We start from the raw sequence: 144,179 nt of genomic DNA on the forward strand, positions 1-144,179 counted from the left end.
AATCCGTCCTTTTGTCTCTTCCTCGGTTCTGAAACAACAGTCATGAGGTTCAGAATCACTCGACTCCTGACTAGTCGGCAACAATGTTGCTGGATTCAATACATTACATCTTTTAATCTGAATATGACTCGCTAGCAGTGTCAGCTCATAGCCTGATAATCTAGCACTGGTAAGGTGTTGTGTCTTGGTTCGGTTCATGAGCGTGCCCACTGGCGTGAGGAACCATGACCACTAATATGTTGTTCATGACCAAACCAGCAGATTGTCGAATGGACGCTGCAGCTCCTGCTGTAGCTCTCAAGCAACTAGGCAACGCTCTGGCTACCGGGTCTAATGTTGATGAAAAATACGCACAATGGCGTTGCTTATCACCAAATCGTTGCGTCAGAACACTCAATGCGCAACCTTCTCTCTCGTGAACATAGAGTGTAAATGGCTTACTGTAGTCGGGTGTACCCAATACAGGAGCTGAACACAATGCGTTTCGTAATTCAGAAAAACTTTGCTGACATTTGGCAGACCATGGCACCGGACTCGGAACACCTTTCCCAGTCAAGGCCACCAATGGTTTTGCCAAAAGAGTAAAATTTGGGATCCATTGCCTACAGTATGAGGTAATACCTAAAAAGGCACGCACTTCTCTCTGTGTGCTAGGAACATTCATCTGCGTAATTGCCTTTATTCTCTCTGGGGTCAACCTTCTTCCTTCCTTTGACAAGAGATGACCTAGGTAGGTCACTTCTTGACAACAGTATTTCATCTTGGAAGGTGACACCTTGTGATTTAAATTAGACAAATGATGCAATAAGGAAATTGTAGCTGCTTTGCAAGTTTCCTTGTCATCGGCAGCCACTAGAAGATCATCGACATATTGCACTAAAGCAGAACCAGGAGGAAGTACAAAGGAATCTAACTGACTTTTTAATGCCTGGCTGTAAATGGATGGGCTTTCACAATAGCCTTGTGGAGCACGTTTAAACCTGAAGCTTCGGCCTCCTAAAGAGAAGCCGAAAATATCTCTGCTTTCTTCGGCTATCGGAATGCTGAAAAAGGCATTCTTCAAGTCGATAACTGAAAACCATGTGGCTGTAGCAGGAATCAATGTTAACAATGCAGTAATGTCTGGAACCACAGGAAACTGTGGGATCACAATTTGACATTCGCTTTCAAAGTGACTACATATGGTGGAATTTCTAAAAGACCTACGTCGTTAGGACCAGTCGCCCAAAGAGTATCAGGGAGAGAACGCAGCTCCAGTGGGAGCGCATCCATTGACAAGTACATCGGAGAGATGATTCTCTCACCCAATGTAAGCTGTACTCCTGCCGGAGAACAGTACAGAGTCGCATACAGGCGTTTTAACAAGTCTAAACCAAGCAGATTTTCATTACAACCAGTCGTCAAAATCAGGGGTGCTTTCAATTGACGGGGTCCAACAGAAATAGGCAAAGGACCAGATACGGGGTTGTGAACAGGGGCGCCTGAAAAACCTACAGAAACATTTGTTAAGCCAGACAAAGGTGCGCCAGGGAGTTTCGCATGTATGATAGAACTTTTTGCTGCACCAGTATCCAACAGAAACGGTTCGACTACACCTGATGTTGCTACTGCGACATAAGGCCCACTCTGATCTACTGGAACTGATACTACTCCCTCTCTTTGTCCAAGGCTGTCCTAGTACTCATTTTGCTGAAATTCTTCACTAACTTCACAGTAGTCTTCAACGTGATACTGTTGAGATCTAGTAGGTTGGGAGACTGTCCATTTCGCTGATCAAAATAATTAGAAGGGCGATCATTCGTTTGTGGAGGCATAGCACCTCGTCCTCGACCTCTAGAATTTTGCGTAGAACCACCACGACCTCTCTGAGCCGCTGCAGCATTATTTTGTGCTAATACTGGACACTCATTCTTATAATGACCTTCCTTCTTGCAGTAAGCACACTGATTCCATTGATATTGTGGTCTCTGAGAACCATAATCTGTCCTCTGATATGGCCCTTGCTGTGTATTTGTCTGATTCGTGCGAGATATGCCTGCTGCAAAAGAACTTTAGTTTTTAAATCTTTCGTTTTCTTATCTGACTTTTCCTTCTCTTCTTTATCCCTATTTTCATAATACTGAGCAGTTGCAAGTATTTGCGCAGTCGTAGAGGCAGCCCACACACTTTCAGAATCTTTTAATTTATTACTAAGCTCTGGTAACAGATTGTGCACAAATTTATCAACAAATAGTCTCTGTCCTCCTTCCGTGCTCATATCCTGACCACTGTGATCTACGAAAGTTTCTTCAAACCTTGTGAAAAAGTCGGAGACACTTTCGTCCTTCTTCTGTCTGCATGCGGACAACTTGTCCCAGTTAACGCGCAATGCTGGCATCAGAGTTTTCATTAAATCGATTATTCTACCAGGCAAATCAGCAATTAGAGGTTCGGGTTTAGAACCACCTATTTGTTGACCATCTGCCGCTATTATAGCTGCCCAATCACCACCTAGGGCAACTGGATGATTTTCTTTACGAATTTTAGCCCAAATTGGTTGAGGTACTACATTGCCAAATAACATGTCAATGTCCGCTAAATTCATTACGCAAGCTTCAACTATTTGCGCCAACTCTTTGTAGTACCCGGCTGTATTTTTACGCGGATCTGGCAAGGCCTGTTTCACTGCTAACACTTCGGCTCGTTTCCACGGAATGTGTATCCACACTCTCTGGAATTGGGCCGGAGCGGCTGCAATACCATTCGCTACGTCAGCTTGAACGGCTTCGCGCCATATTGGAGGAACCTCCCTCATAGGATATTGTCGACCTTGTTTCGTACTACGTTTCTCTAACTCTCTTGGTGAACGAAGGGAAGGATCAAATCTAAAATCTAAAATTAATTCCATTGCTTCCTTTATCTCCTGACCAACTATCATACCTGCAGCAAATTTTTGTTGAACTTGGATTAATTCATCCGGTACCTGTTCAGATTCGCTCTCTTCCCATTCTTCACGTAAAAGGGAACACATGACATCAAACACATAGCGCTGTGTCGGTTCCTTCCATTGCATGAATGTATCTAATACATCTCGCACACTATATCTTCCTACTTTCGAAATCCACCTAAGGGCAGTGGAGTCTAATATTCCACGTTCTTCACTACTAGGAAGCTGACTACGTCTCTGACCGGAGTCAGAGACAGGACTCCTAATCAAAGTTTTGTAAAAGCGAGATAGAATATTAGTGACAGAATCAGTGATTCTCCGACGAACAGAAAGCGGAGTCATATAGCTCGCAGAAGTTTGAAGGAGAGTAGTAGTAGGGACAGAAGAAACAGCAACAGTAGGGGAAGCAGGCAAAGTAGCTTGTGAAACAACAGGTATCAGCGGTACAGGCATAGGCAAAGGAGCTGGCAACCCTGGAAGAGGGGGTGCCGGAGGAACATTAATATTGACCACAGGAAGTACAGGAGCTTGATTCAGAGGAGCAGGAGCAGGTATACCAGGCTGTCCAACAACCGGTAATTGAACATTCGGTAAAGGTGGAGCTGTAGCACCCTGTGCATACGGTGGGGGTGACCTCTACTATCTTACCTGTACTCGATGACAAGGCAGGATAGCACTTGTCTATCGCTAAATTACGCTCTCTATTTGCCACCTCCATCGCTTTCTCAGATTCATTGAGTTGCAGCTGCTTGGCAGACTGTTCTAAAGTCAACTCTTGCTCTTTCTGTTCTTTCTTCAGCTTTTTAGTTTCTCTCTGTTTGGATTCTTTTCGCCAATAACGGAAAGAATCAAACATTGCCGGCCGGGCTTTCTTCTTAAATAATTTCATTTCTAAATTATCAAGAATTTCGGGTTCAAAACTACCATGCAGTGGCCAACTAAGGACACCATCTTTCTCCGTATATTGGATCCACACCTCATTATAAGATATAGGACCCACACCATGTCTACAGAACAGATCATAAAGAGGAGTTCCAATCGGAGGAACCAGACATGAGTCCTCCAACCGGGAATCCCTGTTGCAACCAAAACACGACAACATACAATTTTTCCGACTTACCATTTTATAATCCGGAACACAAAACAGACACAAACAAAAGTGCGCACTCGAACCAAGAACTTAGGCCTACCAAAGCGAACAAATGTATCGATACCCAAACTAAACCAAAAGATTATCGTAACTAGAACAACCAGTGATAATCTTACGAAACCAAACCAAACCAAGAACTAACGAGGTAACCAAACAACTAGCAACCACTTAATACTTAACTGAGGCACTGAAGACGTCACCAAGGAGAAACCCGTCTTGTCTCGCCGTACTAAGGTCTGCACCTCGGGTCCAGGACAGGGCGACAGTCAAGGCAGCGGACCACTGCAGCCATCCGAACGGGAACCCTCGTGGAAGAGAACGTCGGGCCACTTTTGCGATATGCCGGGATCGATGAAGTGGGGCGCCTCCCTCTGGAATCTTCACACAAAGCTTCTCGAACTCTTCAGGCTTTTGGACCGGTACCGAATGACGTCGCCCCACGTTGGGCGCCAATTGGAGTTCTGGACTTTTTGGTACTGTCCAGAGGTGTCAGGGACAACACCCGAAGACCCCTGAGTTCTACCTGTCTCGGTGCACAAATAAACAGAAACACTGGCTTCTCGATGGTGGCGTCAAAGGCCAAAGGTTTATTACTGCAGGGACACAGAAGTCACAGAAACTACACACGGGCAGAATCTAGGAGCCTGTTCGATTTGTACAAGGTGGGTTGCTCCTTAAATACTAAATTTTCAGCTTGGGGCAACATTCTTCACATGCTAGTACATTTCTAAACCTTCATGTCCTAAACAATAAATATTTGGCGTTATACAAGAATCGTCAACAATATCTGATGTCAAAACATTATGAACGAGGGGTTCCCACTGTTCCATCATAATCCCATGTCAACTTTTCATTCAAGAGCCGGACCGCCTCATCGTAAATTTCGTTACCTCCCCCTAATAAAAGCCCAGAAGGAAAGGAGCAGAGCCAGGTGCAGAAGATAGAAAAGCAGGATAAGAGATGTTTGTGGGTCGTAAATGGGCAAGGCCGCCTAATCATGATCAGGCCAACGAACACGAGAACCAGTATAGCAGGACTGGCCTCAGGCTGGGGAGGCAGCTTCTGCCAAGTCATGCGGCCACAGCGTTTCTGTCCTAATGTGCACGTGTCACTAGTAAGGTGAATTGCCGGCTAAGGCTTACGTGTCCTTAAGTGAAATGGGTTGATCAGAGGTCATTGCGTGTCCATTGACTATGTGAGGGCAAGAATACAAAATGGCTGCCATACTCTAAGATGGATGCCATGGGTGAATCAGAAATGTGTTTATAACAGGAGTGCTCTTGCTCGTAACAGAGCGAAAACACCAGGATATGCTAAATGGATCATTTGCGGTTCACTGCTACCAAAATTATGAGTTTACGACAATGTTGAAAACACGGGTTCAAATCGTCACGGAACCTCACTCCACTCACTCATAGCCCACCCATACAGACACTCCTACACCCCTAGGTATACTCAGACAACCAATTACTCACCCATAAAAAACCTCACATACCCACTGACAGAGCCATACAGCAACTTAGACACAAACAGACAGATACAGACATTCACACAACCAGTCACTCACTCATACATTCACTGATACACCTAATCACTCACTTAGTCATGCCCCCACTGAGTAATCCTATCATGCACTGATACACCCAATGATTCACCTATACACCTTGGTAATTCATTTAATACTCAAACTTTTTAAAAACACTTACAGTCACCAGAGGATGTCATCAGTGATATCGTTTGAAATGCCATCAGTGATGTCATTGGTGATATCACTGACCACGTCATGAGCGATGTAATATGTGTGGTCATAAGCAGTGCACTGCGGGGGCATGAGGTATAGTTAGCTCACTAACATTTTGGCTGAATTTACTGTGATGAGTCTATTCTTGGCATAGCCAAAAAAAGAACTAATTTTGGGGTGTCAAATGCCTCAGTCATGGGTACGAAAGTGATGTTCATGCCCAACAGTATTATTTCATTCTGAGGTCTTGATGAGAGGACTACGGATTCCCTTTTTATACCTATTGTATATTGATGTGCTTTTATGATTTTTATGCTAAAATCGAATCGATACTTATCTATCTACAAATATATATATATATATATATATATATATATACACACACACACATGCACACCCACAAACACACACATATATATATATTTATATATATCTCCCGGAGGCAGATGCCACTGGGTAATTATTCTGTTCTATATTGGAGTCTTTCCGCAACAGATTTGGTACCCCCCTGATATAGAGTTTCCATAATCTAGTGATACTAGACCTTGCACAACCACTCTACTTGAGGTTTCTGGCAGCCATTGCAACAGTTTTCTCAGTACCCTGAGTAGGCAGAAACAGTTTGATGCTAATTTCTTGGCCTGAACCTCTACAGAAAGATTCCTGTTAATCCAAAAGGCCATTCTCTTGACCTCTGATTAAGGTTGGTCTAAGTGCTGAGGTAATCCGGTCAGCTCAATTCAATCCAACGAGCAGGATAATTTCCAACCACTGGCATTTCCGTTTTTTCTCCATTTATTTCATTGTAGACTGAGCGTAGATATCCAGTCTGCTACATGATTTAAGCGATCTTTAAGTTGGTTGGACCTCACAATTTCTGCCAGCGTGAGAACATACATGTTAAACAGAATGGTGCTTAGTGATGAACCCTGAGGCACTCCACATTTTAGGAGGCGGGATTTGGACAACATAGTTTCTTCGCACACTTGAAATTTTCCATTTAAAAAAAAAGAAAAAGGTGGAAAGCCATTTTAGCCCCATCCCAGAGATGCCAGCCTCCTCCCACCTGTGAATCAGGTCAGGATGAGGGACGGTATCAAAGGCTGCACTCAGATCTAGTAGAATTAAAGCCACTGAACCACCTTGATCTAGTATTGATCTAGTATTGCTCTTAGTTCTTCCTTAGCTAAAAGCAATGCGGTTTCTAGACTATTATAGTTAGGTGAGCTTTTCCATAGGAAAGGTGTTTTTTGGTTTCTAATAACTTTGGCATCATCTGACAAACCTTTCCCAAAAAAAAGCAAATTCACCTCCGCTCCCTCTTGGTAAGTTTCAGGTTGAACTCAAAGCTTCCCGGGCACAAATCAGTCAAAAAGTAGCATTTCTATTAAGGATACCTGGAGATGTGTCAAAAAGTGCCAAAGTTTATGGAAACAAAAAAAATGGCATTTCCAGTTTGATGCTAATTTCTTGGCCTGAACTTCTAGAGGAAGCTTCATGTCAATCCAAAGCTGTATTATGCACAGAGCACACCGGCCCTGTTTTCGCCACGGCACACCATTCAAAAGGAGCATCAGGTGCAAACAGAGAAAGTGTACCTTAATATGCTACCCTTAGGGCAGCTGTGAACATGCGCTACCCTGGGTGCAGTGCATTCAACTGAAATACGGAGCAGCTGTTCAAAAATTGCTCAGTGTTTCACAGTGCAGGCGGCAACCTGTCTGTGCATTCAAGACAGGAGCGAGCTCCCCTTCCAGGCGGATGCAGAGGATGCAGTGAGTGATGACACTCCCTCAAGTGGATGTCTGGGGTACATGGGACCTCCTTTCTCTCCTTCGGAGGGTTGCTATCATTTTTTGTAGCGCACTTTCAGTGCTCCTCCTGACGGCTTCTTTGTCCTCATGCATGCAAAGAGGACAAAGCCTCAACGGATAGTTTTTGCGCTGGAAAGTCTCCCTTCCTGCACAAAAACAATAGTACCTCCAACAAAGGCACCCTTGCACCATGGTGCATGGTTGCGTACACTGGTGCTAGGCTAGTGCTAGGCACTGCATTGAGAGAGCAGTAATGTGATATGTGTTGATATATATGGTGCCTTCCTCCTCTCCCTTTAGCACAGCGCAGAAAGGTGTATTGCTGGTTTGCGTGAAAAAATGATAAATATGGCCCTTTGTTGCGCTACGTGAGTCATAGGGACAGATGGTAGGGGCCCTAAGGCAATGAAATCGGGACAAGTATTTAAAGGGCTCAGTGCTTTGACCTTTATTTAGAAGCAATTAATATTTTAATTTGCCAGTCAGTGTCCCTGAGAAATTGCTGTAAGCCTGCAGATCTGCATTGAATCTTTGCAAGTTACTTGTGAGTAACATAGCTCTGATTTCCTCAGTTTCTGTTTGTTTTCATGTGCTAAGAAGGAATCAAACCATTCCATTAATTATAAGCATTATAAGCATGGACATTTCCTGCTCAGAGTTGTCATTGTATAAACTTTTAGTAATCTGTGTGGGCAGTTAGGCCATACACGGCTGGTTTGTCTTTCTACTAGCAAACTGTGCACTATATATATTAATAACTGCTGCTCCTTAACCACATTGCTGCGGCGGTTATTTTTCCGCTGTGCAGCTTTTTTCCAAAAGCCGCGTTAGATGACGAGCTCAGCTCGTCATCCGCACACGACCACCGTGGCTGATGACGAGCTGAGCTCGTCATGTGCCTCTGAAAGACTGATAGGGCTGGGGAGCAGTCAGTCAGTGTTCAGTGGCACAATGTCAGGTACTGTACCTTCAACTGGGCCTGGTATATTGAGAAACTACATTTCACATTTATAAAGCAAAAAAAGACACCATTACCGATGCTAGAAAGAAGGCATTGTGCTGCTGACAAAAACGACCTTTCTGACTGACGTAGCATCACATGACCCAGCGTTACCATTTCACATGATGAAGATCAAAGAACCATAAAAACGCATACAGGAGTGTTTATAAAGCACAGCATGGTGCTAAGATGTCTCTGGGAGCTGTTATTGTTTGTTGTTACGCAACTCAATTGTAAACATTCTGTCCATCTTGGAGGGATGAAAGGCTGAGCAGACCTGTCTGGATCTGAACCAAAACATTAGGTGATATCCCAGAGATCTGTGGTGGTTACATTAGGAAACAGAGACACCAAGGAGTTAACACCACCAGAACTTCACTTTTTGCGACCTTCTGGTGTTGTTATGTCCTTCGCCTTATCTACAAGGTACACGTTAAGTGGTTTAATGCCACCTTGTAATTAATGCCTCTGTTCACGCGCTCTTGGAGTGAAAGGAGTGAGCAATGGGTGTTGCAGTGGGCGTTCCACCACAACACCCATTGCTGTTTGATGCTTCCCCATATTTACAAACTATGGGGCAGCGCCAAAAATAAGACCAGGAGCGAATTACAAGTTAAGACTGTTCATGTGCAGGAAGGTGCCTCTTCATGTACCTAAACAATCACATTGTGGCACAGGCACCCTAGCAAAATAACGCTAGGCTGCCTGCGCTGGTGCTAGGTACCTTATTTAGCACCAGCGCTAGGGGTAATGCAGGAGTGCGCCAAATTTTTGTAAATAGGGCTTATCCCTGCATTTTGAAACTGATGGAGCGCGGCATGACTAATTTTGGCGTCACATCGCGCTCTGCCAGTTTCTTGTACATATCCCTAAATTATTGTTAAGGTAATAATTTTGAAAAATTAAAAAACCTACACCTAAATATACAACACTGCTTTTTTTACCAAACAGGGTCGAATTGAAACTTGGTGTACAGTAATTTAACTTTAGTAAGACACATTATAACTTTATTTAGACAATTCACTAGTCTAGTAGCAATTGGTTTCCAGGCGATGCTATAGATTTTGAAGTAAAAATAATAATTGATCCAGACTAGAGTCAATGACTTACTGAAGGCAGAGGTGAATTGTGAGGGTAGAGGGATAGAGGTAACACCCCTGGTGAAAAATAAAATCTTAACTCTGTAGGAGCACCACCATTCACTGCCTTTGATGTAACTTCAAAGAGACTGGTTATAGTTCTTTCACAGTCTCATCATTTTAGATCTGAAGCGTTTTCAGTATTATATACAACAAAGCCATAGCTGTTGCTTTTTTATCTTGTGCAACGAACAGCCATTGACAAACCAAAGAGTACCGGCTTGCTGTTGGTGTAATGTTACTTGTTGTAGTAGATATCTGGATGCACTGATAGAAGCAGCAAAATACCAGTCAGGCGTCAGACTATACTAAACACAGACTTTTAGCTTAGTGTTTTCAACCCACGCCCTAAATTGCACCGGCCACGCCCTTTTGAGGGACCCCTCCCAGTTTTTTCATCCAACTTAAAGCCCTGAGGCCTCCCGAGTATGAAGTCATTCCTGCCATCGCGGTTACTTCTTTTTCTGAGGTATTTGCACGTTTTACAGCTCCCACGCACTCACCCCATGGAGAAATTAACCATCCTCGTTGACTGTCGTGCTATACTCACTGGGAGGGTGTGTGGTGGCTAAAGCGTCTCGAAGTCCTCTCAGTTTGAGTATTCCAAGGCTATGTGTTGTGGAGCAGCCTCGTCTCTCTGCAGTCCTCTGCTCACTGCTTGCAGTGATAAAGCCAGCCGAGCTTTCAGACTCTTGAAGAGATTATATTAAAAAGAACAATTTCCATATATTTACTAAAGGTCAATCCTCACTTTCCATCTAATGCTTACCCTCAGATTCCCGCGAGACTTCTTAGTGCATCGCGTCCAATCAGAGGGGGTCGCTGTGCAGGGTGCGGCTTCTCCTAGCCCATGGGTACTCACAAACTGTCTCTCGGGGGCCACATTTACAGTGTGGTTTGTGGCTGAGGGCTGCACCGTTGGGGCGAGGTCAGAAGGGGAGGGGGCGGGGCTGAAGCACAAAAAAAAAATGTGACCATGAGGTTCAACACATGTCCCTGCAGCAGACGCCTTCATCCACTGAGCCACCAGACCCGGCATACACACCTCTCTCTCTCTTTCTTTCTCTCTCTCTCTCCCTTCCCCTCTCTCTCTCCCTCTGTGTCACTCCATCTGTCTCCCTACGTCTGTCTCCCTCTGTCTGTCTCCCTCTGTCTGTCACCCTCCGTCTGTCACCCTCTGTCTGTCTCCCTCTGTCTGTCTCCCTCCGTCTGTCTACCTCCATCTGTCTGCCTCTGTCTGTCTCCCTCCATCTGTCCCCCTCTATCCCCCTCCCTCTGTCGCCCTTCCTCTGTCGCCCTCCTCTCTCTGTCTCCCTCTGTCTCCCTCTCTCTCATTGTCTCCTCTCTCTATCTCACTCCCTGTCTCCCTCTCCTTCTCTCTCCCTCCCTATGTCTCCCTCCCTCTCTGCCTCCCTCTCTCTGTCTCTCTTTGTCTCCCTTCCTTTCCATCCCTCTGTCACCCTCTATCTCCCTCCCTCCCTCTGTCACCCTGTCTCCCTCCCTGTGTCTCCCCTGACAGTATCTCTCTGTCTCCATCTCTGTCTTCCTCGCTCTGTCACCATCTGTCTCCCTCCCTCTCCCTCCCTCCCTCTGTCTCCCTCACTGTCTCCCTGTCTCTCTCCCTCGGTCTCCCGCCCTGTCTAACTCTCTCTCCCTCTCTCTCCTTCCCTCTGTCCCCCTCCCTCTCTGCCTCCCTCCCTCTCTGTCTCTCTCTGTCTCCCATCCTCTCCCTCCCTCTGTCACCCTCTATATCCCTCCCTCCCTCTTTCTCCCTCCCTTCCTCCCCCTCCCTCTGTCTCCCTCCCTCCCCCTCCCTCTGTCTCCCTCCCTCTGTCTCCCCCTGACTGCCTCTCTCTGTCTCCCTCTCTTTCTCCCTCCCTCTGTCACCCTCAGTCTTCCTCCCTCCCTCTGTCACCCTCTCTCCCTCCCTCCCTCTGTCACCCTCTGTCTCCCTCCCTCCCTCCCCTGCCACTCTCTGTCTCCCTCTCTCCCTCCCTCTGTCTCCCTCCCTGTCTCCCTCTCTCTCCCTCTCTCCTTCCCTCTGTCTCCCTCCCTCTCTGCCTCCCTCCCTCTCTGTCTCCCTTCCTCTCCCTCCCTCTGTCACCCTCTGTATATCTCCCTCTCCCTCTCTCTGTCTCCCTCCCACTGTCTCTCCTGACTGCCTCTCTCTCTCTCCCTCTTAGTCTCTCTCCCTCTGTCACCCTCGGTCTTCCTCCCTCCCTCAGTCACCCTCTGTATCCCTCCCTCCCTCTGTCACCCTCTGTCTCCCTCCCTCTCCCTCTCCCTCCCTCTGTCTCTCCCTGATGGCCTCTCCCTGTCTCCCTCTCTGTTTCCCTCTCTGTCAACCTCTGTCTCTCTCCCTCCCTCTCCCTCCCTCTCTCTCCTTCCCTCCCTCTCCCTCCCTCTGTCATCTCACCCCGTGTGTGTGTCAGCCCTCAGCCCGGGCTGACACAGCTTCCCCAGCTTGGGACCATTTAAAAGACCATTTACATGTTAATTAAGCTTTGTTTTCATTTCACCTCTTAGCGCCCCTGCATCTCCACTTTGACAATCACTGGAATCCCCGGACCCCCACAGAGCAGAGTCTCTCCGAGTCCAGGGGTTTGCTGACACAATTACATTTTTTTTCCTCAGGTACGATGTCTGAAAGGTCCATGGGCCACTAAGGAATGCTTGCCGGGCCGCTGGTGGCCCGCGGGCCGTACTATGAGTACCGGTGTCCTAGCCTCTCTGCACAGTGAACGTGAAGTGAACAGTGTCTCTTTTGTCTTCCTTTAATTTTCTTTCAGTGTACTTCCTTGTTAATTATTTTGATTCACGCTACCCCACGATTGTATCCGGCCACGTCAAGGAATATAGCATTTTACTGTCGTGTAGCCCCTTGTTTTTGGATCATCTTATTCAGGGGCTTGTCCTTAAATGTGTGAGCTACACAACAGTAAAATACTACTATCTTGGGGTAGCGTGAAGCAAAATAATTAACAAGGAAGTACACTGAAAGAAAACAAAGGAAGAAGAAAGAGACAAGAAGAGAAGTGTGAGAAGAAACAAAAAAGGTCAGAAATAGAAACAAATGAAAAAGGAGGGGCTGAAGAGAAGAAAGGAGACCGCAGTCATATATTCAGGGTGACAAGATGGTGAAAATGTAAGAAGAGAGAGGAACAACATTTAGAAAGAACTGGAGTAGGGATAAGGGTGGGCAAAGAAAACATATGAGAAGAAAGAAATTAAAATAAATAGGAAGAGAGATTATTATGAATTAGCATTTCTAGTGCGCATAGCTACCCAGAAGCATCCCAGCGCCAGACAAGAGGCGAAGTCATTTAATTTCTTTATGATTGTCAATTGTAGATTATTAAATGGGGTGAGAGGAATGTTGAACTTCCATGAACTCAGACGCCCAGGGCCTTGTAAAGCAAATACCGTTTCAATGAGAAATCCAGGGCTTACACCTTGTAGCAATGTCACAAAAGCAAAGGTACGGTATTTGATTAGCATTAAAATAGCATTACGTTCAAGAAGTCATTTAGTACAATTTCCAATACAATTTAGAAAAAAAAAGCAAAAAGTAATGAATAGCTCAATAACAAAATGCCAACAACTGGACAATGGAAATGGGGATAAGGTATTTTGAAGGTAATGTTTAAAAGCCCATAGGATGCAATGGAGATATTGAAGGTATTGCATTTGCATTTATATATCTCTTACTACACCTGACGAGGTATCAAAATGCTTTTTCAGCCAGTAGCACGCTACTCTGGAACCCATGAAGGATTATTAGAACATTGGAATGTTGGGAGCTCCATTGAAGACAATGAAGTGCTCTGGGCTTCTAATATAGCAATATAGCCCGCCGTAGTGGGTTATAACAGCTAATAAAGGCCTCCTGCAGCCCGAGCCGAAGGCGAGGGACTTTAACAAGGCAGCAGAACTTTAGTCGCCAGTATAGCCCTGCTATGAGGGGCTATAAGAACATTCTGCCACTAGAGGGCAGAATGTTCTACCAAATTAAACAAAGGCTTCAGGGAGCACGAAGGGATTGAAATCCCCTCAGGCTCCCTGAAGCCTTTGATCACAGCCACAAAGAAGCATTGGAATGTTGGAGCTCCAAGCTTATGCCAGCCATTATAAGCCCAGAGCTACTCCACTGTTTTTAATGGAGCTTCAAATGTCCTAATGGCTGGTAAAAGCTCTTAGCGCCAACATTCCAATATTTGTCATTCACAGGTGTTGCTGTGAACAAAGGCCTCATGGACCCCGCGTAGATTTAAATCCCCTCAGGCTCATTGAGACCTTTGGTTTATTTGTTAGAACATTCAATCAATCAATCAATCAATCAATCATGAACATTTGTAGAGCGCGCTACTCACCCGTTAGGGTCTCAAGGCGCTGGGGGGAGGGGGGGCTGCTACTGCTCGAACAGCCAGTTTTGAGTTGCTTCCTGAAGGAAAGGTGGTCTTTGGTGAGGCGTAGGTGGGTGGGGAGGGTGTTCCAGGTCTTGGCGGCCAAGTAGGTGAAGGATCTTCCTCCAGTGGTGGTTCTGCGGATCCGTGGGACGGTGGCGAGGGCAAGGCTAGTGGAGCGGACTGGCGGATTGGCATGTTGAACGTGAGGCGGTTGTTTAGGTATTCGGGGCCCAAGTCGTGGAGAGCCTTGTGTGCGTGGGTGAGGAGTCTGAACGTGATCCTCTTGCTGATGGGGAGCCAGTGCAGGTCCCTCAGGTGGGCAGAGATGTGGCTGTGTCGGGGATGTCCAGGACGAGTCGTGCTGAGGCGTTCTGGATGTGCTGGAGTCTTTTCTGTAGTTTGGCTGTGGTCCCAGTGTAGAAGGTGTTCCCGTAGTCCAGGCGGCTGGTGACGAGGGCCTGGGTGACCGTTTTCCTGGTATCCGTGGGGATCCAGCAGAAGATCTTACGGAGCATGCGGAGGGTGTAGAAGCAGGAGGAAGTGAGGGGTTAACTTGCCTGGCCATCGTGAGGGAGGAGTTGAGGATGAAGCCCAGGTTGCGTGCATGGTCCGTGGGCTTGGGTGGGGGGCCCAGAGCAGGGGGCCACCAGGAGTCGTCTCAGGCGGAGGTGGATGGGCCGAGGATTATTACTTCCGTCTTGTCTGAGTTCAGTTTCAGGCGGCTGAACTTCATCCAGTCTGTGATGTCTTTCATTCCGTCCTGGAAGCTGGCTGTGGCGATGGGTCGAGGGAGCCGTTCGTCTCAAGGAAGGCTGTCAGCTGTTTGTTGACGGTTTTCTCGATGACTTTTGCGGGGAAGGGGAGGAGCGAGATGGGGCGGAAGTTCTTGAGGTCTGAGGCGTCTGCGGTAGGTTTCTTCAGGAGGGTGCTGATCTCTGCATGCTTCCAACTCTCCAGGAAGGGGGCGGATGCGAAGGAGTTGTTGATGATGTCCCGAAGTTTGGGTGCGAAGATGGAGTCGGCTTTGTTGAAGATGTGGTGTGGGCAGGGATCGGTTGGGGAGCCGGTGTGGATGGTGTTCATCGTGTGGGTGGTGTCTTCTGTGCTGACCAGGGTCCAGGCACACAGGGTGGTGGTGGAGGGCGACGGTTCGGTGGCAGGGTCCGAGTTCTGAGCGCCCAATCTGTTGTGTATGTTGGCGATCTTGCGGTGAAAGAAGGCGGCGAGAGAGTTGCAGAGGTCTTGAGAGGGCGTGATGTCGTTGTTGCTGGCGTTGGGGTTGGAGTCAGAGCTCTTTCACGATGTTGAAGAGTTCCTTGCTGTTATGGGTGTTGTTGTCCAGTCGTTCTTTGAATGATGACCTATTGGTGGTGCGAATCAGCTGGTGGTGTTTACGAATGGCGTTCTTGAGGGCTGTCCTGTTCTCCGTTGACTGGTTGTAGCGCCAGGCTTTCTCCAGGTCACGGCAGGATTTCTTGGAGTCTTTGACATCGTTGGTGAACCATGCGGCTTTCTTGCTGTTGGGGTTGCTGGGAGGGTTTTTCAGTGGAGCAAGGGCATCGGCGTAGTCGGTGATCCATTGTGTGAAGTTGCGGGCTCCTTCGCTGGGTCCATGGTGTTGGTGGGAGAGTTTTTGCCTCAGGGAGGTGGTAAGTCGGACGGTGGTGATCTTGCTCCAGCATCTTCGGGGGGTTAGGCGCGGGCGGTGGTGGTCGGTTGTTATCCTGAAGTTGAAGTGTACGCACGCTGTGGTCTGTCCAGTGGATCTCGGTGGTGTGGCTGAAGGAGATGTGGTTGCTGGAGGAGAAGACGGGGTCGAGCGCGTGGCCGGCGTAGTGGGTGGGGGTGTTGACCAGTTGCTTGTGGTGTTGTTGTCTTTGTTGTTCTCCAGGTGGAAGTTGAGGTCTCCTAGGAGGATGTAGTCGGGGGAGGGGAGGGTGAGCTGGCTGATGAAGTCTGCGAGGGCTTCGCTGAATTGTGTGTGCGGTCCCGGGGATCTCTAGATGAGGGTCCCTCTGAGGGTGGTCATGGGGTCGGTGTGGATCTGGAAGTGAAGGTGCTCTGCAGAGGCGAGGGTGTTGTCGGTGTTGGTTGTGACGTGGATGGTGTTTCTATGGGCGATGGTGATGCCTCCTCCGGTCTGGTTGACGCGGTCCACCCGGATGATCTTGTAGCCGTCCGGGATGGCTATGGCGATGTCGGAAGCTGAGGTGGCGTTCATCCAGGTTTCGTCTAGTGCGGTTTTGTCCAGGAGGTCCCAGAGTTCGATGGCGTGCCTGTGGACGGAGCGGGTGTTGAACAGGATGCATTTGAGGTGGTTGTTGTTGGCGGCTGTTTTGGCTGGCGCGGTGCAGGAGCGGGTGGAGGTGAAGTTGCAGGCGAAGGCTCTGTGGGTGCGTTTCGGGGTGGCTTGGTAGCAGGCTGGCTGTCGGCCGGTGTTGAGTGCATGGAGGGCGGCGGCGTCGTTGCTCAGACGGGTTGGCTGGCTCCGGCGAGGACCAGGGGTTCTGGTGCTGGGCGCGGTCCAGGCGTGGCTGGGCGCAGACGGGCTTGCCAGTAAAGAGTCAATGACACAGACTGCATGAGTAATGTAGTGGAGGGTACAAGGGAATGAGTAAGTAGAGTTGATTATTAGGGTAGGTGGAACAAGCAGGGAATGTGGTAGAGATATTGTAACTAGTGGAAGTGAGGTGTCTAATGGTAGATAAAGAAGGCAGCAAGCATGATTTTTAATATGTTTTTAATCTATTAAAGTTCCAGAGAGAATATATATATTGACTATGATTACTCTGACTAAAGAAGCATACATCATTTAGAAGCCTTTGATTTATTCATGGTTAAAGACAGATTAATAGACTAGAGAAACAACATTTGCTTAACAAGGTTTTCTTTGTGCTAAAGGTGAATCGAAAAGGTAACATGACATTTCTGAAAACAGCAGACATTTCATTTACAGTTGCTTGCATATTAGAATAACAGATGTATTTCGAAGAGAATCTTGAGTGACTGTTACTTCTTTTTTTGATGTGGCCCATGGACATATCAGTAGTACCCTCCATTTCCGCATAGGCTATAACAGAAAAGAACATAGAAAGATGGTTGAATAAACTTAGAAAGACAAACATGGGACCATATTTTTCAAGGTGTGTTAAAAATAAGACCTGTTACCCTCAACTAACATGACTCAGTTTAAAATGTACCTCATTTAAATAACTAATATTATTAAGAATATTATACATTCTTACCTTTTTGCAAAATGTTTTAAATGCATCGTGTCCCAAAGGTCAATATGAACAATGGACTACGTTCAGTAAATTATCTGAACCCTGTGAGATCCTTATGTAAACATCTGCAGAAGCAACAAGTTAGAAGCTAGGGAACAGCAACCAAAAGTAAATGTATTGCTCAAACTTCAGTCTGTTGCTTCCAATAAAAAGCCAAAACCCTGCATTGTACAATATGGCTGATAGGGATGAAATAAGGAGATGACGTTTATGAGATGCTCCCTGTATGTTTTTGAAGTGAATAACATTTCTGGCAAACTGGCTTTAGTGAATAGAGAATCCTCATCTATTTGCATATTTAAACTGTGATTATGAACTAGTGAGAGTTATTATACTTTGAGAAATTGGCTTCATGATTGTGTAAAACTCTACCATGCTTATATATGAAAAGTGAGAAAATTAGTCATCTCTTCAACTGTTATCTATAGTCAGAATGGGGACTCGCCCCTCCCTACCTGCTTTGTCAGATAAAAAAAATGCAAAGAAGGTGTGATGCTCCACTCAAGTGATAGAGGCATCTTCTGAATTAATTTTCTTCTACGTTTAAATCTTGCTATTTGAACCATCCCCAAAGCATATTATAAAGTGGAACAAACTTCTCATCCAAACGGGCACAGAATTAGAGAGAAAAGATGAAATATGCAGACATGTGTTACATGCATTGTAATTAACCTTCGCGCAGGGTGGTCCATTTACTTGCAATGTTGAAATACTCACCATAGGCAGATGATATGGGGCAAAACTAATAATAAGTCCATATGGACTGTTAAATATATTGAGGCTACTCTCAAAGTTAGTTTAGCTTTTTTATTTTAATATTTCTTCAATTCTCAAGACATTTCATAGGTGGCTCTGGAGGAGGAACCTTAAGAAATGAAATTATAGAGGAACTTTAGTTGTTAGGATTATAAATATATATAATTTTTTACTGCTGTTATCACACACCAAGGACCTTATTTATCATAGTATTGCATCATTTTTGCACTATGCAACTGGGTGCAAAAGCAATGCAACCTGTAAGAAGCAATTTATCAAGCCATGCGAGACCACCTTGCATGTCCCTGAGTGATTCGATAAATCCAGAGTAAGGCAATGCAGTACAAAACACTGCGTTGCATTACTCTACCCCAGGGAGTTGTTCCATCGGTGGTGTGTGAAAGTTCCCACACACAATCCATGGATTTTGACGCAATCCCAGATTTACCATAAGTGGTAGACGTGGGATTTTGCCAAAACTGCTACCCCTCAACAGGTGAGGCGTAATGAGGAGAAACATGGAGGTCTCTTGCTAAATCCTTTTGTAGCTGCTGCCTGAGCTTACCTTGCCTCGCCGGACCAGTCCTTGGGGACTGAAACTTTGCCCTTGCTGCCACGCACCTCCCGCAATCAAGCTAGTGCAGACACGAGTGCCGGGGACTACAATTATCAGCGTCCCACTATCCGTGCCTGTCAGAGGCCGGAAGAGGCTGGGCTGGGCCACCCCTCCAACATCGACATCTGAACTCTACGTAAGCTTGTGTTACTGGACTTGGGTAGAAGGGGGTGCTTATGTCTGTTCAAGGGATTGTGTTTGATTACTAAATTGATCACTTCCATTCCTAATTGTTTAGAATCTATTCCTTGTGGGCATTAGTAAGGTCATGCGTAAAGGGAGGGCGGGGCGGGAGTGGTAGGGACCTTCGATGCCTTTCTTACTCGGGCTGAATCCGTGTTAATACACAAGATACAGCTAACCGAACGGAGGCTTTCATTGGACCCTTTATGTTTATCAACAGGGCAATTCCCTGTACTAGAGCCAACTGCTACCCCAATCCCATGTCCCCAACCATCATCAGTGACAGTAGGTAGCCCAATAGCTAGGCTCTTCTAATTTACCCCTTGTGGATAGCTTATCCTCTTCACCTTCAGCTACACCTACCAATATGCTTAATAGGCAGCAAAAATCAACACTTGCCCCACGAGGAAATGCTCAAGTAAAGAAAAGGAATAGTGTGCAGTGCCTCCAAAACCAGCCTTCAGGTCTCAAAGCAGGCTAAGAACAAGAGCATGGAATTAAGGAGGGAAGGGATCCCAGCTCCAGCCGCCGAGGCTGACAACATCAAGGCGGGTGCAGCTAGTGTAGATCCTACCCCACTGGGGCTCCAACAATTAAACTCCGTTGAGGCTCAATCTTTTTTAAAAGGATGGAAGCTAAGTTGCTAGCCCTGATTTATCCCCTTCTGTCCAGATTAGCTGCAATAGACCAGAGATTAACCAAAATAGAGCAGCATATAACTAAAGTTCCACCCCCTCACTCTGGGAGCAGCCAGCCCGAAGTTATAGGTGCCAGTCAGGCATAAAACACATCTTGGTCACTACAACACGTCGCGGCTTGACCCCTCCCTTCCATAGCGATCCCCCCGAAACCCCCGGCATTACTTATACGACCGCATAACGGTCCATTGACATGAAAGGAAGGGCCAAAGGGCCCGGTGGGGAGACTACAGGGTCAGGGTGGATATATGTTGACGAATGTTTTTCTCCATCTTCCACCCTATACTATAGTACTGGCCAACATCCGAGACTTCAAGCCCGAGAAGAGGAACATTGGTCCTCACTTAAGAATAAGGCCCCTCACTTCTTGAATTCTAGGACTGGGCTTGGGAACCATCTTTTCTTAGAGTTCAAGATGGTTAGAAGGGTTGCTTGGGTTGGTCAATCTGAAAAAGACCTGGTCGGGGTCTGTGTCGTCTTGAGCTTCGGGTCTCTGAGCATGGTCCGGTGTATCTTAGAACAGGCAGCCTCTTTTAAGGTATATAACGAGGCTATTAATGTCCTTCCGCTGGGTCACTGCTACCAATTGAGCACAAACTTCAGAGGGGTAACACAGAGGATACCTGCGCATTCGCTAGGCCCCTATAATTTTGCAATCCCGACCTCCAACAGATATGAGGCACTTAGTTCGCTGGAGGAAAACGATTGACTGGGTCCCAAATTTGACTCCCCTACTCCTGTGGATCCCGCCACCAGGGACACGGAAGACCATGTGTTTAAATTGAATATTTAGAGCCAAGGGGGTCCTCCTTCAGCAATAAACAATGTTTCAGAGGGTGTAAATACTCGGGAAGACAGATTTGGGGAAGATGATAGCTCTACTGAGACGCACCCAAATGAAGTGAGCCTACTGGCGGGTGTAACTGATCCCTGTGTAGTGTCCTGTGACAATTGGTTACACCCATGCATTAAATCCAGCACTAGTTTTAAAAAATTTGCTGTGGTTTCCTCGAATATTGCCGGGCTAAAGAATAAATTACTATCACTAGGCTGGCTATCCTTTATCGAAACCAATGAAGTTCTGGTATTTCAAGAAACATGGTCAGTGAAACCCGAGTTTAGACAATGCTTCTTACATTTTTTTTAATGCTGCTAGTGCTGGTCAAAGGGGGAGACCGATGGGGGGACTAACTATTTGGGTGAGACAGAATGATAGGTACAAAGTCCAGCAGCTGGATACCATTAGTAACAATATTTTATTAATCAAAAATAAAATTACTGATGTTGAGGACCTCTTACTTTTAATGTCTATGCCAGAGGGATTCCTGGAGGGAAAGCCTCTGGCATTGTTTCCCTTCTTGATTCCTATCTCAATCAGTATAAAGGAGAGGGAAACATCCTAGTTGCTGGGGATTTCAAGTGTTCTTTTGAACCACTAGACAACCAACAATGTAGACCTTGGCCTTGAGCAGGACCTTCTATGTGATATTCCACAACTAACATTAACCTCCATTAAAAAATGGACAGAAGCTGTTTTTCAGCTAAAAGTATTATGTCTGGAGCATGGGTTACGGGCTGTATATGGATGGGCAAAATCTGATAAGCAGGGCTCTCCTACTTACAGCAACAGGTTGCGAAGTAGTCATATAGACTACATACTCAATAAGGAACATTGGTCCTTCCTCTCCTTCCCACTCTGCAACTCTGGGCAATAGCTTGCTTAATCTCCACAACGGCACCAACAGTGCTAGGATGCCTGGCTTCACCTTGGGGGTGCCCAGGAGGGGGCACTTCACAGGGAACGACCAGGAAGGGTTCCACAGCGGTATGTGTACAGCGCCTTGAGACCCCTTCGGGGGTGATTTGTGCGCTATATAAGCACTACATTTACGTTTTTTTTTACATGGTTGTTGTGGAAAGGGTGGAATCTTTTCTTCATAATGAGTGGCTTGAGCTTGTTTAATTGCAGCCTTATATTTTCCATTGGCTATCCTATATTCCTGTTCCTGTTTCTTAGCTACAGAGAAATCTTTCCTCCATATCCTCTCTAGACGTTTGTAGGAGATTACTTTTTATTTAATATTCTTTATTTAATTATGTAAATTGTGCTTTTAATGTTTTTTATGTCAATTGTATGGGCAGGTTGTGGGATTATAGGGGTAAAGGGTGATAAGTAATTTACTTTTAATTAACTAATAATTTGTTGTTAATTGTAACTTTATATTCATAAATTATTTGATAATTAATTATGTTAATTTTGAAATTAATTTTGTAGGTGTGGGTTGTGGGGCTTAGAGGGATAAAGGGTAGGTGGAAGTAAATTAAGTTTAATTTTTTAATAATTAGAGGCCAATTCATAGGTGTAAGGCCTCCAGATGGTGGCCGAGGGAGCACCTATGTTGCACACCTGTTGATCCATGCACCTGGTGGCAAGCAACATGAGGTGCCTGCCAAAGAGTGCAGGGATGAAGTACACCTCAGTTCTTTACAATGACAGCATGCATTCCGATCAGAATGCATGCCCCCATTGTAAAGAATAGGTGTGATTGCATCCTAATTTCAGGTTTGGGACCTCCAACAGGAAGTTGGTCGGTTCAAGTTCCAGATCGATGTACGGATGGACGTAATGTCTGTCCGACATTAAAATCGGCCCCTAAGTTGTTAAATACTTTTCATTATTTAATTGACAATTAATAAATGTAATAGTGTCATTTAAAAAAAAAGTTTTTAGCTGTGGGTTGTGGGTTTTGTAGGGTTATGGGGTGGAAGTAAATACATTTTAAGTAATCAATATTTATTTTTTTAAATTAATAATAAATATTGATTGTATCATTATGTTAATTAAAATAATTATCTGTTAAATTGTATGAGTGTGTTGTGTGTGTTGTGGGGGTATATTGTTCAAAGTACATAAATTACTGAAAGTACATGAATTATAATTAATTCATAATTAGTATTTAATTGATGATAATTAGTCTGTTGATACATATTTATATTAATAGTGTAAAAACGTTTTTTTAAAGTTACGTTTTAGATGCAGGTTGTGAGTGTTTGGGGGTTATAAGGTGGGAAGTAACTAAATGTATATAATAAATATTTATGGGGTAACAAATAATTTCAAAATGAAAATGTTTATTGGTATGAAAATTATTTATGTATTTTATTAATTTTAATATTTGAAGGTATTTATGTTTTAAAAAATTGTATTACTAAATATATTTGTATTTTTAGCAACATATTTATATTTTTCTTAATTTACTTTGTTTTTAAAATAATATTACTTGTTCAAGATATTTTGCTTGATAGCTGTTGGATTTGATACTTGTTTGCCTACTGTTGTACTGACTGGAATTGGAATAGTAAATTTTTCCCCTGACTGGCTGAAATGAGTATATTAATATTACCTATTTACAATCAAACACTTTCACTACTGTTGTAATTACTGGAGAGGGAGTGTTCAATAATAACCAGGCAGCAGCAAGAAATGTAAGCAGACAAATTGACAGCTTTGACAAGCACATGCCAAAATGTTGCCTGATTCTTATTCCGAATAGCATATAGGACATCCCCCTATATTGAAGATGTCTTGGCATCAAGACACCTAAATTGTTTACATTTCCGCCCTTTGCTGGCTGCTGCTTCACAGTCTCAAGTGCGCATGAGTCAACAAACGCACAGGCTGAGTGCACGCAAGTCCCCAGGAATCTTGTCAAGGACTGGGGCTTTGCCAGCTTTGAGCTCCTGAATAACTTGCCATATCTTGGCGAGGGTAAATGACACTGTGACGTTAGTCAGCTCTTGTGGTAGCCCGGGAGAGTCATCTGCTTGGATATTTAAATCAGAAGACAACATAACTCGGTCGGCCACATCCAGGTCGACATATTTAGTATTGCCTGTACTATAGAGGGATTGAAAATGAGTAACTCAGTGCTTAGGTAAGGTTTTAGTTTCAGGTCTAATCATAGTGGTTTTCTGTCACGACTAAGCGCATGCCAAAATGTTGCCTGGTTCTTATTCCGAATAGCATATAGGACATCCCCCTATATTGAAGATGTCTTGGAATCTTTAAGGGGCCCTTTATATCTACCCTATCTGCCTGAATTTGGATTGAGGGCCACTTTTAATACTTTCGAACTGAAGGGTTTATGCTTCTCTACACTCTTTATTAAACCAATATTGCTTGTGGGATTATGTCTCAATGTTGTTTTGGTAAAGCAGGTGTTCCTCAGTATCTCAAATCATCATGGAATTTCAAAACATCAAGAATCTGGTCCCCTTTTGATCTAACCAGGTGGGGCCTCGGCACAAGAGCCAAAGTGTTATAGAAATACGAAAGTGGCAGAAGATGGGTTGATTTTGGTTGGGGTAGGGCCCTGTTAGCCTAGGACAGCAACCCACCCGCTTGTTGGGGACTCCAGAAATTCACTACAACACAGTCCCCCTTAAACATTTTTGTGTGGCCCCACCCGCCCATTCCCTCGAACAGTTAAGATAAAATTAACAGGTCAATCAGGGCGTACTGGCAAAAATTAAGCTTGTTATTCAGACAATGAGCAATCTTATTTCTCATTTCAGCGGTTGTCTCACCAGTCCTCAAAGGTAACACAGGAACATTAGCCAAAACGACCACATAGGTACATGAAGCAGGCGGGAGATGTAATGTAGAGGGCCTGTCGCTAAAAGGTAGTCCACCAGGCACGACCCCCAATTGCTGTTCACTGCCGAAGTGTAGCATCCCTTCTCTTGCCATCCTTGGTGACCTAAAGTCGATCACTGGGACTAGGCCTTCTGATTGGGGAAGGACGGTCACCCAGACCAGAGGTAGAAAGAGTGCTAATGCTATTGGAAACTGCATTAGTGGAATGGAGCGTAGCATTTTCAGACTTTCGCTGCTCCGAAGTGGCACCCACTCCTATCCCTTTGATGTAAAAATCTTTTGAGTCCACGGGGGGCCTCAAGTTTAGCCCAATAGAGGACAGTTGGGAGATAACCAGTTCCAGTTTACCTTTCAAAATAGCCTAAAATGTAATCTTCAGTGAGATACTTAAATCCCCCACATCATTCAAACCATGTTTGGATGGAATCCAAGCACTAAGTCATAGTCTCTCTGGCTTGGTTTCCCTGTAGCGTCAGCGGACCTCCTCCTATCTTTTATGGCTGGGCTGGAGCTTGGAAATCCACCAGGCGCCTGTATTAGCAGGATTGTGTTTGAGGGGAGTTCGGAGGACAAGTAGGGCCTCACAGGGCTAGACTGGTCAGCTGACTCTGACAACTCGCTCCTAGTCAGTAGCTTAAGATTCTTTCTGCACAGTAGGGGACCATCCCCCGACAGAGAAAATATGAGCTCATACATCTCTATCTTTTTAGAGGCTACCACTACCGCCCAGGCCAGAAAATCATTGATAGTAGAGACTTGGGTAAGCACCGGGGAAGGTAACAGTTTGGCTGGGGCGGCCTTTCTTATCCCCTTGAATCAAGCAATAACTTGTGGAGTAGCAAAATGTTCCCAAATGTTAGTTTAGTTAATCTAGAACAGCAAATTACCTGCCCTTGCCCAGAGCCCGGAAACAAACCAAGGGGTTTGATAACTGGCAGATGATGAGCCTGCCATTGGTCTGGGCGAGGCCCACGCTGCAGGAAGTAATCTGGGCTTTTGAAGCTGTACTGACTCCTTTTCCTGCCACACACTAGTGCCTTTCGGTGCGCCGGAATCTGCGGCAGATAGCCTCCTTAGTGCTGCATAGGCATTGCGTGCCCTGCGGATAATCGTCAATGCTCATCAAGTGCTGCAGGTTACTCCCCTCTCAAACACAAGCACCTTCTGTTGGGCTGGTATCTGGATCAGAGAGTCCCTTTAGTGCTGCATAGGTGCCCTCTAATTCAAAGACCTATATCTGACTCTTGGGACCTCTTCAACAGCCTAAGGTACTGCAGTCGGCATTATTAAAACTCTAACTGCAGCCTTTCAAAAAAGAGAGGACATGTGAATGCCACATTTGGAGGAGGATCTTTGTGCACTTTCTGTTTATTTACATTGCATGCCTTTGGTGGGTGCAGAATATGAAAACAGTAATTAGTAGGGCTAAGTGTGCAACATGAAAAATATATTCCAAGCCCATATGTCTAGCTTGTATTTTCAGTTACAAGCCAAACCTACTGACCTTGTCAAGTCTTGTCAGTGCTTGTTTTTAAGTAAGACATATTGCCATTGCCAATGGGTGTTTTTTTAAAAATTATTTTTAAGCACTAATCCTTATTGCATCACTTTATGTCTTGGATGTACTGCAAAGTGTATTTTTCCAAAAAGTTCATTGTTGTTGATATCTAATCAAAAAATAAAATAGGACAAACAAAAAGGATAAAACTGAGACCTATGGCAAGACGAAAACTTGGAGTTTGGTGGATGGAATACTCTGTCACAAATATGACAGATATCCTGTCTTCAGTAATAGAAGTGCATTATATCCTAAGGCACTGTAATACGGCTGATAGGACATCCACTGTGATTGTAATGGAGTATCTAAGCCACACAACTCTAAATCAGGCATTATCATTTGAAGATGAAGTATAAGAACATCTGCGGCAGGCTCACTCAAACTGTTGGTGGTTTAGAAATGGCTTCCTCCTACACCATCGGTTGATGGATCTGCACTATTTACATCACCACAAACTGATGTAACAAGCTTATCAGCGGTGCTCCTAATGATAACAGAATCTAAACCTCTCTGGAAAAGGGTATACTCTAACCTATTTAAACCTCACATGATATCAAATAATAATCCCTAAAGGAAACGTTAATCACAATAGATGATTTGTGTAATTTGAACTGTGCCATAAAAACACGATAAATAAAGAGATTACTATTGAAATGTAAAATGTTTCAATGTAATGAAAATCCTAATCATTATAAGATTGTGCATTTTTTTCCAGAAAATTTTAGAAATTAGGAAAGCCTTACCGATTGCCCAGATAATATTTGCAGACAAAAGGATATACATAAGGAGTCAGAGGGTAATCATTCCAGGTCACATGGCCTATTGGAAAGGAAAAATATATGTTATTGAAATTGCAACCAAAAGCATTAAAAGGTCTGCATGGATACTTGCATTCGTTTGCAGAATTATTCTGAACATGCTATATATTTTTGTGTAAACAAATGTACTATTTTTTTTAATGGCTTCACCTTTGTTTTGTGCTGGTATAGAAATTGTTGTTGTTCAATGTAGACACGAACAAGAGGTTGTGACTTTCATGTCTGCTTTTGTATAATGCTTGTGCGGATGGCTTATCATCATCGGGTTTGGGTAGGCATCTTTTAAAACATGGGTTGTGTATATATGTCTGAGATGGGTAAGGGGAGTTTGGCGGCAGCCGAGCCCCTGCTCCCTGGCACGTCATCAACACCTCCTTCGACACCTCCTTCGACACCGCCACCTTCCCGGAGAGCTGGAAGCACGCCGAACTCAGCGCTCTACTAAAAAAAAACAACAGCGGACCCCACCGAACTCAAGAATTACCGCCCCATCTCGCTCCTCCCGTTTCCAGCCAAAGTCATCGAGAAGACCGTCAACAAACAGCTTCCTCGAGACGAATGGATCCCTCGACCCCTCACAGTCTGGCTTCCGAGCCAACCACAGCACCGAGACGGCCCTCATCGCTGCCACCGATGACATCCGAGCCCTGATGGACAACGGAGAAACAGCGGCCCTCATCCTCCTAGACCTCTCCGCGGCATTCGACACTGTCTGCCACCGCACCCTAGTGCAGCGCCTCAGCAACGTCGCAATCCAGGAGAAGGCACTGGAATGGATCATCTCCTTCCTCGACGGAAGAACACAGAGAGTCTGTCTACCACCGTACAAGTCAGAGGCCACCGAAGTCATCTGCGGCGTCCCTCAAGGATCCTCACTGAGCCCCACCCTCTTCAACGTCTACATGAGCCCCCTCGCGGCCATCGCACGCCAACACAACCTCAACATCATCTCCTACGCCGACGACACCCAGCTGATCCTCTCCCTGACCAACGACCCCGCCGCCGCCAGAGCCAACCTTCACGAAGGGATGAAAGATGTAGCCGAGTGGATGACGACCAGCCGCCTGAAACTGAACTAAGACAAGACGGAAGTCCTCATCCTGGGCTCCTCGCCCTCCGCCTGGGACGACTCCTGGTGGCCCCCCGCCCTGGGCACCGCACCCAAACCGACAGACCACGCACGCAACCTGGGCTTCATCCTGGACTCCTCCCTCTCCATGACCAGACAAGTCAACGCCGTCTCCTCGTCGTGCTTCAACATCCTGCGCATGCTACGGAAGATCTTCCGGTGGATCCCCACCGAGACCAGGAAGACGGTCACCCAGGCCCTCGTCACCAGCCGACTGGACTACGGCAACGCCCTCTACGCCGGAACCACCGCCAAGCTCCAGAAGAGACTCCAGCGGATCCAGAACACCTCAGCCAGACTCATCCTCGACATCCCACGAAACAGCCACATCTCCGGACATCTGAGAGACCTGCATTGGCTCCCCGTCAACAAAAGAATCACCTTCCGTCTCCTCACCCACGCACACAAAGCCCTACACGATCAAGGCCCGAGCTACCTCAACAACCGCATCAACTTCTACGCTCCCAAATGCCACCTCCGATCAGCCAGTCACGCCCTCGCCGCCGTCCCCCGCATCCGAAGAACGACAACAGGAGGAAGGTCCTTCTCCTACCTGGCCGCCAAGACCTGGAACTCCCTCCCGACCGACCTGCGCCTGACCCAAGACCACCTCTCCTTCAGGAAGAAGCTCAAGACCTGGCTGTTCGAGCAGTAGCAGCACCCACCCCCCCCCCCCCAAGCGCCTTGAGACCCTCCGGGTAAGTAGTGCGCTCTATAAATGTCTTTGATTGATTGATTGATTGATTGGCAGTTTGGAAGGGGGAGGGGTGGCCGGCAGCAGCCATTTTTGTAAGGTTTTTGGGCTACGTTGGGAATAGCCCAAACGTAGCCCAACTCATTTTGATAGCCCAAAGGCTATAAGGGGTTATCCCTCCATCTCCCAGTCACCATTTTATGTTTTGGTGACCTGGGGCCAGATGTAGGTCACCAAATACCGGTCGGTAACGGCCGATTTTGGCCGTTACTGACCGGTATTTGGTGATTGAGATGTAGGGGGCCAAAATTTTACAGAATCACTCACTGAATACCTGGAACAAAACTACCTACTGGTCATCTCCCAGTCCAGGTTCCTGATCAACCACAGCACCGAGACAGCGCAGATCGCTACCACAGATTACATCAGAACCCGCAAGACTGTGGTCCTGATCCTCGTGGACCTCTCTGCTGCAATTGGCACCATCTCCCATCACACCCTCATCAACAGGCTCTACAACATCGGCATAAAGCAAAATGCCTAAAAGTGGAACGCCTATTTCGTTACAGGACACACTCAGAGCATCCGGCTGCCTCTCCTCACCTCCAAACATAAGTAAATGATATGCGGCATACCCCAAGGATCATCCCTCAGCCCCTCCTTGTTCAACACCTATATGACCCCCCTTGCAGATACCGTCAGATCCGATAAACTCAACATAATTTCCTTCACAGACAGCACTAAACTTATCCTCTCACTCACCAAAGACCCCTCCAACTTCTGCAACGCCGTGACCAATGTAGCCAGCTGGATCAGAGACACTGCCTTAAACTCCACTTCGTCAAGACAGAAGTACTGATATTCAGAAACAACACCTCCATCTGGGACTACAGCTGATGGCCAGCAGAACTCGGACCAACACACACCAACCAACCAGGCTCACAATCTAGGCATCATCCTTGATGGCAAATTGACCATGAAATGACGAGTCAACACAGTCGCCTACTCATGCTTCCACATCCTTCCCATGCTCTACAGAATCTTCAGATGGATCTCAGTCAACACACGAGAGAACATCACTCAAGCCCTTATCACTTTGAGTATTGCAATGCTCTCTATGCCGACATCTCCATCCAGCTCCTCACAAGACCCCAGACAATACAAAATGCCACAGACAGACTTAAACTGGACCTCTCCAAATGGATGCACATCACCCCCCACCTCAGAAGCCACCACTGGCTCCCCTTTCAGAAGAGATGCCAGTTCAAGATCCTCACAGGCACTTGCCTACAAGGTTTTAAATGATCCAGGACAGTCTTATATCAACTATCGACTGAACTTCTATATACCTGGAAGGCACCTGAAATCCCCCTCACTTGCCCGTGCATACACATCCCACATCGGCAGAGCTAAAGCAGAGACCTCTCTTTCTCCTACATTGCTGCCCAGACCTGGAACAACCTGCCCTCTGAACAGCAGAAAGAAACTCAAGACCTGGCTTTTTTACTGAGACATCAGACCCACAGTGCCCAAATACACCAACAGTTCTGCGCTATACAAATGCTAATTGATTGATTGATGAATTCATGTGGTTAGTTGAGTGGACCGAAAAGCCAGCCTTTATTAGTGCCTTAAGACAAATGAAATGTGTGTGAGTGAAGAGCTATGCAGAGATCAGGGGCACTTTTGCCAGACTGTAGTGAGAGAATCCGAGGAGAAGGTCATGCAGGGGGCGGCAAAAAAGACTGTTGCACCAGGCGCCACCAACACTAAAGCTGGCCCTAGGTGTGGTGATGAATTTAACCTAGTGTTAGTTGATGGAGCGAGGTGAAGAAACAACATTTTGTATACCCCTTGGGAAGTCATTTCCTCATAACTGTAACCTTTATTAATTGTGTGGTTTGGTATACTAATCAACGTAGTATAGAATGCACACATAAATACACGTGGGAATATTAATCTGCTTGCATGGAAAACTATAACTGACTAATTTAGTAATGATGTCATGGTGTTTACTATTGCAAATCTTTAATTTAATCAAAAGCGGCATAAATGTGTTTCTGTTTATGTATGTCTTGGCAAAAATATGGAGATAGGTGAGTATATCCTGCATATGTGTTGCTTATTTGCTAGGTAACAACTAACAGGGAAAAATTAGTATGGGGGAGGTAAACAGAAGGGTTATATTTCAATAATTAACATTTATTTGTGTTTGTTTTCAATTACTGTGACAGTGAAAGATACTGCGCATGTGTGGCTAGAGCCGAGTCTGAATGTGAGCTGCCTGTGCCTGAGCGAGAGCGGCTCAAGGACAGCTTGCCCTGAAAGTCCAGATGACTGCCAACAAAATGGGAACATCTGAATTTCAAAACGTGGGAAAGGAATCTCATATAACAAGTTGAGGATGTGACTAGGCTGGACATTCTTTAAACAATTAACTCTTTAATTTCAGCTGATGCTACAGAAAATTAATATTAGAATGATAAGGTGATGCTCATCCACCCTCAAATTGTCCAATCAGGACTTGAGTTTGTACTGATAGTTACTTTTGTTGATAGATCAAGTTAGTGAAATAGGGTATAAAAAGCTGTGATTTTTCTTTAAAAAAAACTCTCTTTTCGATTTCCTCCTGAGATGCTGACGGAATGCTGATTTTCCTGAGATGTAAGACTTTGAATATATGTTCTATTTTCTTTGAATGAGACATGAGTTTTAGATGAGGTTGTTAGTTGGGGAGCTAGGAAAAAATTAACTTTGGGAACGATTTATCTTTTGCTAATACTTATGTCCTGAAACCTAAATACTAATGTCTATTTCTGAATCCTTGAAATAAATGAATATAACTGTTTGAGATAAAACCTTTACCCTTTTAAGGTTATTTTTTTAATAAAGAAATAAATAAAGTGAATAAACTGTTAGACATGCTAAACTTTGCTTTCAATAAAAATTAGATAAATGGAGAATTAAGCATGGACCATAATGGTGGTGTGTCTGAATAAAATGTCTCATTAATAAAAACCATGGTAAAGTTCCTTTAAACTACAGGTGTATATTGTATAAATCTTTAGTTTTCATTTAGACACTCCGGCATGATCTCGCAGCTCTCCTTTGAAACACACCGATCCATGAAGTAGGATGAAAAGTGTTTGTGACCAACTGGCAGTGTTATGGGCCCCACTGATGAGTAATGTAGGATTTGGTACTTCAAGAAAAGGTGATAGGGTTTTAGAAAACATTTCGGGAGTAGCGCTGCATCAGATGAACAGGCCTTGCAGCAGTGAAAAACATGTCCTCCTTTATAAATTCAATGCACCTTGCCTTATGAGCCTTCAGCATCTACCTTAGGGGTGCCTTATAAGTATTAAAAAGAGAAGGTTTAGGCCTAGCAAAACGTTTATTTTGCTAGGTCGATATGACAGTTTCGTAACTTCACAACAGGCTGCAGTGTTAAGGTGCTTTGTTAATGGCTGGCACAATACGTACTGCGGTCCACTAGTAGTATTTAGTTTACAGGCCCTGGTACATGTAGTACCATATACAAGTAAATTAAATGTACCAATTAGGTATCTGCCAATTGGACTAAGTTTTAAGTGGCACTGGTTAGGAGTGTTAAAGTGTACAGAGTTCTGAAAACCCTAAAAAAGGGGCTCAGCAAAGGAAGGCAGTGAAGGCAAAAACTTTGGAGTGAGCCTTTGGAGAGGGCCAGGTCCAAGATAGCTAAATAAATACTTGATGTGATTATTTGTAGGCTGGTGTAAATGTTCTGATTTGAAGTTGACCACTATACTGATTAGGTATTTTGATGTCATGCAAGCAATATTGCAAATTAAATCAGATCAGCATGTTATCATGAATCATTTGTTGTCTCTATTAATATTTCACTTAAAAAAACTTCTTGGATCATAAAACTTGATTTTTGAGAAGGCTATGGCAATAGATGAACTCAATTTACAGTTTTAAATTTCTTCATCAAAATCAGCCTGATGTCCCTTTATCTAACCCAAATTGTATTTAAACTTATAACACTAAATGGTTAGTTGATTTAATTATCTTTTAGAGCATTCAAATCTTAAATCCAGGCCTTGTCTACTTCTGAATTTGAAAATATAATAGGAACCTTCTTACCATCCTCTATGTACCAGGAGCCGATGAAGTCTTCGTTGCCAAGATTGTCAGGTTGGCCTTTGCCAAATGGCAGCATTGTAATTTTAGATCCATCGGAATTCATATACTGTCCCTCCTTCATGGAACAAAAAAGCTCACAGTGGTAAATCAAATTATTGTAGCTAAAGACGTATAATAGTGAACTGCACAAGTTAACACTAGCTTGTTTGTAAGGTATTCAAGTAAACTCAACAAGTTGAGTAAGTACCTTAGACAGTGAAGATTCAAATATACATATAAGCCTGTTTATGCCATAAATAAGTTTAATATGTTTAATTGCATTGTGTTTCATGATAAGCCTAGTTCTTAAGTTCACTATCTGCGTTAACAAAGCCTCTGGGCAAAGACCAAGGGCCTCATTTATTAGAAGTGATGCATCGCTGCGTGAAAGCACATGACTTGCCTGTTTCTTCACTGGGAGGTGGATTGTCAGGCTAAGTCCACCATGGCGTTAATGCGTAAATATCGCTGGATTTTCAGAGATATTCACACATTTAGCCGCTATCGCTGGATATTTTATGGCATTAGAGATAAACGTTGCTAATAGCATGTTATCTCCGCGATAATATCTGGCGATCAAAAAAAACCCACACTAAGCGTGTTTTGCGATAATTATCGCAAGTTGTTGCTAATATCACCCTAAGTGCCAGAGAGATGGTGCTTGGTATGGAAAGGAGTCCTGCTGAGTTGAGCTCTGACAGAAATCTACCAGAATATTGAGATGTAAAAATGTGCGTGCCAAACTGTCCACTCCAGAATATCATAAAGGTCAGTAGAGGGTAACTATACTTAACAATATATATATGTACCTTGACAACATATACTTACTTTACCTTCACAATAATCTGTTAGTCAACACTTTGGCATGTCTGTCTTCAGTATGCTGACATGCCAGCTTAGAACCTAGGTCAGGTTCCTGAAAACTACTCCTCGATTTTGGAGAGGTTCATGATGAGGTTCATGATTAGGTTCATGATGAGGTTCATGATGCCTGAACCAGTTGCAGAGAAGAGCGGTTCTGCCCCACAGAATAAAGGCTGGGACAGTGGAAAGTTTGTGGCTGACTTATACCAATTTAACTTATGCAATTCCAGAGGCTCTCTGTTAGGAATTATGAATACAACTATGAAAACTTTGTCGAGTATAATATTAAGGAATGATAGTGTATGTTTGAATTATTATGTGAGAGACCAGCACTTCTACAAGCTTTTTTATGTTAAAGCTAAAGATTTTTCAAACTGAGAGAACAAGAAATAACAAATCCTCACGAAGAGCACGGATTATGGAACACTCTTTTCCATGTAGGTTCCCTGTGGACAATAACCTGCTGATATTGGTGTGATCACAAAGATTTCTCCATGGTATTTCTGAGCCAAGGCCTTTTTGAGGGCCTGATTGCACATTGCTTGACCTGCTGGATTTGTCCACAACGTTACCCACAGTAATTTTTCGGCATAATGTAAAACCGAGTATCTCACTATACAGCTTTTTGGGCAGAAACTCCTGTTACCTGCCAAATAGGTATTAAGAAGGCACTCATATTAGGAACAACAGGGAAATGGGCTACTGTCCTGATTTCTGGGCTACTCACTAAACGGAATGTCATTAAGAGTCTGCTGCCTGGATAGCCAGAGCATTCAACCACGCAATGTCACCCGTCTCAGGTGGACTTGATTCCACATCACAGTCAGAGAACTACAGGTGAATCATTTGGAATCGCTAATCTCTGCACCCCCTGACATTTTCGCAGTACATAAGATTACATCAGAAAGACATGCATCTGTCTCACATAATGATTCTGCTGCATTCGGGAATGATGAAATAAGCAGACACAGAGGGCACAGAAAGAGGCAGGTTGCACAGAAACGCTACTGATATAGTATGTTTGCATACGTGTGTGTGTGTGTGTCTGTGTGGGTGAGGTAGTAGGCTTGCAGAGCTTGTTTTCTAAATATTTGTTTTGTGTGTACTTTATTTAGATAATCAAGTCCATTAAAGTGCCGACAAAATTATTTTAAAAGATGGGAATATTAATGAGACTGACGCAATTTGCCACCACATTGGGAATGGCGAGCACTTCTAGGGATGCTGTCCTGCTGGGCTCAGCAGACGACCATGACTGGGACTGCATTTTCAATAAAGCAGTTTCTTTTGGAATGCAGCCTGTTTTCCTTAAAGTAAAACAGGATGCATTTAAAAAAGAAAAGTTAAACTTTTCAGTTTCATTTTTTGAGGGCAGGCAGTGGTCTCAGGGACCCCTGCCTTATCTTAAAAAATATTTGCACACCCATTCACAAAGGGGAAGCGGTCCCCTGGGGACTCCTTTATGTTTGTGAATGGTTTCCCACCTACTTGTAGTAGGTGGTAAACTGCGAGTTTTTTGCGACCGCTAGTGCGGTCGCAAAACACTAATACATGGCATTTGCACTCGTAAAAGGAAGGGACACACTTGGCATGCCCCTTCCTAATAGCTATCCGCTAACCATATTTGGCGACTCGCTAATGGGTTAGCTACTTGCAAAATAGGGTTAGTGCATTGGCCAGACCATTTTTGTGGTTGCAAATGGGCAGAATACCCCTTTGCGACTGCAATAAACAGTTGTACATCCGACCCAAAGTGCTGTGCTCTAAAAATGTAAAATGCTTATTCTAATACAGGCCTAACAATAAAGAGTATGTGTTTCGCCATTTATTAAGTAATTTGCTGTTAAAAATATTCTGCGATCACAACAATCCTACGGGACTATGAAATTTCAAAACTATCACCGGGACCAAAGACCTCTACTGGCTGCTGTGTTCAGGTTATTCAATATATTTTGACCTTTAAAAATTCTACCAACATGATTAAACTTTGAGAACTGATGATATAAACCAGCAAGAATAGGCCACATAAGAATGTCACTCTAAACCTTGCCTACTCTGGGAACAGAAATTAAGCACATTGATTGGAGTGAACAGTTGCTGGACATTGTGGGGCATATTATCAAGAAAGGGCGTTACATTATCGCCGCTTTTATCTTCACGAAACTGCTGATAAAGCGACGATAATGGGCTTGATAATATGCTCTATAAATTCCAATCGAAGCCCATGTTAGATGTCAAGACATTTAACATGGTCTTCGATAGAAATTCAATAGAGCATATTATCAAGCCCATTATCGCCGCTTTATCGGCAGTTTCCTGCCGATAAAAGCGGCGATAAATTAACAATGTGTTTCTGCTGGCGGCGCCGCAGGACAAGTTGTCACTTTGAAATAATTATTCAGTGATATTTTGGAACAAGTCATGATGAAGATGACAACCTTCCACTAAAGGCCTGACCGCTTTGTTCACACATGGTCCTTGTTCTACAAGTAGCAACATCACTAAGGAGGACAGATAACTGGAGAAGTGATTAGTGCGGAAAAGTTCCTTCATGCTTTGTCCTCTCTACTCAAGTTTTTAAATGGTTGGCTATTACTTCCAGATGGGCTTCATACAGGAGAAATTCATCAACTGTCACAATCAAAAGTAGCCCTTCATTGATCAGAGGATGTCAAATAAACCTTCTTCATTCATTGGTTAAAGAAGGGCGGATGCAAAGAAGGTGTGACAGGTTCTCCTAGGTCATGCCGCATAAACAATCAAGAGATGGTTGGAGTGCCCAGGGTTGCAGAAAATCTAATGATTAAAACCATCCCATGTATAGCTGGCAAAACCTGGTTTTGGAAGAGGCAGAGAATGGTTGAGTGATGTACATTTGCATCCCACTTTGGTCATAGTGGTTGATTACCAGGTGAGAATTCTTTCTTCTCATGAAACTCTGATGATCCCTCATGAAGGAATCCATGTGAACCTCCTCATTTAGAACTGCCCCAAACTGCTGGTGTGACAGGTGTAGATTCCACAGAGTGGCAGCGGCTTTCAGTTCCAGGGCTTTGGTGAGGCAATTGACCAAAGATTAAGGGTCTGCGGCCAATTTAAGGACATTACTTCCAGCCAGATTAAATTCTTTGGAGTTCCAGTTTTGGCTGCTCGTGTTCAGTGCATGTACTTCAGGAGGCTAGCTTTCTGGAAAAAGTGTTGATCATTCGGTTTTAATTCCATCCTGATTTGAGCTGGTTAGGTGTTGTGTAGCTGTTTAACAAGGATATAAAGATAATGCTCTGTGCTTTGTTCAAGTAGGCACCTAATCCTCCTCGAAATGCTTCTGAGCTGCATGACAATGTAGGAATAAGTTTGACGTTAATTATCTTCATCATGGGTTCCAGAGTGGGCTGTTTTGTGGTTTTAAACATTATTTGGAAAGCAAATTGCAAAGATGCAGTTCATGGCCTCAGTGAGTTGAGATATTTAGGTGACCTCCTTTATCATTCAGCCAGCACCCAAGATATGTAAATCTGTTTGATTTGGCCAAGTGATGATTATTTAAGAAACCAGGCACCTAGGGCCCGATTCACAGAATGAATTTAAGACTCAATCTTAAACTTACTACTATTTAGGTATTCACAGAATGCACTTACTACTTTTGGCATTCACAGAATGAACTTACTACTTTTGGTATTCACAGAAGTTAGGATTTTGTCCTAAGTCTGTCTTAAGTCCGTCTTAAGTCTGTCTTAAGTCTGTCTTAAGACAAAATCCTAACTTCTGTGAATACCAAAAGTAGTAAGTTCATTCTGTGAATGCCAAAATTAGTAAGTGCATTCTGTGAATAACAAAATAGTAGAAAGTTTAGGATTGAGTCTTAAGTTCATTCTGTGAATCGGGCCCCTACCTTTTTCCTTTTTCTGCCAAATATTATGATGTTTGTTTTTTAGAAGTTTGTCATCACATTTAAAGTACTGTGCTTGTGTAGTGTGTTGATCGATCTTTGTAGCCCCATCGCCATTTCACGTAAAAGGACTACATGTTCTGCATAGAGGAGTGTAGTTATTGGCTTATTCGCTAGTTTTGGTGCATGACTGACAATGGAGTCCAGTGCTGGTACCAGGTCACACACATGCAGATTCAAGAGTGCGAAGGCTGGTATGCACCCTTGTTTGATGCTGGGTTGTAATTGAGATTGAAGTATTATTCCGTAGTTTTACTCTAGCCCACTTATCAGAGTACAAAAATTGAGCGTCACTTAAAAGTGGTGCTGGTATTGGCCAGGCTCTGAATTTGGGCCAAAGCAACTGGCAGTTTCTGTGATCAAGGGCCATGCTTTAATCTATAAAATAGTATTAAAGAAGCTTGCCTTTTTCTTATTTGTTTTACAACAAGCATCATGATGGCTACTAGGTTATCAGATGCGCCAAGTAAGCTCCAAAGCCGGTTTGGTTGAAGGGTATCCGATTCCTAGAATTTGCCCACGGGTCATGATCTTTCAAAAGGAGCGAGGCAAAATATTTGGCATCGACATCCAGAAGGATAGGCCTTTTTTTAGGTTGAACTTAGCGGAGCGAGCATGCGCTGCTCTAAGAGATGACCTTTAGAAATTGGTCACCGCTTTTCCACACACTCGTGCATGTGGCGAGATCCACCTTGAGGGAGCGAGCAGCGGCGAGTGCAGGGTCCATCTGTATGTAATCTGGGACACGTGTGTGTTTGTTTACATTAGCCCGCTCGCGGTCGCATTTTCGGCTTGACATCCTGGCGATTTCACTTTTGTTTGCGGCTGCGCGGCCCGGCGGCCACGCTTGCTTTATTAGTTGGTATCCACTGCTCCTCTCAACACAATTCACATGGGCATTCTATAGGACATGCAAACTGTCCCTAATGTAAGCCAGATAGCCGCTTCAAAAAAGCTACTTTTCATCATGCAACATTCTGTATCATTAGCCTTTGCTTCCCATCCACACGAGACGCAGCTTTTAGGGAGTGCAGAATTGCGCATAGAAGGTCATTGTGCCACTCGAATGCGGTGACATGCTTTCCTTTGCCACCTTCTACTACCGTCTCTAAACCTTTCCATGTGTCCGAGTGTACGCAGGTGGCATGTTGCTGGTGTACAGACTTTATGCTTTGGAATAAGCACACTGCACCCCAAATGAGGCCTCCTTTGACCACAGGCCATCAGGCATCCTTCAAATGACTGTTGCTTCGTGTGTGTTCCTCTGCGTCATTCCTCTGAGATATCAATGTCCTTCCTTCCGGTTTCCTGGGTAACTCTGATAAAGCATACATTCCGAAGCAGAGCCTTTAGCATTGGGGCATAAAATAATGAGAAAATGAGGGATTGTGAGGATAGTAAGCGGGCAGCATCTCAAAATTGTGTCCTGCATTAGGTTTTCATTTGTCAGCGTTTTTGTTGATCTGAGCAGTTCATAGCAACATCGCAAACTGAACGTGTTATTTGTGTTCCTCCCATCTGTCATTTTGAAAGGACAGCATTCCTTCATCCCTCGTCATACATATTTAATTTTCCTCTATCATTCTTGTCAGACGTATCCCTGCTGTCTCGCGCGGGATCTCAGCTCCAGTTGAGTTTTCATCATGCCCCAGCCGCTTCCTGCTGGTTTATACACCCCTGTGGCACTTTTATTCCTGCCACGTCTCTCCACCCTCGCGAGGCATGGCTGTGGCCTCTGGCTCCTGAAGTGCACTCAGTACATACTGTTAACATGCCGTTGGGTTTCTGTGCAGTCACAATGGCGGGCTTGTTTCATGGATGGGGACCTGCTCCGTAAAGATGGCTTTGTTGGACCAGAAGCACGTCCCAAAGATAGAAGCAGCCATAGGTGGAGTGGGCCTTCCCATGGCTGCTTTATATGGTCAGATCTGCTTGTACAGTCATAATAAAAGACATCGCACTGATGGGATCAATGCGCAGCATTGTTATTAATGTGGTTCTTCACTCAATTGAGAATGAATAAACTCATGCAAATCTGACTTCTAACCTGGTGTTTTTCTCTTGCTCACCTGTTCACTGATTGCCAACAGTTCCTTAACAGTAGATGTGTATCCCTCCATACCAAAAGAATATGCCGCTCACATTCTGCTTAATAACAGTAGTATATTTCACCTGCCTCTCATCAAATATAGTGACAATCGTTGCAGTGCCCAATGACATAGTTGTAATCAGTAACAATAACTCAAACTTTAGGCAAGTTCTGCAACTCCTGGTTTTAGATCTACCATATATACCCTCCACACCGTGCTTAATTTGTCTTTGTTTTCACTTACAAGACTATGATATTCTTCATCTCCCGGTGACCCACAGGTTTATCCTTGTGGTTCTCTAAATTGCCTCTACATCTCATTTGACTATGAACTCTCCACCCTCCTACGCACTCGAGGTCCTTTGAAGCAAGTCCCCCAACATAGCTTACACACATGGGCAAAGCTAATAGCTCTGGTTAAACACTTAGATGATCCCAAAGGCGAGATCTATTGGCTATGCCAATGCTTGTTTATAGATGGGATGCAAAACCGGGATGGATTTGGTAACCATACATGTTATAAAGAGATTTTCCTGTGATGTGGAACAAAACTCTGCATCCTGTTTCTAAACTGACGCTGGAATACCGTTGGGGGCCAGGGGCTTCGTCCGCTCTGATTTTATGGTCCAGTTTACACAAGAAATGTCTGATCCTGTGCGCAGGCGGTGGATGATGATCCAAAACTCTTTTGGGCTTTTGGTATGACAGGCAAGGAAAAGTTCAATCAGAAGCAAATATTAATAGTTTTCTTTTGCTTGCCAATTTTTTTTGTTGATATGTGCGTGCGTATGCATGTGTGTGTGTGTGTGTGTGCATGTGTGTGTATGTGGTGTGTGTGTGGTGTGTGTGTGTTGTGTATGTGTGTGGTGTGTGTGGGGTTGTGTGTGGTGTGTAAGGGGTTGTGTGTGTTTGTGGTGTGTGTGGGGTTGGGTGTGAGGTTGTGTGTGGTGTGAGTGTGGCGTGTGTGGGTGTGGGTGTGGTTGTGTGTGTGGGCGTGGTTGTGTGTGTGGGTGTGGTGTGTGTGTGTATGTGTGGGGTTGTGTGTGGGGGGTTGTGTGTGTGGCATTGTGTGTGTGTGGATGTGTGTGGGATTGTGTGGTTGTGTGTGTGGGGTTGTGTGGTTGTGTGTGTGGGGTTGTGTGTGGGGTTGTATGTGTGGAGTTGTGTGAGTGTGTGGTTGTGTGTGTGCAGGGGGTTGTGTGTGTGGTGTTGTGTGTGGGTGTGTGTGGCTGTGTGGGGTTGTGTGTGTGTGTGGGGGGGGTTGTGTGTGTTGGGGAAGTTGTGTGTGTGGGGTTGTGTGTGTGTAGTTGTGTGGCTGGTTGTGTGTATTGGGTTGTGTGTGGGTGTGTATGGGGGGTTGTGTGTTTGGGGGGGTTGTGTGAGGGGGGTTGTGTGTAGGGGGATTGTGTCTGTGTTGTTTTGTGTGTTTATGTGGTTGGGTGTGGGGTTTCGGTGTGTTTATGGGGTTGTGTGTGGGTGTGTGGGGTTGGGTGTGTGGGGTTGTGTGTGTGTGTGGGTAGTTGTGTGTGGTGTGTGTTGGGTTGTATGTGTTTGTAGTGGGTTGTGTGTGTGTGTTTTGTGTGTTTTATGTGGTTGTGTGTGGGGTTGGGTGTGTGTATGGGGTTGTGTGTGTGAAGGTTGTGTATGTGTGGGCTTGTGTGTGTGGGTGTGTGTGTTTGCGGTTGTGTGTGTGAGTGTGGGGTGATGTGTGTGTGGGGGGTGTGTGTGGGGTTGTGAGTGTGTGTGGCGTTGTGTGTGGAGTTGGTGGTTGTGTGTGTGTGGGGGGGTAGTGTGTGTGGGTGGTTGTGTGTGGTGTGTGTTGGGGTTTGTGTGTTTGTAGTGTGGGTGTTGGGTTGTGTGTGATGTGTGGGTGTGGGTGTGGGTGTGTGGGTGTGGGTGTGTGTGTGTGTGTGTGTGTGCATGTGTGGGTGCATGTATGTGTGTGTGTGCACGTGCATGTGTGTGTGTGTGTGCATGTGTGTGTGCATGTGTGTGTGGGTGTGTGTGAAAATAAAGCATAGATAGAGAGAGAGAGACTGAGAGACATGTAAATAATTTGTGTACATGTTTATGAGAGAGAAAGAAAGAGAATAAAAGTAAAACCATGAAAGGGGGATTGGGAAAACAATGCAGGGCAAGCAATTGAGAGAGTCATAGGGGCGGATTCATAGAACTAATCTGAGATAGTATTTTAAACTTACTACTGAAAGTCTTAAAGTTGGGATTTTGTCTCAGTTTAGTAGTAGTAAAGTTAGGAGTCCTAACTTTACTATGCCTTCTGTGAATACCAAAAGTAGTAAGTTTAGGATTTTATCTCAGATAACTGGATGTACTTTAGTATCATATATCGCCAATAAATTATTATACTGCTGAAAGTCGTTCATTTTTGATGGACCTGTGTTCAGTATACTATACATGAATTTCCTACAGTAAAATGTATGTTAAACGTTGTGTCCTTTCAGAGCATTATTTAACCTCTCTGGAAAAACTCACACTTTCAATCTAAAGTGATGACATACAATAAAGGTAAGGTACGGGAGAAGATGATTGGCTCATGTTGCTTTATTTTGCTGCAACCCATCCTCGGTGTCTTCACCCACCCCGTGTAGCCATTTTCACATCCCCTTTGCCACCACACATCCCCAGTGTTTCACATCACTCACTCGAGGTCTGGCGACTCCAAACGAATGGCTAAGCTTGGAGCTCCATCTAGGAGCCACAATTAGTTATGAAGGCTACTTTCTTTTGTTTCAAACCGGATTTTCTACAGGACCTTGGATCTACATGACCGGTTGCTTATTGTCAAGCTTGGAGCTCCATCTTGTGGACACAATTTGAATCTGAAAGGTATCTTGTAAATCTGACTTCTGATGCAGGAACGTTGATCTACATTACATGTGTGTCTATGATTTTCTTTTAGGTACGCTTCTCCAACATCCTTTTTACGCCTTGAGTATGTATAGGCTATCTTGTAAGACTGACTTTTGCTGCAGGTACTTGAAACTACATTATATGAGTGTCTTTAGTTGTTATGCACTTTCTACAACATTGTACTTCCTTCTTGTGAAAGTGACTTACTGCCTGGGTTTAATTTACACTACCCACCTCACTAGGGCCCCTCACACTTTGTTACGCTGCTCACCTCGCCAGTCTCTGACTGTGGTAGCACTCCTGTGTCTTGTACCCTCAACTGGAAACCAACCACGATCATGCTGATTACAATGCTCCACCATAAACCTCTCGACACAGCACAGGTCAGATATGGGCCCAACTTCTGGACTACCGATTATCCTATAAATGTCTCAAAAAATGTGAAGAAGAATCTCAAACACAAACTTCTAATACTATACCCTGAAACTCTAATTGCGGATACCTACAACAATTTGGCCAATGGCTCCATGAAATCAAATTTTGGATTCTATTCTAAACGGCCATCAAAATGAAGAAACAGCTCCGTCTCCTCCTGCAAGTAACCAAGATCATCAAGATACCTTACGGAACTGAACTTACGACATCCCCCTCCTCTTCTTTTAAAGGTGAAATGGATATATCCATTTTCAATACAGGTAACATCCTTATAAAAGCGACCAACCCTCACCTCTCCTTATTTGACCATCACTTTCCGTCACTTTTCAAACCGCTAGCTCCGCAGGGAGATCTGATTCAGTTGCCTTCTTCCCCACGGCCTCCTTCTTCCGCAACCAACTGGACCATGCTAAAAACAGACCTAGGGAGCTCTTTAACATTGTTAAACACCAAAATACATCAGCACCCCCTCCTGCTATAATCGACACAAAAGAACGTTGTGAAGAAATCGCTAGCTTTTTCGATGACAAAGTCGCAAAAATTAAGCAAACCTTCTTGCAAGTCTCCTCTACTCACTCCATCTTTCCCACCTTCGCTCTCCCACCTCTCAAAACAGCTGATCTAGCTCCAGAGCCTGTTTTGGACCAAACAACCACAATAATAGCCAATGCTACATGAATCTCCCCAAATTGATAAACAGCGCCAACTGGTCGGACTTCAAACCCTTGACTGGAAAGGAAGTCTTCAATATAATCATGAAGCTAAAGCCAATGACCCATGCCAATGATCCCCTCCCATCCATGATGGTGAAAAGTCTCAACCTCTTCATCGCCCCGTTCTGCACTCTCATCATTAACACATCTCTCACCATGGGTTGTGTGATGATTTTGCTCTAACTAGGACAAATCACACCTATCCCCAAAAATACCGGGGCTGATCTCAACGATCTCAACAACCTCAGACCTATCTCCAACTTCCGGTTCCTTGCCCAGACTTTGGAAAAATGTGTCTTATAGCAACTTAATCATCATATACAAAAATTCTCCTTCCTTGACAAAGGCTGTAGTACTAAAACCGCCATGCTGAACCTATCGGATGACATCCACAGAGCCTTAGATGAGAGTGACATCTGCCTACTTATTCTACTTGACCTATCAGCAGCAGTCAATACAGTCAATCACCCAGCCCTACGTGGCGTTTCAGTTTGAATGACACTGTACTAAAATGGTTCTCTTACTTCCTTCTACACCGCTCGCAACAAATCAAAATCAACTCTTGCCTGTCTAAACCCACTCGGATCAATGTTTGCATGCCTCCAGGCTCAATTCTATCCCCCTCCCTTTTAAATCTCTTTATGGAACCACCCAACTTTACTACAAAATAAAATCACGCAGTGACATTCAACATCTTAATGACACATTGAACAAATTACAATCCTGATTTCACACAAATCACTTAAAGCTGAGCCACATCAAGACAGAAGGTATTCTTTTCTTCCCTTAAAGTAACCACCTTTCAATACACGAATAGCTCATCAACCTAAATGTTTTAAAGTGCTATCTTACTTTATCAAACTCTGCAAAATCCCTTGGCTTCGTCCTGGACAACAAAATGTCAATGAAAGAGGACATCAAGAATACAGCAAAAGGAGCACTGTACACACTCAAAAACCTCAAGAAACTTAAACCATTTATTCCTGCAGATGATTTAAAAAATGTGGTGCAATCTCTGGTCCTCTCCAAACTAGATTATGGTAATCCCACTCTCATTGGGATGCCTAAAACTCACCTCGCCCCCTGAGATCTGTTCTTAACATGGCAGCCCGACTCATCTCAGACGTTAAACGGTTTGAGCAAATCACTCCTGTATTCAAGAGCCTCAACTAGCTTCCTACACCTAACTACTTCAAAAACAAGCTGACGAAAGCAGGAACCAAAAGATCATTGAGAAGCTCCAATACTCTTCTGCCCCTACCTCCCATTCTAAAAAAAGACAGCAACCAAGTTGCGCTCTTTTTCTGGAAATGCTTCAAGAATATGGAACTCCCTACCATGTGACCTTCGATGCAAGCCTTCCCTTGCTTCAAGAGAAACCTGAAACTCCTACTCCTTTAGCTCCTAGTCTACGAATCTCAGTAAAATATCGCTTTATCAGACCTAGACCCTCTGTCTGATGCTCGGTTCCCTCTTTCTTTATTGTGCTTCTCTGACTTTTAGTTCCTCTCGAATTGTGTCTCTACTGTTGGTCACTCAACTTGCACCTTTGATGGGAACCATTTGTCTGTTGAACTACTGTCTCATATGTTCATTGCGTGCCTGCATTTACTGTTTCTTATCATGACCTTGTAAAGCATTCTGACACCTACAGGGCTAGCTAGCGCTATATAAAACTTATATAAATAAAATAAATAGGGAAACATCTGTCTTAAGTAAAATACACTTTAGGTCAGATGTACACCATTCTGGTTGCAAAGAAAGACCAAATTTGCAACCATTGCTGCGACCAGAAACTTAATTTGCAAACTGGCCTATCTACTATTAAGCAGGATCACAAAATAAGGAACAGGAGTAAGTTGCAGATAGATCTACCTCTTTAATATTTGTAAGGTGGGATTCAAATGTCAGCTCCCTGCCATTGGTGATCTGTAAGGGTCAGCAGACCACCAAGCAGCCCAATTGCCATAATGGAAATATGGATGCTTTAATATGAGAGTCAGTAACATGTCCCTGGTTTGTGACCAGAAATGCAGTTGCACACCATTGATACATATGGTATGTGATGTGATGTGATGTGAAAGGCATTTATAAAGCGCAGCATACACTATACAGTTTCTTGGCGCTGCGGCAGAGAAGGACGGTGGGCATGGATTCATAATTTGGAAGGGACGTGCACAGTTGCCTCTTTCAAATCCATGCACAACCCATTAAAGGAGTTGATAAGACTGAGTCCTAAAATCGATCAAGTATTTAAGAAATACCCTTTTGTTGTCCAATTAAATGGATTCAACTGTTTGAGACGGCAACATAGCTTAGTACATCTAGCCTTTGTTTCATAACTGCCACTGCAAGAGTGGTCAGGCCTTTCTGCATGAGAAATAAGCCCGATGTAGTTTTGCCTACTCTGTGTTCTGTTGAGAACACGGAGTTTAGGCAAATCTACAACTCCATGGCGGTGTGTAGTTATTCGGCCCCTCCACCCTCCTACAGTAATTATAAAGTAATTTAAAAGGCACTAAACCTGCCGCGGCTGCTTCCTTCTTGCCATGGACGCTCCCCTTCCTCCTCTTTGCCGCCCTTTTTCACGGATAACCCCTACGTTGTACGTCCTGTGAGTGTGCATGTGAAGAAGGACTGTGGGGACGAGGAAGGAGAGCAGCCATGGCAGGTAAGTGCCTTTTTTATTACTTTATAATTACTTTGGGAGGGGTAAGGCACGTAGTGGAGCAGAGAGAAGTTCCACTGAGTTGTTTTCCAACTCCGTGGATCTTCGTGTAGAGGCGCTCCGCCTGCTCCGCCCAAGGTTAATGAGAACCTTGATCAAAGAGGTCATTGAACATCGCTGGTAATATTTGCATTCTAATGGATGGATACCATACAGTCTGGCTAAGGCGAGAGTGAGCTTATAGACAAAGAGACTACATTACCAATAGGGATGAAGTATCAAGCATAACATATAAAACTGTATTTGTTAGACATTTGAAATGTGCATAAAGATTGGCACACACTAAACTAATACTCATATCAAGGAGAATGAAAGACACTCACCTTGAAGCTGTCATGTATTCCTATCCAGTAGGCGCCTTTGTTGAAAGGATCGGCTGGTTTTCCCATCAGAACAAATACAAAATCATTTTCTTCTTGGCTGTGAATGGAGGCCAAGTGAGAATTGTAGGAGAGACAGGTTGACTTGAAAAGACAAACAAAATGTACATCAGATTAGACACAGGGAATGGCGCCTGATTCTATAATGTAGTGTTATTGTTATAATACAATGATAATTCTTGACTTTAATATTCAGCCAGAAAGACAGATGTGCTGCGTTGAGAGGAGAAGCAGCACCAGATTGATGAAGACTTGGTGCTCTCTTCCAAAAGCTCTGATGAACTTGTAGGCAGCCAAGCACCTCATATACACTTTTGCATTATAATGCTCTGTGTGAGATGATGTCTAACATAGATTTTGTACTGCAAGGGTACTCTCACAGTGCAAAATGCTACACTTTGACATACTTTGCATAAGTGCTATATAGTACAGCACAAACAGACATTTTGAAAAGTGTGGAGGTAAAAATTGTTTCTTCTACTTTGTATCAAAAACCATGATTGGTTGTGTGGGAATGCTCATGCGGCAGCCATTGGATGCCTTCTTGATGCAAAGTAACGCAAAGTAGTGCAAAGCTTTGCTTCATGTTTCTTTTAGGCAAATTTCCAGGACAAAATAAGTTTTGCACTGAAAAGTAAATACCTCAACACTTTGCCCTCATGTGCTTCACTGTTGGATACTTTGCACTGGTACACAATTACGCATTAAAAGCCATCACAACACCTTTCAGGACAAAGTCTTTGCAGTAAAGATATGGAAGCGGATAACCACATGTAGACATATCATAATGATACAAGAGGCCTGGGGTTTCTTCTTAAACATAGGGAGATGGTATGTGAATACTCAACACTGATTGTATATGGCTTCTTTGATTTTCGATATCTTACAAATCACAAACAGTGGACCTTGCAGAGTACAAAATGCACTACCACTGTGTAGCAATACTGATAGCTACTGGATTTTATTGGTAAGAGATTACAAAATGCAAGATACCTATTCCATCTTAAGTCATGTTACTAAACATCTAGTTCAAGAGGACTGGAATATGCTTTCCAAACCTTACCATGAAGAAAGTGGCAGGGCTTTTTATTAACATTATGTCTGCCCCCCGGCTGACACCAGCATGAGGCTGGGTTGTGCAGATAACTAATTTCTTGCCCACAATGAAGTTGGTGCTGGAAAGAATAAACAATCAACAAATAAAGAAAAACTGAAATGTAGGCTATGAATCCTTGTTTCTCCTCAAATGTTCCTCTTTGGCAGAGTTTGTTCAGCACCAGCTTCCAAGATCTAAGCAGTGGGTGTTGTTATCAAACGTGCAGCAGGTGTCTGGCACCGGGGCCCAGCGGTGGCTGTTTGAGGTAAAGTTTCCATTTTCCTTCCTTTAAGTGGGGTTTATGACTCTCTTGCTATGCCTCTGGTCTCTATAGAGACAATCGCTCCTATGCCTGATGCTGACCCTGGCCATGCATATTTTAGGCTGGAGCACAGTCTTAGCCTCAATGTGCTGAGCAGTGAAGCATGTGAGGCATCGCGTCTTGGTAGGTAGCATGCCTGAATGCATGGCACCTCATCAAGGAATGCATTCAGCTGCAGTGCAAAGCGCACATCTTGGCTGAGATTGAGAGCTCTTCAGTAGATCTTCATCACATGTGAGCACAGAACAGCAGCAGGAAGCCACCTATTGCTATTGGCACACAAATACATTTGTTGTGCTGAGGTGCGTGCGTGTTTGTGCCAGGAAACCCCTAAGATTGCCTGGCTGTGTGACTCTTGCATCCATGAACAAAGTCCAGGCAATGAGATCCCTGGACACTGTGAGTTGGTTCCACGAAAGGGGGAATTACACCTGAACATACTAGTCGGTGTGACATGAGCATTAGTCCCCACTGTATTCAGTGTGTGTGGATTTTTACAGCTTTTAAAACAAACTCCCGCAAGGTATATACTTTGAATGTCCTTATGTATTGTACTTATGTAGGGACATTGCATGAGTGACTATAGGTTGGGCAGTGGTGCTTCTGTGAGCGGTGAGTGCAGAGACATCCCCAGCACAGTCAATATGAATTGAGCGATATGAGATATGTGATTGGAGAAGCCTTGTTCTTCCACATGCCAACAGGAACAGTGCCAGCAGGTCAGATGATAGGCCTGTTTATTGAGGATACTGAGGTACAAGTACTGCTGTAGGTCTGCACGTTTCTAGATGAATGTGTTACTAGTCCCCCAGTTTTTGGGGATTAGGATGTGACATGGAAGAGTACACTAATCCAGTGCTCATGGGTTGTGGGAAGGGTCTCTCATTCTCTTGTGCATTAATGATGAATCTGTTGTGGAATTTGTAATTTGTAGATATTTAGAAAAATGTTTAGATAGGAGGCTGGATAGGGTCCCTGAAAGTGAATACTAGCAGTCAACCTAAAGTGCAATGCTGGGTGCCCCTTTGGGGCGGGGGAGGGATACAGCACAGGCAGTGTGAAAAAGCACTGGGGAGGCAGAATAGTATGGGAGATAGAGGTTCATTTGTAGATATTGTGAGCATCATTTGTATCTACTCAGCTGCTCCAACAGGAGTGTGCTGCATAGTCAGTATGGAGGAAGTTCAAAGCTCAGCACTTCATATTATCCATGCGGGGGGAGGGAGGGCTGTAATTGTTTCCTTTTATTTCTTCATTTATTCAGGCTTTGTCCCACAGAAATGTGTGTTGCAAACTGATAAGTTGCTCTCTGTGAGTAGGTCCTTTTGTTTTGTAGGAAGCCAAGTTTTGTTAGATCACTATCTGGGAACCACCTTTCCAGAAGTATGGGGTAAGGCAGTGAATGTTACTAGTATCCCCCATGTTTCTGTGACATGGCAACCTATTTAGTGGGTTCATTGACTAGAATTGCGCAAGGCATAGGTAATTTTAAAAAAAACAAAAATCCTAATCTTTATTAAAAATGTTACTTCACCATTGAATTGGATTTTTAATACCTATAACTACAGTTGTATAATCATTTTTGTGGCTGGTCCCATTCCTAAAATATAGTATTAGGATTGTATTTTGAACTCAGGTTTACTAAATAGGACAGCTAGTCCTGCCATGGTGAAAAAAGTGAAACATTGTGTTTGGGTGATAGTCACTGTAATTACATATTAGCCTTACATTTCTACATGTTCTACTTTTAAATACCACAAACCCCACCTTGTGAGCACCAAAGTCTACCCATGACCTATTCATATTTAAAAGAAGAGTTTTTACCTGTCAAGAGTTTATGTTGACAGGTTGAAATGCAGTTTTTACAGTTTCTACAGTCAGGCTACACTCGTAGCCCTAAAGCCATGTTTGCACTGCCACTGTAGTGGGCGGCACAATAGGTGCTGCAGCCCACTAGTGTTATTTAACTTCCAGACCCTAGGTACACTGTGTACCATATATTCTGAACTTATAGTCAAGTTAACTATGCCTAGTGACCACGCATAAAATGTGGATTTCCTACAAATGTTTATAACATAACATCCCATGTGTGTTAATAAAACACTCATTCACCCAGAAGTGTATCTTGGTGCTGAACACCAGATGATTATTGTTCCCCAGCTCAATTGTACTAATTTTATCAACCTAAAAAAAAGGAAAGGTTAGCTTAACCTGCCAAGATTTGTACTTATAGCCATGAGGTCAACTATAGATCTCTGGAGTGGATGCGTTAGCCCATGGAGCCACTATGACCTATTCTATGTGCTGAGTAAATGTTTCATTTTGGACAACCCTTAACATGCTTATCATGGTCAGTACTCTACAATCCAGCAGTAGATCAACATAAATATTGACAGGGAGACCTTTCAATAATAAAATTAAAAAATGTTTTATTTACCAATCCAAGTGGCATCCTCCATCTTGGATCTGTCAGTAAAAAAGGAAGGTAAATGTCCCACTCATAATTCCACTAGGGCTTGCATATGGTATTACACATAAGCGTGCAGTTGAAGTGATGCTATCATCAGCGGCGGTTGCATCATTGTATCTTTTATTGTTGCTACTGTACAGCATCAATATTTTGCACACTGCCGACACTGTGCGGCATCATGAAAAGGCATTAACAAAGCCAATAGGCCACAAACGTTAGACCCATTGGCTTTGCCATAGCTTGTTTCTTGTATATGTCTATTTATTCCTTTCCTGCTCCTCTTTTTTTAAAATTTTTGTAGCCCCTCTGATAGTCCTGCAGGGCTATCTGATTTCCACTCTTTATCTGATTTCCACTCTTTACATCTGCGGTGTGTTGAATCCTCTGTGGCCGCTATTTCTAAGCTTGGCAGCCTTCATGTAATGATATTGTTCACAGTATACCATTATTTTACCATTTCAAGATAGCCACCATATACAGAAGCATTGAGTTAGCCACTTTGGATTAGTACAGCAGGGATTCACAACATTATTTAGCAATCGAAGATGTAAAGACATTGTGATGTTTAGCGATTTACTGTTAAGCCTGTTAGCCTTTAGGTGGTCTTCCCCAAAAGTTTTTGACTTCACCCCTCCCATTTTTGCTGAATTTATTTTTGTTAGTCTTAGGAACTAGAGCACTTTACCACTGCTAACCAGTGCTAACATGCTTGTTCTCCCTCCCGTCAACATGGTAAAATTAGTTTATAACCAATTGGCACTTTAAATTTACTTATACATCCTTAGTAAAGTGGCCTGTGAATTAAAGGCTACTAGTGAGCCTGCAGTGCTTATTGTGCCACCGACTTAAGTAATTCCTTAAAGCATGTCTCAAGTCTGCTTCTGCAACCTGTGTGGGCAGTATTTACCTGCCAATTCAACATGGCAAATTAGACATTTTGCCAGGCCTAAATCTTCCTATTTAATGCAGATAAGTCACCTTTAGGGAAGGCCCTAAACTGTTTTTTCAATACTGCAAGGCCTGCTTCTCCCATAGGATAACGTTTGCTTAATTTATTAGATTTAATAAGTGATTAGGTTCAATTGCAATCAGGTAGCGTCTGTGAGTCTGTTATCTTAAGAATTGTAATCCAAAACACTTTTTAATGGTAAACAACTCCGAAAATGCTACTTTTAGAAAGTTGGCAGTTTCTTGTCCTAAACATTTGGTCCCTGCAGGCTGTATCCTGGGTCACATGACTACGTGTTGCTGGCAGCTAGTCTTTGTTTATTGCTCCCAAACAGTGATAGAAAGGAGGAATAGGTGTTAGCAGGGTTGGTCATTACTGTAGGGATGAGGGGAGGAGCAGTCAACTAACACACTTGCACATCACAAAGGTTCTGCCCAGCGCACTCAGAAACGGTTTAAAACTCATCTTTTGTGTCCCGAAACAAGCTGGGGCCATTGCAGGAAGGAAGGAAACTTTAAACACCTTAGTGGATGGGAACCTCATACTTCAAATCTGACACCAACTGTAAATACCCTCAGATTCAACTCTTCAGTAAACATCTGGACCTGTAGAAGACTCAAAAGAGGAACTGCTGTACTACTCTGCTGCAAGAAGGACTGCTACTCTGATGCCCAGTTACTCTGCTGCCCTGCTGCCTGAGTGAGAAGGACTGGAACTGCATCTTGATCCTGATCAGAGCCTCAACGACGGAAAAGGCTTCAACCACCTTGAACCATGCACTTGGAGTCTGCCTGCTGTAAGTCATGTCCTTCGAGTGGTGCCACCCCGGTCCAGGACCCTCTGCCAGCCCAACAGAACAAACGCAGCATGAAGCATTTCCTCAGAGACCCACATTGGATACTGCTGTGGGACGTATCCCCAAAGCAGGACCTCAGCCGCTTCTCTGAACCGCTGCTGCATGACGCATCCTTGGCTTCGCATTTTATCCCTGCAGAACCTCAAAAATGTTGCTGCAAGACGCCTCCTAAACACAGGACTGTGCATCGCAGCCCGCAGCTCCTTGGAACTGGTGCTTCACAACATATGCTCAATGCCGTATCTTGCACCAGCTCGCAGCCAGGATTTAAAGTACTTTGTTAACAGGCCTAACTTGGTCAAGTATGTGGTACGCACTTCATCGAGGTCAACCTGAACTTGTGACTTCATCCCAGTCTGGCGTGACCAGAAGACCACTGTTGGCGCTTTGTGCTTTTTGGCACTGTGTTCACTTAAATCCTTCAAACTTCATATCTCTGAGACTACTGATTTAATTTTTGTCATAAATTATTTATACATTTTTTCTCCATTTTTCTAAGTTGGTGTGGGATTTTTTTTCACTTGATTATTGTTTGAAGTCCTGCATAAACCCTTTTTACACATTGCCTCTAAGTCAAGCCTGACTGGTTGTCTACTTAGCTAATAGACAATTAAGCACCAGATAATTTGGTTTTGCGTGTGGCTTCAACATTACAAGGATCTCGGTTGCTGCTTGAGTAGATTTTCACCCCACTGAACTAGTAACTCAATTTCCTACAGCGGTTATCTTGCAATAGTATAGTGCATAGTGTATATTTTTGTATTGCTCCAAGTAGGCCAGCACATGCTTCTAAAGTTGGTAGCTATGTTAGAACTTTAAAAAAATAATGCATTTTATGTTATGTTATACAGATTTTGAGAGCGCAGTGTCACTGTCAGCAAGACTGATTCTGGTTTCAGTTCCGAATGGTCTGAAATCCTTAAGTGAATTTTTGGTTGATCCCTGCATACAGATTGTTCCCGTAAACCATCTTGCTTATGACAAGGGCATGTTTGAAAGTTTTTGTTGGACCCGGCCTCGTGGCGTGGTCCTCGCTGATCTCCGCAGCCCCAGATCTACGGGTGGAACTGATTCCCGTCCACCCAGAACTGTACATGACACTCCTCCACTGGACCTGAGACAATCCCCAGACCGCGTGCCTGCACCCGTGCACGTGATCATCAGACTCCATGTTTGGCCACTCCGGCCGGCCGGCCGCCTTCTTTCCTTTCGGCAGCCCTGGCCTCTCCTGGCTGCAGCTAAGCCTGCGCATCCGGCGCGCCCAGATCCACCCGGGGGGTGAACGACTCACCAAGTACCCGAAACCCAGACTTCCATCACACCTCCGGCCCCCTTCCGAGGAACTGGTTTCCCTCACTCCTCTGAACTATACCTGGGGGCTGGTTTCGATGGCACCTTGGGCCTCCTAGTGAGCTGGCTCCAGACCTTGATGGGCGTCTGGGATTCCATGGGCGCATGATCTAAAGCATCAAAGAACCAACCGCCGAGATGATCAGGCGCCTGGCCCTCAGACCTCCGGCCTCCTGCCTATGAGGGTCCGGACATCAAAGGACTCGTTGACTATAAGACAGCCTGCCTTCCACCTAACCGGGAGTTGTATCTTGGACAAGAAAGCCATGCTGATCTGATCGCGGCTGACTTTGAGTAGAACAGACTCTGACCCACCCGTCGCGGCTCACCCTAGAACCCACGGGACCTGAACCATCGGAGCCCTGCTGACGCTGTCGCGGCTCCCTCTTGAAGCACCAGACCTGAACATCGGAAGCCCTGCTGACGCTGTTGCGGCTCCATTGGCTTACGAGTGCGACGGAGTACTCCTGCCCAAGCCCTGCTGACCTCGTCGCGGCTTGACGAACTCTCTGGTCCGGCTGGACCATCGATGCTACCCTCACGATCATCTTGAACCAGAGGTGAGTAGAACAGCAAGTCCCATCGCCAGCCCCCGTACCCCCCAGTTCGAGGATTGAGAACTGTGCGCAGGGTACGTGGCGTGCCAGCTGGCCTCCTAAGACTGTTCCGCTTCCCCGATCCCTTGTTACGAGACTTTCGCCATCCCTTGATCGCTGTGTATTGCTCCTTACTTTAATCTTGATAAAGTTTTTCTTGATAAAGCATCACGGTGTAGTGTCCGTTCATAAGTGTGGTGTGTCGACAGTGTGTACGATCAGTCCTCCCCGGTGGGGACTCCCCCCTCGATAAGACTAGGCAGTACTTGTGAGAGAGGAGGTTCCAGGTGGTTAGGAGAGTCCTCTTGACCCCTGGGGTCACCGCCTTCCAACATTGGTGGCAGCAACCCGATACGAACCTACGTCTGAAGATCGTACCACTGACACACTACCTGAACCTACACGCAGCAAACACACAAGAAAAGTGCAACAATGACGACTACAGAATCTGGTGTAAAGACAACCTTCGACAAAGACCTCCTGGAAGACTACACACATAGAGAGCTGAAGCAGTTCTGCAAAGAACTGAGTATCCCGAGTACCGGACTAAGATTTCCAGAACGCGCTGACCGCCTGGGTAGAGTCCGGAGCATCTCTTCCCCCGATCGAAGACGAGGGAGGGAGGCCACAGACCGAACCCGGTACACCGACCGGTGAGAGAATCCAGCAACCGACCCGGAGCCCAGCCACCGGGAGAGAGCGGTCCTCGGAGGAGATGGCCGATCGAGAACGTGACCGAAGCCATGAGCTCGAACTAGCACGCCTCAAATTAGAGGGTGAACTTAAACTCGCAGAAAAAATGTTGGCGGTGGAGCAACTGCGGCTCCAGGGAGAGCTAGAGGAGAAGAAGCTCCAGAGGGAGCATGAAGGACGGAAACTTCAGCTCGAGCACGAGCGAAGCCTCAAGGAAATCGAATTGAAAGCCAGAAAAGAAGCAGCCGGATCACCGGGCCTTGGGGAGCAGGTGGTCCCCAAAGAAACGAAGGTGCATATCCCCAAGGACGTTGTAAGGGAATTCTACAAAGGAGACGACATCCAGCATGGTTCAAAGCATACGAGGTGGCCATGTCCGCTCACCGGGTCCCGGAGAAGGACTGGGGGGCCGGCCTGTGGAGCCGCTTCCTCAGCAAGGGGAGAGACACCCTGCTGGACCTACCGACGGCACACATGAACGCCTACCCACACATGAAAGACGCTCTTTTATTCCGCTACGGCCTAACGCCAGAAATGTATCGCCAGCGGTTTAGGGAGTGCAAGAAGATTCCTGGCACTACCTGGGTGGACTATGTGAACTACTACACCCGGGCCCTAGATGGGTGGATCAAGGGCAGCAATGTGACCACCTTCGAGGGCCTAGTCGACCTAGTGGCTTACGAACACCTGTCCGCAAATTGCTTTGTGGAACTAAGACAGCATCTCCTGGACAGCAAGCTCGCTAACCCACGGAAACTGGCTGTGGAAGCCGATCGATGGGTGGCCACCCGAGTCCAGAAGGTGCCCGGGGGAGACCCCCCACGGAACGACCAAGGATCTTCCCGCCAGCGAGGTGGGGGAGGTCGGGGCAAGCAGCAAAATTCCCAGTCAGGGACCCAGCGTAGTCCCCCCGGAAACCAGTCCCCCCGCTCTCCTCCCTCGACGAGAGCCGCTCCGAGTGCAGGACCCCCGGGGCTCCGCCCCAGCTCCACGTGCTTCAAGTGTCAGCAACCCGGGCACTATGCCGGTAACCCCCGATGTCCCCTGACCCCGAAATCCACTCCCACTGGGTCCTCCTCTAGAAAGATATCCTCAGTAGCCTTAGAAGAGGAAGAGGTAGAAGAACAGGGGGAGTGGGAACCCGCAGCCATGGTCCTAGCCTCCCGGAGGGATAGTGAGATGATCCCCGGAGATTATCTGCCCGACAACACCGAAAAGTACCGCCAAACAGTGAAGGTTAATGGGCGCAGCATAGGAGCCGTTCGGGGTACAGGAGCCAGCATCACGTCTGTTAGGTACACGCTAGTTCCTGAGTCCATGATCATCCCCCACACCTCCTGTCGGGTGATAGCAGCCGATAACTCTGTCCGCACCTGCAGGATAGCCCAAGTCCCGTTTGAGTGGGAGGGGGTCTCGGGCGATCTGCGGGTCGCAGTTTGCACGGACATGCCAGTAGACTGCCTCCTGGGGAATGACCTAGAGAGTTCCCAGTGGAAAGAGGTAGAGAGAAGGACCCATTTAGCCATGTTAGGACTGCCCCAATGGGCCTGTGTGAGCACCCGGACCATGACGGCCAGAATGCCCAACCCCGAGAACGAAGAGCCTGAGTTCCCCAGTTCAGCCCCTGATGTCCCCGAGGGCGGCGAGCACCCCACGGTCCTCGGCCAGCCCCCCCTCGAAGAGAATGCATCCGACGAGGGTCCCCTCGGACCAGCTGTCGAACCACTCTCGACCATAGCAGATCTCCCCGAGTTGGCCCAGTGGCGCCAAGAGGAAGGACCGTCCCGAGAGGAGTTCTGCCAAGAGCAGACCTCCTGCCCTGCCCTAGAGGGGCTCCGCTGACAGGCCGCCACCCAGGCCGCTCGAGACCAGTCCGGCTCCCGTTACCTTTACTGGGAAAACGGCCTACTGTACAGTGAACAGAAGACCGCGGAACTAGGATCAGCCCGTGTGCTGGTGGTACCCCTACGTTTCCGCGGACTCCTCCTCAACTTGGCCCACGATGTGCCCCTGGCAGGGCATCTGGGCCAAGATAAGACCTTCCAACGACTAGTGACCCATTTCTACTGGCCCCACATGCGGGCTGATGTGGAACACCACTGCAAGTCCTGCCCCACGTGTCAGGCTAGCGGCAAGAGGGGAGGCAAGCGCAAGGCTCCCCTCCAACCCTTTCCAGTTGTCAATACGCCCTTTGAGAGGGTGGGGATCGACATCGTCGGACCTCTGGAGCCCCGGACCTCCTTAGGCCACCGGTTCATTCTGGTTCTGGTCGATCACGCCACCCGATACCCCGAAGCCATCCCCCTCCGGACCGTGACGGCCCCGGTCGTAGGCCGGGCCCTCATGGGGATCTTCTCCCGGGTGGGATTCCCCCGAGAAGTGGTAAGGGATCGAGGGACGAACTTCATATCCCGGTACATGAAGTCCCTCTGGCAACAGTGTGGGGTGTCCTACCGGTTCACCACCCCCTACCATCCCCAGGGCAACGGCCTGGTTGAGCGGTTCAACCGCACCCTGAAAGGGATGATCATGGGTCTTGAGGAGCCCTTGCGACGCAAGTGGGACGTCCTCCTACCCTGCCTCCTGTTCGCCTACTGCGAGGTACCCCAGAAATCCTTGGGGTTTAGCCCTTTTGAGCTGCTCTATGGGCACCCCGTCCGGGGTCCCCTCAGCCTGGTCAAGGAAGGCTGGGAGCCGACGAACTGATTGACCGCCTAGGGTCGGCTCAGTACCTTAGTACCTTCGATCTCACCAGTGGCTACTGGCAGATCGGCCTCACGGAGAGGGCCAAGAAAGGTCTGCTTTCTCCACTCGGATGGCCATTTCCACTTCCGAGTCATGCCCTTCGGCATGAAAAACGCCCCCGCCACCTTCCAGCGACTGGTCAATCAGGTCCTCGCGGGGTTGGAAAGTTTCAGTGCCGCCTACCTAGATGACGTTGCGGTGTTCAGTGCTCAGTGGCCCGAGCACCTGCACCACCTCTGGGAGGTGCTGGACGCCCTGCGTCGAGCCGGGCTCACCATTAAAGCTAGTAAATGCCAAATAGGACAAAGCTCAGTGGTATACCTAGGGCACCAGGTCGGCAGCGGCCTTGTGGCCCCCCTCCAACCCAAGATAGACGCAATCAATGCCTGGGAGACCCCCACGACCCAGAGCAAAGTGCAGGCTTTTCTAGGGCTCACAGGGTACTACCGTAGATTCATCAAGGGGTACGGGAGTATTGTAGGCCCCCTCACCGAGTTGACAGCCAAGGCCAACCCCAAGAAGGTTATCTGGACCCCCGCCTGTCAGAAGGCCTTCGAAGAATTGAAACAAGCCATGTGCACCGCTCCAGTCCTACAGGCCCCTGACTACTCCCGAGATTTCGTGGTTCAGACCGACGCCTCCGAACACAGCATCGGGGCCGTGCTCTCCCAAGTGGACGACAAGGGGATTGATCATCCGGTAGCCTTTATCAGCCGGAGGCTACTATCCCGGGAGCAGAGATGGAGCACCATCGAGCGAGAGGCCTTCGCAGTAGTCTGGGCCGTGAAGAAACTGAGGCCCTACCTGTTCGGGACCCACTTCCGGGTCCAGACCGACCAGCGTCCTCTTCGGTGGCTCATGCAAATCAGAGGAGAAAACCCTAAACTGCTACGCTGGTCCATCTCCCTCCAAGGGATGGATTTTACTGTGGAACACAGAGAACCCCCAAGAAGATGGGTAGTTCCCTTCGTCTTTCAGCTGGAGGGGACGCATGTTGGACCCGGCCTCTTGGCGTGGTCCTCGCTGATCTCCGCAGCCCCAGATCTACGGGTGGAACTGATTCCCGTCCACCCAGAATTGTACATGACACTCCTCCACTGGACCTGAGACAATCCCCAGACCGCGTGCCTGCACCCGTGCACGTGAACATCAGACTCCATATTTGGCCACTCCGGCCGGCCGCCTTCTTTCCTTTCGGAAGCCCTGGCCTCTCCTGGCTGAAGCTAAGCCTGCGCGTCCGGCGCGCCCAGATCCACCCGGGGGGTGAACGACTCACCAAGTACCCGAATCCCAGACTTCCATCACACCTCCGGCCCCCTTCCGAGGAACTGGTTTCCCTTACACCTCTGAACTATCCCTGGGGGCTGGTTTCGATGGCACCTTGGGCCTCCTAGTGAGCTGGCTCCAGACCTTGATGGGTGTCTGGGATTCCATGGGCGCATGGTCCAAAGCATCAAAGAACCAACCGCCGAGACGATCAGGCGCCTGGCCCTCGGACTTCCGGCCTCCTGCCTATGAGGGTCCGGACATCAAAGGACTCGTTGACTATAAGACAGCCTGCCTTCCACCTAATCGGGAGTTGTATCTTGGACAAGAAAGCCATGCTGATCTGATCGCGGCTGACTTTGAGGAGAACAGACTCTGACCCACCGAGCCCTGCTGACGTCGTCGCAGCTCACCCTAGAACCCACGGGACCTGAACCATCGGAGCCCTGCTGACGCTGTCGCGGCTCCCTCTTGAAGCACCAGACCTGAACATCGGAAGCCCTGCTGACGCTGTCGCGGCTGCCCTGCTGACCTCGTTGCGGCTTGACGAACTCTCTGGTCCGGCTGGACCATCGACGCTACCCTCACAATCATCTTGAACCAGAAGTGAATAGAACAGCAAGTCCCATCGCCAGCCCCCGTACCCCCCAGTTCGAGGATTGAGAACTGTGCGCAGGGTACGTGGCGTGCCAGCTGGCCTCCTAAGACTGTCCCGCTTCCCCGATCCCTCGTTATGAGACTTTTGCGATCCCTCGATCGCTGTGTATTGCTCCTTACTTTAATCTTGATAAAGTCTTTCTTGATAAAGCATCACAGTGTAGTGTCCGTTCATAAGTGTGGTGTGTCAACTGTGTACAATCAGTCCTCCCCGGTGGGGACTCCCCCCTCGATAAGACTCAGCAGTACTTGTGGGAGAGGAGGTTCCAGGTGGTTAGGAGAGTCCTCTTGACCCCTGGGGTCACCGCCTTCCAACAGTTTTCCAGGTGCTGATTGGAAGCCGTTTGAAAATTATCCTTAGCATCTTCAGGGCATGGAAGCATTATGCGGTGATGGCATTGACTTAAGTGATAATGTTGAGATAGCTGTTGATGATGATCCTAAGGTTCTTGATGTGAGTGGTGGGCTTGGGGGTTGGGTGTCGGTTCTAATTCTTTTGGCCAACAGGCAAATTCCCACGGTGGAGTGCGTTTTTCAATGATCATGATTTAGGTCTTGTCAGTGTTCCGCTTCAGACTGTTGCTTTCCATCCAGTGGGTGATTTCAGTCTGTGTACTGGGCATGTTGTCCATGAGGGAGAGAATGAGTTGAGTGTCATTGGCATAGGAGAGGACTTTGATGTTGTGAGAGAAGATGATACCAACTAGTGGGATCATGTGTGTGATGAAGGGCTCAGTGAGGATCTTTCCGGAACAACGCAGATAAGGTCACAGGCATCCAAGGTTTATGGTCCCAGGCTGACTGACAATTTCCTTTCAGTTAGGAAGGAACAGATCCATCAGATTGCATTTCCTTTGATTCAGATGTCAGTTCCACATTGCATAAGAATGGGGTGGGAGACTAGGCCAAATGCTGTGGTGAGGTCCTGGAGGATGAGTGCTGCAATGTCACCTCCATCCAGAGTCATGTGGATGCCATCTATGGTGGGGATGAGGGTGGTTTCAATGCTGTGGTTGGGTCTGAAAGCAGACTGAGTGGTGTTGGGGAGTTGTTGGCTGTTGAGGTATTTAGTTAAGCGTCTATTAATGATTTTCTGTAATTCCTTAGCCATTGAGAGATGGTCGCTGACTACTTTGTTTTCTTTTTTTCTACTATATAATTTTAATTTGTCTTCTATGTGCTTTTAGGAGTTTGTGTGTGCTTTTGGGAGTTTGTGTGTATGTTTTACTGTGCATGAGTAATTTGATGAATGAAGCATGAGTCAGTCAATGGATGAATGAATGTATCTGTGCATGGATGAGTGACAGCGTGCATGTGATCTTATCCACTGGTTGCTAGTAATTTAAGCTGGAGGGGGCATGCATCCATTGATCTACATGCATTCACAAGTGTGCACATATACACACACCATTCACAAGCACAAATGCACACACATATCACCGCACACACTCAAAAATCCACATACTTTCATACATGCACATATGTAGGCACACATCAAACATTAAAATGAAATGAATTTACCAGATGCTGCAGAGATCTTGGCCTCGAGCCTCCTGCAGGAGTGGTACTGCAGTTGTCACGTATTGGATGGAGAAATCGGCAATCCCTATCTGTCACAGAGTGGCATAGGGTCAGTGAAGCTTGCTAGCCCCACACCATTTTGTAACAATGTGACAAATAAAAGGTGCTCTGCATTGGGCACTTCATGGCTTAAAACCCCCAGGTGCGAGGCTATCAGTAATGCTACCCCTGACCATGAGAGGAGGTCCTCCCAGTGCTTTGACAGGCTGAAAAGGTCACACACACAGAGCTGTGACATCTTCAGCACTGCAAAAATCAGCTCAGGCAACTAGGTGCCTCCGCATTTAAAGCAGCATTATAGGCTCTCCGCTCTTAAGAATGGACCACTCCTGATCTTATCATTGACTCAGGATACACTTTCTGTGATAATTGAAAGCTATTGTCATTGCCAATGCTTGTTTACAGAATGTTCTACCGGAGCAGAATCATTTTGGCACCACCCTTTCATGTTCTAACAATGCCATATACATGTACACATAGTCTATGTAATTGTGTGTTTTTTATCATTAACATAAAGTTGTGCGCTTGACGGAGATACTTGCTGTATAACCTAAACACTTACATGAGTGTGTATACTAATGTTTTCTTCATATTAATACCTATTTGCAGTTCTTGTTTATATCTGCATTTGTGTAGATTAAGTGACTCTTTGGCTCAAATACATTCACATATTCAGTTAAATAGTACCCTGCATTTGTTTTATGACTATATATTGTGCATTCAATTGTGCATTGATGTATTTTGCAATGTTAGCTTGACCAAAGGCCTGAAGCATTTGAATCTAACATTTAACCTTCAAAGCGAAAGTTGTTTGCTTTGCATGTTCTCTCCTCTGCAGGTGCAGTCTCAAGGCATTCATTACTTAGTGAAAGGCAGATTGTGTATGCAAGATTGTGAGGCTCAGAGAAGAGCAGAGGCAAGGACGAGAGGCACTAACAAACAAAGGGAGTAGCAGCATTCACATGATATCTGGAGACTGGAATAATCCAACAGCATTTCTGATGCAGAGACCAGGAGATTGGAGTAGTAACGCAGGGCACCAAGTTTCACAGTTAGAAGGGTAAAAGTAGATGGACTCATGATTTAAGACTCTCAAATGTTCTGTGGAGTTTAACAGATGGTCATATTTTCAGTTTAGGCAGATTCCCCTTAGACTTGGAGAGGTACAGACCTCCCTGCGATATCTCAGTTGTGTGGCTTTATGCTATATAAAATTATTTATTTTGGAGAAATTCTCCAGGAGTTCTACAATGCTCATACCTGCTTACCTTACTTGATTTGATTATGGTATTCCCAATTATTGTTGTCTAGGTTAGATTTAGTTTAGATTATCTAGATGTCTGCATGCATAATTGGCAAGATGACCTCATATCGTATCCAAATTATTTTCCTTATCTTCTGAAATGCTAATGCTATTACTGAATTTCTTGTATTCTTCATGCTATTGAGACTGAACTTTGCTATACAATTTGGTCTGCTGGTAGTGATTTTGTAGATTTACAATATATGTCTGAGATTTTTGTGTATGTTAGTCTGGCTTTGGATTTGTAATAAACCCACATTTAACCTCATCTATCACTTAGGTTTTCAGTGTGTACCCAAATGGGTTACCCTGTAAATTGAACTTGCGGATGTTGTCAATTCCTCTTTTCCTCAGGGGCCTAAAAAGTTTAATTGCAGGGAATTTAGAGATAAGCCCAAAGGTGCTGAAACACTATTGTATTCATGACATTAGCTTGGGAACCTGTGTATACACCTACACACACCACATATTTAATTGGTCTCATAAATCCTACCATACTAATGGCAGTGGTGGGCATCACTAATATGCATACTTGGAATGTCATCGTTGTTAATAAAACATAATTATAGCAGTGTAATAGGTTACATGGCATTATATAAAGGACATGGAGATGTGATCAGCATTGATCATCATCCTCAACACATTGTGGCCCATTTTTACTAAAGGTTGCACCTTTTAGGTAATTTAGCACTGCATATGTGGGCCTTTAAATTGGTTAGTAAATTCATAAAGCAAGAATCCTTGTAAAACCTTAGTAAATAAGAGCCTTTGTATTTATTAGAGCATGCATGGAACTCTTACCTCTGCCTCTGGCCAAGACACTATGTCATTGAATCGCTTGTAGCAAGCATTCTTATACTGCACCCATCCCTGATCACAGGAGCCTTGAACACAGAGACACCTTTCATTGGCATTTATTTTTGAAGTTGGTGTCGGCTTGGCCGTGATCTGACAGTTACCTAGTAATATTCAAAATACAAAGCAGAGAGGGGGGGTCTTACGTTATAGAACAACACTCTTCAACAGTAAACATTTTAAATCAGTAATGGGAAAATATAAAATACCAACCGAAGTCTCTTCCTTAAATGCACATTATTGTTGCATCATATCCATTTAAAAACACATTAATCAGCACTCATCCACACGTCATAATATAAATAAGTTACATTTAATTCAATCTGTTAAAATCCAATGGAACGTTCGCTATCTCCCAAGCATTTCTCCTGGCATTACAGAATTGGCCATTTGTTCAACAAAGATTTGATGTAATATTCTATTAACGACTTCTCTCTCCACAAACAGCAAACATTGACAAGAACCCTTCATAATTGAACAAGTTTATCATTGAAGGAATTGCTAGACAGGATGTAATCTCTATTCTTTCCTTGCTTTAATGCTTGGGTTGAGTTGCATTGTGTTAGCAGCAACATTATTTCATGTGGTGGAAAAGCATCCAACCCAAGTAATAATCCACTTTCTTTCTGACAGGCAAATGGTATATTGATGGTGTGAGATTTAGCAATATGTATCTGCTGTCCCAGTTTGCTCATGTAGGAGACAAATCTGTTTAACAAGACTTGTAAGTTCACCCTTGTCCTGAACATCAGGGGCAGTATTATACAGAGTGCCTCGGGGGCCCAATGGGCATTTGTGCCCACTTTGTGTGCCCACAGGTCACTCTGGCATTACTGAAGGGGCCACAGGTGCTTATGCATCCCCTTCTGTAACACAGATAGCGTTGGCGCACATAAAGTGGCAGCGCTATCTGCAGGGGAAATCCCTCATTCGCATAGGGGCATGCCTTGCCTCCGCGTCCATGCCGTAATAGCGACTTTGGCGCCGGGGCAAAAAAGCCTTCAGGAGGCACACTGACAGTGCGCCACCTCAAAGGTGAAGCACTGTCACTCGGCCCCCTGATGGCACCCCTCTGGTGGGTGAAAAGGGGCCTCATAGACCCCCAAACATCCCCTTGCAGGAGGGTGAAAAATCACTGACTGCACCACCCCCAAAAGGATCGCTAATCCCCTTGGAAGGCGCAGGCGGGTGCCACCTGCACAGTGAAAACACAGAGCGGCTGTAAAGCAGCCCCCAGGGCACCTGCCCGGGGGGGGCAGCACTTTCACCATAATGCATTGCATTTCCCTTCATTGCGCTGGGCGCACCTTTTTAAAGTTGCATCTGGTGCAATGAATGAAAATGCACTGTTTGCATAATATGTCACAGGTTCCATGAACACTCAATTCCCAAAAATCTTTTTCTTTTTATTTTAAATCTTTAGCCTATTTTCAATAAATATGTACAGATACAAATAAATGATCAATGAAACAAATACAAAAAATATAGAAACCATTCTTTCCCAATTTCATACTTATAAGAGACACCACAATCACTCAATACTCTCCTTCATCCATTCAACATTCATTCCCGACACATAACCAACTCCACACACTCACAAGTTCACCTAAGGGTTGAATCAGAATCACTCACAGTGGAAAGCTAGAACACAATAGGGAACACAACGCACACAGCCAAACAACATCAAACTTGACCACCAATTTAAATAAAGCAATGCACCAAAATATCAACAGAGTAAACAAAGAATCATGTTACAGTGCATCACAAACACCAACTTAGTTTTAAATATGTTTGTTTGACTAGAAAGTGGGCAAGGTCGACGCATTTCGAACCCTTTGACTAGCAGGGTTCTCCTCAGGACCATAAAAATCTATAACAGAAAGAGAAACACATACTCTTACTACACCGACCCCTTAGTGTCAATCAACATCATGAAAGCACCCAAGCGGTGCATATGCTTTTTACCTTACTCATAAGAGAAAAACTGTTCTAGTTCTGTCGGTCCTCAGTGTGTCTGCAAACGTAAAAATAATACAGAAAAACTCATAAAGGAAAAAAAAATAAACAAAGGAAAAAAAGGTGTAAACCTACACACCGTCAGATCTGCATATTAAAATGCACGCCGTGTATGAGTGAAATAATGGGCTTACATTGCGGTGTCATCCAAAGTCCCTGGAACTTCAAACAATATTATTGAGGCAATTAATGGAACAGTTCCAGTTGGTTGAATACCGGGACGGAGGATATTAAGTTCAGTCTCAACTCCTCCCGACATCGAATCACGTTCCTGGATGTGGAAGTATACCCCTCTGAAGGAAAATGTGCTACTACTTTCTTTAGAAAGCCTACGGATAGGAATAAGGCTCTTCATTTCACTAGCAACCATCCCAGGAGCCTAAAACAAAATTTGCCTTTTGGGCAATTTCTAAGAATTTGGCGAAATTGTTCGTTCAAGGACGAATATTGGCTTCATGCCAATAAGCTAGTGAATTGCCTAATTGAAAGAGGATAACCCAAAAAACTGTTGAAAAATGCCATGAAGCGGGCATGGTGGAAACCACGCGAGACACTTCTTGAAAAAAGAGTTAGAGCACACATGGGTAGACTTGTCTGTGTTTTTACTTTCTGTCCCAATTCTAATCAATTGAAGAAAATTATCAACCAATATTGGCATTTGCTGAAAAATCTGGATTAAGCACTGGCACAGGCTCCCCTTTTTGCTTTCAAAAAGGAGAAAAGCATTGCGAATCATATAGTACGGGCCGAGCTACCCAAACCACCTAAGTCCACATTAAGAAGTTATGTTGGACTGGCACCAGTGAGTGGTCACCATACATGTGGGTCCTGCACTTGTTGTGATCAAACGTTGGAAGGTTCAGTGTCCTCTCATGAGGGGGTACATTGGAAACATGAAACATTCACCAATTGTAAATCCAAAGGAGTGGTTTACGGAGTCCTCTTCCCATGTCCCAAACTGTATGTGGGTAAAACAAGCCAGGAGATCCGCAAAAGAGTGACGCAGCACAAATCCAGAATTAAGAGAAATTTTGAAAACGCTCCTCTAGTTAACCACTGGAAAGCTAAGGAACATGTGGTGGGTGATCTTAAATCAGAGTTCTTCAATCTGTGGGGCGCGCCCCCCTAGGGGGGGCGTGACACCATCTCAGGGGGGGCGCGCACTCCACTGTAATCCCTTGGAGAATTCCGGTATGGCTGGAGGGATGAAGGCGGAGGAAGGGGAAATCGACAGGGCACGAAGTGCCAGTGCTTTTGTTATGTTAACCCTACCCGGAGGGGGTTAATCCACGAGCTTACAGCTTCAGCTGCAGTGGGAGGCAGGATGACTCCTCTGCTAAAACCGAAAGCAAACCAACAGACATGCTTTCGGTTTCAGCAGAGGAGACCCCTGCCTCCCACTGCAGCTGAAGCTGTCAGCTCGTGAATTAACCCCCTCCTGGGAGAGTTAGCTCTTCCCAGCGAGGAGAAAAATTTTCCAGGGATGTTTCAAGGCATGGGCGAAGTGGGCTCTGGGCAAGGTGGGCTCTGGCTCAGGGCCCCAGCCTTTCAAAGGGGGAGGGGTGGGTTGGGGGAGGCTGACTGAAAGAGCCAGCTCAGTTCTACAGAGTCTTGACCTCATGACCTTGACATTTTTTTAAACCCAATGTTGTAAATAGCGTTTTTCTATCATTAATTTTTAATGTCTAGGAGTCTATTACAGACACTTTGCTGACATAATGGGGCAGATTTACAATTACTGGCGCATCCCTGCAAATTAGCAGGGATGCGCCAGTAATTGTGCGCCGCAGCTCCGCCACCCATGATGCGCCGCATTTACAATGCGGCGCACCATGGGGCAAAAACGGCACAGATGCGTCACGCATCTGTGCCGTAAAGGCGGCGCATTGCTGGAGTTGCGTCACAAGCGCGACGCAGCTCCAGCAATGCTCTGGGGGGCCTATTCTTCCAGTGCTGCGTCAAGCCTTACGCCTGCTTCAAGCAGGCGCAGGGTTTTGACGCAGCATTGGCCTAAAAGTGACTGAGTGAAATCTTGTAGATTTCACTCGGCCACTTTTAGGAGGCGTTATTGCACCGGAACCCCCCCACTGCGCCGGAACGCCTTCTTATGGCGCAGGGCTTTACAACGTGACGCATCTCAGTGCGGGGGTATTTACAATGCGTCACATTGTAAATACCCCCCACCATGGCGCATCTTTTGCGCCACCACTGCGTCACAAAAGTGACGCAAGGGTGGCGTAAAAGTGGCGCAAGGGGCTTGTAAATCTGCCCCAATGTGTTTATGCGCCATGCAACATCCATATAAAAAGTTTATTTCAGATCAATGCATGACCTCACATATGAGAAATGGGAGGGTGTGACAGATTATTTGCAGTAATATTAGTGAACTGCTGGTGTGCTACATACTGAAAACACACATCACTATCCCTGAATATCAGATGTACACACATTTAGTATTTGACCAAAGAAGGCATGAAAGAGCTGAGACTGGATCATAAAATCAAAGCTGGTCTGAACTGGGGCCCCCAAAATACATTTGGCCCAGGGCCCCCAAAATCCTTAAAACGTCCCTGAAAGTTTCTTTCAAATTACACAGGCAGGCGCGCAAAATGCCAACCAGCCATGTGTTGTTTAAAGAGCCTGCATATTGCTTGCCTTGACACTAAATAGCATATATTCAGGGCCGGCTTTAGCGCTGATGGCGCCTGGTGCGAGAATCGTTTTTGGTGCCCCCACACCCAATGACTGCCTCCTCGGATTCTCTCACTACCACCAGGCATATGTGCCATTCATAAGTTATTGCTAAACACAGCGCCTCCCCATGAGGTCTGCGCCCCCTCTATAGGTCAGCGCCCAGTGCGGCCGCACCTGTTGCACTGCCCTAAAGCCGGCCCTGTACGTAATAATTTGTAATGTGTCTTTTCTGTCTTTGTTCCCTTTTATTATCAGTCATGGATTATTCAGACAGCTCTAGAAAACAATTAAAAGTTATTTCTATTTATATTTGCTGTTCAAAGTATGCTGAAAATACAGCTTTAGGTGACTGCTTATATTTATATCATCTGTGACATCAAAATAATAAGCTGGCAACCCTAATCATAAGATTGGAAGTTTGTTGAGGGATGAGCACATTATTTTCTTCCACCACCCTGATCCCTGGTTACTGCCATAATAGCAATAGTTTAACACATTTGAAACCCTATACTGCAGTCAATAACATGCTGAGTTATTTCAAGTGTCTGGGATAGCACCTTGCATTCAAACAATTCGCTCCTCATTCTCGCCCTTCACTTTCACCCTCACCCTGCACTCACACTGATCCTGATACACTCACACCATTCACCCACTTACCCTACACTCACAGTGATCACTCTGCACTCACAGCAATCACAGTGCGCCCACACTGATCACAATGCACTCACACCATTCTCCCGCTCACCCTGCAATCACACTGATCACCATGTACTCACACATTCACCCACTTACTCTCCACTCACAGTGATCACTCTGCACTCACAATGCACTTGGGCTATTCACCATGTACCTCACCCTGCAGTCACACGAGCACTCTAATCAACCTGCACTTGTGACACTTCACTCACCTATCCCCCTCACTGCTTAATCTGCAATCTCACTCAAATAAGCCCACCGCTAACCATACATTCATTCATCCCACTCGGCACTAACATGTGCACCCAAATTTATATGGTCACCTCACTCACCCCTGTACACAAGTATGGGAATGTCCTGCCCCATCAAGGTTTTTGTCCTAAATTACAAAAGGAGACATCTAAATGCAATTCAATCCAGCCTTCCGGGGGCCCCTTGATAGAATCAGTTCTGTTTGCGCCCTGATGGCCTGGAATCATTCCTAAACAGATTCTTGCAAATACTGTTTTGTTTAATTTTTTTTTTTAATGTGATTGATGTGAGGGAGTCTAGTACTATTTGCAGAGAAATGTGTTTGTTTCATGCAACAACCATAAAAAAGTTAACTATAAAAAAGTTAGATCCAAGTGTGTCCTCACATATGAGAAATTGGAGGATATAACATATATTATTCTTTGTAAAATTAGTGGGCTGCTGCTTTGTTACAACAGTGAAAACACATCACTATCTCTGAATAATAGATGTAAACGCTTTTAGAATTTCGACTACAGCGCCTGTGCACCGTTAGTAGCCTGGCTAAATAGGGTATTGCAGAGCTGAAAGTAAATCATTTAAACTCAAAGCTGTACTGAACAGGGGCCCCCAACATAGTTTTTGCCAAGGGCACCCAAAATCTCTAACATATCCATGCCATCACAAAGTCTGTCAGATAGCATTGCTCTGAAGTAAAATAGACAACAACATTAATTTATTATTAGTTTTATTTTTTTTAAACATAAGCCTGACGTGTCCTAAACCCCCATTGCTTCAGGCAAGCAACTTATCGTACCACTAAGGAATTCTCAATTAGGTGTTCGTTCAGCACCCTCTCTGCTGACTTTCAACTGTCTAGTCAAAACAATTTGCGCACAATTTATCTTGGAAAGTGGTATTTTGAGCTTTGTAATAAGCCTCGGTCATTTCACCACACCCACTCACAAACCTGCAGTTTACTAAACACTCTCATTGTATTGAACATTATTTGCTGGATATACCCGGAATATGCGTGTGGCGGTCGATTCCAGACATTTCCGTAAGGTGGTGGGGGGCCCAACATCTACAAAAATTCAGCTGGGGGGGGGGCTCAGCCTACAAGTTTGAATAAATCTGTCTTAAATGGACCGTGATATCGAAAATCGAACCTGATCCACGAGGAGGTGACAGTGATTTACGACTGTCCCAACGTGAGGCGACGCTCATTCTGAAATTTAATACTGCTGTCAATGGGCTAAATGAGATCTCAGAAATATTGAAACTTTAACCTGCAGTATCTCGGAGTTGACCCGTTTAACTGTGGCATGTCATCTCTCTCCATGCACAGGGTCTGGCACATTTAGGCTGACTGTGCTTCAGTTGTTCTATTTGTTGTTTGTTGAGCATTGTAAAGAGTGTGCACCCTTCGTATAGTAATTGTTATACATGGACCCACTGGGCCCCAGCTTCAGCTTCCTTTTAAGTGGTTTAAACGTGGACTTTTTGCTTAGCATAAATGTATAGTAGTCCACATAGCTGGCATGTTTAATCGTGGTAATGGGTTTAACCACCTCCCCACAGTCTGATTACACCCTGTGGTTTAGGCTTCAGTGTCATTAACCTGCCATAGCGGCAGTTACCATGTATGTGCGCAGAGTTTCAATAAAGTTGTGCAGTTCCCATAATTCTTTGCTGGACTTGGTGCCGCATTGCAGCGTTACCGAGGCGCCACACGCCGAGCAGAGGATCTTTAGCGGACTCCCCTTTTAAACAAGGTTTGTGCGTCTCACGTTATCTCTGGTTTCTAAACACATGCCTTTGGCATAAGTAACTATGTGTTCCTTGACTGCAGTATCGCTTAAAGTGGTTGTGATTCGGGTTTTGTTTATGTTGGTTCACAGAACAACTGAGCGGTGAATACAGTCATGTTTTGATTGACAACAGTACCGTCCATTGATTTGTCAAGTAAAGACGGTGATAGTCTATATGGACAGATGAGAGGGCAACACACCGGGTCACTCCATGAGATCTAAGTTGCCTTTTTTTGCCAGCTTCAGATTGATGTCCGAATGTCGGGAAGTGATGAGGGGTAACTAAAACAATTGGCCTCTACGCCTCGGGAATCCCTTGGATTTTCGGTACATTGGTATGTGTGTTGATGTAAAATTTGAGAATTGCCCACATCGGTTGTAAAATTCGATCTGTCTAATAGGGATACCACCTGCTTCCCTCCTAGATCGACAAGAATTGTCGGAACTGATCCATTAAGTGCCTCAATAATATTGTTTGAAGTTCCAGGGACTTTGGATGACACCTCAATGTAAGCCCATTATTTCACTCATACACGGCGTGCATTTTAATATGCAGATTTGACGGTGTGTAGGTTTACACCTTTTTTCCTTTTTTCATTTTTTTTTCCTTTATGAGTTTTTCATTATTATTGTTCCATTTGCAGGCACACTGAGGACTGATGGAACTAGAACAGTTTTTCTCTTATGAGTAAGGTAGGAAGCGTATGCACCACTTGGGTGCTTTCATGCCGTTGATTGACACTAAGTGGTCGGAGTAGTAAGAGTATGTGTTTCTCTTTCTCTTATAGATTGTGATGGTCCTGTGGAGAACCCTGCTAGTCAAAGGGTTCAAAACGCATCAACCTTGCACATTTTCTAGTCAAACAAACATATTTAAAATTAAGTTGGTGTTTGTGATGCACTGTAACATGATTCTTTGTTTACTGTGTTGATATTTTGGTGCATTGCTTTATTTAAATGGGTGGTCAAGTTTGATGTTGTTTGGCTGTGTGTGTTGTGTTCCCTATTGTGTTCTGCCTTTCCAAAAACTATGAGTGATTCTGGTTTAACCCTTAGGTGAACTTGTGAGTGTGTGGAGTTGGTTATGTGTTGGGAATGAATGTTGAATAGATGAAAGAGAGTATTGAGTGATTGTGGTGTCTCTTTATAAGTTGTGAAATTGGGAAGGAATGGTTTCTGTATTTTTTGTATTTGTTTCATTGATCCTTTATTTGTATCTGTACGTATTTATTGAAGATAGGCTAAAGATTTAAACAAGAAAGAAAAAGTGTTTATGAATTCAGTGTTCATGGAACCTGGGATAGACTAGCATTGGTACCAGTTATAAAGTGTATGGTAAACAGTGTTCAGTATTGGCACTTGTTTTGGTTTGTGCTATTTTGACTCTACCTTACTGAGTAGAGTCAAGGCCCTTGGTTGTTCCTTGTTTGCATAATATGGGCCCAGGACACAATCACCATATAGCAGAGCAGAGAGTCTACTCAAGCCCACCCTGAGAGTGTCTGTCTCGCCCAGATTCAGCGAGGTCTCCGGATCATTTAGATATAAACAAAAAGGAAAAGGGCCAGTACACACTGGCCTCATTTTAACGGGGTTGGTACATCCCCATAAGTGCCATACCTAATACAGCCCGCCACATCCTCGTGCATTTGTGCTACAAGTGAATCACAACCTAATTCATTACATTGCCAAGCATTTTGCGCAGGCCGATGTGTGCCAAAAGAAAAATCTATATGGCTCAGTGTTGCTCGGCTATGTTACTCTGCTATGGTCCATAGGTCTGGGGTGTGGGGTTATTGTGACACAGCCACTCTTCAGGCAAATGAAAACATGTGTGTCAAAGTTTTTTGTGCCTCTCCAAATCCTTGCCCTTATTCCTTTCTCACGTGGAACTAGGCCTGTTAAACCTAGAATATTTAATGAAGCTGGCACCACTTAAGCTCGGGCCCTCAGTGTGGGCAAACAATGAAATGGCCTTAAACCAGAACATTATAACAGATTGTCTAAGTTTGGAAAATGCCCAATATATACCCTGGTTAGGATATGTGAAAGACCAATTTCCCTTGCTAGGAGATCTGAGCTTTTTGATTGTCCACAAGCTATTATATTGTTCTCTAAACAACAACTAAAGATACATTTCCTGGCCTTTTACTGGCGGCAAAAACAAGACAGTGAGTTGGGGAAGTAAAGAGAATCTGCCTTTATCCCATTTGTGACTATGGCCCAGGTGGAACTGTATGTATATTTTCCTCCACGGCATGCATAGAGATGTTATTTGATATGGTTGAGATTTAATAGAATGCACTTCCTGTCTCTAGCAAAGCTTCTCATGAATAGAACACATCCCATGTCCTTGTGACTCAAGCTCTCCACAGAATACACTTTGTGAGAAAGTGATCCTGTTTGCCCTGTCCACCCCCACTTGTTTACTTATTCTGGTGGTAACTGACTCTGACTATGCCCTGGGCTCTGCTGTCCAGGCCCAGTGCACTGATAAAAAAAATGGTAATTAGGTATAATTACAATTGGCAATGAAATACCCCTGTAAGTCCCTTATATATTAACCCCTTCGATGCTCATGATGGAACGGTTCCGTCATGAGCCCGTTGGCTCATTAGAACCTTCAGCACAGCGCGAGAATTTGCGCCGCGCTGAAGGTGATATGTTAAGGCAAGGGGAATTCAAACTACCAATAAGTCCCTAGTATATAATAAGGCAGGGAGGTTTAAAGACTCAGCAGAGTTCCTATACTGAAGGATGCACTGCTATGGTGCTCACTATTATAGGCAGCACTGCTTTGCAGACTGTCTTTAAAAGTAAATTCTATGCAAATTTGTCTTTGGAATTAACGGTACTTCCCAAGAGGAATTCTACTTTATATTTACATATAACTCACAACTAAGGTCTCCCCTAAGTGCCCCAGGGTTGGGGTGCCATTTACCCATAAGAAGGGATAATCCTTGAGGAGGAAAAACTTCCAATTTAATTTTCCCCATTGTAGATATTTAGCTCTGTAGGCTTATACTGGAATATTTTATTGAAGTATAAATATTGCTAGGAAGGAGCTAAAAAGATGTCCTTCAAGGACAATAAATATTGGTGATGGTAAATTCAAGAATGTGCCACTGTTGAATGTATCAAAACTAATATAGAAGAGAAGTTATAGGACTTTCTTTTCCATGCGCCTCAATCCAGCCTTCAAGCAGCCTCTGATGATTAGTCAGCCTTAACAGGCTTAGCCAGGCTGTTTTGACAAGGTGATAAGTGACCTGCATAGAGCAGATGATATCTGATGGGCGGAGCTTTATAGCTGCAGAAAGCAGGTCAGGATGAGGGATGGGTAAATCAAACTGGGCTTCAAAGAGATCAGGACAGTAAGGAATGACAGCCAGGCCTACCCCCTCTTCCAGTACCTCCCAGCCAGATGGCATGCCCGCGAATGGAATTTCCTGAAGGTCTGTAGGGGAAGTGTTAACAGAAATGAACCACGCAAGTAGGTTTAGCCAGGACTAACTCTCCTGTAGAGGAATTCTCAATTTTTAATTTTAAATGTCAGTGCTTTGTGGGACAAGAATATGCCACACTATGGAGGAAGCTGAAATGCTTTTGGGTGGCACCCTGCACCTCATTGGACAAGGGTGCCCCCTGCTTGAAGCTCCAGATCATTGAACAAATATGTGAGAGCTGCATAGCCACTTGGCTTTGCTACCTGAATCTACAAGGAGAAGTAGGACTGCCCTGCTGGAACCCTGGTCTCTACCCCAAAGGTTTGCAACCAGAAGGACTGCTCCTGCTGATTAAGTAGTGGACTCCCTGAAAGCAACATATTATCATAGCTTCCCTGCACCATCTCCATCAAGAAGTCCCCAGCCTTGGGTGCGTCCAGTGGATTTAAGGATTTGGCCAGATGCGTTGTGGGAACTGTAGCACCACACTTCCAAGGACTATCTCAGAGTTTCTAGACCTTTGGAATTGTGTTTCGAACCCTTTGCACCCTCAAGAGGAACTACAGGCAGATGTTCTTGAAGTTTATACCATCTTTTGTAAAAAAAGCTCTATAGGTGGACCGACCTAACGTGGGGTCAAGCCATGGTGCGAATCCGGTTTGTTGAAGTGCCTTGCTCACCGTCGAGAGAAAATCATCAGGAAAAGTTTCTAAGTGTGAAGGTAAATTTTTGACCAGGGCCTCCTGCTTAGTATATTCAACCAGGGTTCCATTGCATTGGATTCAATTCAATTCAATTCAATTCAATAGTGACTTTATTCGGTAGTTTTACAAAAACACCATAAAAGTTCAGAAAAAACAGTTACAAATTTATCAAAAAAGTTAAAAACCGTTAAGTATGCATTTGTTTAAAAGAAAGCATATTAAAAATAGCAAGTACTTCTCAGTTCAGTTTGTGCAAGTTTTTCGACATTTATAGTAACATACAGTTTTCCTGTTATCTTAGTTTCTTTCGTTTGTGCAAAATAGCAATGTTATTCGTACTCATAAATTCGTGCGATGACGTATACAAAATTTAAGATAAAATACGATCGCTTTAGCATAGTTTTCATTTTCAAGGTACTGAAGTGCCAGATACGCTGGGCGACATTGACGAAAACCCCAGAATTTCAAAATAGGCAGTATCCAGCGTTTACGGGGTTCAGTAAAGAATTTACAGAATAACATTGTATGTATCGTTGATTGTGAGGACACTAGATCGCAAGGGCACATAGGAAGTGTGGATTCAAACTTTGACTTTGTCTCAGTCAAATGCGACCAGATATCCCAGGTTAACGCTGTATGTTTTTAAGAATGTATATATCAGGTACCCTATATTGAATTTTTGTCCTTTTGGTGTCATTTTGAAGATAAAAACAGTTCCTATATTTATAAATTGGTGTGGGATTTTTAATGTGATGTGGCGTACTTATTTACCTTATTGGTAATTTTAAACTATCTACATACCTGTCTTCTGAATTAAGTCTGCCTGCTTGCAGCCAGCTACCTAGGGTTGAGCCAGAGGCTAATGTATTAAAACCTTTACTGGACCTTATATTGTATTGGTGGCCTTATTGCTAGTGATACGTGCATACTCACCCTTACTAAAATCCATCTTCCACCACACTTCATTTCTTTTTCTTTCGCAAGTTATATGTTATTCCGAGGAAAAGGTTTTCACTCCCACTCTTGAGGGTCCACAATGTTAGGTTATGACAGCCCGCTGTGCACCAACTACTGCTGATCATCCCAATACACCTGTTTGAGGGTGTATAAATTCAACTCTGCGGCTGGTAGAATGAGAAAAATGGTGGGGAAATAACTGGATATCATACTCTGGGGATAGACGTGTGTGGGGGCAACCTTGAAGAATTACCAGTGAAACGTAATTAAATTGTACCTTTTTGCATATTGTGGCATTTTCAACATTTTTATCAGCATGTTTCAGTGGAAATTTCTTTTAAGTGGTATATTGAATCATCTTTGGTATTTTAAACATGATGCATGGCTGTGTATGTCTTTGCTTTTATGCATATATGTTTTTCTATCAACTGAATTAAGCCTGTTATGACTGACTGATTCACCGATGGAATGGAAAGTTGAAAGGGTCTATGGATGGTTAAAAGATGAATGAGTACAATGACTGACACTACAGAGGATTGAATGGTATGGTATGGTATGGTAAAAGGTTTTGTACCGCGCTCGGTCACCATACGATTTCATGGCGCTCATAACAAATGCGGGGAGGCAGAGGCGAGTGTTTACTCAAAAGCAGACTGTAAAAGATACGTTTTTAACAGTTTACGAAAACAGACATAGGAAGGGCAGTGTCGAATGGGGGACGGGAAAGCGTTCCAGGTTTTGGGGGCACAGAAAGAAAAACAGGAGCCACCATGTTTTTTACGTTTACTTTTTGGAATAACTAGCAGATTGTGGCCAGAAGAACGAGGTCTCTGGAAGGAACATAACATTTCAGTTTAGAGGAAATAAAGATAGGAGCAAGATCAGACAGGGCTTTAAAGATTGTACAACCCAGTTTTAAGGTACAACGCTTGGCCACAGGGAGTCAATGAAGGCTCCGCAGTAGCGGCGAGACGTGCTGGTGTCGGGATTGGTGGTAAACCAGGCGTGCAGCCTGATTTTGCACGAGTTGCAACCTGTGAAGGAGGTATGCAGGGATACTGGCATACAAAAGGGTCGATTAGGATCGCGGACGGACTTGCGTCCGTCCGCAACCCCAGAGCAGGAGGGAACCTCTGCATGGCATGCGGAGTTCCCTCCTGTGCAATTAGGATGTGACCGCCACCCTGGCGGTCACATCCTCTATTTTTAACATTGCCGCGGGTGCAGCTTCAAGCTGCACCCGCGGCAATGTTAAAAATGCACGCATTGCATTTGCATGCAGAAAGAGGCAGGCACAGCGCGGTGCCTGCCGCTTTCTGCATGCAAATGCAGGGGGGTACCATAGGTACCCCCCATGTGCACCCCCCACCCCCCCTTCACCTAGGAGGCCCGCAACGGGCCCCCGCAGTGAAGTTCCGTATGCTTTTCCGCGGCGGAAAACCCGCCGCGGAAAAGCATACTTTACTGGCCATCCTAATATGGTGGACGGTGTCTGGAAGACACCGTCACCATATTAGAGCTTTTCCGCCGCGGTTGTAATCTGACCGCGGCGGAAAAGCTGCGGACGGAAACCAGGACCCACCAGCCATCCTAATCTGGCGGTGGGTCTTTGGTCAGTCCGCTGCGGATTTTCCGCATCCTCGGGGCCGGCGGTGGCTTCCGCCGGCCCCGAGGATGCGGAAAATCCGCAATCATAATGACCCCCAATGTGTTGGCGTAATCAATTCTTGACGTGACCAGGGCCATGATGACAAGGATGAGTGCGTCTCTGGTAAGAAATCTACAGATTTTTCGTATCCTGCGTAGTTGGAAGAAGCAGGATGACATAACCGCACTGATCTGGGGCCCTATGGATAAGTCACTAGAAATGACCACGCCAAGACTCTTCACAGAGTTGACAGGACGGGGAGGGAGCCCTAGTGAGGGATGCCAAAAGCTGTCATTCCATGGATTGGCTACTCCACCCACCAGAACAAGCTCAGTCTTAGTAGGATTTAATTTGAGTTGGCTATGATACATCCACTCCGAGATCTCAAGCATGGTGGACTGAAAAGTAATACAAGAGGAGAAGGAGGTATCAATGGGAAAAATTAACTGCAAATCATCCGCATAATTAAAGATGGTAGCAGCGGACTTACGAAGGGAGAAGATCAGGGGTTGCATGTATAAATTAAATAATAAAGGGGATAAAGCGGAGCCCTGAGGGACACCGCAGGACAAGGGAGAGTAGGAAGCCGAGAAGGTAGACAGGTGCACTGCCTGAAAGCGATTATCCAAAAAGGACTTGACCCACTCAAGAGCCATGCCCTGAATACCGGCGTTTCTGACACGGTCGATCAATATTGCATGATCGACCGTGTCAAAAGCCGCCGATAGATCCAATAGGACAATGGCTTGAGGGATGTTATTATCGGCGCCCTTTCTGAGGGTGTCCATGACAGCAACAATAACCGACTCGGTGGAATGGAGAGGGCGGAATCCGGCTTGCTGGGCCTCCAGGAAAGACGAAGTCTCGATGAAGGCACTCAGGCAGCGGGTGACATGGGTCTCCAAAATTTTCGCCAAATAGGGGAGAAGGGAGATGGGTCTATAATTGCTCAAGACCGTAGGATTGGTGTCACAACTGCCTGTTTAAAGGAATCCGGAACCACCCCTGTCGCCAACAAGTTGTTGAGTAAAGCCAGGGGAGGGTTGGCGCAGGCCAAAAAGATTTCCCTAAGAACCTGGGGAGGACAGCAATCAATAGGGGAGCCAGAGCTCACTGTATGCAAGAGTGAACAGAACTCTGAAAGGGAGATCGGAGGAAAGGCATCCAAGCAGCAAGGGTTTCCAGGAGGCAGGGGAGGGGGGGTGGGGGGATGAGGGCAAAGGAATATTGTTCTTAATAGTGATGATTTTATCCGTAAAAAAGACATTAAGTGAATCACACAAGGATTGGGAAGGTTGAGGTTGAAGGGTAACTCGGTCTGGTAAGGAGAGCTCATTCACAATGGAAAAGATATCCTTTGCCTTAGAGGCGGACCCCATGATTTTTGGAGAAAAGTAGATAGTTTTAGCCGATAGGATAGATTTTGTATAGGCTCTCAAACGATCAACGAAATCAATTTTCAGCTGGTGGTCGTAATTACGCCTCCAACGGCGCTCCGCCTGACGTAAGGCCAGTTTATCTGCCTTCAGTTGGTCCGTAAACCATCGCTGGGCGTCATGAGGGCGCCTAGTTTTTATATTTTTTAAAGGGGCGACGGTATTACAAGCAGATAATAGCCCTTGATCAAGCAGGAAAGCCTGGTGGGACACCAGGGTCGAGGTCGGAGGAATTGTAGAGGACAATATGGAGTGAAGTTCCACCAGATTGGCTTTCTTCGAGTTCCGGGCAGTAAAGTTGGTCAAAGGGGGAGGACGATTAGGAGTGACCAAATTAAGAACAAGAGAGATAAAATAGTGGTCTGACCAAGAGCATGGGGTCACAATGGGGGAGGAGATATCTAGATTAGTTGTCCACACCTGATCTAAAATGTGGCCTTTACAGTGGGTTGGATTAGTGATGTGTTGATAATATTTCAGACCTAATAAGAGGTCAGAGAATTCCACCGAGAGGTGACTTTCTCTCGGGGATCAGAGGGCCAATAGTTAAAATCACCGATAATCATAACCTTGGCATTGTTAATAGTAAGCTGAGAAATAAAATCAGCAAACTGTCGGGGGAAGGAGGGCATAAGATCAGGAGGACGGTAAAGAAGAACAACAACAAAAGAGAGCCTAGGAGACATAAATTTAACAGTGAGACTTTCAGTTCTAGGAATCGATGCACAGGCTAAAGTAGTAAAAACATACTGGGAGCGAATAATAGCAGCCACCCCCCACCGACTTGCCCTGCTGGTCGATTAGCTTGCAGGATATAATAGCCGGCAGGGATGGCAGCAAGAATATCAGGGACAGAGTCCTCAGTCAGCCAAGTCTCTGACAGGAGAAGGATATCTACAGATCTATCGTCCAATAGTTGGGAAATTTCCAGCTGGTGTTTCACCAATGACCGCGTGTTAAGATATACCACGGACAGTGGTGTAACCTCCAGCGGTGGCGGGTGGAGGTGAGAGGATATCGGCACAGGACAAGGAATCGAAGTCACAGGGCTGAAGGTGCTTGGAGGGACAAACATACCACAATCCAGTGCAGCCTGTTTAGCGTGGGCGGTAAGGAAAGTGAACAGCGAAGCAGTAAGAGATCAGAGGAGGAGTAGGTGATAAAATGGGCATTATGAATGGCCGCGGGCCACGATCGGCCTCGGACGGGCGCAGAAGGGTGAAATGAACTCTTCTAGGGTGTGTTGAGCTTCACTCACATAAGCTCACGGGAGATTTGAAACAAAGTGGAGCCAAGGGTTTTTCAATCTTTCAGAATGATTCTCATGGAACAGCTTATTTGTAAAATGGAGAAAACACTTCTACAGAGCACCTGAGGCTTCAGGAGCACAAGAGGGGACAGGGGGGAGGGGGGCAGGTGTTCAGGACAGGATCATGACTGGTAGGTCTCAGGACAGGTTTGGTTTAGGGGTGGGCAAAGTTGTGAAATGTTTTCCCTTTTTTTGAACAATTAGAGATTTTGAGGGTAGGAACGATCCGGTAGTTTTAAAATGTGAGGGCCAGCGTCAAACCCAGTCTGCTTCAACTGGAAACAGTTGCCAGTGCTTAAGAGGGGCTCCCAGGTCTCTTCACCTCCAGCTGAGAACCTGGAATGGAACAAGGCAACTGAAGGGACTATCAAAATCTGACATGATTGACAAAATATGATTATCTGGCCTTGGTGTCTGCCTCCTCCGGTCGTGTCTGAGGCTGGTAGGTCGATTCAGGCAGTGCTTAATTTGAGCCAGTGGTTGCCGGTGTGAGGAACAGGCATTCATTTTTGGGTAGTGGCACTTATTTTTCCCACATCACATAATTGCCTGAGGGAAATACAGAAGGAAGAGCAAGACAAAAAAGTTATTAAGGGAGAAATCAGGAACCTGCAATGGTGGAATAAAGGGGCAGGGAGTGTCTGGTAGTGCATTAAAAAGGGATGAGGTGGATTGAAGACCATGTAGCCTTGATATTCAGTGCACCAACGCTTAATTGCACTGGCTGTGGGCTTCTGGGCAGAGCTTGTGACCCCGGCACTCAATCTTTTACTATTTAGGCACTGGTCTCAGGCATTAAGCAGTTGAGCGAGTACTTGACTGTGCAAGCATAATAGCAGAACTCCGCACTTTTCACAGGTGATGCCGCCATCTTTCTCTTTTACATTCACACTGCATGCGGAAGTACAGTGATTGCCCAGCCTCCCTCTAACAACATGACATGTGCATGTCTTTGATTGGCCAAGATGAGAGCGTCATTTCCGGCCTGACTGCATGAGTAAACATTTGCGTGGCCAACCGTCTTCTCCTTGAATAGAAATACAGCGTCTGAATGTAGCTCCACCAATTAAAAATTATAAGGGATGAAGAGGTGAGTTAACAAGAATGGGCAGATAAATCCTAGGGCCTTTAAAAAGAGATTAAAGATGTCATGCATAGATGACTTTCCAGAACCTTTGATGTAAGACGAATATGCTTGACCACTAACAACCCCACTCTGGAGTTCTTTTCTGTGGTGAGCCAGAACTTGGAATCACTGGTTTGGCAGATGCAGAACTAGCCCTTAATACCTAAACCTAAGCTCAAAGTGCAGTATACTCCTGCTACACATAAGACTGGTTAGTTGCATAATGCGAAATGATAGGGCCCCCTACAGAACGTGATGTGTGGCCCGCAGGTTTTCGTACCTCACAGATATCCATAGGTTTTAGACTGAATGGGGCCCTTATGAAGGCAGATATACTCCATCATTGACATCCTCCCCCCCCCCTCTCCCCCACACTCCCAATGACACCATAGAAACACTCCTTGCGGGGCACTAGCATCATCAGACTTCATAGATCACTAGAAGAGACACTCAGCCCAAGGGTGGAGAGACACCTTCCCTTTCATCAACGCCCCACAGTATAACAGATATTAACTGCTTAAATATTGCTGTACCTGAATGATGCAAATAGTTCATTTAGCAAATCACGATAGAAAATAAGCTACATTTTAAAAATTGTAACAAACCTCCCACTGCCAACAAAAGTAGCAGGATAAATGTCATCATGGTTTCTGAAAAGGAAAAATATAGGAAAGAAATTAGTTATTTGTTAAGGTTTTGCTGTGCAGCACAATAAAAACCTAGGGGATTATTTACAAGCCTCTTGCATCTTTTTTTAACATGGGAAAAGTGACTTACTGGTGGCGCAAGGGGCTTGTAAATGACCCCTAGCACTTAAAAGTCAATGTCATGTTCTGAGCTGTTCAGAAAGGCGCCCAGTTCAAAATTGTTTTGCATTATAGGGTAGTTTTGGGAAGGACAAGAACAGGAAACTAGAGTGAGGCCTTTTAGGGCTTTTAGAGCCTTGTTCACTGTCTTTTTGTTCCTCTGATTTTTAATGACTGTGAGAACAGGGGTAGCTGATACAGTGTCATGGATAGCTAAGGGCAAGGCAGGTGTAGTATGTGCTACCCTGGGCTCTAAATGACAACCATGGGCACTTAAAGAGCAAAAAATATCTTTTAAATGTCTGCACTGCCTCAGCATACGTCTGTGCATGGTCATTGTTTACCTGATCAGCAGAATCAGCCTATAGGGAAGAAAAGGCCTATACGTGTGAGCTGTGATATTTGGAGCAGGAAAGGTTCAGTTGGCCTTTTTTGGGCTGAAGACAATTCTGTGGGTAAAGCTCATTTTAGCCAGTTTCCAGCAAATGGTTCATAAAGGAAACAGCCCCTTTAAGGCTGGGATCAGTCTGAAGAAAACAAAAGGAAAGATGGCAGACAAAGAAATCAAGACATGAGAGGTGTGGAAAGAGACTGCAGTCTAAGCGCTGAACGAAAATATGGATCGAAAGAACAATTGTCAGAGGTTGTGGAAGAGGAGATATGGTAGCTTGAATGGTAGTAGAATAGGTGTGGTAACTTGAAGTGGTGGTAGAAAAGGTGTGGTAACTTGAAGTGGTGATACAAGAGGAGGTAAGGTATGTAGGAGAGTAGGATCTGCTTCTTATAGTTACCCCCACTTTTTGCTGATGTTTTACTGTTTTCCACTTAGACTGACTGGGATCCTGCTTTCCAGGACCCAAGTCAAGCTGCTTTCTCCTCTAAATTGATTGCATGTACTTTAGATACACTCCAGATTGGATACTGAGGTACCCTTATCAGTCCCTAGTATATGGCACTCTTTGTACCTAGGACATAGGTACCCCAGATGCCGCCCTTGGGCTGCAGCATGTATTGTGCCACCCCTGAGAGACCATTCAAACTCACACCACAGGTTTGCTACTGCAGCCTGTGTAAGGTGGTGCATGTTCCCCTTACTTAGATATAGGTTCACTATATCTTTCCTATATCTCTGCCCTAAGGCAGACCGTATCAATCCTGGAGGCAGGGTGCTGGGTTTTTTGTGCGAGGGTGCTCCTGCATAAGCAGAGCTACTCTGCAGCCTTCGGGATCTATTTTCTGTGGTTGTTTGTGATGCAGCCAACCATATATATTTAAGTGCAATATAACCTTGCGGTAAATGCTAACGTTAAAACGGTTGCTTGGAAAAATTTTGTGTTTGGTGTCAAACACCTTGGAATCATCCCTTCCCACCAGTAACTGGCGAGGGATGTATGATTCCACCCTCCTAAAGAGATATATGCGACATACTGGTACATCTGGTGATAGCTTTCTCGACCTCGGCATCACAAAATGTATGCTGCCAGCCACACAAGCGAGTCTGCCCTCCTGCTGCTGAGCCAAGCTTGAGCAGGGGAAGGCTTCACAATAGGTTTCCTGTCACAGGGAGGTGTGACCACCTCTCAGACAGGATTTAGTGTATTGGGGCTGGGTGGGTGCACTCTAAGACTGTTTGAAGTCGGCACTGGGGCACATTTGGTGTCCCTGTGCATAGCCCAGTTCAAACCCGTTGCAGGAGCCAATTGCTCCTGCTCTGGTGCGAAACTGAACAAAGGACTTGGGTGTAACCATCCCTCTGTCCTGACCTCCCATAGGTGGGTCCCCAGAGTTTGTCCCACCCCTTCCTTGGGTATAAAGAAGGAACGCTGATTACAGGACTTTAGATGTTACCTGGACTAAACTCTTCAAGCAGAAACCAAGTACTTCGCCGATCTACACTACGCTGGATGACTGATGAATCTCCCTTGGAGTGAAGGAGTTACTCCCCTGCGCTGCAGGCACCTTTAATGCATCTGGCCAGTTTCCATCTTCCAAGCTCCTGAGGACTCCAAAGATTTCTGCAACACAAGATGTAGGTTCCTGTGTATCTCTGAGGTTGATCTGCCCTCTCAGCAATTCTGAGACCAGTATCCCTCATGGGGACCGTGCAACCTGAACCCCTGTGCACAGTGTACTTTTGCAGCATCATATGCTTTTTGACAGTCCCTGCGGCTGTGCTTTAGGCTATGTGTAGTCCTGACCCAGAGCAGTAATTGCACTGAGGATTTCCGGCCTACACTCCACAAGTGTTCCGTGGGCTGGTATTTTGTGATTCAGTTTGAGGTACCTTTGCGATCCCTGGTTCGTTGGCCTGTGGGTCTCTGTGAAGGTAACTTTGACTTTTCTTGGGCTTTTCTGGTTGCTCCAGATGAGCCCTGACTCCCCGTAGCTTGGAGAGTCCCCTGGACCTTGCTGGTCCACACAGGCCCTGCTTTCCTCTGCCTGCATGGGTTGCACTTGCCAATGCTTGTTGATATTAAATCTGGACACTAACCCCTCAGCACTCGACATCCTTCATGGGACAGCTCACCTCCAGACTTTGGTTGTCGTCAACTTCTCTTGGTCCCCATGGCTGCAGAGTCAAGCTCCCCGTCATCTCCCCTGAAGCACCCGACAGCGGTGGACATTTGTCTACTGAGCCCACAGTCCCCCTGAAGTGACCCAGACTCTGTCCCCTCTGCTTTCAGGTTCTTCTCACCTCAGATCCAGGCTTGGATTCCACCAGACATTTTTTCATTTTCCCGGCAGCAGCACTTCTTTGAGTCAAGCCATTTAAAAACGACAAAGGTTTCCGACATCGATTGACACCTATGCACCCGGCTCCCCTGGGATAGGTAACACGGGTACTCTGGTACTCACAAGGGTGCTGGCCTTAGAACCTTCTATGTTCCAAAGGTTTTCCTTGAAGTCCTCTCCCAAGTGTCCTTAATCCTTAATTTTCCAACCGCTACTTTCCCATAGAGTTTTACAGAGCTCGCTCCTTTGTTCTCACACTGCACCCGTCCTCTGTCGGTCCCCTATGTCACTAGCTTGGGTGGTTCCTTGGGGTCCCAGAGATTCTATGTGCTTAGGCACTCTGTCGAGTTAAGTTGTGGTTGTTATACCACTTTCTTAGTATATGGTTTGGTCTCCCCCTGGAGCCCACTGTTTATTGTGCTGTTGTTTTAGTGATTTAATATTGTGTGCTTTGTGCTCTAATCTCATAAAGAGGTTCGTAGAGAGTGTTTAGTAGTAAATACATATATTTTATATATCTCTTGTGTGGTTCTCCTTTCATTTTGTTATTCAGGCGGTTCTAATCTGGTAAAACAAGCTGCTTTACATTCTTTCGAGACTTAGCCTGAAGGCTTCTCTCCACAGCTCCACTAGGATAGCTTTCTTTAAAGGTTGTCTTTGACCTAATCATCAAGGAGGGTTGTTTGGACCGGTGCAAGGTGCCCACTTTGATTAGTGGACAGCATATACCAGGCCAACTTCTCACAAGGTAGCTCTTTCCAATTGGAAATCATACTTAGTGAAAAACGACTTTGCGGGGTTTTCACTACCAAGACATGTACAACTTAAAAGTACATGACCTTCCTTTAAATACATTGCATCCTACCATTTGTGGTATCCAGGGTCTACCACCGAGGTGACTTATATGTATAAAAAGGGATGGCTTGGTCCTGGCAAAAGGGTTATTTTGCCAGGTCGATATGGCAGTGTAAACTGCATATACAGGCTCTGCTAAGGCAGGCCTGAGGTGTGGTTAAAGGGATACTTACTTGTAGGCCCACTAATAGCATTCAATTTACTGGCCCTGGGTACAACAGGTACCAAATTACTAGAGCCTTATAGGTAAATTTAAAATACCGATTGGGGATGAACCAATATTACTACTTTTAGTGGAGCGAGCACAAGCCCTTTAATATTGGTTAGCTGTAGCAAAGTGGTAAGAGTCCTTATACCAGCAAAAACAAGATCAGAAAAATGGAAGGAGGCAGGGAAAATGTTGGGTGGGGGGAGACCACCCTAAGGGGGTCAGGTCTAACTGAATCTATGCATGATGGGGCACTCGGTGAGTGACAAATGCCAATGTTACATCTTCTTATAGGGGTCCTTGAAGCATTTACATTCTGTGTACATATACAACCTAGACAGCCCTTCAAAAGGCTGCTAATCCACCCACCACGACTCCATAACCAATAAGGCTATCCAGAAGAATCCCTATGGGAAACATAAACACAACTTTCTCTGGAAAATGCCTGTAATAGACTCACACATCACACACATTAAAGATAAATGAAAGGGAAGCATTATTTGAAACAATCTGTTTAAGAATTATTCAAGGTCACCAGGGCAAGACTCTCTGCAGAACAGAGCTGGCTCTATCAGGGAACCCCCTGAAAGGCTGGTACCCTGGGCCTTTCTTAAAATACCTCTGGCTGGTTTTAGATGTTGTTAGAAAGCGCATACATTAGCTAAATGGATCACATAGACTTTGGCGTGAGCTGGACTGCCAGAGCTTGCGTTGTCTGCTATTGGACTTTACATGTTTCCCAAGTGATGTCCAAGAAGCGTGACGATCATTAATTCTGGATCTAGGCTACTAGGAGAATGCTTTAGAAGGGAGTTTAAAACCCTAGAACTCAAGTGCAAAGTCTTGCAAAGTGATACAAAGAGTGCTTAATTTGAGCTGGTGGCAGACGGTGGGTGCCAAGTGCATTTATGTTTGGGCATGAGCACTTATATCACTGCATCATATTTTTACTGATAGCAAGAAGGAAAACACACATAGCAGAAAGGAGGAGGTAGAGAAAGACGGACAAAGTATCACAAATGGAGAAAGCAGGTAATTGCAAGAATGGGATAAACTGGCAGGGAGTGTCCGGTACTGGATTACAGAGGCCGGAGGAGAATTAAAGGCTACACAGCTTAGATTTTCAATGTTCCGACATCTAGTTACATCAGCTGCGGTCTTCTGAGTGGAGCTTTGGGCACCAGCACTCAGTCATTTACAAATTAGGCACTGGACAAAAAGCAAAGCAAAGTCATGGAAGGGCATTTACTTTCCAGTGCAAAAGGTACTCTTGAATTGAAAGGTCCCTTTTCTCAGCCCAAACACCTCTTTTCAGTCTAATGGATTTTTTGGGCAGTACTTGGATGGTTATGACAAGTCCCTGCACCTTTTTACCTTGATCTGCAAAGTTAGGCAGACCAGGTTTTCGTGCCATAAACGAATGCCTTCTTGAAGCACGAGCTACCCAGGTGAAATGTTGTAATTTTGTGAAATATTCCACACATTGCAGTTGTGTTGCACTGCACAGCACACATAAAATGTGTGGAATGTTTCAGAATTTGTCTCTGCATAGGATGTTGTACTGGAAGGGTAAGCTGCCTCTACAGATCCTATGCTGGAGAGCAGATATACACCTCTGCACCATGACTGAAAGGGTGTACATGGCACAAGACTGCCTTTATAGTCACCACCACAGGATATGACAGCAGCAGCAGGTCCTCGTCTTAATAAATATGGCTCTGCTCTGCTCCACCCTCTTGATCCACGCATAGCACCAACGTTGGTTACCGTGCTGCATTGTAGTAAACTCTTCAGGGTTGACACCTATGTTAATGATACTTTTTAAACCAGTACTGAGTTGATTCATTAGTGATGAGCTTGTAGAGAGTGATGTACAATGCGCTGTTGTGGAGTCTGACACGCACCCATTTTAAATCATCAACAGTATCATCAGTCACTCCCCTTTCCTCAGCCCTCATTCCTTATCCCTCATTTCTCAGTTGTTACTCCTCACCCCCATTCCTAACCGCTCATCCATCATTTCTCATCCCTGACTCATTAAGCATAATTCCTCGTGCCACATTCCACAGCCCTGAACCCTCTCCCATCAATCCTCATTTCTCATCCCTGAGTCCTTACACCTCATTCCTAATGCCTCATCCCTCAGCACTGATCTCTCACTCATCTCTCCTCATCCCTTCAGTTCACATCTATTTATTTCCAAATAATCCTTTTTGCAATAAATCATTAGAGTCTTTTTTGTCTTACAAAGGAGGCCATTCCTGAAACACTGGTGAACATTTGCTAAGGTTTGCGTAGATACATGACAATTTCAACGTCCCGTTCTTTTCAATGATGGAGCCTCCTTACTGAAGCAGAGTGGAAGGCCTGGACGAAAACACATCCCAAAATGCACCTCGACAAGACACAACAAGCAGTTGTGTGGCACTCAGAGTAAAAAAAGAATGGGTTTTGTGAAATGGTTGTTAGCGCTGAGTCTGTTTACAAGTCATACATGCAGACACACAGCCTGAGGGGCACACTCCCACAAAGACGACAGACTTACCTCACAGAGCTGCCTGTACGGTGCTGCGCTCAACAACCCTTGGTCTCAGAGCTCGTGTGATCTGCAGCTCTCACTGCCTTTTTATATTTGCAGTCCTGGGCACTACCTAGATTTACTTCCTCCTTCATGATTAGCTCAACCCCCTGCTCCCTAACCAGAACATAAATGCAATCACTGTTCATTTTGTATAAACAGTGACAGGTGTGCCGCATAAATGCTGTCAGGTGAGCTAAGGCGGATTCCAGAGCTCATAAACTGCGTAGGGGGGCTTAAGTGACTGTTGTTATATAAAATGCCTTCCATTCTTAAGAACGTAAATTGTGACCGTAATAATTCCCCTTCTCGTCCTTACTTCCTCTTGTGAAAACTTTAAGCTTTCTCCATGTTGAAGAGAATTTTCAATTAAGATTTTCCCAAATTGACATTTCCTTGATGCATCTCACGATAAAACTGATATGTAGGCATTGACGTAAGTAAAAAAAGAAGCATTGGCTTGTGTGAGAATGGAAGTTAGAGCCACTCTAAGTTAGAGCAAGGTTTTTATAGACAACCATCATTAAATGTAATTTCTTTTAGAAGTGAAATTTCCTGGCATTTGACTACTGGTAGGTATCCTGTGCCACTACCCACTGTTTAAAAAGGTCACACTCTTGCCCAGGCCCTGGCACCTGCTTCAGCTAAACTCCTTCAAGATCACTAGTTTCATTTCCTTATGTCAAACCAAACACTTGGCCTGCTGCGGCTAATGCGAAGAAAGCTCCCAGCTGTGTTTAACCTCAGAGCCTGGTTTTCCTATAGTGGGTAAAAAAACAATGTATTTATTTTATTTGCAAAGTTTTATAATGTGCGAACATGACCTGTACGGGTATCAGAGTGCTGTACGAAGGAAAGGAAGCAAGGGGAGGTAAAAAACGTGAGAACACCACCAGGGCACTTAAAAAACAAGAACAAGCAACAACCTACAAAAGTAAAAACCCATCTTGTGGGACACGTAAAGAACCAGGGGCCAGATGTAGGTAAAATAGATTTACCGATTTTTAATTACCGAATTTTACCGATTCGGTAATTAAAGGGGTGGATATGTAGGTATTCCAGATGTGCTGGAATACCGATTTGGAAGAATTCGGTATTTACCGATTCGGTAAATACTGAATCGGTAATGCCCATTCATTCCTATACCTATACCGATTTTCACAAGGGTGCAGGGGGTGTCACTTTGACACCCTCTGGCACCCCCAAAACAGGCTCGGGTGCCATGTGGCAGGCATACATGCCCTAAGGGCAGGTCTGCCTGTCACATGGCATAGGTGTGCATGCACACATGTGCATGCACACCGGAATCGGTATTTTACCATCAAATTGGATTTGATGGTAAAATACCGATTCGGTAAGGCCTCTGGGACTCTGAAGAGTCCCACCTATATCTGGGTGCCTCACAATCGGTAATATTACCGAATTTTTATTTTAACGAATCGGTAAAATTACCGATTCGGTAATTTTACCGATTCGGTAAAATAATGCCCCCTACATACCTGTCACCCATTTACCGATCGGTAACGGCCAAAATCGGCCGTTACCGCTCGGTAAATGGCCTCAAACGGCCACCTACATCTGGCCCTAGGAGAGCAGCAAGTCTAAAAGGCACATGGAAGCACAAAAATTAAAACTTATTTGCAGAGGTATAAAATAATGTCAGCGGGAAATAAAAGTTTGTGATGCTGGCTTCAGGCTATTGCTGTAGATGGTCATTCATGAGTAACCCATTGACTTGTTTCTTGAATGAGGAGGTAGAGGGGTTAGATCGGATCTCTGGAGGAAGAGCATCCAAATTCTTGAAACAAAACCAGAAAATGTACGATTGTAGATTCTTTTCTTTTTGAATTTTGGCGTTTCAGCAGTAGGGAATTAGATCTCTTAGGGTCCGTCTCAAACCTGATAGTTTAAGTTTTTTTGCCAGGTAGACGGGGTATTGTACTGAATAGCTTTGTGCGTCAAGCAATCTTGAAACTGATCCTTACTTTGATAGACAATCAGTTTAGTTGAATTAGGTCAGGTGTCATATGGTCATGTTTCCTAGAACCAGTGATGAGTCTGGCCACAAAGATCAGAGTGGCTATTAGAGGTGCCAAACTAGCTTTAGTAACCCAGCCATGGTCACCATTCCATTCTCCATGCGTGATATAACTAGCAATTGTACTGCAGACTGAATGTCATCAGAGGGCAAGAATGGCTTGACTTTCCCAAATATGCTGAGAAGATGATTTGCTCCCCTTGTAGTTGCATTGAAGTGATCTTGCATATTCAGGTATTTGTCCAGAGTTATGCCTAAGGATGTCGCAGGGTCAACAATATGAGGGATGCAGTTGAAGGCTGTAGGTTCTTTGAACCAGTCTTGCGTGGGCACTGAGTGGTTGCGAGGGGCAAAGGAGGAATTCTGTCTGAAGACTGTTTAGCAAAAGATGATTATGAGTCCACCATTGTTGAATTATTTGTAGCGCACTGTTTAGAGTTTTTATTTCATCTGGCGAGTACATTTTACAATACAGTTGAGTGTAATCGGCAGACAAATGGTGTTGAATGTTAGAGTGGTTCAGAATTTCAGATAGTGGTTCCATGGAAAAGTTGAAAAGCATGGGGGAGAGTGCGGAGCCTTGAAGCACTCCAATAGATACCGGGGTGCTGGTTGCAAGGGAGTGGTTATGTTTGATTCTTTGCATTCTGTTTCGTAGGAAAGAGGCAAACTAATTTAAGACAGGGCCAGATAGCCCCATTCTTTTTAGAATCAGATCAACCAGGTTTTCATGGTTGATTGTGTGAAACGCTGAAGACAGATCAAGAAGGATCAGTAGACAGGGAACATTCTGGTCAAGAGATCTCAAGGCATCATCAACAATGTGTGTTAGGACAGTTTCAGTACTGTGACCTGCTCTGAAACCTGACTGGTAAAGATCAAGGAACTGAAACCTTTCAATGTGAATGAAATGAAAACAATCTAATAACGCGCGACTTCGCCCGAAGGCATCAAGGCGCCTAACAGAAAAACCAGAGAACAATAAAAAAAAATATCTACAAGTACGCCGTGCTTTTCGGAAATGCAGAACAGAAGGCTGAGCTTTAATTTCACATGGAAGAGTGTTCCATAGTTTAGGGGCGATTGAAGAAAAGGCCCTACCGCCCCATCTGCTCTTGCGGAAGCGAGGTACCACCAGCAAATTCTTTGAGGAAGAACGTAGGAGTCTGCCCGAGACATAGGGGGCCAGCAGTTTCTTGACCCCTCCAGGACCATTGCCAGAAAGTGCACTATGAGTCAGGCAGAGCACCTTAAAGGTGATCCTCGCTTCAATAGGAAGCCAATGTAAGGCTTTCCTAGCTGCTGTTGAAGACGCTAGTCTGGGAGCGTCCAGAACGAATTTTGGCAGCCGCATTTTGGGCGGTCTGAAGACGCTGTGTTAGGCTCTTATTCATACCGATGTATAGGGCATTACAGTAGTCGAGTCGTGAGGCGACAAGTGCTACCACCACTTGCTACTGCACCTGGGGGGACAGGTAATGTTTTATTTTCCTGAGTATTATGATGATCCCCCAGCAGGTAGCAACAGTTCTATTTACCTGCAAAGTCATGGAGAGGGCCGGTTCAATCAGTACTCCCATATTCCGCGCTGACTCCGTGGGGGTGGGACAAGACCCCAGCGAGGGCGGCCACCATTCAGGTGACCGGATGTTATTGTTGGGGCCGAACACCATGATCTCCGTTTTCTCGCCGTTCAACTTTAATGAATTGTAAATCATCCATAATGACACTGCTTCCATGCAGTTCCTAAAGTTGCACGGGGACGAGCCATCAGGGTGAGAGAGGGACACCAAGATCTGTGTGTCATCTGCATAGGAGACTACCTCCATCCCAAAAGATCTAACCAACTAGGCAAGTGGGGTCATGTAGATGTTAAACAGGGTCGGACTTAATGCCGACCCCTGAGGGACCCCACATTGCACAGGTAGGGATGGAGATAGAAAGTCTCCCAGCTTCACCCTCTGTACCCTCTGGTCAAGAAAGGAGGCCAGCAGACTCAGGGCCGCCCCTTCCACCCCTATCTCCCTCAGGCGAGATGTTAGCACCGAGGGGGACAGGGTATCAAAGGCGGCCGTGAGATCTAAAAGGACCAGGATGGTGGAATGTCCCTGGTCTACCTCCATACGGATGTTATTCAGTATGATCGTAAGGGCTGACTCAGTACTATGGTGTTTCCTGAAGCCATGCTGAGATTGGTCCAAAAGATCAGAGGAGTCAAGAAATGCCGCCAGATGTTGGTTGAGATACGTCTCAAGCATCTTAGCAGGTGCTGGGAGCAAAGAAATGGGGCGATAATTCTTGAGCACCTCTGAATCAAGTGTTGGTTTCTTTAGGAGGGGCTTGACTACCGCATTCTTCCATTCAGATGGAAAAATGTCCTCTCTCATGGCCCTATTCATGATGTCAAGTAGAAAAGGGAGCATTCCTTCAGGACTTTAAGGGGACACGGATCCAATGGGGATCCAGACCCTGGGCCCGATTCACAGAATGAACGTAAGACTCAATCCTAATCTTACTACTATTTTGGTATTCACAGAATGCACTTACTACTTTTGGCTTTCACAGAATTAACTTACTACTTTTGGTATTCACAGAAGTTAGGATTTTGTCTTAAGTCTGTCTTAAGTCAGTCTTAAGTCAGTCTTAAGTCTGTCTTAAATTAGACTTAAGACAAAATCCTAACTTCTGTGAATACCAAAAGTAGTAAATTCAATCTGTGAATGCCAAAAGTAGTAAGTGCAGTCTGTGAATATCAAAATAGTAGTAAGTTTAGGATTGAGTCTTAAGTCCATTCTGTGAATCGGGCCCCTTGTCTTACTTAAAAGCAGGTCAAGCTCCTGATAGGATAGAGGCGGAAACTCTACCAGACTCTTGGGGGTGATGGAAGAGACCTCCTTCGGGAGCGGAGAATGGGGACAGGAGGGGGAGGGGTAACAGATCTTTGTGCTTCAAGATTCAGGTAGATGTCTGTAATCTTCGAGTGGAAGAATTGTGCGATTTTATCGCAGAATTCCTGGGTGCCTGCAACAGGGTCCTGTGGCTGTAACGTGCAGAGCGAGTCCACTATTTTGAAGAGATCTCTGGGAGAGGAGAGAGTCATAGTCAGGTTAGCAAAGTACTCTTGCTTAAATGTGGTTTCAGACCTGTGTGTGAACACATTTCTCAGGCATTTGGCCAATGTCATGATACTGGTAATTGAACGGATATTGTTAGGGTCCGCTAGTCTGCATGGGGCTTTTTAGGGATGGGAGTAACTTGACCCATCTTGAGGCAATCAGGAATCTTACCTTGCTCAAGAGATTCATGGATGATCCTGGACTAGAGTGGAGGAATAGCCGATTTGAGTTTTTTGAAAAACGTGGCCAGTAGCGGGTCGTTGAAGTGATTGAAAGGTTTTAAAGAAGCCATAGATTGGAGGAGCTCTGCATCATCTGGTATTAGAAAGGAATTCCAGGATTCATTGTTTTATGGGAGGTAAACTTTGGGGTAGGAAGTAGGTGCTCTCACTACCATTGGCCAAGATGATGGTGAGATGGGGGTCAGAAGCAGCAGATTAGGTGAGGCACGTTCAAGTTGAATTTTTCTAGCCTTATCGGTGAAGTGTCCTGAGAAATACCCCCCACTGGGGAAAGAGATCTTGGGTGCAGAGAGTTGGTTGGAGGAGTGTTTAGCTTGTTTTTCCTTTATTCCAAATAGTGTTTTTGGTCTGTTTTTGGTGCTGTCAAGCTGTGCCCTGAGGTGATCAGTTTTGGCAATACGGATATTCTTGTTATATGTACTTCTAGACATCCTTAACTGTTTGAGGTTTGTGATGGAGGGTGAGTTTATCTAATGTTTCTCCGTAAGCCTTAGTTTGTGACGTTCCTCATTAAGTGAACGATTAAACCAGGGTTTGAACTGTTTGATCAGTGTCCTTCTGAGTTGCTTCAGTGCTATTGAGACAAAGATATTTGTCTTGGTGTGAATGTAATGATCCGTAAGATAGTCTAGGTTTGTCATGTCAGGGGTGGTGGATGTAGAATATTTCTAATGGACGTTGGGTCTTTGGTGTTAATGTCTCTCAGATTTTGAGTCAGCTGTTTAGTTTTCAGCAGTTAACTATGTCTGACCATAACCTTTACTAGGATGTGAAAAGAGATTTGGTAGTGCTCCGACCAGTCGCAGGGTGAAATGTCATCCAGTTGTATGATGTTATCTTTAGCTATGATTAGCTCAAGGGTGGAGTCCTTCTTGTGGGTAATGAAGAAAGTGGCCAGTTTAGTGTCACCCAGGTCACTAATGACCACCTCTCAGCCTTCTGTACCAAAGGAAGAGTTGGTCAGACAGTCGAAAATACAAAGCAAAGCTAAAGGGGATGATGGACGGAGTGTTGAAAATTCCAAGCACTCACCCCCAGTCAACTGACCTCAGTTTAATCCATCATCATTCTTTAGCTCACTCCGCCACCCCAGTTCAGACATGGCCATATGCAAATCAGTCTAACCCTGTGCCTCATGGGGACTGTACAGCCAGAACTGCCAAGCCATGTCTTCCTTGGACCGGAAACAAGCATCCTGGGACCGGTTTCTGGCTAATCAGCCGTCATCAGCCAGTCGAAAATACAAACCAATAACTGTTTATTGATCTACACTCAGAGCGTGGCCCGGTCTGCCCAGCTCTAGGAGTGCTGCAGAGAGGACCGAAATCGGCAAGCATGAAGATTCATTATGTACGTTTCATAACTGGGCAAGAACACGCCCAGAATGGAATTTTCCAGGCAGGTGCAGCTAAACAGTGAATTACACAAAAAAGGTTTTGCACAGACTGTCTACAGTCCAAGGTTGTTCCATCCGGGCCTGCCACTAGACAAGTGGGAGGGGGCCTCTATATAGTGAGAAAGGTATGCGCTAATAGGAACAATGGGGTATATGTAGGTAGGCGTTTGCGATTCCCAAACGCCAGAATTCACAGAATTCCGGCGTTTACGAATCGCAAACGGCGATTTGGTATGTAGGTGCCACATATCAAAATAAGGAATCGCAAAAATTGCGATTCCTTATTTTGCTCAAGCATTTATGGAATCGCAATTTCGCGATTCCTTAAATGCTATGTAGGAGTGCCTTTGACATTGCGAATATGTCTTAAGGAATCGCAAAATACCACCTACTCCAAGTAGATAGTATTTTGCGATTTTCTTTCAAAATTATTATTTTTTTAAATTCAAAGTGCCATGTGGCGCACAGACATGCCCTTAGGGCATGTATGTGCACCACATGTACTTACGGGCACATTCCAGGGGTGCAACAGGTGTCCTTTGGACACCCTGGCACCCTTGGAATTGCGATTCTCAAATTGCGATTTTCTCATAGAAAATCGCAATTTGAGAATGTATCCCCATTCATTCCTATGGGCCTCTTGGCCCATAGGAATGAATGGGACACTCATTCCTTAATTGCGATTCACAATTTGCTAATCGAAATTAAGGAATTTTTGAAATTCGAAAAAAAAATTGCAAATTTTTACCTACATTCCATTTTGCAATTCTCAAATAGCGATTCTTTAAAAACCGCTATTTGAGAATCGCAAAATATGAATTACCTACATATGCCCCAATGTATTCATTACTGAAACACAACAGAAATGAAGAAAACAAAACTCTAAGGAGAGCATTTCTTGGAATTTAAACAAGATCAGTTTCAAGCAGCTTAAAATGGCGCCAAGAAAATGGCGCAGCAAATGCTATGTTACATAGGGAATGTGCAAACGTGAACATTTATATTCTAACAGTGGGTCCCTTGCAAGCCTGGGTGAAGTTGAGGTCAGAAAGGAAAGCTTTGAAGGAGCAAAATAAAGGATCATTTGTGTCGTTGCAATGTAGGTTAAAGTCCCCAATAAAATTATGGTTGGGGTGTTCATCAAAGTATGAGGCAATTGTCTCCATGATTTGCTCGATGAAGAGCAAATTGTCACCTAGTGGATGATAAATTATGTGGAGCAAACAGATTATTTTGCCATTGCATCCGATTTCAATGTCTAGGTGTTCACTGGAGGAAATAATAAGAATTTGAACCAGTCTCAAAGTGAAGATGGATCGATAGATGCAATCAATGCCATGCCCACCCCAACTTTAACAGGTCTATCGAGTCTGAAAATGTCATATTCGGGAGGGACTAAGATGTCCAGAATTGGAGAGTTGGTGTCATTAGGCCAGGTTTCAGTTAGGATGAAGAGATCCAATTCTTGTGTGAGGATGAGGTCAGAAATATCCGCTGCATGCTTTACTGCTGACCTGCAATTGTGCAACATAGATTTGATGTGAGAGTTAGTTGCTAACACTCTTAGGTGAGAGGTAGCGACCAGTAGTATGTTATTCTTGTTCATAGATCTCCGATTACAACTTGGCTTTCTAAACGGGTCGAATGATATAGTTTGGATGTTGACTGGAGAGTGTGAGGAGACATTGCAAGAGCTGTTGTAAGATAAAAGTAGAGAGAAAATGTCCTCATCAGACAAATGGTGAGTAGGCTTATGGGGTCTGGAGTGGTGGTTCAGAAGAGGCTGTGTTTTTCAACCTAGGCTGAAAGGGTTATTGGAGGAGGAAATTCAACCCCTGCAGTGTTAATCAGTTACTGGAGGTCTGGGTTGATTAGTCTCAAGGGTAGGATATGGTTTCCAAAATGTTTTCATCTTCAAAGAGAAATGTATGAGGGTCTGTAGTCTGTCCTTAACAGTTTGAAGATTCTGCTTGAGGTCAGCCAACTTATCCTTAATATAGGGCAGGCTATCACTCTCTCTGGTAATTCTGGGCTTAGATGGCAGATGGGACCCCTCATGGAGAGGGGCGTTGGAAGGCAGGTTAGACTCCTCTAAGGTGTGAGCGAAAGCATTGAAGGAGGGGATGGAATCCAAGTTGGTTCTCCATAATATCCTCAATGAGGGAGGGATGGCACTGTGGAAGGCAGGTTTAGGGTTGACTAGTTGAAGAGACAGCCCTTGTAGAGGAGTGGTGGTGGGAAAAATAGCGTTATCTTGTGTGAGTAGGAAAGAATTTGGGGAGGAGACGGGATGATGAGGGTTTGAGGAAGAGGTACTATAGTGTGAGGCTGGAAGCGGTGTAGGCAGGCCTCTCATTTCAAAATTCAGGCTCACTTGATATCTCCAGGTTAGGTTTGTTGGTAATACATTCACCATCAGTGTCAGATGATTTGTCAAACTGACTCATATGGCTTGATGGGGATGCAGAGTGGGTGGAGACGTAGGAGGACAAAACAGAAGATTGAAACAGAAGACAAAACAATGGCTACCAAAGTTCATGGTTGCAACTCATTACCCTTGCAACTCATTACCCTTGCAACTCATTACCCTTTGATCCACAATATGTATATATTTGGATAAGGATCACAGTATACAGATCATAGTATTAATAGGTGTACAGCAGAATCTGAGACCACTGCCTTTATACAGTGGCCAAGAGGTTTAGCACTGCCACTAACCACCATTTTGGGGACCACCATCTCTCTTATTCCCCTAATCCTCCCACAACACCTCTTGCAAACATGTGCCCATCCATCACTCTGACGCTCAGCATTTCAGTCTTGTGTCACAAGGATGCAACATAAACTACACTGGAATCTACTAGAGCTGTGTGACCAGCTAACAGAGTAATGAAAAGGATTGACTGGAAAGAACACGTTTCTAGACAACTGACCCAAAGTACTAAACATCACAGATAAGCATTGAACATGTTGGGGGTCCAAGAAAAATTGTTTGAAGAATTTAGCACTTCACCAAAGATCTACCTCAGTGCGTTATTAAAGGTCATGAGTTTGAATCGCAAAAAGTTACTACAATTTAAATTTTTTTAATAAATTTGGTAAAATGAGTATCACTGAAGAGATAAACATCTACTTTTTACTTTGTTACAAAACAAGCCTGATATCTGCTTTAGACAAGTATCTAAGGCCCTTGAACCTAAACAGTTACAAATCATGTTCATGAAAATCCAAAAGAATTTCCCAGAATATTTCCTAGCACGCCCCAAAGCCAATCTGACTTTAAAAACGGTACTTCTTTTTTTCTACCTTGGTACCTCAGGACAGAAATAGCCATTTCACTACTGCAGGCTCCCTCTAAAGTCAAGCGGAACAAGGACACTATGCAGTCCTTAAACGCACGCTCAACTCAGCTTTTGGACCCTATCACCTGTGAACCATGATTTCCACCACTTCAATAGACTAACAGTACCCACATCCTCATCAAGGCCCCATTGATGAAATTGAAGATTTTGAGTGAACAGGTTTTATGGCTGCTTTATGCATCACTATCACAGCATTAAAATGTAGTTTTCTTGTCTGACCTTCATGAGTAACCATCAGTCCATACATGTGAACATATACCTCTACAGCTAACTCATAGTCTCTAACCTGTGCCTTTGATGCATGATGGAATTTATCAAAGAGCCTGTAGTTGCCCACATTTTTTACTTCCCAACATGTTCCTGCTGGGAAAAGGCAATTGAACAGTATGGCTTAGCATGCCTCCTGGTAGTCTTTGGTCCTCATTACGAATAGACCGGTTTTATGTGCTATAATTCTGGCACACAATAAAGACCAACACTGTGATACACATAATTTATTGCGTGTGATAGTTATTCCTTATTCCGAGGGCTGTCCTTGAAATGGGGCACAATATGCCTATTGCACAGCTTACCATACACAAATCTGAATTGGCCGGCATTTAACACCCCAATAAAAGTTGGCAAGTTTGAACTTCCAAAATGTATCTTGGAATGTGTTTTTACATACTCAGTATTTATTGGGTGCAATACATACCTCACAATTCATGAGTCTATTATGTACAGTTATAGAATGTAATGTAATATCGAAATTTATCAGGCCATTTATAAAGAGGGCCATAGTTCCAGTTTGTGAGAAGTCAACATTCTCTCCTTAAGGGGACAATTTATAGGGTGAGGATTCAATATCCCTCAAAGAGCCCCCTGTCTTCATCTGGTCCAGAGCACAGTTTCATCATCAATTGCAGATAAATGCCCATTTGCACACTTGATAAACCTACCTCACTATTGCTTACACAACTCAACTTCATCATATTTAGTAAAACACAAGACTCCATCACATTGTAGCCATTTTGTTTGAATTTAGAGCCCATCCAACTCTAACACTACAAGGAAAAAAATAATTGCATCACCCAGCAAAACATTGTTAGTTGCAGAGAATAATGCTTTCTTCTATGCATCTATTACTACCTGAAATCCCATAATTTGTTAAAGACTAGATTCACAACATGGATTGCAGATTCCACATACACTCATGCTCCATGCCTATCCTATCGTCAGGAAAAGGGATCCACAAATTTAAGACTGCTACAAGAAGACCTTTGAGGAGTTCCTTTAAGACTTGGGTGCACTGACTTTTGGTGGCTGGGTTGCTGTGTGTATAAGGCCAGTGGGACGTCCAACTCATGACAGGCAGAGGAACTATTTACACAACCTGTAAGCTTAAGGAAGCTGCCAGGCAACTATCAGTATTGCATTGGTATTCCGCTTGCTGTATAGTTCATTCACAGTTTCACCTCCACCTCATGGTAATGTTCCCTCTGCTGTGGTTACAGCTTATAGCTACCAGAGAGCCTCATTTCATAACCATGGTGTACCCAGAAATGTAACACCTGAGAGAGTTGTCCTACAGAAGACCAGAGCATTCTGTATGCCACTCTTTTTCTATCTCTCAATCCCATTCCCCTTGCTCTCTGGTATTTGGTTGTGTCTGGTACGTCTTCCTCTGTATGCATAGAGTTCCATTCTGGAAGGTGGAGCGGATTGTAATCAGAACTTTAGGAAAATTCCACAAATTGACCCTGCACACCAAAACCAGTAAGTAAACATAGTATTAATGCTCGGTATGCATATTATTCACAAGAGAAAAGAAATCCAAATGTTCTCCCAAGAAAGTCCAAAGTCACGTTTCTTCGTTATTCTTTCCTTTTATTCAAAATTGGTGGATTAAAACAATAGCCAACGCGTTTCGTCCGAAAAAAGGACTTCTTCAGGGCTACATTTAAAAAGATACAAAAATATATATAAACATATATACATGGTATAGAGTTTGTACACAAACAAGTAGACCATACAGTTTTAACAGAAAGTAAAATTTACAAAACACCAGACATTTTAAGGTAAAACATTATTCAGAAACAGACTTGGAATAGATTTATTTTCTTTTAAGGGAGAACATGTCTAATGTGAAAAAGGAGGTTACTCAGAACAAAAACCAATGTTTATAATTATTTGTCACCTAGTTTTATAAGGGACGAATAAATATCAACAGGAAAGTTTTATAAAGAGAATCTATTTAGAAAAAAGTCTTATCTACCCTAATCAGTACTAATATTCATTGTGCAAGTTTTGTTCATAATCTAAGAGGGTATAAAAATACCTTGAATCAAATATATCTTGAAACACAGCTTCCAGTTGTTCTTGAGAATTGTATTTTCAGCAAAATCTCTATAAACAAATATATCCGAATTTTAGTAAATTATACATAGACATATTGAAATCTTACAGTCTAGTGACCCTCTTTTTCTTCCAGGCTTTTCACATGACATATGATTATGCTAGAAAAATCATTTTATGGTTTGAATTTCTAGAGCTATTGTGTCTAATGCAGGGATGTATTTCAGATGATCGTGTCTATTGTAAAGATATGTTCGAATAATCATAGACAATGAAGCCCTTCTTATTGGAACACTTATTGTTGCACAAGGTTTCAAGGATCTATAGTGAGGACTTACTTCAAGTGTGGAGTAAACAGATTATATGCTCAAGATATGCCATCAGTCAGTTGTTGTCAATCAGAAACAGAAGGATGAAGTAAATGCCTATAAGAAGGATTTATGGAATATTAGAGTACAACTGCCTACTACATATGTAGATACAGTTATTATTTTAACAAATAAAATCCTTGTAATTTTAAGAAACTGTCTGACCGATATTATCAGCTCCGCGGTCAGCGCACTTGACTATATGTATCTTATAAGGGACTTGCGATGCGGTTGAAAACTCAAAGATGGCGGCATCATCATTTCTACTTTCCTTAACTTATGGGCGAGGTATTTTTCGCTTCTGTAATCTCGAACGACTTAGCAACATAAGGAGGTGTTAATTTAGAAAACATTTAGTTTTTCAATGAAAGCTGATTAACATCTGCATTAGGCAAGTTTTAAATCAGCCGATAATATCGGTCAGACAGTTTCTTAAAATGACACGGATTTTATTCGTTAAAATAATAATTGTATCTACACATGTAGTAGGCAGTTGTACTCTAATATTCCATAAATCCTTCTTATAGGCATTTACTTCATCCTTCTGTTTCTGATTGACAACAACCGACTGATGGCATATCTTGAGCATATAATCTGTTTCCTCCACACTTGAAGTAAGTCTTCACTATAGATCCTTGAAACCTTGTGCAACAATAAGTGTTCCAATAAGTAGGGCTTCATTGTCTATGATTATTCGAACATATCTTTACAATAGACACGATCATCTGAAATACATCCCTAAATGTAGCCCTGAAGAAGTCCGGTTTTCGGACGAAACGCGTTGGCTATTGTTTTAATCCACCCATTTTGAATAAAAGGAAAGAATAACGAAGAAACGTGACTTTGGACTTTCTTGGGAGAACATTTGGATTTCTTTTCTCTTGTGAATAATATGCATACTGAGCATTAATACTATGTTCACTTACTGGTTTTGGTGTGCAGGGTCAATTTGTGGAATTTAATGTATAAAACAAATAGAATTTTGTTTTATGTTTTTGGGATCTAGGGGACTGTATCCCAAACCTTCTGCACCCACACTATACGAATATTAGGAACTTGGTTACCGGTGCGGCCTCAGTAGCCTCAATCCCCGGTATTTGTGAGAACTTTAGGAAAACACATTTTGACACATAAGCATCAAGACTTCCATAAGTAAGATTACAAATGTAATTAGTTTTCACTGTTTACAGCATTTTACAGTAGAGTAGAGATCCAGCAGTAACATGACAACAGTTCTTTCAAGCAGGACAAACGCAGATACCTCCATTGGACCACAGGGCATGATGTTTGTCACAAAATGAGGCAACCAAGTAGCATAGCAAGACTGCATTTCCTTATGTAATCTGAATGAAAGTGTTATTGTGCTGCCCAGAAAATTTGGGTTGGTTATAGCGTGGGACCTCAGTTCTGTACAGCTGAGGCAGAAAGCCCTGTGAATGGGCTAAACACCAATGCAAGTAATTAACAATGGTTGAGACACGACTCTCACTGACAGGCTTGTCCCCTGTTCTGAAAGTAGTAAGAATGACCTGTCTGCATCAAGAGCATTACTTCATTTGGTTCCTTAAGACCAGCTTTCTGGATAGTCAGCTAGTGATGGAAAATGCACCTCCAAAGCCTACTTCACTCTTCGTGATAATGTCGCATGTTAACCTAGTTTAAAGGAGATGATTTAAATTACATGAGGTCAACTGCATTAAGATACTGCTCACAAAATGTGGTCATAAACGTCAACCAGACTTTTTGTAACCAGTATCTAATTTTCTGATCTGACCTATGTAATAATCGGGTAGTTGCAAAGTAGAGAACCGTAAATGTTGGAAAGTGAGTTCTTAGAAATGGCAAATATGCATCTGCCACTGACAATAAGGCAGCTGAACCCCGAGTCTAGGGCTCAGATAGGTCTCAGAAAGTTATTCCCATGCACAACCCTTGGTAGCTTGGCTGCGAGCAGGCAGACTTAACTTCAGAGACATGTATGGAAAGGATTTTAAAATGCCAATTCAGTAAATAAGACACAAAGCAATAAAAATTCAGCACCAATTTATAGAAATAGGAAATATTTATATCTTTAACATGACACCAAACCTAAAAAAATCTAATGTAGGGAACTGTAGATATTAATTTTTAAAGACCTAGCATGGAAGTCAGACTTCCGGAGCTTTCCAGTGAGACAAACCAGAGATTTTGGCCGGATTTTCTCTAGAAGGTTGGCAGTTTGACTCTCACCGTTGTTCCCAGTCGTCTTTTCTACATTCAGACTTAGCAACAAGCTTTTCCTCCTGGGGTCCTCTGATGCTCTTTGCCAGGCCGGATTCAGTGAGCGTTTGCCGGCTTGGGTTTCCACCACCTCCCGGTAAAACTCTGAAAGTCGGACCTCCGGAGCTTTTCAGTGGGACTCTGAGGGTCACTAGATTAGCTGGCCAGGTTTTGTTGGTCCACTTATGGAGTTTTTTTCAAAGCTCTTCAAACGTCTGGAACTTTTTCCTGAAGCTCCTTTGAGGGCCCCAAAGTGTCCAAAACTTACTCCAAGAGTCTGGAAGCTCCAAGATGGTTCTTGAAAGTTTGGGACTTCAATTCCCACAACCCTTGGACAAAACCCTTACAAATCCACTGGATGTACTCCAGGCTGGGGATTCTTGATGATGATGGTCCAGGTGAGCTCTGTTAACCTGTAGCTTGCAAGAAGTCCACTCTTTAGTCCTTTTGAAGCAGGTGTGATCCATAGGGATGTTGTTCCAGATTGTACAGCAGGCACAGTCAGAGTGCAGGACCAGGGTGTTGCAATTCAAGCAGCAGATCTGAGAGGCACTGCTGCTCTCAGATACGTATTCAGTGTTCTCTGGAGTAAAACAGGAGGGTGGTCCTGTCCAATGAGGTGCAGGATGACACCTCAGACAATGATCATTACCTCCAAAGTGTGGCACAATGGTCTCCCAGAAAGCACTATTTCTCCAAAATTCTATCTGACTGAAGTCCCAGCAGAGAGCTAAGAGCTAACTAAACCAACCTCCAGGATGACTAATCTCCATATCCTCCCTTCCCTTGACATCGGCACATTCCTTCCTTAACCTGCCTTATGGCTGGGTTCAAAGAGTAGGGGTGTAAATGAAATTGATTTCACCTGCCTCTCTTCTCCTTCTGTTGAAGATTATTGTTTACAACACCTCCCCTGGCTCTGGCAATTCTCTGTAGTAGAACTCTCTCCTCCTAGAATGGTTCCTTAACCCCAGGGGCTACTTATCACCTCTTCAAAGCAGCCAGGCTAATCCCACTTAACTCTGGCCAATCAGGACAAAGCCCTGGAAGGCTGATAGCATGTTGTTGGATTCATCAATACGATTCTAGTAGTTCCTTTAATGATATTTTAGTGATTCTCCTGTCGGGTATTATTAGTTAATAACTTATTGCCATGTTAACCTTAGTGGCTGGGGTTCTGCAATGGGGTAAATGAACTGGGCAATTTCTCCAACACCAGGGCTTATAAAACATATTTTATAAGGACCCTGCCTGTATCTACAGGACCCTTCACCACGGAACACCTAGGGGAGACCTAAGAGGTTCTGAATGTGCAAAAATATTGAAGACCCTCACTCCACAGTGCTCCAAGGACAAAATTCGATTTTGGGAAGCACTTTACTACAATGTAGGGAGTGAAAGGTGCAATTTCACTAAACAAAGGTATATAAAACATGTTTTCGAAGGGTCCTCCCTATACATACCGGACCACTCCACCACTGGGACACCTAGGGCAGATGCTGGGGGTAACTAAGATGCCAAAACATTGTAGTGTATTAATTCTTAGGTGTCCCAAACATCAAAGTAGAGTTTGGCACAATTTGTATTTTAAAAGCAGTCCAGCAAAACTGGACTGCTTTTAAACTGACCTCTGCCCTCAGCAGTGCACTCATGCAAGTGCAGAAAGGGCTGCTTGTTGTAAATCAACGGCGATTGGGTTAAGCATTAGCAGAAGACATGCTGTATTTGACCATTATCGTAGCAAATGAACCGACTCCATTTTGTATTCGTAGTGGCCATTTTGTATGCCATACATCGCCATGTGCTCATCATGTGCTTTGTCCTACCTCCTTGTTAACTGCGCCTGAAGTCTGCCCGGCAGCAGGCTATATTTAGCATCCCCCACTTCCAGCATGCCCAGTAGGGTCTGCGGCTGTTACTATTTAGTTCCAGATAGGAATGTGTTTACTAGTTTCTGAAGACTGTTAACTCCGCCCACTTATCGATGGTGCTTTCCAAAATGTCCTTGTATGGTCATAAAACTGCTCTTGTATTCTGTACCGCCTTCTTTGGAGCCCCCTCATTGTGTATAAAAGGGGCCATGTGCTTTAGTTCGCTGTGCTACTCTATACAATACTGAAGGGTGTTGTGTGGACTGTAGTACCACCTTTAAAGGTTTAATAAACTTTGCTTTTGTATTTTCCAGTTTCATTGCCAACTTCTTCCTATGGTCTGAGGACTCCGTGCAGAGAAGGGCGAACCCCTTGCACTAGTAGGCCTAGCTGAGGCTTGCTCACGACATGCTGGCTTCTAAACTGCCAGGCCCTATTTTTTACTAGGGACTTAAAGGTAACTTTGGTCCCCTTCCCTATTATGTACTAGGGCCATATAGGGGAGGTCACTGTATTCTAGGTGTCTTTTCAGCATAGCCCTGGCCCTGGTCAGGCAGAGCCCAGGGACAATCAGAGTCATTTTCCACCAGTACCAGTCAGCAAAAAATGGGGGTGCCCAGGTTTGACTTTGAAACAGTAAGGTATAGCAGAGCGACCTGTGTAAGCTTATTAATTGGGACGACTCCTGGTGGCCGACCACACTGGGAACAGCACCAACACCCACCGACCATGCACGCAAGCTAGGATTCATCCTTCACTCCTCCCTCTCCATGGCCAAGCAGGTCAGCGCCGTCTCCTCCTCCTGCTACAACACTCTCCGCATGCTCCGCAGGATCTACAAGTGGATTCGACCGAAACAAGAAGAACAGTGACACAGGCCCTCGTCAGCGGCAGACTGGACTACGGCATAGCACTCTACGCAGGAATCCCAGTCAAACACCTACAACCACTACAACGCATCCAAAACGCCTCCGCCCGACTGATCATCAACGTACCCCGCCGCAGCCACATCACCCCCCACCTGAGAGACCTACACTGGCTCCCCGTCGACAAGAGGATCACCTTCAGGCTCCTCACCCACGGACACAAAGTACTCCACAACACCGGACCAGCCTGCCTTAACAGCAGACTCTGCTTCTACACCCCCACGCGCCAGCTCCGCCCTGCCAGCCTCGCCCTTGCCGCTGTCCCCCGCATCCAACAAACGACCTCCGGCGGCAGATCCTTCTCCTTCCTCGCCACCAAGACCTGGAACACCCTCCCTACCCACATACGGCAGACCCAAGACCTACTCGCCTTCAGAAGACTCCTCAAGACCTGGCTCTTCGAGCAGTAGCAGCACCCCCTCCCCGCAGCGCCTTGAGACGGTCACGGGTAAGTAGCGCGCTCTACTAGTACTCTGATTAATTGATTGATTGACACCCACAGATGCCTGAACTTAGTGCAGTCCATCAGCACTTGAAAGCAAAAAAAAAATAGGTAAATGCAGTCCCACATAAACTAACTCAGTACATAGTTGAGGTCATGCCCATGCTTTCTGGGTTACTATCAGTCCCTTACAAAGGTTTAATGGATGCAGGGGTATTTCAAACTCAATTTTGTGTTTTGCAATATCTCACACACGCACTTCAAGATGCTTTACACTAAAAAAAGGTTTGATTTCCACACCCTCATCCTGTTGGTTTACACATGTACAATAATCCCACAGAAAATTATTAAAATAGCACTAATGCATGCTGGTGAAAGTGAAAATAGGATGAACATTTCTACCATAGTGAAATATCATCAGGCAACATAACACCCTAAACCTACTTGTATAGGCTATACAGGAAGAGAGCATGCAACAGTTTAACTTGCATCTAGAGTCTCTCCTTCCTTGTTGTCCGCCTACCTCGCCGCCCCCCGCCCTCCCTTCCCGCCACCGCCGCGTGTCCCCGCCCCTTTTATGTCTTCTGTAACCCTACCCGCTCCCGCCTCCCAGCTGCTCCGCCCACCCGAGCACTTGGCCTTAAATGGTGACCGTGCGACGCAGGTGAGTGTGACCCACTTGTGGGACACCCCCGCGCCGCACGGCCACCAGCTGCTGCGTGTGCCCCTTGCCTGCCCTCTGCCTCGCTGCTGCCTCGTTTGCCGGCTGCCGCCGCTGCGAGTGTTTTTGCCCTTGTTTTGACGTTATTTTGTGCTTGCTTGGTTTAACTCTCTTTTTTCCCCTGTTTTAGCGTTTATTTGTGCCTGTTTTATTGTATTTTCATTTTCCCCGTGCTTGCTCTCCTTCCTTGTTGTCCGCCTACCTCGCCGCCCCCCGCCCTCCCTTCCCGCCACCGCCGCGTGTCCCCGCCCCTTTTTTGTCTTCTGTAACCCTCCCCGCTCCCGCCTCCCAGCTGGTCCGCCCACCCGCGCACTTGGCCTTAAATGGCGACCGTGCGACGCAGGTGAGTGTGACCCACTTGTGGGACACCCCCGCGCCGCACGGCCACCAGCTGCTGCGTGTGCCCCTTGCCTGCCCTCTGCCTCGCTGCTGCCTCGTTTGCCGGCTGCCGCCGCTGCGAGTGTTTTTGCCCTTGTTTTGACGTTATTTTGTGCTTGCTTGGTTTAACTCTCTTTTTTCCCCTGTTTTAGCGTTTATTTTTGCCTGTTTTATTGTATTTTCATTTTCCCCGTGCTTGCTCTCCTTCCTTGTTGTCCGCCTACCTCGCCGCCCCCCGCCCTCCCTTCCCGCCACCGCCGCGTGTCCCCGCCCCTTTTTTGTCTTCTGTAACCCTCCCCGCTCCCGCCTCCCAGCTGCTCCGCCCACCCGCGCACTTGGCCTTAAATGGCGACCGTGCGACGCAGGTGAGTGTGACCCACTTGTGGGACACCCCCGCGCCGCACGGCCACCAGCTGCTGCGTGTGCCCCTTGCCTGCCCTCTGCCTCGCTGCTGCCTCGTTTGCCGGCTGCCGCCGCTGCGAGTGTTTTTGCCCTTGTTTTGACGTTATTTTGTGCTTGCTTGGTTTAACTCTCTTTTTTCCCCTGTTTTAGCGTTTATTTGTGCCTGTTTTATTGTATTTTCATTTTCCCCGTGCTTGCTCTCCTTCCTTGTTGTCCGCCTACCTCGCCGCCCCCCGCCCTCCCTTCCCGCCACCGCCGCGTGTCCCCGCCCCTTTTTTGTCTTCTGTAACCCTCCCCGCTCCCGCCTCCCAGCTGCTCCGCCCACCCGCGCACTTGGCCTTAAATGGCGACCGTGCGACGCAGGTGAGTGTGACCCACTTGTGGGACATCCCCGCGCCGCACGGCCACCAGCTGCTGCGTGTGCCCCTTGCCTGCCCTCTGCCTCGCTGCTGCCTCGTTTGCCGGCTGCCGCCGCTGCGAGTGTTTTGCCCTTGTTTTGACGTTATTTTGTGCTTGCTTGGTTTAACTCTCTTTTTTCCCCTGTTTTAGCGTTTATTTGTGCCTGTTTTATTGTATTTTCATTTTCCCCGTGCTTGCTCTCCTTCCTTGTTGTCCGCCTACCTCGCCGCCCCCCGCCCTCCCTTCCCGCCACCGCCGCGTGTCCCCGCCCCTTTTTTGCCTTCTGTAACCCTCCCCGCTCCCGCCTCCCAGCTGCTCCGCCCACCCGCGCACTTCGCCTTAAATGGCGACCGTGCGAACGCGCAGCGGTCACGCGCAGCGGGCGCGCCGATTGTGCGCCGAAGGCGCGCCAAAGGTAAGCCCGTCTGCGCCCGTCCGCGACCGGATCGCGACCAGCGCCAGGACCCCTGGACCTCGAAGACCTCGACCTACTCGCCTGACGTACTCAGCCGCCACCCTCATCGCTCTCAACACCGGCCGACTCCCAGAATGCCACCAAGCCACTCCAAGACGAACCCACGGACCTTTCAGCTGCCACACCTGCAAGTTCTCCTGCATCCGGACCAGCCCCGCACCAGCACCCGCCAAGTCGAACACCAGCAGCACCCACCTCAAGTGCATCCTGCTCAACACCCGCTCCGTCCACAGACACGCCATCGAACTCTGGAACCTCCTAGACGCCACAGCCCCTGTCGTTGCCTTCCTCACGGAGACCTGGATGAACACCTCTTCAGCTCCCGACATCGCCATCGCTATCCCAGAGGGCTACAAGATCGTCCGGAGGGACCGAAACGCCAACCAGATGGGAGGAGGCATCGCCATCATCCACAGGAGCACCATCCGTCTCACGACCAGCACCGACAACACCCTGACCAGCGCCGAACACCTGCATTTCCAGATCCACACCAACCCGAACACCACCCTCAGAGGCACCCTGATCTACCGACCCCCTGGACCACGCACGCAATTCAGCGAGGACATCGCCGACTTCGTCAGCCCGCATGCCCTCCCCTCCGCTGACTACATCCTCCTGGGAGACCTCAACTTCCATCTGGAGAACAACAACGACCACAACACCAGCACCCTGCCCGACAACCTCGCCAACCTGGGACTCAAGCAACTGGTGTCCACCCCCACCCACCTCGCCGGACACACACTCGACGCCGTCTTCTCATCCAGCACAGACATCGACTTCAGCCACGCCACAGAGCTTCAATGGACGGACCACAGCTGCGTCCACTTCACCTTCAAGAGAACGACGACCCACCATCACCAGCAACAGACCGCCCGCAGAAGCTGGAACAAGATCACAGCAGACCAGCTCGCCACCTCCCTGAGCCAGCACCCTCCTGCCAGCTCAGCGAACCCCAGCCAGGCCGCCGACAACCTCACGAAGTGGATCAGCAACTGCGCAGACGAACTCGCCCCGCTGAGGACCCCGCCTAGCAGACCCGGCAGCAAGAAGGCCCCATGGTTCACCGACGAACTCAAGAGCTCCAAGAAGAACTGCCGAGCCCTCGAGAAAGTCTGGAAAAGGGAACCGACACCGGACAACAGGACCTCCTACAAACTTGCCACCCGGAAACACCACCAGCTGATCCGCGCCGCCAAGAAAACAGCATTCAAGGACCGGTTGGACAACAACGCACACAACTGCAAGGAACTCTTCAACATCGTGAAAGAGCTTTCCAACCCCAGCGCAGGAAACAACGACATCACCCCATCGCAAGACCTCTGCAACTCCCTCGCCTCATACTTCCACAACAAGATCACGGACATACACAGCAGTTTCAGCAACCAACCAACGCACACCATGACCGACCAACCACCCCCCCCACCACCACCACCCTCCACGCCTGGACCCCGATCAGCACCGAAGACACCATCCGCACGATGAACTCCATCCACTCCGGATCACCGACCGACCCCTGCCCTCACCACGTCTTCAACAGGGCCGACGCTGTCATCGCACCCCACCTGCGAGACATCATCAACACCTCCTTCGACACCGCCACCTTCCCTGAGAGCTGGAAACACGCCGAACTCAGCGCTCTACTCAAGAAACCAACAGCGGACCCCACCGACCTCAAGAATTACCGCCCCATCTCGCTTCTCCCGTTTCCAGCCAAAGTCATCGAGAAGACCGTCAACAAGCAGATGGCCGCCTTCCTCGAGACGAACGGATCCCTCGACCCCTCACAGTCCGGCTTCCGAGCCAAACACAGCACCGAGACCGCCCTCATCGCCGCCACCGATGACATCCGAGCCCTGATGGACAATGGAGAAACAGCGGCCCTCATCCTCCTAGACCTCTCCGCGGCATTCGACACGGTCTGCCACCGCACCCTAGTACGGCGCCTCAGCAACATCGGAATCCAGGACAAGGCGCTGGAATGGATCATCTCCTTCCTCGACGGAAGAACACAGAGAGTCCGCCTACCACCATACAAGTCAGAGGCCTCCGAAGTCATCTGCCGCGTCCCCCAAGGATCATCCCTGAGCCCCACCCTCTTCAACGTCTACATGAGCCCCCTCGCGGCCATCGTACGCAAACACCACCTCAGCATAATCTCCTACGCCGACGACACCCAGCTGATCCTCTCCCTGACCAACGACCCCGCCTCCGCCAGAGCCAACCTGCACGAAGGGATGAAAGAGGTAGCCGAGTGGATGACGACCAGCCGCCTGAAACTGAACTCGGACAAGACGGAGGTCCTCATCCTGGGCTCCTCACCCTCCGCCTGGGACGACTCCTGGTGGCCTCCCGCCCTGGGCACCGCACCCAAACCGACAGACCATGCACGAAACCTGGGCTTCATCCTGGACTCCTCCCTCTCCATGACCAGGCAAGTCAACAACGTCTCCTCGGCGTGCTTCAACATCCTACGCATGCTACGGAAGATCTTCTGGTGGATCCCCACAGAGACCAGGAAGACCGTCACCCAGGCCCTCGTCACCAGCCGACTGGACTACGGTAACGCCCTCTACGCCGGTACCACCGCCAAGCTCCAGAAGAGACTCCAGCGGATCCAAAACGCCTCAGCCAGACTCATCCTCGACATCCCACGATCCAGCCACATCTCCGGACATCTGAGAGACCTTCACTGGCTCCCCGTCAACAAGAGAATCACCTTCCGCCTCCTCACCCACGCACACAAAGCCCTACACGACCAAGGCCCGAGCTACCTCAACAGCCGAGTCAACTTCTACGCTCCCAAACGCCACCTCCGATCAGCCAACCACGCCCTCGCCGCCGTCCCCCGCATCCGAAGAGCGACTACAGGAGGAAGGTCCTTCTCCTACCTGGCCGCCAAGACTTGGAACTCCCTCCCGTCCGACCTGCGCCTGACCCAAGACCACCTCTGCTTCAGGAAGAAGCTGAAGACCTGGCTGTTCGAGCAGTAGCGGCACCCCCCCCCCCCCCCAGCGCCTTGAGACCCTACGGGTATGTAGCGCGCTTTATAAGTGTCACTGATTGATTGATTGATTAGGAGGATTCAGTGCTCTGCATGCCTGTGTGCAGCAAGCAGCTATAATTATAAGTAGCCAGGAGTGAGTGTTTAGCTCATCTCATACCGGACTTGACTTGGTTTCAGCTCTCTGCTTAAGATGGGATGCTGCAACAGTACAGCAGTCTGGCAGTCTTTGTCAGACTCTTCTGGCAGTATTCTGTGCAATAATCTGGGGTGAAGGACCTCTATCTCAGTGATAAATCGATGAGCCTTTTAAACCGTTGATCACTGACCTTATCTGATATGGGAAATTCTTGAGAAATATTGAAATCATCTTTGTGCATGATTATACTAGTCCTACACGCATTTGTAAAATCATATGTGGCAAATACACGTCAATTCAGACTACATTGTTTAGGTTATCACTGTTATTTCTGTTGGCTGAATCTGAAGCACAGATAATCAGATGTTTGATCAAGACTGCTTTTGTATTAACTTTTGTTTTAGGTATCTTATCAATGTCACTTAACACCGTTCAATGTTCATGGAAATATGTGGACAGACAGCATTTACGTCAAAGGTAAACACGATGATGACTAAGTAGAAAAGATGAAAATGGAGTCTCAGCCTCCTCGGAGTGGAGTCTTGCCTTATGATCTTTACATCATCCCTGAATTGTACTTTTGCATCTGACTACTTGTACATTTTATATATATACTAGCAGCCCGCCCCAGCGTTGCCTGGGGCAGAAAGGGGCTGGGGGCAGCATTTGAGGCGTGCGTGCACTTCTGCCCCCGGCCCCCTCCCGCCCCGGCCCGGCCCCCTCCCGCCCGTGTCCCGGAGAGCCTGATCCTTACTTTAGCCGTCAGTCCCGCTCCAGGCGCCCCGCCCGCACAGGCCGCCACTCTCCCGGCGCCCTGCCCGCACAGGCCGCCACTCTCCATGCGCCGCGCCCGCACAGGCCGCCACTTCGCCCAGCAGCAAGCAGGGCCGCGGCAGTCCTTCCAGCAGGTCGCAATCTTCGGCGCCATTTCCGGAAGTGTTGCCAGGGAGCGCAAACGCAAATGATGTCGTCACGCAGACGCCCCGGCCGGCGCTACTTGCAAGGGACTACTTTATTTTTATTTCGAAATTTTTTAAACAACGTATATTTTTTATTTTTAATAGCCTATGTCCTTCTGCTTGCCCTGAGGTTTTCAAAGATGTCTTGGGTGTTTTGATTGGTGGTGTACTTTTCGAGTTTACCTGCCTCAAAGGGCAGAGTTCTCTCTTTATAATAGTAGTATAGATATATATATATATATATATATATATATATATATACATATATATATATATATATATATATATATATATATATATATATATATATATATATATATATATATATATATATATATATATATATATATATATATTACCTACTGGCGGTAGGTGTATATAGTTAGGACCTAGTTTCCGTAGGAAATCACCAACATTCTATTGGGAATAACTTTGGCGCTAGTTAATGAATCTACGTGAATTTCTCAAAGAAGATGGGCCGTTACGCTCCGCTCCTTCCCTGAAAGTTTGAGGGGGGTTCGTCAAGTGGGGGCTGAGATAAAAGGGGGGTCCCAAAACGTGTTTACCCATGCAAATTTCCATAGGACCTTTAGACACGGCTACAGCCCGAACGGCTGAACGGAATTATTTGAAATTTGGCAAAGTTGAAGAGACCGGTTCGCAGATTACGCTTTTCTTCAATTGGTGTAAATCCGTCCAGTATTTGCTGTGAAATTTGCATTCAAATTCAATTATATATCTATCTGCGCGCATTGTCCCCGCCTGCCTGCCTGAAATCGGGCCGCCGCGCTGCCCGCGGCGACCCGGAAGTGCTGGGGCCGGCCGGCCAATCCCAGCGGGGCCGGCCGGAAATGCCCGCCCCCGCCGCGAGGGGGAAGAAGGAAGATGGCGGCTGACTCTGCAGGGCTCCCGTGATGGGAGGGAGCCCTGCCACCTGGAACAGAAGCGTCGTCTGCGGCTGGGGCTCCCGTGTGCTGAGGGAGCCCCGAGGAGAGAAGGAAGCCGCCGGCACCAGGACGAAGAGGAGGCTGGACGGACAGGTACGGGGCTCCCCTGTGCCAAGGGAGCCCCGGAGAGGGCTCCAATAAGCTCATAGCTGCCAAGGTTTCCGATGGCTAGGTGTGACATTTGTATCATTTCAGTGTAATTCACATGTACAATTATACTCCCCATGCCTGAAAAGATAATGCTACCATATCACACCCCGCAATTCTAGATATAAACTCTCATAATGACTGTCAACAGCACACTACCATGACTTCTCTCGGATAAGTAGTCTAAGAATTTACTGATATTATGGTCTCTGAGTGTCATAAGACCATAGTTAGAGACAGGCACAGAGAGGTCTGAGTTGGGAAAGAGAAGATTGAAGGACACATTGGGGCATCGGAAAGCCTTGAATGACCGTGGCTGAGCCAGACAATGTGTTGGTCTGTTCAGTGAAGGAGACATTTCAGCACACAAAGGGGTCTATGAAAGGATGGGTGGCCTGAGGCAGAGTCCTGCAAGAATGAGTGCACAGGAAACTGGAAAGTAGTTTGCACGTAAAATTGGCCTCTCTTAAGGCAGATGGTAGACCGGTCAGAGACATAAATAATTCTAAGCAAAAAGCTACAGATTACAGGACCCACTCACGACAGTGAGCACATCTCCACTTGTGCCGGAAGTTAAGTAATGACTGAACCTTTTTCGCAACGAATCATTTTATAAATGTGATACATATTAGCAGCTTCACCATATTTTGAATAGTAGCATAATTCGCTACTGTTATTAGAGATACCAGTCGAATGAAAGCTTGCTTGCAGATTTCTTTCAGAATTTCCAATACTTCACCATCATTGGAGTGCTTGCTCATTTACAGTATGAATTCACACAATCCATAATTGACCATGCACAGTCTAAATGCTCACGTATCAAACATATCTGTCACTTGTTCAACGCAGGTTTCGGTAAAAACTAAAACCAGTCAAGCAGGCCTGCCTACTTCTTAACCTAAAGGCGTCTAGAGAGGAATTTTGCTTTACGTTTCCTGGCAGGGCATTGTCAGTAACTATTAGGGTTGGGCATCTCAACTGCACCTGCGAATTCGCAGGCTCAAACACCGCTTTTGGTAAATAAGGCTTTAACTTCCCAGGATATTTTTTACTAACTCTGCTCACAACCTGTTCAGTTGTTCGGAGTTCTCCAGATTTTAGACACATTCATTGATGTTTTTTCCTGATGGAAAGCAGTCAAAGAAGGAACATGCAAAGCTGGAATGTTTTTTTGCAAACTTTGCGAATTTCTATGCAAAGTTGAGCCAAAGAAAAGATGCAACCCCCAAACAGATTTTGGTTTATACGGCACTTTATAAAATTGCAATCACTCACTCACTTTCTGTTGCAGCGCATCGAGGGACTATTTTACCTTAATCTCCAAGAAAATGTCATGGAACAGAAAACAGAGTGCATCACTACATATTCACTATGGTCTTTATGTGATTGCGATAGGTATGCTACATTGAGGTGGCACATTATGTTTCCCCGCTGCCACCCTGCCCTGCCCCGCCCTACAGGGTTTACATATGCTGGCCACTGCTGACTATTTTGTTAAACTCTCACCATCGGGTAACTAGACATAACATAATGCACATATTTTAAAGAAATAAATGTTAAACTAATCAATAGAAAATGTTATATTGTATGTCATGAAACCTATATTGGTTAATGCATTCACTACAATTGTATAAGTGTGTAATCAGAGCTCCACAGAATTTAATCCTGTTTGGTGTAGTACAGAAAAGTGATGTGTATTTTTTAGTGCTAGCAGTTCCCTGAAAGCACTGTAAAGAATGTGCTTCCGTTTTTATGTGTCACTGGGCATTTCAAACAAAATGTAGAGAACCTTTCAGTGCACAACTTTTCAAAACACCCTCTCATTGCCTATTGGAGAGTGAATGTGCTGACACTTCTGAGGACTGGCAGAAGACATGCAGCGCGGATTTGGGTAAAATCTGTTTTAACTGTGAATATTGCACCAATGTGAATACAGGGCTCACTGAAATTCAAAGCCATCTTAAAGTTATGGGCTTGCCCACAGCCTGTCATCAGGAACTGTGAAGTGACTTGAAATCAGTTTAAAACAATACCGGTTCCAGAGCAGCCTTAACATTTGCTAATTGCGCACATTTCTTTGGGGAAGCAGTCACTCTGGCTAGAAGGCGCCTTTCTTTTTAGCCATCTGCCCCTCGCTCCAGAACGCAGCACAGGAGACTCCTTCCCGTCAGCTGGGGAATCACAGTTGTGGTAATGAAGTTTGGCCTTTTAGGGAGAGGCTACAATTACGGACAAATGGCGTCCGGTAATACTTCTATCACGGACAACGGACTTTAGGGCTAATTTACGGACTGTCCGTGAAAATTACGGTCACCCCACTGAGGGAGGAAATAAACATCAGAAAGCACTACAACTGTGAACACACACGAAGAACTGTTTTAAGATGCAATTTATAATTACAGTTAATAGATTTCCTGCTCTCCCAGGCACTTACTGAAAAATCATGATCCTCACTGGGCAGCTCAGTCCGGCTAGGGGTGGCGAGGCCCGGTGCGCTAGGTGAAGGTCCTGGTTGTCTTCGATATTAGGGCTGCTGCTGAGCCATAATCATTGCCCTGCGGCGCTGCCTCGGTGATACCGACTCGACCCGGGATCCGGGTTCAATTCCCGACCCGGCAGGGTCTTGAGCTTAAATGTCCAAGGACTCGATAATTCTCGCTTCGGTGCCTAATCATATCAGGGGTTCACACTCTGCAACTCTGGGCAATAGCTTGCTCAATCTCCACTATGCCCCCGCAGCGGGATGCCTGGCTTTCACCTTGGGGGTGCCCAGTAGGGGCTATCTCACAGGGAAAAACCAGGAAGGGGTTCCCAAAGCAAGCACCTTGAGACCTCTAGTGGTGATAAGTGCGCTATATAAGAAGCCATACACATGTAATGGTTACAGCTATAGATATTAGCTTTTAAAAAACCAATGAAATTCACTGAAAAAACCATAGGTTATAGACCATATATAGTTAGGAATTTGCATTTACAAAACCTTGAAAATTCACTGAAAAAACCATAGGTTAGAGACCATATATAGTTAGCTGCACATTTTATTGATATAAAACCAATGAAATTCCCTATATAGTTAGTTGCACTAACTATATATTTCGGGCATCCGCAATCCAATGTTGATGATGTCACATATTACATCATTCATGACATGGTCAGTGACATCACTGATGACATCACTGATTACATCTCAATCTGACTTTAAAAACGGTACTTCTTTTTTTCTACCTTGGTACCTCAGGACAGAAATAGCCATTTCACCACTGCAGGCTCCCTCTAAAGTCAAGCGGAACAAGGACACTATGCAGTCCTTAAACGCACGCTCAACTCAGCTTTTGGACCCTATCACCTGTGAACCATGATTTCCACCACTTCAATAGACCAACAGTACCCACATCCTCATCAAGGCCCCATTGATGAAATTGAAGATTTTGAGTGAACAGGTTTTATGGCTGCTTTATGCGTCCCTGTCACAGCATTAAAATGTAGTTTTCTTGTCTGACCTTCATGAGAAACCATCAGTCCATACACGTGAACATATACCTCTACAGCTAACTCATAGTCTCTAACCTGTGCCTTTCATGCATGATGGAATTTATCAAAGAGCCTGTAGTTGCCCACATTTTTTACTTCCCAACATGTTCCTGCTGGGAAAAGGCAATTGAACAGCATGGCTTAGCATGCCTTCTGGTAGTCTTTGGTCCTCATTACGAATAGACCGGTTTTATGGGCTATAATTCTGGCACACAATAAAGACCAACACTGTGATCCACATAATTTATTGCGTGTAATAGTTATTCCTTATTCCGAGGGCTGTCCTTGAAATGGGGCACAATATGCCTATTGCACAGCTTACCATACACAAATCTGAATTGGCCGGCATTTAACACCCCAATAAAAGTTGGCAAGTTTGAACTTCCAAAATGTATCTTGGAATGTGTTTTTTCATACTCAGTATTTATTGGGTGCAATACATACCTCACAATTCATGAGTCTATTATGTACAGTTATAGAATTTAATGTAATATCTGAATTTATCAGGCCATTTATAAAGAGGGCCATAGTTCCAGTTTGTGAGAAGTCAACATTCTCTCCTTAAGGGGACAATTTATAGGGTGAGGATTCAATATCCCTCAAAGAGCCCCCTGTCTTCATCTGGTCCAGAGCACAGTTTCATCATCAATTGCAGATAAATGCCAATTTGCACACTTGATAAACCTACCTCACTATTGCTTACACAACTCAACTTCATCATATTTAGTAAAACACAAGACTCCATCACATTGAAGCCATTTTGTTTGAATTCAGAGCCCATCCAACTCTAACACTACAAGGAAAAAAATAATTGCATCACCCAGCAAAACATTGTTAGTTGCAGAGAATAATGCTTTCTTCTATGCATCTATTACTACCTGAAATCCCATAATTTGTTAAAGACTAGATTCACAACATGGATTGCAGATTCCACATAAACTCATGCTCCATGCCTAGCCTATCGTCAGGAAAAGGGATCCACAAATTGAAGACTGCTACAAGAAGACCTTTGAGGAGTTCCTTTAAGACTTGGGTGCACTGACTTTTGGTGGCTGGGTTGCTGTGTGTATAAAGCCAGTGGGACGTCCAACTCATGACAGGCAGAGGAACTATTTACACAACCTGTAAGCTTAAGGAAGCTGCCAGGCAACTATCAGTATTGCATTAGTATTCCGCTTGCTGTATAGTTCATTCACAGTTTCACCTCCACCCCATGGTAATGTTCCCTCTGCTGTGGTTACAGCTTATAGCTACCAGAGAGCCTCATTTCATAACCATGGTGTACCCAGAAATGTAACACCTGAGAGAGTTGTCCTACAGAAGACCAGAGCATTCTGTATGCCACTCTTTTTCTATCTCTCGATCCCATTCCCCTTGCTCTCTGGTATTTGGTTGTGTCTGGTACGTCTTCCTCTGTATGCATAGAGTTCCATTCTGGAAGGTGGAGCGGATTGTAATCAGAACTTTAGGAAAATTCCACAAATTGACCCTGCACACCAAAACCAGTAAGTAAACATAGTATTAATGCTCGGTATGCATATTATTCACAAGAGAAAAGAAATCCAAATGTTCTCCCAAGAAAGTAGATAGATTTCTTTTCTTTTAAGGGAGAACATGTCTAATGTGAAAAAGGAGGTCACTCAGAACAAAAACCAATGTTTATAATTGTTTGTCACCTAGTTTTATAAGGGACGAATAAATATCAACAGGAAAGTTTTATAAAGAGAATCTATTTAGAAAAATGTCTTATCTACCCTAATCGGTACTAATATTCATTGTACAAGTTTTGTTCATAATCTAAGAGGGTATAAAAATACCTTGAATCAAATATATCTTGAAACACAGCTTCCAGTTGGTCTTGAGAATTGTATTTTCAGAAAAATCTCCATAAACAAATATATCCGAATTTTAGTAAATTATACATAGACATATTGAAATCTTACAGTCTAGTGACCCTCTTTTCCTTCCAGGCTTTTCACATGACATATGATTATGCTAGAAAAATCATTTTATAGTTTGAATTTCTAGAGCTATTGTGTCTAATGCAGGGATGTATTTCAGATGATCGTGTCTATTGTAAAGATATGTTCGAATAATCATAGAAAATGAAGCCCTTCTTATTGGAACACTTATTGTTGCACAAGGTTTCAAGGATCTATAGTGAAGACTTACTTCAAGTGTGGAGGAAACAGATTATATGCTCAAGATATGCCATCAGTCGGTTGTTGTCAATCAGAAACAGAAGGATGAAGTAAATGCCTATAAGAAGGATTTATGGAATATTAGAGTACAACTGCCTACTACATATGTAGATACAGTTATTATTTTAACAAATAAGATCCTTGTAATTTTAAGAAACTGTCTGACCGATATTATCGGCTGATTTAAAACTTGCCTAATGCAGATGTTAATCAGCTTTCATTGAAAAACTAAATGTTTTCTAAATTAACACCTCCTTATGTTGCTAAGTCGTTCGAGATTACAGAAGCGAAAAATACCTCGCCCATAAGTTAAGGAAAGTAGAAATGATGATGCCGCCATCTTTGAGTTTTCAACCGCATACAAGATACATATAGTCAAGTGCGCTGACCGCGGAGCACAGAAAACCAAGTTAAACCCTCAGATTACACGATACGAACGAGCAACGGGACGTTTTTTGAGACCAATCAGTCTTAAAAATATTGGGTTCGGCGCTCTTCTGTATAGTGAGTATTAATAACATGATCAGCATCTCTAAATAAAAGTATGACTAGCTTAAAATGTCGGCTATGACTATTACCAATATGGTCTTTGGTTTTTGCTAGATAAATCTAAAATGGTTACTGAATAAAAGGACCTTTAGTCCGGCCTTTTTATGATAAATATGACGCGTTTTTGTTTAAAAATTTCTCCTACATATAGTATCTTTCAATACATTTTATATTATTCACTGATTAATTAATTGTTTGTACAAGATCAAGCGTCAAATCCAATTCTTCGGGTCGCTTTTTGACTAGGCTAAGATGGCGGCTTCGCTTGCACTTATTTCCATGTAATCAGCGGTCGCCCGCTCTTTTGGTCACTAATTACCGGTGATAATTGGCAATTAAACACTATCGTTTAGGGTATATATAGCCTGCATGAAACACCTTTTAAAGCATATGGTGAGTTATTCTTCGAGATCGTACTTCTGGTATGCGTTAGAGATAACTGTCCTTAGTTAACAACAAAAAAATGTCCCGTTGCTCGTTCGTATCGTGTAATCTGAGGGTTTAACTTGGTTTTCTGTGCTCCGCGGTCAGCGCACTTGACTATATGTATCTTATAAAGGGACTTGCGATGCGGTTGAAAACTCAAAGATGGCGGCATCATCATTTCTACTTTCCTTAACTTATGGTGTGGTAAATAAATTTACCTATGCATTTTTTCCGTATAATTATCAATACAAGACAGCTCATTCAAATGAGAGGCAGAGTCCGTGGTATCTGAGTCATACGGGCTTTAATGGACAAATCCTCAAGGATGGAGCATCATGTTCCATCACCTCTAAGGTTCAGGAAGGGACATTCAACGTTTATTAGCATTACACATTATATATAGTAAAGTAGCACAATTGAATCCAATACAATAGGCGTAACAGGTGAAAAGAGAGAGATAAGAACACATGTGCGTAATAGGAGGCGTGTAAAAAGGCATACACATGGGCGTGCGCTGTACATGTCAGAGAAACGTAACAAGAAACGTCACATGTGGGTGGATGTATAGAGAAAGTTGCAGGATCAGCAGAAACCTCTGACCTGTATGCGCACGCAACTAGCATGACGTGCAACTGGGTGCTTTGACTTTAGCACTAGTGGAGGAGACTGGTGACTGGAGTGTCAGGGCAACCTGTACCTATAGCATATCTGGTATCTCATGTTTAGAGGATGTAGTGTCTGAAGTAAAAGGTCTCTCGGGCAGAGGCCGTACAATACTGAATGCTGGTGCGTGCATACGTGTCTTGGTGCAACGTGCGGAGCCACGGCCTACCATGGTAACGGATTCAGTAAATCACTTGCAAGGATTTGCCTGGGGCAGAAAGGGGCTGGGGGCAGCATTTGAGGCGTGCGTGCACTTCTGCCCCCGGCCCCCTCCCGCCCCGGCCCGGCCCCCTCCCGCTCGTGTCCCGGAGAGCCTGATCCTTACTTTAGCCGTCAGTCCCGCTCCAGGCGCCCCGCCCGCACAGGCCGCCACTCTCCCGGCGCCCTGCCCGCACAGGCCGCCACTCTCCATGCGCCCCGCCCGCACAGGCCGCCACTTCGCCCAGCAGCAAGCAGGGCCGCGGCAGTCCTTCCAGCAGGTCGCAATCTTCGGCGCCATTTCCGGAAGTGTTGCCAGGGAGCGCAAACGCAAATGCAAATGATGTCGTCACGCAGACGCCCCGGCCGGCGCTACTTGCAAGGGACTACTTTATTTTTATTTCGAAATTTTTTAAACAACGTATATTTTTTATTTTTAATAGCCTATGTCCTTCTGCTTGCCCTGAGGTTTTCAAAGATGTCTTGGGTGTTTTGATTGGTGGTGTACTTTTCGAGTTTACCTGCCTCAAAGGGCAGAGTTCTCTCTTTATAATAGTAGTATAGATATATATATATATATATATATATATATATATATATATATATATATATATATATATATATATATATATATATATATATATATATATATATATATATATATATATATATATATATATATATATATATATATATTACCTACTGGCGGTAGGTGTATATAGTTAGGACCTAGTTTCCGTAGGAAATCACCAACATTCTATTGGGAATAACTTTGGCGCTAGTTAATGAATCTACGTGAATTTCTCAAAGAAGATGGGCCGTTACGCTCCGCTCCTTCCCTGAAAGTTTGAGGGGGGTTCGTCAAGTGGGGGCTGAGATAAAAGGTGGGTCCCAAAACGTGTTTACCCATGCAAATTTCCATAGGACCTTTAGACACGGCTACAGCCCGAACGGCTGAACGGAATTATTTGAAATTTGGCAAAGTTGAAGAGACCGGTTCGCAGATTACGCTTTTCTTCAATTGGTGTAAATCCGTCCAGTATTTGCTGTGAAATTTGCATTCAAATTCAATTATATATCTATCTGCGCGCATTGTCCCTGCCTGCCTGCCTGAAATCGGGCCGCCGCGCTGCCCGCGGCGACCCGGAAGTGCTGGGGCCGGCCGGCCAATCCCAGCGGGGCCGGCCGGAAATGCCCGCCCCCGCCGCGAGGGGGAAGAAGGAAGATGGCGGCTGACTCTGCAGGGCTCCCGTGATGGGAGGGAGCCCTGCCACCTGGAACAGAAGCGTCGTCTGCGGCTGGGGCTCCCGTGTGCTGAGGGAGCCCCGAGGAGAGAAGGAAGCCGCCGGCACCAGGACGAAGAGGAGGCTGGACGGACAGGTGCGGGGCTCCCCTGTGCCGAGGGAGCCCCGGAGAGGGCTCCAATAAGCTCATAGCTGCCAAGGTTTCCGATGGCTAGGTGTGACATTTGTATAATTTCAGTGTAATTCACATGTACAATTATACTCCCCATGCCTGAAAAGATAATGCTACCATATCACACCCCGCAATTCTAGATATAAACTCTCATAATGACTGTCAACAGCACACTACCATGACTTCTCTCGGATAAGTAGTCTAAGAATTTACTGATATTATGGTCTCTGAGTGTCATAAGACCATAGTTAGAGACTGGCACAGAGAGGTCTGAGTTGGGAAAGAGAAGATTGAAGGACACATTGGGGCATCGGAAAGCCTTGAATGACCGTGGCTGAGCCAGACAATGTGTTGGTCTGTTCAGTGAAGGAGACATTTCAGCACACAAAGGGGTCTATGAAAGGATGGGTGGCCTGAGGCAGAGTCCTGCAAGAATGAGTGCACAGGAAACTGGAAAGTAGTTTGCACGTAAAATTGGCCTCTCTTAAGGCAGATGGTAGACCGGTCAGAGACATAAATAATTCTAAGCAAAAAGCTACAGATTACAGGACCCACTCACGACAGTGAGCACATCTCCACTTGTGCCGGAAGTTAAGTAATGACTGAACCTTTTTCGCAACGAATCATTTTATAAATGTGATACATATTAGCAGCTTCACCATATTTTGAATAGTAGCATAATTCGCTACTGTTATTAGAGATACCAGTCGAATGAAAGCTTGCTTGCAGATTTCTTTCAGAATTTCCAATACTTCACCATCATTGGAGTGCTTGCTCATTTACAGTATGAATTCACACAATCCATAATTGACCATGCACAGTCTAAATGCTCACGTATCAAACATATCTGTCACTTGTTCAACGCAGGTTTCGGTAAAAACTAAAACCAGTCAAGCAGGCCTGCCTACTTCTTAACCTAAAGGCGTCTAGAGAGGAATTTTGCTTTACGTTTCCTGGCAGGGCATTGTCAGTAACTATTAGGGTTGGGCATCTCAACTGCACCTGCGAATTCGCAGGCTCAAACACCGCTTTTGGTAAATAAGGCTTTAACTTCCCAGGATATTTTTTACTAACTCTGCTCACAACCTGTTCAGTTGTTCGGAGTTCTCCAGATTTTAGACACATTCATTGATGTTTTTTCCTGATGGAAAGCAGTCAAAGAAGGAACATGCAAAGCTGGAATGTTTTTTTGCAAACTTTGCGAATTTCTATGCAAAGTTGAGCCAAAGAAAAGATGCAACCCCCAAACAGATTTTGGTTTATACGGCACTTTATAAAATTGCAATCACTCACTCACTTTCTGTTGCAGCGCATCGAGGGACTATTTTACCTTAATCTCCAAGAAAATGTCATGGAACAGAAAACAGAGTGCATCACTACATATTCACTATGGTCTTTATGTGATTGCGATAGGTATGCTACATTGAGGTGGCACATTATGTTTCCCCGCTGCCACCCTGCCCTGCCCCGCCCTACAGCGTTTACATATGCTGGCCACTGCTGACTATTTTGTTAAACTCTCACCATCGGGTAACTAGACATAAGATAATGCACATATTTTAAAGAAATAAATGTTAAACTAATCAATAGAAAATGTTATATTGTATGTCATGAAACCTATATTGGTTAATGCATTCACTACAATTGTATAAGTGTGTAATCAGAGCTCCACAGAATTTAATCCTGTTTGGTGTAGTACAGAAAAGTGATGTGTATTTTTTAGTGCTAGCAGTTCCCTGAAAGCACTGTAAAGAATGTGCTTCCGTTTTTATGTGTCACTGGGCATTTCAAACAAAATGTAGAGAACCTTTCAGTGCACAACTTTTCAAAACACCCTCTCATTGCCTATTGGAGAGTGAATGTGCTGACACTTCTGAGGACTGGCAGAAGACATGCAGCGCAGATTTGGGTAAAATCTGTTTTAACTGTGAATATTGCACCAATGTGAATACAGGGCTCACTGAAATTCAAAGCCATCTTAAAGTTATGGGCTTGCCCACAGCCTGTCATCAGGAACTGTGAAGTGACTTGAAATCAGTTTAAAACAATACCGGTTCCAGAGCAGCCTTAACATTTGCTAATTGCGCACATTTCTTTGGGGAAGCAGTCACTCTGGCTAGAAGGCGCCTTTCTTTTTAGCCGTCTGCCCCTCGCTCCAGAACGCAGCACAGGAGACTCCTTCCCGTCAGCTGGGGAATCACAGTTGTGGTAATGAAGTTTGGCCTTTTAGGGAGAGGCTACAATTACGGACAAATGGCGTCCGGTAATACTTCTATCACGGACAACGGACTTTAGGGCTAATTTACGGACTGTCCGTGAAAATTACGGTCACCCTACCGAGGGAGGAAATAAACATCAGAAAGCACTACAACTGTGAACACACACGAAGAAGTGTTTTAAGATGCAATTTATAATTACAGTTAATAGATTTCCTGCTCTCCCAGGCACTTACTGAAAAATCATGATCCTCACTGGGCAGCTCAGTCCGGCTAGGGGTGGCGAGGCCCGGTGCGCTAGGTGAAGGTCCTGGTTGTCTTCGATATTAGGGCTGCTGCAGAGCCATAATCATTGCCCTGCGGCGCTGCCTCGGTGATACCGACTCGACCCGGGATCCGGGTTCAATTCCCGACGCGGCAGGGTCTTGAGCTTAAATGTCCAAGGACTCGATAATTCTCGCTTCGGTGCCTAATCAAATCAGGGGTTCACACTCTGCAACTCTGGGCAATAGCTTGCTCAATCTCCACTACGCCCCCGCAGCGGGATGCCTGGCTTTCACCTTGGGGGTGCCCAGTAGGGGCTATCTCACAGGGAAAAACCAGGAAGGGGTTCCCAAAGCAAGCACCTTGAGACCTCTAGTGGTGATAAGTGCGCTATATAAGAAGCCATACACATGTAATGGTTACAGCTATAGATATTAGCTTTTAAAAAACCAATGAAATTCACTGAAAAAACCATAGGTTATAGACCATATATAGTTAGGAATTTGCATTTACAAAACCTTGAAAATTCACTGAAAAAACCATAGGTTAGAGACCATATATAGTTAGCTGCACATTTTATTGATATAAAACCAATGAAATTCCCTATATAGTTAGTTGCACTAACTATATATTTCGGGCATCCGCAATCCAATGTTGATGATGTCACATATTACATCATTCATGACATGGTCAGTGACATCACTGATTACATCTCAATCTGACTTTAAAAACGGTACTTCTTTTTTTCTACCTTGGTACCTCAGGACAGACATAGCCATTTCACCACTGCAGGCTCCCTCTAAAGTCAAGCGGAACAAGGACACTATGCAGTCCTTAAACGCACGCTCAACTCAGCTTTTGGACCCTATCACCTGTGAACCATGATTTCCACCACTTCAATAGACCAACAGTACCCACATCCTCATCAAGGCCCCATTGATGAAATTGAAGATTTTGAGTGAACAGGTTTTATGGCTGCTTTATGCGTCCCTGTCACAGCATTAAAATGTAGTTTTCTTGTCTGACCTTCATGAGAAACCATCAGTCCATACACGTGAACATATACCTCTACAGCTAACTCATAGTCTCTAACCTGTGCCTTTCATGCATGATGGAATTTATCAAAGAGCCTGTAGTTGCCCACATTTTTTACTTCCCAACATGTTCCTGCTGGGAAAAGGCAATTGAACAGCATGGCTTAGCATGCCTTCTGGTAGTCTTTGGTCCTCATTACGAATAGACCGGTTTTATGGGCTATAATTCTGGCACACAATAAAGACCAACACTGTGATCCACATAATTTATTGCGTGTAATAGTTATTCCTTATTCCGAGGGCTGTCCTTGAAATGGGGCACAATATGCCTATTGCACAGCTTACCATACACAAATCTGAATTGGCCGGCATTTAACACCCCAATAAAAGTTGGCAAGTTTGAACTTCCAAAATGTATCTTGGAATGTGTTTTTTCATACTCAGTATTTATTGGGTGCAATAAATACCTCACAATTCATGAGTCTATTATGTACAGTTATAGAATTTAATGTAATATCTGAATTTATCAGGCCATTTATAAAGAGGGCCATAGTTCCAGTTTGTGAGAAGTCAACATTCTCTCCTTAAGGGGACAATTTATAGGGTGAGGATTCAATATCCCTCAAAGAGCCCCCTGTCTTCATCTGGTCCAGAGCACAGTTTCATCATCAATTACAGATAAATGCCCATTTGCACACTTGATAAACCTACCTCACTATTGCTTACACAACTCAACTTCATCATATTTAGTAAAACACAAGACTCCATCACATTGAAGCCATTTTGTTTGAATTCAGAGCCCATCCAACTCTAACACTACAAGGAAAAAAATAATTGCATCACCCAGCAAAACATTGTTAGTTGCAGAGAATAATGCTTTCTTCTATGCATCTATTACTACCTGAAATCCCATAATTTGTTAAAGACTAGATTCACAACATGGATTGCAGATTCCACATAAACTCATGCTCCATGCCTAGCCTATCGTCAGGAAAAGGGATCCACAAATTGAAGACTGCTACAAGAAGACCTTTGAGGAGTTCCTTTAAGACTTGGGTGCACTGACTTTTGGTGGCTGGGTTGCTGTGTGTATAAAGCCAGTGGGACGTCCAACTCATGACAGGCAGAGGAACTATTTACACAACCTGTAAGCTTAAGGAAGCTGCCAGGCAACTATCAGTATTGCATTAGTATTCCGCTTGCTGTATAGTTCATTCACAGTTTCACCTCCACCCCATGGTAATGTTCCCTCTGCTGTGGTTACAGCTTATAGCTACCAGAGAGCCTCATTTCATAACCATGGTGTACCCAGAAATGTAACACCTGAGAGAGTTGTCCTACAGAAGACCAGAGCATTCTGTATGCCACTCTTTTTCTATCTCTCGATCCCATTCCCCTTGCTCTCTGGTATTTGGTTGTGTCTGGTACGTCTTCCTCTGTATGCATAGAGTTCCATTCTGGAAGGTGGAGCGGATTGTAATCAGAACTTTAGGAAAATTCCACAAATTGACCCTGCACACCAAAACCAGTAAGTAAACATAGTATTAATGCTCGGTATGCATATTATTCACAAGAGAAAAGAAATCCAAATGTTCTCCCAAGAAAGTAGATAGATTTCTTTTCTTTTAAGGGAGAACATGTCTAATGTGAAAAAGGAGGTTACTCAGAACAAAAACCAATGTTTATAATTGTTTGTCACCTAGTTTTATAAGGGACGAATAAATATCAACAGGAAAGTTTTATAAAGAGAATCTATTTAGAAAAATGTCTTATCTACCCTAATCGGTACTAATATTCATTGTACAAGTTTTGTTCATAATCTAAGAGGGTATAAAAATACCTTGAATCAAATATATCTTGAAACACAGCTTCCAGTTGGTCTTGAGAATTGTATTTTCAGCAAAATCTCTATAAACAAATATATCCGAATTTTAGTAAATTATACATAGACATATTGAAATCTTACAGTCTAGTGACCCTCTTTTCCTTCCAGGCTTTTCACATGACATATGATTATGCTAGAAAAATCATTTTATAGTTTGAATTTCTAGAGCTATTGTGTCTAATGCAGGGATGTATTTCAGATGATCGTGTCTATTGTAAAGATATGTTCGAATAATCATAGAAAATGAAGCCCTTCTTATTGGAACACTTATTGTTGCACAAGGTTTCAAGGATCTATAGTGAAGACTTACTTCAAGTGTGGAGGAAACAGATTATATGCTCAAGATATGCCATCAGTCGGTTGTTGTCAATCAGAAACAGAAGGATGAAGTAAATGCCTATAAGAAGGATTTATGGAATATTAGAGTACAACTGCCTACTACATATGTAGATACAGTTATTATTTTAACAAATAAGATCCTTGTAATTTTAAGAAACTGTCTGACCGATATTATCGGCTGATTTAAAACTTGCCTAATGCAGATGTTAATCAGCTTTCATTGAAAAACTAAATGTTTTCTAAATTAACACCTCCTTATGTTGCTAAATCGTTCGAGATTACAGAAGCGAAAAATACCTCGCCCATAAGTTAAGGAAAGTAGAAATGATGATGCCGCCATCTTTGAGTTTTCAACCGCATACAAGATACATATAGTCAAGTGCGCTGACCGCGGAGCACAGAAAACCAAGTTAAACCCTCAGATTACACGATACGAACGAGCAACGGGACGTTTTTTGAGACCAATCAGTCTTAAAAATATTGGGTTCGGCGCTCTTCTGTATAGTGAGTATTAATAACATGATCAGCATCTCTAAATAAAAGTATGACTAGCTTAAAATGTCGGCTATGACTATTACCAATATAGTCTTTGGTTTTTGCTAGATAAATCTAAAATGGTTACTGAAAAAAAGGACCTTTAGTCCGGCCTTTTTATGATAAATATGACGCGTTTTTGTTTAAAAATTTCTCCTACATATAGTATCTTTCAATACATTTTATATTATTCACTGATTAATTAATTGTTTGTACAAGATCAAGCGTCAAATCCAATTCTTCGGGTCGCTTTTTGACTAGGCTAAGATGGCGGCTTCGCTTGCACTTATTTCCATGTAATCAGCGGTCGCCCGCTCTTTTGGTCACTAATTACCGGTGATAATTGGCAATTAAACACTATCGTTTAGGGTATATATAGCCTGCATGAAACACCTTTTAAAGCATATGGTGAGTTATTCTTCGAGATCGTACTTCTGGTATGCGTTAGAGATAACTGTCCTTAGTTAACAACAAAAAAATGTCCCGTTGCTCGTTCGTATCGTGTAATCTGAGGGTTTAACTTGGTTTTCTGTGCTCCGCGGTCAGCGTACTTGACTATATGTATCTTATAAAGGGACTTGCGATGCGGTTGAAAACTCAAAGATGGCGGCATCATCATTTCTACTTTCCTTAACTTATGGTGTGGTAAATAAATTTACCTATGCAATTTTTCCGTATAATTATGAATACAAGACAGCTCATTCAAATGAGAGGCAGAGTCCGTGGTATCTGAGTCATACGGGCTTTAATGGACAAATCCTCAAGGATGGAGCATCATGTTCAATCACCTCTAAGGTTCAGGAAGGGACATTCAACGTTTATTAGCATTACACATTATATATAGTAAAGTAGCACAATTGAATCCAATACAATAGGCGTAACAGGTGAAAAGAGAGAGATAAGAACACATGTGCGTAATAGGAGGCGTGTAAAAAGGCATACACATGGGCGTGCACTGTACATGTCAGAGAAACGTAACAAGAAACGTCACATGTGGGTGGATGTATAGAGAAAGTTGCAGGATCAGCAGAAACCTCTGACCTGTATGCGCACGCAACTAGCATGACGTGCAACTGGGTGCTTTGACTTTAGCACTAGTGGAGGAGACTGGTGTCTGGAGTGTCAGGGCAACCTGTACCTATAGCATATCTGGTATCTCATGTTTAGAGGATGTAGTGTCTGAAGTAAAAGGTCTCTCGGGCAGAGGCCGTACAATACTGAATGCTGGTGCGTGCATACGTGTCTTGGTGCAACGTGCGGAGCCAAGGCCTACCATGGTAACGGATTCAGTAAATCACTTGCAAGGAGGACAGAAAAGGCCAGGCCCTGCGCTCTGCAGCTGGAAATATGTTTACCTATTTCACTAGACTGGAATGTGTTTTCGAGGAGGCTGAGCAGATAACTGTAGGCAAAACATAAATTTGGCAGGTAGTCCAGGCCGAGCCGGGCACCGCTGCGCTGGCAGGAAGTAAGGCGGGGGTCAGGGATGCGCACAGCTTTCGGAGACAGGAGAGATGAGGCAAAGAGGCCTCGTTTAAGGGCCTTGCTCGACTGGGCCAGGAAACATGGAGAAAACGTGTGCGAATTTCAGAAGTGCACCATGTAAAGACGTTGGCACCGTATGCCTAGAAGTCTAATTAACGTTTTTTCTTTGCATGACTGGATAGCTAACATGTTAAGGATGGACGCAAATATATTTGCGTCTTTCTAGCATGTACAGAACAGAAGTTACACGACATACAAGGAACATGGGTGCATGGATAGGGTGCGAGTGGGGGACACATTAGCTACCTGAAAATTTCTATTACCTCATTCCCTCCTTGGACCCTACTACACCCTTCCGGATATATCTATATTCATGAGACCATCTATCTGTTCATAAAGCATCATTTGTTCATCTTTCTTGATTCGGGAACGGGAACGTGTACTTGGACGGGGAATACAAGCTGTGGCGCACAAGCCGCAAATCGCTGGCCCACATTGCAGACAGAGACAACAACTGAATACTATGACCAATATTATTCCTAGGAATGACAACAACTTCCATCCCCAGGCGGATATTACACTCCAGAACCAACCGGACCAAGTCCAGGAGCCTGGATTCTGGTGCATCTGGTGAGCTATTTCATGAAGCTGAGTTATGGCCTTATACACGGATGGCGCGTTATTTGGAATAAACACGCAACAACTGGATCCGATGACTCTACAAGCCCCGCCCCTATCTGCCAGGATGACGTCAAGGACAAGGCGATTTTGAAGAACGACAAGTATCATAGCAGACTGTTCCTCGGTCAGGTTTCCTAAAGCAGATGTAGTCTCGTTCACTACTGCTTCCAAGGTTCTAGTTAACTTGCGTATTAGTTTACTATTTGAGACAGTACCTATGAATGGAAAAAATCCTTTATTAAAATCTATATATTGTTCTAATGTAGTTTCAGTTTGATCGACAAGTGGGATCTTGATCTCCCTTCTATCTCTCACATGAACAAGATGTGGATTTCTGTGATAATCAGGCGGGGCTAGAAAGACAGGTGGCAATAGGAACGCAATATAGCACGTCCCATCCCAATCCAATGGCAGACGTACATAGGCTGTCTGACCACATATGAAATAAGAATGGCGAGAGGCTCTGAAAGTAGACTTTCCCTTGTCACTGAATTCGACAACAGTATTACAATCACTGTGTCCTAGATGTACTGAACCATTCTTTCTGACGCATAATTCACCTTTCACTGGTAAAACTGTAATAGACGGCAAATCCGAATTAGTCTCAGACTGCACGTTCAGGATCATGAGGTTAAGCGTAAAATTACACAATCCATACACTTCATTTTCTAGATCGGTCCCTGTCCTTTGGGGAAGACCTTCTTGGTCCGGGAAACATATTTTATTCATGACTGTATTCAGGTTCCCCCATATCCAATTGCCTTGGGAAACCTTGGACTTACTATCTAGGGAAGACATTAAAGTAAACCATGCACCACATGAACCATTATGTGTGAACGGATAAGGAAAGAGGGGCAGAGCTCCCTTGTACTTCTGATAGGGAGGGAGTCGGACACATACCCAGCAATTGGTGGCATTGCTGGTTTGGTGAGAATGATGTAACATACGGATGAATGTATTGTTGCGCATGGCTAAACGATAGGATAATTCATGTGGGGGCAGGTCACTAAAAGTGTGCTCCACAGTGTCATTAGAAGAAACATGTGTAAGTGAATCAAGAGGAAAAAAAATGTGTAACATTAGACTAATGCATATAATCGTAAGACTCAGAAGAGACATCGAGATCAAGGCAATTATGCATCTACTGTGCAAGACTTTACAGTACTGTTCTCTTTTCTTGATACGCCTATCTCTCTGACTACTGGGGTCTATTCTATACATGTCAGAAACCTGTCTAACCGCTTCACCCGAGGGGGACTTAAACAATTAAACTGTCTGACTTACTAGACCTCAACTTTGACTTATACTCCTGCTGTGGAGTTTTCTCTAACAGGGAGAGTTTAGGATCAGTGTCTGGAATGTGGCAGTCCTGGGAAACAGTTTTTGGCGGAAGTCCATAAAATTTCTTCACATGGCTTGAATGGAGCCAGCCCTTCCTTCCTTCTACTTTCACAGCGGTCCTTGTGGTCATCAGAACGATTTTGGGCTCCTTCCAGCGGGGCTCCAGAGGGCTTGATCTGTCAAAATTGCGGACCACGACGATGTCACCGGGAACAAGTTCATGCGGTTTCACCTCGGTGTTGTCTGGGAAGGCTGCCGCGACCTGTGAACGACAAGATTGTAGTGCAGACATCAATGCAGCCAAGTAATCTGTCAGCATAGAACTGTCAACATCAGTGATTTTACGGGGCATAGGCGTCCCCCACATATTCGGAGGCCTACCGAAGACCACCTCATACGGGGATAGCCCTGTCCTAGAATGAGCTACCATTTGCATGTAAAAGAGGGCAACTGGCAAAGCTACCATCCAATCTACACCTTTTTCTGTACATACTTTAGCAAGACGGGTTTTCAGAGTCTGATTGTGTCTCTCCACGAGACCAGCTGCCTCGGGATGTCGGACACAGTGGAACTTCCATTGGTAACCTAACAGGAGTGATACCTGCTTCATAAGCTCGGACGAGAATGGCTGACCATTATCAGAGTACAAGACACGGGGCAAACCGTACCGCGGGAAAAACTCACGTACCAGCTGTTTGGCAGTGGTTACAGCAGTGTAATCGGGGACTGGATATGCTTCTGTCCATCGGGAAAGAGCACATACGACTACAAGGACATACTTAAATCCTCGGCATCTGTCCATCTGGATATAATCCATCTGGAGGACTTCAAAAGGATGGTCAGGAGGATGAAATCCACCCTGTTCCACGGGGACACCTTTTCCTGGATTAAACTGACAACAGATCATGCAAGTACGCACTTTCTGTTTTGCTGCTGCTCGTAAATATTTGTTGTACCAGAGATTCTGTAAACTGTCTAACATAGCTTTCTCTCCTAAGTGTGCTGGACTATATGCTGTGTTAATAATGACTTGAACCATAGAGTCGGGGAGGAACCATGTGGCTCGTCCCTTCGTCATCCATCCCTGATCTGTCTGGATCCCTCCTTGTTCAGTCCATTTCTTGATTTCGTCTGGTGTTGCATGTGTCTGTATGTCGAGTACATCTAGAGTGGGATCCTTAACTGTCAGGCAATGTGTCGGTGTAGGTGTGTTAGTCTTTGTCATGTCAGTCGGAATGTTTGTCTGAGCTGTGAATTTGGCTGTACGATCTGCCAGGTCGTTACCCTGGGAAATACTGTCGGTAACTTTGGTATGTGCTTTGCACTTCATGATGGCTATGGCTGTAGTCAAGTGTATTGCTTCTAACAGGGCTTGAATGAGGGGACCATGCTGGATCTTGGTACCGTGAGAAGTTAAGAAACCTCTCTCTTCCCAAAGGACTCCGAAGTCGTGAACGACTCCGAATGCATACTGTGAATCTGTGTATATGTTAACTTTCTTGTTCTTGGCTAGTATACAGGCTTGGGTCAGAGCAATAAGCTCTGTAGCTTGAGCAGATAGTGTGTCAATACGGTGTGTTTCTATGACTTCAGTTTCAGTGGTCACTGCGTAGGCGGACACTAATTCTCCTGTACTTGTTCTCATACATGAACCATCCACATAAAGTGTCAGGTCTGGGTCGGTCAATGCAATGTCTGTCAAGTCTTGTCGGGGCTTCGTTACTGTATTAATGACTTCAACACAGTTATGTGGTGCTGGATCTGTTGTACTCGAAGGTAACAATGTGGCAGGATTAAGTATGTTGCAGCGTCTGATTTCTATGTGTGGCTGGAACAGTGTCAATTCATAACCTGTCAGTCGTGCTATGGTCAAGTGTTGGGTCTGGGTGCGGTTCAGAAGAACTTCCACGGAATGTGGAACCTGTACTGTCAAGGGATGTCCTAACACTATTGAATCGCTTTGTCTGATAGCTAGAGCTGTGGCTGCAACTGATTTCAAGCACGCAGGCAAGGCCTGGGCTCCGGGATCCAATGTACTAGAAAAATAAGCACAAGGCTTATGGTGTCCTGCTTGATCTTGTGTGAGAACAGATAATGCTGTGCCATCACGTTCTGTGACGAAAAGTGTAAAAGGTTTGCTGTAACATGGTGTCGCTAAAACTGGTGCTTGACATAATGCTTTCTTCAAGTCATTGAAAGCTTGTGTATGTTCCAAGGGAGGACAGTCGAAGTCGCTGCCTCCTGTGTTGTTAACTGTATGAGTGGCTTGGCTAGAAATGCATACTGGGGAATCCATTGTCTGCAGTACGAAGTGAGGCCAATGAAGGCCCGTACTTCCTTTTGTGTCTTGGGTTGTGGCAGATGTGCAATTAACTGGATACGATCTGGTGTCAACTGTCTACCCCTCTTGGACAGCAAGTGCCCAAGGTATACCACTTGCTGGGCACAGAATTGGAGCTTCGAAGGGGAAACTTTGTGCCCTTTTTCGGCTAGAAAATACAAGACCGTCAGTGACGCGCGCTCGCAGTCACGTTCGGTCAGTGCTGTGATCAGTAGATCATCAACATACTGGAGCAGAGCAGTGTCAGTAGGCATGTGAATACTGTCTAGTTGTCGTTTCAGTGCTTGGCTGTAAATACTAGGGCTTTCTGTGAACCCTTGAGGAGCACGTGCAAATTTGAAGCTTCGGCCATTTAAACAGAAACCGAAAAGGTATTGGCTATCAGGATGAATGGGGACGCTAAAGAAGGCGTTCTTAAGATCAATTACAGTAAAGAACGCAGCTTCGGAATCAATGGCAGTCAATAGGGATGAAATGTCTGGGACCACTGGGTACTGTGGTACTATGCATTTGTTCAGCTCTCGAAGATCGATCACCAAACGATAAACTGGAGGTGCATTTGGGTCAGTTCGTTTAAGAATCGGAATGATAGGAGAATTACATACATTGGAGTCAGTTTCCACAACTACTCCTTGGGCAATGAGTTCGTCAATAATTTTCAGTAAGGCTGCTACAGCCTCGGGGGGCAATTTGTATTGTCGGATTCGGGGCAGTACAACACCTTGCTTGAGTGTGACACGATAAGGAGTAATGTGCATACAACCTACATCAGTTGGACCTTGCGCCCATAAATGCTGTGGAACATTTTTCAATCTTACATCAAAATCTCTCAACACATAATGACCCTTAAAGTCACGAAGGAATAATCTCACTCCTTCCGGGGAACAACATATAACAGCTCCTAGAGCTTTCAGCGTTTTAATACCAAGCAAGTTTCCAGGACATGATTTCGTAAGCAATAAATCTGTAGTACGGGATAATGGACCAACTGCAAGGGGAACTGGCTTTGATACTTCGTTAACAATAGGCTTTCCTCAAAATCCAAGGGAAACATTCTGTGAGCCTGAGAGGGGTGCCCCTGGGACCTAGTCATGACTAATGGTAGTTCTGCTCGCCCCCGTGTCAATCAAAAATGTTCTGTCTTTCCCTAATACCTGACTATGTACATAGGGACCATCTTGATCTACAGGAACCTCGATAAGGGGCAAGCCAACCTCCCTCTCTAGGCTGTTTCATGTGTACTGCTGATAATCGGGATAATCAGACTGTGCATACTGGTACATTTGCTGTGTGACGTGTTGTGTTGCGGCAATGGGTTGGGGGTGGGGTACAGCTACTGTCTGTTGCTGTGCATGCTGTGGAGGAGGTTGCGGATTCTGTGAAATATTCTGTTGAACGTGTTCTGGTCTAGGCGGACGTGGTCTTTCTTTCGTTTTGCCTGTAGCAATATTGTGTCTGAGAACGGCACATTCATTAATAAAGTGACCTGGCTGCTTGCAGTAATTGCAATTCCCTTTAACAGGAGCTGCAGAATGACTAGTCTGTGAGTTCTGTGTGTTACCCCTCTTCTGACCATCTGCTGGAACAGACTGGGCAACTAGTACTTTCATTTTCGTGTCTTTCATACGTCTCTGTTCATGATCGTGTTCCTCTCTGATTCTGTTCTGGTGGTACTGTAACATCTGTAACATTTGGGAAGGCGTATTAGCTTGCCATGTACTTTCGACTTTCAATACTCTATTCTTAACCTGTGGTAAGGAATTCTCTACTAATTTGGTCACAAAAAGATGTGGATATGATTCGCTACTTGTTTTCAGGCCACTATTAATAATGAAACATTTCTCAAATCGGGAATAAAAATCACTAGTGTCTTCGTCTTTTTTCTGTTTGCAGGCTGAGATTGCATCCCAGTCTTCCTTTTTAACTGTCAATAATCTAGGCAAGACCTGTACTAATAATCCTGGTAATGCTTTAGTTTTCTCCCCAAGACCTACACCTGGGGTACGTCTATTTTCCTCGTCTTCTAATTCAGTCCAAATAATCTTTTTATCTCCCACCTCCCATTCTTTTTCTTTCAGTTTTTCGTAAATCCCTGCTGGCAACAATACTTTTAGCATTTTCAGTATGTCGGAATACGTGTGATCTCCCATAAGTAACATGTCTTTTAATTCACGATGGAACCCTGCAGGATCTTTATCCTGACAAGGTACAATTTTCTTCATTTCCAGTAATTCCATTTTAGTCAAAGGGGTGTATACGAATACGCGTTCAAGCGGTAGGGTGTTAAAATATCGATTACAAAAATATAGCTGACATAAATATCGTTGCAAAAATATTGTTTACAAAAATATCGACACCCTATACTTAAACAGGTAAGTACATAAATATCGACTCCAAAATATCGTTGTAATTAATATAGATGTAAAAAATATCGACTTTTTAAAATAATTAAAATTACATTAAATAATAAATAAATATAAGTACTATTAACAAAATACATTACATTACTTTTATTTTTTAACTATTTCAAAAAAATTTACTACACTTTTTAATTATAAACTTAATAAATGTGGACATATAAATTGATTTCACACATTACTTTATATAACAACAATAATACATATATATATAATTAAAATACCCCTTTACCCAAAACCCCAAAACTGACCCTGAACCCTAAAAATACCCCTTTACCCAAAAACTGAAAACTGACCCTGAACCCTAAAAATACCCCTTTACCCAAAAACATTTCCACTAAAAAAATCCTGTACACACACCTAAAATTAATTAAAAAATTAACATAATTAATTACATAATTATTATTCAATTAACTAATTAAAATTAATTAACTATTATTTATTACACTATTTATTTAAAACAATAATTAATCTATTATTTCATTATATTTAAAAACCCCTTTACCCAAAAACTGAAAACTGACCCTGAACACTAAAAATACCCCTTTACCCAAGAACTGAAAACTGACCCTGAACCCTAAAAATACCCCTTTACCCAAAAACTGAAAACTGACCCTGAACCCTAAAAATACCCCTTTACCCAAAAACCCAAAACTGACCCTGAACCCTGAACCCTAAAAATACCCCTTTACCCAAAAACTGAAAACTGACCCTGAACCCTAAAAATACCCCTTTACCCAAAAACTGAAAACTGACCCTGAACCCAAAAAATACCCCTTTACCCAAAAACTGAAAACTGACCCTGAACCCTAAAAATACCCCTTTACCCAAAAACTGAAAACTGACCCTGAACCCTAAAAATACCCCTTTACCCAAAAACATTTTCACTAAAAAAATCCTGTACACACACCTAAAAATAATAAAAAAATTACCATAATTGATTACATAATTATTATTCAATTAACTAATTGAAATTAATTAACTATTATTTATTACACTATTTATATTCATTTAAAACATTAATTAATGTATTATTTCATTATATTTAAATTACTTCCCACCCTACTCCCCTATAAACCCACAACCCGCTACGGAACTATTAATACTAAATTCAACTGAAAATACATTATTAAATAATAATATACTACTAAAAATACTACTTTGACTAAAAATATTCATTAAAAACACTACATTACTTATAATTATTTAAAAAACGATATTATTGTAAACTATGTTTTTGTAAACGATATTTATTACAACTATATTAATGTTAACGATATTACTTACCTGTCTGTCGATATTCTGGTCAGACGATATTTTTGTCATCGATATTTCTTCCTGTAGATATTTTTGCAGCGATATTTAGGTTAGTCGATATTTTTACGATGATATTCCTGCTCTGTACCGTTCAAGCGTACCTCCTGTACCCAGAACTGGGTGAACTTCTCGTAAGGGATTCTGTCTATCTAGGTGATATGGCTGTCTTACTGGGGGTGGAACGGAAACAAGATGTGGAGTTAGGAAAGTTCTGTATTTGTGACGTTGTTCTAGAATGATGTCAATTAAATCGGTACCTAGGCCTCTCCATCTTCTCAGGAGTAAGTCTTGCAATAAATTATACAATGGACCTGGATCGGATTGCTGGTTTTCATATAATGTAATGAGATGTTGGATCATGTATATACCAGCTAGTCGCTGTTCTTCTGGAGTAAGGCTCAAAAATGTTTGCACTACTAAATCATCTTTATATATACTGTCATCCCCAGCCCATTGGACTGCTGACCGGGCTAGTTTCTGATCACGTAAGGTATTAAGTTCATGATAACCTATTCTTTCTTTCAGTATTTTATCAGTAACTTGGAATATATGTTCAAGAGAACACTGCTCCGGTATCGGGGAAAGGAAACGTTTCTTGTTTTCCCGACGAATGGGTCTGTCAAAAGGTCTATCAAAAGAATACTGTTTAGGGAGTTTCACTCTACCTACGTACGCTATTTTATCCTCAATCTCTGTTGGAGTCTCTGTTTCTTCCTCCTCCTCCGAGGAGTCATTCTTGTCTGACTCGGCTTCTTTTTCAGCCTTCCGTCTGTTATGTATTGCTACTATTTCTTTACGGATCTTTCTGGACATGGCATCTATACAATTCTGTTTGTCATGTTTACAATCTGCAATATTTTGACCCCATTTTATCAGGACATCCATCTCCTCTTGAACAACACCTGGCTGATCGTGTTCCCTTATCAAACAATTAATTAAGAATCGTAATAGGAAACCTTGTGTCTCCACTTTCTGATATGCCATGGCTTCACGAATACATTCTGGCTTCTCCCCCGTTCTAATAAAATGATATATTTTGTCTAGATGTTCTGGCATTTCTGGTAATATCATCAAATAATCTCTAACATGTCGTAGACGTAACGAGGCTAACATCATGTCTCCTTTCTTGCCAGGTACTGGATCATATCTACAATCCGTAAGATACTGTCTAAGTTTTTCATGTGTCATTGCTTTCGGAGTACGCTGTGTTGCTAATTCTCTCATTGTCACTCGTTGTAACTGTGGTGGGGTGTGAAAGTGACCTCCTGTGGCACCCCCTGAAGCAGAACCGTGGGCATGACCTGACGTCATGGCGGGAGGGAAAGGTACATGTAACGGGACTGACTCTGGGTTGCATCTGTTGCAAAAGGATTGAGAGGACCAATAGTAGGGGGACCAGTAGCAGCAGCAGTAGAAGGGGAAGTGACAGCAGGTGTGGGAAGCGAGTCTTGGCGTGGAGGGGTCGTGGCTTGGTCAGCCGGAACATGCGGCGGTACATTATTAGCGGGTTGTACGGGTACATTGGTATATGCTGGAGCTACGTCATCTAAATTGGAAGAAAGAAAAATGTCTGCTGCGGTCTGTTTGTGACGGAGTTTAGTCGGAACCAATGGTGGTGGCAAGTTACGGGGTACTTCCGGGGTCGCTTTGGGCAGGCCCTCGGCAAGAACTGGATACATGCCTGTAATTAGTGCATTTCTTTGGCGGTCTACTTGTTCTAATCTGACCTGTTCTCCTTCTTCTAGTAACTCTTTTTCTCTGGCTTTTTCGGATTCTTCTCTACTTTTCTCTGCTTTTCTGATTGCTTTTTCTGTTCTTCTATGCGATTCTTTACGCCACAATTCTATGGCATCTTTCTGGGATTGTCTGGCTTTCTTTTTCCATAACGCTTCTTCTACTCTCATGATGCATTCTGCATCCCATGTCCCTGAGACAGGCCATCTAAACTTCTCTTCCAGATTCTTAGTGTAATCCACCCATAAGTCCAAATACAACACAGCATCTAAGCCATGTTTCTGGTACATAAAATATCCTGGAGTGTCCCTAGGCGGGACAGGAACTGCTTCTTCGAGTATCCCTTTTCTAGTACCTATCTGACATAATTTTGAAAACAGCGGCATGACTAGAGTGATCCGGACGTGAACACAATAATCACAGTAATAAACAGTAAACAATCATTCACCCCACAACATTAAAACACATTAAAAAATGTCGGACTGAGATTACCTGGAACACAGAAAACACATATTCTGAAAAACTCTTGGTATTAAACTGAATAACTAGATGCACTGCTAAAACAGTACAGACCGGTCTCATAAAGAGACACGTCGGACCGTATCCACCTAAGTGAACACGCCAGGACCAGATCTGTGTACCCAAATCTGTCTTTACCGGGCACAAATTAATGAACCCGTCTAGATGCGTTCCCAACAACGGTACTCACCGGGAAGCAAGAAACTGAAGGCCTCGGAAACTGGACTGGACTGGACTGCTACGACATCGGACTGGCACGCATCACGCTACCACGCATGCGCTTCGGAACAGGTGGGCCTCCGGACACCTCGGACCTTGCTCTCTCGACTAGGGCTCTGGTCGGGATCCTCCGCATTCCTCACCGCCTCGTCTGGACGCCGGACCGCAGTCTCCGTCTCCCTCGTGGGCCCGAGGGAAGATAACTGGAAGACCCGCAAACGTGCACGGTTTCGGTCGGGGTTGCAGAAGGGGTCGAAAGCCGCGTGACTTCACCGGTGAGTGGGGAAGGGGTCCCTGTTCGGGCGCCAAATTATGTGGTAAATAAATTTACCTATGCATTTTTTCCGTATAATTATCAATACAAGACAGCTCATTCAAATGAGAGGCAGAGTCTGTGGTATCTGAGTCATACGGGCTTTAATGGACAAATCCTCAAGGATGGAGCATCATGTTCCATCACCTCTAAGGTTCAGGAAGGGACATTCAACGTTTATTAGCATTACACATTATATATAGTAAAGTAGCACAATTGAATCCAATACAATAGGCGTAACAGGTGAAAAGAGAGAGAGATAAGAACACATGTGCGTAATAGGAGGCGTGTAAAAAGGCGTACACATGGGCGTGCACTGTACATGTCAGAGAAACGTAACAAGAAACGTCACATGTGGGTGGATGTATAGAGAAAGTTGTAGGATCAGCAGAAACCTCTGACCTGTATGCGCGCGCAACTAGCATGACGTGCAACTGGGTGCTTTGACTTTAGCACTAGTGGAGGAGACTGGTGTCTGGAGTGTCAGGGCAACCTGTACCTATAGCATATCTGGTATCTCATGTTTAGAGGATGTAGTGTCTGAAGTAAAAGGTCTCTCGGGCAGAGGCCGTACAATACTGAATGCTGGTGCGTGCTAACGTGTCTTGGTGCAACGTGCGGAGCCAAGGCCTACCATGGTAACGGATTCAGTAAATCACTTGCAAGGAGGACAGAAAAGGCCGGGCCCTTTGCTCTGCAGCCGGAAATATGTTTACCTATTTCACTAGACTGGAATGTGTTTTCGAGGAGGCTGAGCAGATAACTGTAGGCAAAACATGAATTTGGCAGGTAGTCCAGGCCGAGCCGGGCACCGCTGCGCTGGCAGGAAGTAATGCGGGGGTCAGGGATGCGCACAGCTTTCGGAGACAGGAGAGATGAGGCAAAGAGGCCTTGTTTAAGGGCCTTGCTCGACTGGGCCAGGAAACATGGAGAAAACGTGTGCGAATTTCAGAAGTGCACCATGTAAAGACGTTGGCACCGTATGCCTAGAAGTCTAATTAACGGTTTTTCTTTGCATGACTGGATAGCTAACATGTTACGGATGGACGCAAATATATTTGCGTCTTTCTAGCATGTACAGAACAGAAGTTACACGACATACAAGGAACATGGGTGCATGGATAGGGTGCGAGTGGGGGACACATTAGCTACCTGAAAATTTCTATTACCTCAATGGGCGAGGTATTTTTCGCTTCTGTAATCTCGAACGACTTAGCAACATAAGGAGGTGTTAATTTAGAAAACATTCAGTTTTTCAATGAAAGCTGATTAACATCTGCATTAGGCAAGTTTTAAATCAGCCGATAATATCGGTCAGACAGTTTCTTAAAATGACACGGATTTTATTTGTTAAAATAATAATTGTATCTACATATGTAGTAGGCAGTTGTACTCTAATATTCCATAAATCCTTGTTATAGGCATTTACTTCATCCTTCTGTTTCTGATTGACAACAACCGACTGATGGCATATCTTGAGCATATAATCTGTTTCCTCCACACTTGAAGTAAGTCTTCACTATAGATCCTTGAAACCTTGTGCAACAATATGTGTTCCAATAAGAAGGGCTTCATTGTCTATGATTATTCGAACATATCTTTACAATAGACACGATCATCTGAAATACATCCCTGCATTAGACACAATAGCTCTAGAAATTCAAACCAGAAAATGATTTTTCTAGCATAATCATATGTCATGTGAAAAGCCTGGAAGGAAAAGAGGGTTACTAGACTGTAAGATTTCAATATGTCTATGTATAATTTACTAAAATTCAGATATATTTGTTTATAGAGATTTTGCTGAAAATACAATTCTCAAGACCAACTGGATGCTGTGTTTCAAGATATATTTGATTCAAGGTATTTTTATACCCTC

General features: G+C 44.8%; 1 protein-coding gene across 1 annotated transcript; it reads right to left on the reverse strand.

Annotated features, from left to right (window-relative positions):
* Positions 1–16,907: 16,907 nt before the first annotated feature.
* Positions 16,908–88,807, reverse strand: LOC147734888 (alpha-N-acetylgalactosamine-specific lectin-like). The gene is made up of 7 exons (XM_086953669.1): positions 88,723–88,807; positions 82,181–82,225; positions 63,448–63,605; positions 46,706–46,846; positions 32,695–32,809; positions 26,672–26,747; positions 16,908–17,246 (listed from the first exon to the last, which is right to left on the reverse strand). Exons 2-7 carry the CDS (start codon positions 82,218–82,220, stop codon positions 17,219–17,221), a joined length of 558 nt encoding a protein of 185 aa, XP_086809795.1. The 5' UTR covers positions 82,221–82,225; positions 88,723–88,807; the 3' UTR covers positions 16,908–17,218.
* Positions 88,808–144,179: the final 55,372 nt, after the last annotated feature.

This window comes from Lissotriton vulgaris, chromosome 1_2 (genome assembly GCF_964263255.1).
Source record: "Lissotriton vulgaris chromosome 1_2, aLisVul1.2, whole genome shotgun sequence".
In the NCBI taxonomy this organism is placed as follows: Eukaryota; Metazoa; Chordata; class Amphibia; order Caudata; family Salamandridae; genus Lissotriton; species Lissotriton vulgaris.

What these genes read in the sequence shown, in the direction of transcription:
- LOC147734888 (XM_086953669.1), bottom strand. Translation starts at nt 82,220, where the DNA reads ATGATGACATTTATCCTGCTACTTTTGTTGGCAGTGGGAG. An exon ending in ACTTTTGTTGGCAGTGGGAG is followed by an intron (nt 63,606 to 82,180) that starts GTTTGTTACAAT and finishes GAATATTACTAG; the next exon opens with GTAACTGTCAGATCACGGCC. An exon ending in AAATATTATCTGGGCAATCG is followed by an intron (nt 17,247 to 26,671) that starts GTAAGGCTTTCC and finishes TTTCTGTTATAG; the next exon opens with CCTATGCGGAAATGGAGGGT.